The 125107-nt window shown below is 41.5% G+C and overlaps 10 protein-coding genes across 13 annotated transcripts; 8 read left to right on the plus strand and 2 right to left on the minus strand.

Moving 5' to 3' along the window:
- Positions 1-7846: 7846 nt before the first annotated feature.
- LOC128455197 (protein DVR-1) lies at positions 7847-9772 on the plus strand. Its single transcript, XM_053438879.1, has 2 exons — positions 7847-8446; positions 8979-9772. The coding sequence occupies exons 1-2, from the start codon at positions 8014-8016 to the stop codon at positions 9755-9757; spliced, it is 1212 nt and encodes a 403-aa protein (XP_053294854.1). The 5' UTR covers positions 7847-8013; the 3' UTR covers positions 9758-9772.
- Positions 9773-19134: 9362 nt separating this feature from the next.
- crtc1a (CREB regulated transcription coactivator 1a) lies at positions 19135-45377 on the plus strand. Of its 2 annotated transcripts, XM_053438875.1 has the most exons (15): positions 19135-19334; positions 23421-23537; positions 24472-24597; positions 25466-25527; positions 25981-26075; positions 26896-26981; positions 27067-27107; positions 28191-28384; positions 28507-28649; positions 28871-28963; positions 29207-29305; positions 31110-31214; positions 33145-33228; positions 33323-33503; positions 40726-45377. In XM_053438875.1, exons 1-15 carry the CDS (start codon positions 19209-19211, stop codon positions 40929-40931), a joined length of 1758 nt encoding a protein of 585 aa, XP_053294850.1. In that variant the 5' UTR covers positions 19135-19208; the 3' UTR covers positions 40932-45377. The 2 variants fall into 2 exon arrangements, with proteins under 2 accessions (XP_053294850.1, XP_053294851.1); XM_053438876.1 differs by lacking the exon at positions 31110-31214 and having other exon boundaries at positions 19136-19334.
- A 1576-nt stretch (positions 45378-46953) lies between these two features.
- On the plus strand, positions 46954-52000 carry crsp7 (cofactor required for Sp1 transcriptional activation, subunit 7). The gene is made up of 3 exons (XM_053438874.1): positions 46954-47306; positions 48285-48359; positions 48451-52000. Exons 1-3 carry the CDS (start codon positions 47235-47237, stop codon positions 50158-50160), a joined length of 1857 nt encoding a protein of 618 aa, XP_053294849.1. The 5' UTR covers positions 46954-47234; the 3' UTR covers positions 50161-52000.
- Positions 52001-56309: 4309 nt separating this feature from the next.
- Positions 56310-63631, plus strand: cnn2 (calponin 2). The gene is made up of 7 exons (XM_053438880.1): positions 56310-56585; positions 59312-59433; positions 59549-59615; positions 60039-60176; positions 60274-60390; positions 61789-61935; positions 62236-63631. Exons 1-7 carry the CDS (start codon positions 56529-56531, stop codon positions 62539-62541), a joined length of 954 nt encoding a protein of 317 aa, XP_053294855.1. The 5' UTR covers positions 56310-56528; the 3' UTR covers positions 62542-63631.
- Positions 63632-64947: 1316 nt separating this feature from the next.
- rps15 (ribosomal protein S15) lies at positions 64948-68442 on the plus strand. Its single transcript, XM_053438881.1, has 4 exons — positions 64948-65007; positions 65401-65486; positions 66691-66925; positions 68283-68442. Exons 1-4 carry the CDS (start codon positions 65005-65007, stop codon positions 68394-68396), a joined length of 438 nt encoding a protein of 145 aa, XP_053294856.1. The 5' UTR covers positions 64948-65004; the 3' UTR covers positions 68397-68442.
- Positions 68443-68945: 503 nt separating this feature from the next.
- Positions 68946-81990, plus strand: LOC128455192 (dipeptidyl peptidase 9). Of its 3 annotated transcripts, none has more exons than XM_053438870.1 (21): positions 68946-69101; positions 70582-70671; positions 70795-71033; positions 71246-71358; positions 71689-71862; positions 73404-73575; positions 73887-73997; positions 74530-74658; positions 74746-74807; positions 74889-74989; positions 75242-75419; positions 75546-75705; positions 75853-75932; positions 76241-76393; positions 76692-76827; positions 77820-77965; positions 78123-78269; positions 78358-78510; positions 78958-79100; positions 79677-79788; positions 80842-81990. In XM_053438870.1, the coding sequence occupies exons 2-21, from the start codon at positions 70616-70618 to the stop codon at positions 80932-80934; spliced, it is 2658 nt and encodes an 885-aa protein (XP_053294845.1). In that variant the 5' UTR covers positions 68946-69101; positions 70582-70615; the 3' UTR covers positions 80935-81990. The 3 variants fall into 3 exon arrangements, with proteins under 3 accessions (XP_053294845.1, XP_053294847.1, XP_053294846.1); XM_053438872.1 differs by having other exon boundaries at positions 73407-73575; XM_053438871.1 differs by having other exon boundaries at positions 68946-69097.
- A 2812-nt stretch (positions 81991-84802) lies between these two features.
- On the minus strand, positions 84803-100690 carry angptl4 (angiopoietin-like 4). Its single transcript, XM_053438877.1, has 8 exons — positions 100673-100690; positions 90660-91305; positions 89761-89871; positions 89569-89653; positions 87000-87113; positions 86762-86857; positions 86235-86519; positions 84803-86140 (listed from the first exon to the last, which is right to left on the minus strand). The coding sequence occupies exons 2-8, from the start codon at positions 91185-91187 to the stop codon at positions 85956-85958; spliced, it is 1404 nt and encodes a 467-aa protein (XP_053294852.1). The 5' UTR covers positions 91188-91305; positions 100673-100690; the 3' UTR covers positions 84803-85955.
- A 4701-nt stretch (positions 100691-105391) lies between these two features.
- Positions 105392-107664, minus strand: rps28 (ribosomal protein S28). The gene is made up of 4 exons (XM_053438882.1): positions 107587-107664; positions 107248-107295; positions 106517-106639; positions 105392-105511 (listed from the first exon to the last, which is right to left on the minus strand). The coding sequence occupies exons 1-3, from the start codon at positions 107623-107625 to the stop codon at positions 106517-106519; spliced, it is 210 nt and encodes a 69-aa protein (XP_053294857.1). The 5' UTR covers positions 107626-107664; the 3' UTR covers positions 105392-105511.
- A 1097-nt stretch (positions 107665-108761) lies between these two features.
- On the plus strand, positions 108762-114989 carry si:rp71-39b20.4 (potassium voltage-gated channel subfamily V member 2). The gene is made up of 4 exons (XM_053438327.1): positions 108762-109508; positions 109632-110265; positions 111355-111480; positions 112918-114989. Exons 1-4 carry the CDS (start codon positions 108970-108972, stop codon positions 113233-113235), a joined length of 1617 nt encoding a protein of 538 aa, XP_053294302.1. The 5' UTR covers positions 108762-108969; the 3' UTR covers positions 113236-114989.
- A 2386-nt stretch (positions 114990-117375) lies between these two features.
- Positions 117376-118188, plus strand: insl3 (insulin-like 3 (Leydig cell)). Its single transcript, XM_053438328.1, has 2 exons — positions 117376-117571; positions 117986-118188. Exons 1-2 carry the CDS (start codon positions 117376-117378, stop codon positions 118186-118188), a joined length of 399 nt encoding a protein of 132 aa, XP_053294303.1.
- The last annotated feature ends 6919 nt before the right edge of the window (positions 118189-125107 follow it).

Here is a 125107-nt window from a genome sequence, read left to right on the forward strand (position 1 = left end):
CACACATCATGAAATAAATTATTAACACACAACAATCATAACATTTACTATAATTATAATCATTATGGGGAGTAAAGGATAAATGGCAAAGGCTTAAAATACATATAAGCTATGAGGAGCTAAGATCAGCTCTCACAGCAATTCCTGGAGAAATCCCTCGCATCGTCCCCCATCATCATCATCACCATCTCCATCATCACCCTCATCATATCATCCCGTTTGCCCAGAAACAACCACGCCGTTGTCATGACAGCCCAACATTTACCTGCAGACCGCGGCGTCTCAGGATATTTGGTTCGTCCATCTCTGAATGTCAAAAAAACAACCCCAGAGCGGTTCCCTGGATCGGTCAGCCCATGCTGTGCGTCTTCCTCTCCCCGGGAGCGTGCTCCTCAACCAGCAGCACCAACAGAAGCCACCTGCTCCTCCTCTTCCTCCTCCTCCTTCTCCTACTCCCCCGGGGTGAGCTCACTCGACCGGCACAGAGAAGGTGGTGGGCACCCGATCACCTGACTCTGAGGTGGAGGCAGGAGGAGGAGCATGGGGGGGACCCTTGCATGAAGTGAGGAGGCATGTTGACCCCACCCTCTTATTTAAAGGACAAAAGACACAAATCCTGGTTTCACTGTTTCTCTGCATGTCAGCGATCATAAAATACACAAACTCCACTACAGATCCTGTTATATCCTCATCCCATCATGTCTGATAGAGGGACGTATTATAATGTCTTATATCAGACATACTGTAAAATCCTTTTAACCAAGATCCATGATCATATTGATTTTACACTATATTTAGCAGTAAATCGACCTATAAACAATAAAAAACAGAGACATGAGATAACTCATATCATGTTTTTTTAAGTGAATATGATGAAATGGAGCCTGCTGCAGTGACATATACATATAATTATGTTTCTCCACATCATGCATTCTTTATTTTGTAATGCCTGAATTAAATTCAAATATTAAGAATATTAAGAATTTTTATTTAGACTCATTATAATATTTAATAATTTATGTGATTGTGGATGAATGAAAAGTGTCATTAGAATGTACCAGATGTAGTAAAGAGGGGCAAATAACATTTTCAGATTCAGTAGAGTGCATATTTATTATAGGACGTGACTTGACACAGCTACGTGCTGTTCCTACCACTGAACACTAAAGGAGTGAGTAAAATAAGATCATGCACTAAACGTGCACTTTGTTGCTGTGTGTGACATGTAGACCAGACGAACCCCAGGGATTTTACTATATCTGGCCCATTTGCTACTGAAGTGGAAAAGCCTTCCCCTATACAGTTACACATGCACTCCACTTGCTTCCACATGTTCCAGCGCATGCAGATGGAATGGATGTACCTCAGTCCTCATGCATTCACCGACATGTAAAACACCACCGTGTCTGTCTGCAGGAACATCAACAGAGAGAGGATGAAGAACAATTGTGCTTTAAAGCCGGGCTGAATAGCAGTGATTGATGTGTGTGTGGTACCGGGCGGTGCTGTGCTTTTCCCCCCCATCCATTTACAACAATGGTTATTCTCTTGTCCTGTGCTGTCACATGTCAGTGTGTGTAATGCAGAGGGATGTGAATCCTCCCTTGTTTCCCCTTGAAGTTCACGCTTAAAGTTGGAAATCAATTATTTTACAAAGGGGGAAAACCTTGTAATAAATAGAAAGTCTCCTTAAATTCAAGGTTTTATAAAGTGGCCGATTAAAAAAGATAAAATACACAGGGAAGTGTTAGTTGGGTAATGAAAAGATGCCTGATTTCACATCTTTGTACTTGTGGCAATGAAGAAACCCTCAGGAATGTCAGGAATCTACCACGGAGATGGTCAAACACTTGTATGTCCAAATCTTAATATATTACGCTATTTACACAAACATCAGTGTTTGTCTTCTCTCTCTTCATCAATTACCAGAACTATAACATATTTAATAACATTACGATCAGATTTCACAGTCCAGATGACAGGAGGAAATGGCTGAGCTCTTCGGTGTAATTTATCTAGCTAGTTATTACAACCTTTATTTATTTTTTTCTGGTTCAAAGCAACTGAACAGATGTTCCATTGTGTTATTGATTCAGTGGAATGTCTGTATCTTGGATTTAAGTTTTCTTGTGATTGCCCTGAACCCGGTTGCCTTTTGGATTAATAAAGTTGTGTTGTATTAATTTCTTTGTGATGTATCCCCTGTTTGTGTAATTGTATAACCCCGAGTTCAAAACCATCACAAACTGGAACAAAGCTAATCCTATGTGTGATCAAATATCTGTATCATTGTTGTGCAGCAGACTGACGATGATAATGATGGTAGTTTCGAAGAAGGCTCAGACTGTGAAGTCACTGTTTGTCCTTTTATCACGCTCCCCATGTGATCCAGCATAGGTCATCTTCAGATGCTTCACGCACATTAGTGGAACCAATCAAGTATGAGAGTCAGCTCTTCCTCCTTTTATAGCCCAGTTTCCTCCCCCCATTTGAGTTTCCCTCTTAGTCTGCGTCTCAAATCTTAACCTCACTTATCTGTTTGATGCCATTAAAACACAGACAGGTCAAATTCATCACACACAGTTTTCTGACAGCCAGTGTTGTGCAAGTTCACACCTCTCATGAACTAGTTCAAAGTTCAGTTCATACAAGTAAACATGAATAGCTCAAGTTCATAGTTCACCATTTAAATTCTGAACTAGTTCATAGTTCAGTTCATTTCATAGTTTTAAGGTGGAAAGTGAGAATGAAAGACTTAACTTGTTAAAGAAAACCTTATCCATCACTACCCCTTGCCTTTACTGTCGGAATCTTTAGCAGACAGTGTGTAAAAATCCCTCAGATAATAATAAGGTGCATCGGATCTCGGATGTAGTTACTGAGTCTTGTCTCTGCTTTCTCTTGCCATCTGTATATGAGACCCGAGAGCTGTTGTGTTGCAGGTATGGCCTGCCCCTTTAAGGAAAGTGTGTTGCGTGTGACGTATTGCACCTGGGCATTGTGGGAAAAGACGCTAAAAATGTGTGTATAACGAGAAGTGACGGACCAACTAGAGGTAATGCGAGTGTTGCTCTTGCTGTATAACCGAGAAATAAAGTGGCCGCATTCCAAGTAAAGAAACATCTCCTCCTCCTTATTCACGGAGCGGTCCGGACGGCTGGTTACCGGACAGACAGCGAGCCAAGATAACCAGAGACAGGGGCGGCTCCTGGTACAGGCGACATAGGAGACTGATTTGTCGTGCCGTGACACATGCGATGTAAAACAATACATTAACGTCACACCATCATCCTCTAACCGCACCGGAGGTAGAAGCGCTGCGAAAAGCGGTCCGCCTCCTTTCTTCGCCCATGATTAATACACGGGCTGTTCGCTGAGGCAGCGTAGTGCCGGGAAGAACCAGGAAGCGCCGCGGCCACACACACAAGCAAATAATCTCCTGTGGGGGGGGGGGGTGGCGGCTACAGGCTTGCGTAGGTCAGTCACCTGTGAAGACCAGCATCATTTACCCCTGAACTAGCGCGAGAAATGATGATGATGATGAAAAATTAAATATTAAAAAAAAAAATGAAATTAAATTAAATATTAAAAAAAAATGAAATTAAATGAAATTAAATATAAAAAAAATTAAATTAAAAAAACAAACTGCGCGCGCACATCCTGCGCAGAAGCCCATTGCGCAGATCCTGCGCAGAAGCCCACTGCGCACATCCTGCGCAGATGTCCATTGCCCACATCTTGTGCAGAAGTCCATTGCGCACATCCTGCGCAGCGCGCATTTTTTTTTTTTTTTTTATTAATTCTTTTTCTGTTTAATTAATTTAAATTTACGTAGTGTAAGATATTTTGCAATTAATAGGAGAAATCCTGCCCATTTAAAGGGATCAGTTATAATGCACTAAAGACGACGGGAAAAAGTGGGACTTGAACCCGGGTCCTTCTTGTAGAAGAACAGCAACCTTACCGACTAGGCCACACCACCTGCTGATTGCCAAAAGGAACTTAACACTATAAGAAGATGGACAAATTATCGTGTGTGTGTCCGTGTCATTTTATGCTGCTTTTGATAAACACTTTAGAGAAAATATTTTCTACTTTACTACATATATTTGACAGCCTTACTTAAAAGTTACTTTTATATTTCTGGATGATTTAACATACTTTAAAAACCTATTGTTAGAGAATAACCCATTAGTTTTCCAACCTTGTCTTCGGACGCCTTACAGAATCACCATGTGATGTCCTGAGGGCTGCCCCCTGCTGGCTGCTCTAGCTTGGTTTGTGCAGCTTGTGATTAACTAAAGTTGTCCATAACATCTTTACTATCCTTCAAGGGCAATTTGATGTACAACCAGCAATCAGTGCACGACAAAAATAAACCAATATATACAATGTAAATAAAACACAATATAAAAACCCTATAGACTAAGTAGCAGGGGGAAATTCGCTTTTAATAAATGATTTGATAAGTCGACCAACAGAAAATTACCGGTCAACTATTTAGATATTCTCGAAACGTTTCATTCTACTTTTAATTTCCTGTTGTGTTTCTAATAATTATTAATGTTGGTGACATTTACTTGATAAATGGGTGGAGGTTTTATTACCGTTCTCATAAAAGTGAACATGTTCAATGAACGCGTTCTTTTGCGTTCATTCATGCACAACACTGCTGTCAGATGTTTGAATTATAACACAAAATAAATCTGATATGACGAAATAAAAACATAAATGAAACCTCCGGGTTTTTTGTGCTGGTAGCTGATCTGAAGAGGTTGGAATGGTTAGTCAACAAGATTAAATCACAGGCCTGGTCTTTTTCCATTGGAGCAGACACACACACACACATACAAATTTTTTCAGTTTTGGAAAACAGTGTATTTCTTCTTGTATTCTGCCCAGAGACATCTTTGTCTTTACTCCAACATGAGGTTCATGTTAATCTGTTTAGGTGAAGACCTTCCCTATCCCTTTGACTCCACATCAATCTGAGGCCACTTAATAAAATTCTGTACTGTAGCTTTAGGGCCACAAGGGGGCAGAAGGCAGCTATATGTTCTGTATGACACGCTTGTATGTACTGGTTATTCTCTGATCTGCCAAATTCATCCTGGAAGAGCTCCCAGTGTGATGAGAGGGAAAGGGAAGGACAAAGGAGTAAATAATGGATGAATAAATGAAAGAAAGATGGGTCAAGTCGGATAAGAATGGCGGTTACAAGACTCAAAACACTTTATCTACATGTACCTGTTTATATGAACATTTAATATGAACAGTTTATCCTGCATTAATGTGTTTTAAGCATCAATGCCAACAGGGAGGTGATTGATCAATTCCAAATTAATTCAACAGCATCATCCCGAACAGCCAGAGTTATAAGAGATTATCTTTGGAGATAAGTAAGAACAAAGAGATGGTTGGACTCCCACAGCCTGCGACACATGAAGAGACAGAAGCAGAGGAACCGTGGGGACTTCTTCAAGAAGTTTAAAACCACTTACATTACCTGCAGCAGGTCCCTGGAACATCTGTGCGACTCAGAGAACTGGTAGTCACACCAAATATTAATCTAATTGAGTTTTTTGTCAATTAACTGCCAATTTCATGAAGTTCAGTGATGAATACAAATCTTTTTTTTCACAAACATCCTCTTTACTATAATGTGTAAACCTTTCTTTTTAAAGTGCCACGAACTGACAGAATTATGCTAGAATAGAAGGAATGATATTTTTAAACCGTTGCGAGCGACATCTAAAGTTTTACACTTAGGAAACTCATCACAGGTCTGAGTTGTGCACAGTTCAATGGCAAAATATGTTTTTAATGTTCAGATTGAATGGTGGTTTGTCTCTCTCGTGAAGCGGTGATAGGTTTATCTTTCTGAGCTCAGAACATATCTGTGACCAGTGTGGTGAAATTACTGTTGCCATTACACAACTGTTTCTGTAACATTTTGCTACTTTTCTATTGTTAATTGAACCAGAAAGGTCCAATTTAGAAATGATAGCTCTTCTGCCTCGGAGTCCTGGTCAAGATGGGGATCAAATTGAATAAAATAGACTGAAAAACACACTAAAGTACAAACCAGACCCAAAGACAAACAGGAATCAATGGAAAAAGGGAATTACGTGAGATAAGTGCAGTGAAAGAAGGTGACATGAAGAACCGGAAGGGAACGAGAGTGCAAATCTGCATGACTCACTTAACACCTTTCACACACTTTCAACTTGCAAGGTAGGCTGACATGGCAGAGCACATGACTGTTTCATCACCTCAGTGACTCACTGCTCACAAATTCACACGCTCCGCACTGTCAGAGGAGCTTCAATTTATTTAAAAGAATATGCTGTACGTATAATATAATATATAAATATATTGATATAAACATATCATGACATATTGTCTTACGTTAGTAAAAAAGATACATAACTGGTTCCTGTTCATCCCTTTTTGGAAATGGCAACTCGTGAAGCCTTTTATTGTATTTATATGGAAATCATTTAGTCTCAATATTTGTCTTTTTCACAGGTTGAATGGATGTGGAGACAGAAAATAATATTACCTTCACAGATTGTTTGAATTTTGACATTTGTTAGAATGGTAAAATTATTCACATCTCATGATTTTAACACACGCCATTTCAATTTATGTCATCAGCTTTGAATTATGTCATTTAATATGACTTTCTGTTGAAATGTAACCAGCATACACAATGCTAATCTTGTGTTTGTGTTGTCATCTTTATTGTTTTATCATTTTATTAGATCATAATGTGCATATAAGTATTTGATTGTACTTTTAATAACCCTCTTATCACGCCGCACTTTTACTGTCCTGTTAATCAGATGCTGAATATAGTGATAGTAATTCTCAAGCTCTTTTTCCATCCATGTTGAGGAAAATCTTTATCAGCAAGCGACTGCTGCGCGTGGGAATGTCCTCGAGATGAAAGAATAGGGTCAGTGACACAGACGGCCACGTAATAGTGTGGGGAAACCACTTTGTAATCAAGCAGTGTACTGATCCTATTTACTGATACAAGGGAGGATTTTCACATAATAGGCTGATAACTGTTTGGCAACGCTCGACGGTGCCGACGCAGATGTAGCCTGTGTTTTGCTCTTTGGTCTGAGGCAACAATTAACTACTGACGGAGCAGGAATGCTGCTCTTTTATCCAGCACAGGAGTCCGCGAGGGCTGAGATCAGATATGGTTTCAGTCTATTTTAATAGAGCTTCTTTACTCAGCTCTGCTTTGATCTTTGACAAGCTCCTGTGATGATGGGAGTCTCGGATAACTCTGACAGACTTTTTTTTTTACTTCTTTGTTTGTGAATCTTTTTTTAACCTTGAGGCGTTTCCTCGTTCGGGCTGGTCTAAACACCAAATGACCTCTCTCCTTCTTTTTTTTGGTCTTTTTTTATCTTTTGTTTACTTGGTTGACTGTTTTTCGAGATTGGGCTTCCCAGGTTTGAGCAACATGCATGCTGGGAAATGAACCTCTCAGGTGTGCTGCTGATCCTGCCCTATGACCGTACAGAGCAGAATTACAAAGGAACAGAGCCACAGCCTCATAGGGATCAATACACTATCACATTATCATTAATAACCCTGGAAGGAGCTAATGTAATTTCCCATTGTACCTTTCCCTTAGAATTGGTTACTGTAAGACTTATTTGATTAAGTGACGCAATACTGGACAATCCTGGTGACCTAGTGTGCTGATGTGTACAACGTGTACTTGTGACGTAACTAAATCTCATCCGGAAATCCCTTTATTTCATGACACTGTCCTTTCACTTCCCAATGTGTCATACTTCAAATAATAAAAAATAAAAAAACTTGATAATTAAAAGTAAATGTCACAGACTTCTATTTCCATAGCTTTCATGCAACAATGCTGCAACATGTTGCCACATACTGACATATGGCCCTGGCTGAGCCCATCACAGGCTCACTTGACTCACCTGACAGACCAGGGGTGTGGCAACACGCAGCTCTATAAATAAAAGCATGTCAAGAATTTTCATACATCACATGGACAAACCCCATCAGCTGAGCTGCAGCACTCTCACACCAAATCTACCTGCCCGGCTCACCATGCTCAGACCATGCGCACTCCATCGAATCTCCTGCACATTGCTGCTGCTCCTCCTCTCCCTCTCTAGCCCAGGGGAGAGCCGGCCTCACGTGGCCCACAGGGGTGCACCTGACATGGACAGGACAGACAGTCAAAGGGCCCTCTTGGAGGCGGTGAAGACGGGGATCCTCAGCTCGTTGGGTATGGACAGGGAGCCCAGGACGACCCAAAGGGCCTCAGGGCCGGAGATGAGGGAGATGTTTCAGCTCTACAGAGAAAAGCTGAGGGAGATGAGAGGGAATTCCAGCCGGCCGATGAGCGAAACCTGGCAATCAACAATTTCCACTGTACTTTTTCCAGCCACAGGTGAGATATCTCTGGAAACACTTATAGTGCTGATTTAACCACTGTCACACTCGAACGGCTGATGTGAAAAGACAATTTAATCACTCTGAGTGGGAGGAGGAAGGAATGTTTTCATGACAAGATGAGGAAATCTTGCACAAGTTAAACCACTGCTGACAAAAGCCATTGTGTTGTGGTGAAGTCTCTAAATAGCTTCCGTCCTTATAGTTCCTGCTCCACGTGAAGATGTCAGACCTGGAATTTACCTTTAGACTTTAAACATATTTGAGTGGTTGGAAACAGAATCTGGAGCCATGGGACAGCCGTGTAAACAAAGCAGACACATTCCTAAAAGCTTTTAGAAAGCGTCAGCGTGACAGGCACACCTTTCACATGATGCTCTTTGAACATATTTTCATTCATGTCTTCAATAATAAGTATTTTAACAACTTTTTTCTCCTTTTGTTTATCGCAAAACTGTCTCCTGAATGTACTTTATGAAATCATTTCTACTTGATTTCTAATGAAGTGTGTGTGTGTGTATGTGTTTTAGTGGAGCCAGTAAAAGTACCTTGGAGGCGAGGACACCCAGTTCGACACATGCAGTGGTTCAGAGCTGTTTTCCATAAAACCCCCCACATCCAGACTGGGGTGACTGTGGCTCGGGCAGAGCTGAAGATTTCCCGGCAGATCTTAAATAAACCCCGGTCAGTTAAGCTTGAGGCGAGACAAGAGGTTAAAGTTCGAGTCAACGGCACGAAGCCGATGAACTCTGCTGCTTGGACTCGCACAGACCACGTCAACGTCTCAACCTGTCAAGATGTGGTGTTGGACCTCAGCCCCGAGGTGGAGGAGTGGATGATAAGTGATGGTCGTCAAGTGCTGGTTGTGGATGTAGGGATGGTCGTGGTGGGCAGAGATGCCCTGAGGACAAACCCAACCATTTCTCTGGAACTAGGCCTCGTGCAGCCCAAACCTGCTCAGAGGACGAGGCGCTCCAACAAGGAGGACGAATGTGACGAGCGAGGATGGTGCTGCCGCAAGTCTGTCATCGTGTCCTTCAAAGACATAGGCTGGACGGACTGGGTGGTGGCCCCAGCCGAATACACGATGCATTTCTGCGACGGCACCTGCCCCCACAACTACAAGCCGGCCAGCATGCACACGCAGGTGAAGTCCCGGCTGCACCAGATTACAAAAGGAGAGACGCCTCACCCCTGCTGTGTCCCGGCGGCCTACGAGCCCATGGTCCTCATGCACTATGACAGTAGGGGAAAGTTAAAGCTGACACCTTTCACCGACTTTATTGTCAGTAAATGTCACTGTGCCTGAGGGGGGGGGGGGGGGGGGGGGGGGGGGATGCAACAGACAGTTTACTCACTGTAATCTTTGGGCGATCATTTCCACTGGGAAAAAGATGTTACACGGTGAAAACAAAACTGACTGTGTTCGCAAATTAACATTTTAACACATATCGTCATTGGTTAACTGAATTTAAATTGGGGTCATCCCCTTTTAATTTAAAAAAGATGTTACTGATGAACAAAGCCATTGCTCTGTTTTGCATTGTCGATCTGTTGATTCATATCTTTGCCTTAAACCATATTGTTATTTATTTTGAGTTCTATTTATGGTCCCCTTTGTGTCCCTTTGTTGTGTAATGTTACAAGTAGAATTTATTATTTAATATGTATTGTTGCTTTTATTTAAAGTGCTGTATTGTTTATGAGACGTGTTTTGGAAAACTTGTTTTGTTGTCATCAACATTTCAATAATTTTATGACCTAATAAATGCTCTGATTGATTCACACTGAACTGCTGCACGTGAATGTACATTTCATAATAAACACTTGAGCGTGACCTTTTATAAGATTTGTTATTTATTTTCCAGGAGTTCTTTCCACCACTGTAGATTATGAAGGTCAGGGTGTGTCGGAGAAATCAGCAAGATATGATAACATCTATCTCCCATCATTGGCCTTGAAGTCGTGTTCACTGTGTTCTTAACCGCATTGTAAAATCAGACAAGTTGATCTTACTTTGAAAAGTCAAGAAACTGATGGCCTTGAGAAAGCACAAAGATAGTTTTAAGATATGTTAACTATACATTCCATTCAAAACTTAGTTTAAGTATTTGCTTAATTTTGTAAAGTATTTCCAACTTTAGAACGTCAAGTGAAAAAACTTGTTTTGTCTGATTAAACTGAAGAGCTATCTTAACCCAGTAAGTAATTGATTGCCACAGATGAATTAGCACAACAAAGAATGACTGGTTCACATTATGATCATTTTTTAATGACAGTGATTCAAGGCAATTGACACAATTTTAACTTAATAACAATATGACAAGTTCAATTATACAATCATAAAATTTTTCACCTTCAACTTGACCTCTAAATTAAACCCAGATCTCTTCACTGTAAAAGATTGAGCACAACTTTCAACAGTGCCAATGACAACAAGATCCTTTATTGGAATATAGACGAGGGTTATCAGTGTATAATGAATCCATTGATGTGCTCTATGATGCTAGTTGCTATAGGTGGATATTCCCTAAAAGTTAAAGTCACACCTATTCTGGGATGTTATTAACCGCGCACATAGCTTCACTTATGTCTCCAACATTGTCTCAGAGCATGCTGCTCCCCCCAACACGCTGCAATACAAACGTTGGATGGTTCCCTTACTGCTGGACTGCACAGCTTTCTCTCCAGGAACACAAGTCCAGTTTACATTAGTAGATTTGGTTTCATTCTTCTTTTAAGTAATATAAGTGAATGACTTACATTACATGAGTTGAATCAACTGGATAGTGAGAAATATGTAAAGAGCACTCATTTAATGTAGTAAACCAGAAGAATAAACTTTTACATTGCAGCCAGCAAAGGGATACAATTAACATAATTAATAATAGAGTAATGCGTTCATTTCTTTGTTTGTTTGTTAGTTCGAAGGTTTAGACAAAAACTACTGGACGGATTACCACGAAACTTGGTACAGGATTTAGCTGAGGATTTTGCTGAGGATCGTAATCAAAAGGTATAGGAATGTTTTACCTTTCTTTGCATGATAGGTTTAAATAAAAGAAAATCAGGCCTTTTAGAAGACTGATGTCTATTAATGTGTGAAATGTGGTGCAGCTTGTTTGTATTAAGGGGATTGTAGGGCATTGGCGGAGGTATGTGCTGTTAGGAGTTTGATTTGAGAGGGAATGTAGCGAAAAAGCTGTCCGCCGTGTAAACTTGAGAGTCGTACGATTACATATCAATGAAATGAATTTTCATTGCAGATTATCAGAACTTGTGTCTGTAATGTTTGCCTGTTGAGATAAGTTGCGTGAAAAAGAACAAATATAGAAGTTGAGATATCTTAAGATAAATGTGATCGCCGGGACAAGTAAGAAATGATTTCAGGCTAGGAGAGACGCTCACAGAGGAAGACTGAAAATAAGCCTGACTGCAGTAGCAACAGTTATAAACTGAGCAGCGTGATGAATGTGACCTGAAACCAGTAGCAAGTATTTATAGCTTAATTATTCCAAGACGTGACAACACCACCCCTAATGATTCCTTTATAGTCGTTATCTTTGAATGCGTAAAGGTATAAAGTCTATGTATTCAGGGGTGGGGCACATCGAGTGACCCTGAACTACTGAACAAATAAGCAGATGAATAAAAAGGTGATTAATCTGAGCTGCAGACACAAACGCTAACCGTAATGAAACTATTCTTACGGTAAATATAGACTTCTGCCCAGTAACTGCTCATTCATTTCTTTGTTTTTGTTCTGTTGTGTCCTTGGTTTCAAGGATGACATCCTCAGTCCTTACAAAACGGTGGGTGGATGGAAAGGTCTTCAATCTTAGACTCTGAAAAGTCTGCAGTTTCAGTACCACCCAAAGTATACAAGAATAAAAGAATTATGGACAGGATTTATCAAACCCTTCTGTGCGTAATAGACAGCATGAACTCACTGGCCTCCGCTATTTGGCTTTCTCCTGGTTTTAATCCTCTCGTAGCTGCACCTGAGGAGCGATTGTTAAGATTCAAGTCAGAATAACAGGAAATCAAAATGAAAGTGAAGAAATCCTGGTGGACCCTGCCCAACTCCAGTCACTCTCTGTCCAGAGATGAACAAATCTCTCATATTATTATTCTGCATCAACTCTATTTCCCAGAAGTAGTTTAACAACAGTTCATTTCTGGTCAGAAAGATTTTCACATCCTCTCTGTACGTCTTTTCCAGAAACACCACAAAACACTTAGTGTGCTGCTGACCGTTGCAATTTTTTTTATTTTTTGTGATACTTGATGTTTGTGTGTCAGAGACATAATTTCTTCTTCTCTGATAACATTTTATTACAAGCTATCCATTATTTATTATGTTTATCAAATAATATGGGGTAAATAAGAGAAACACAACCTCCAATGATACAATTATTTTTAACAGATTTACTTTTTGCAGTGTGCATCTTGTCTGCAGGTCTGGTTTAATAAAAAGACAAAAATCTATTTTCGACAAAGAAAATTTGGCTATTGTTCAATAAATTGAAAATAATTAACACATGAATTGTGACCTCTGTCAGTGATGTGGTGTGTTTGTTGTTAACTGTTAGTTGTGACAGTTAAATATTCAAAATGATCCAAAAGACAAAGGTTCATTCATCACATAAATATTATTTATAAGTGGCAGCTTTAGACATATCAGTATTCTATTAAACTTAATGAATACTATACCCATCTACTGGGCATGTGCATGAATATGACACAGATTTCAGTTTTTGATATTTTATTTATTGAAAATACACATATATATATATATATATATATTATTATGAAAATGTGTATTTGAAGCTTTCAGATTTTTGTCTAAAGTATACATGGAGAATGAAAATTGAATAAAGATGCAGCCGCAAGCCTGCTGATAGAATAGTAAAAGGACAACCGATGCAGGACTTTATCAGCCAAGTGTGAATAAACTTCGCTAAAGGTCAAGATAAAAAGATGAAGGTGGGTCATCAGTAGTTCCCAGACTTATTCAGAGTAAAAGCCCTAAAACAATCAGCTCTAATCAGTGAATTGATGACCCTAGCTCGCCGTCAAAGTGTGTTCACTTGTACACTGTATCCAATACGGCCCTGGAACCGTGTCAAGAAGAAGTAGGAGGCGGGTAAAAACAATAAAATACAATGGTAATGCCTCACAATACTCATGATAACATTATTTTCCCTTAAATCACACAGTCTATGGTGACCAGAACATGAAGCCTTCAGCAGCTTCTCCACATGATTCCAACTTTACAGATGATGCTCGTTAATAAAACATATAGTATGTATAAAATATGTGGCCTTTGGGTGTCAACTTGTATTAAATATCCAGAGTACACCGTTTTTTATATTATATATATATGTATGTAAGCTGCATTAAGAAGCAGTATATTTTTTACTTGTAACAATATACAATTTTAGCTTCTGAGCCTTTAAAAACGGGTCATATTCAGTATAAATTGAAGTATGTATATTTTTTTTCGACATTTTACTCCTCATGAATCAGGTATAATGTACACATCCTCTTCTTGGGTCGTGTCACAGATGACGAGGTTGCACTTGGGGTCGTTGCCGTATATCGCATTATCCGGTGAATCACATTGCAAATACAAATCCTCTTCAAGTTCCCCAGGTGACCTGCGGAGGAACAATACGTGTAGCTGATAAAGTTCCAATCAGGAAACACGCTCCTGATGTAAAAAAAACAATTACGACATCGAGCCAAACACATGTGTGAGTTCCTTTCCCCTAGTTTCTATTCTTGGTCAGAAGAAAAACTCCGGCACTGAGTTATGAGCTGGCACATTTGATTAATCGACTTTGGCACGAGGACAACAGAATAAATCACCTGCAGATTTCAGATGCCAAACTGTGTGCATGTATTACAACAGGGGTTGTGCAAAAAGGGGATATTTACACCACACACACTGTTTCCTCATCTGTTTCTGCTTATTCTCTGTTTGGACTTTCAAAAGGCACATTTCCTCTGTACTTTGTCTAAAAAGTCCCGATCTGTCACAAAAGCGAAATGAAACTTCAGCCTACCTGCTCTGCTGTGCTTCAGGCCTCGTGTAGTTTTCATAGATAGCGTTGTCTTCCGTTGGCTGTCCTCTGATCAGATCGGTGTAGTGGGAGTCAGCTTGGGTCGTCTCTTGATAGTCCGTCTTCTTCTGGTTGCTTCTTCCTCTTCTTTGTCCAGATTGCACCAAATTCCTGAGTTTGCTCTTGAACTTGTAGGCGATCGCACCGGCGACAATCGCAATGACAACCACCAGCGGCAGCCCCACAGCCAGACCTACGGAGCTGCTTTGCATCGACTGGTCCTCTGGATTTTCAGTAACCAAAGACTGAAGGGTGCTATTGATGCTCATTATCTGCAAATATGAAAACGTATACGTGTATACATACTGTTCCTCAAATGACTGTACACTTTTATTTGTTACAGTTACATTCCATGATTATTCATCCGAAAGTTTAAAAATAGAGATAAATATATGTTCTTATATAAAATAAAGCCTCCACATTGTAAAATAATATCATGATTCGGCCATTATTACATTTGAAAAGAAAAACTTTTTGAAATGTATTTCTATATGTATGTCTAAAAATGTAATAGTACAATCTCAATGCATTCCAGGAAATGCCATCAAAAACAAAAATGTAAGCCAAGCCAAACAAAGAAGTGTGCCTCACTGAAAAAACTTACCGAACCAGACTGGGACGTTGTGGGTCAAGGTCTGAGCTCAGAGTGAAGTCGTGCAGTTTCTCTTTGGCAACTCAGCCTTGTGAAGTTCCCCTTTATTGAAATAATGGAGGAGGGAAATGAAACAGCTGAAAACAGAAAGATTTCCTGTACATGCTCCGTCTGAAAATAAACCCAAATTTCCAACCTGAGCACAAAATTAGCCATAAGTTTAGATGTCGGAAGATTGCTTATGATGAAATAATTGATTCTGAAGAAAAGTTAAAATAAAGTAGTGTTTCTTCACTCCTGTGGTTAAAAAGTGTCAAATTGACAAAAAAAGATAATTACATGTATTCATCCTCATGTTTGACTTGTTGGTTCCCCAGTTCAACCGGACCTTTACCTCCCCCTGCAGTCAGTTTCACTTCCCATATTCAGAATACACCAGGCCGCTATGTTACATTAACATTACACTGTACATCCCAGCTAATGTGATTGTAGCAGTGATTTGAACCCTCACTATTTGAACACTTTGTTACTGCTGGATAACAAAGCTCGCACATGTAAAGGTGTCTGAATCTTACCCTGTTCACATATAGGTTTATACACATGTAGGTGTCCATCACTGAGTCCATCTCCAAATACATGGAGCTCAGTGATGCTTCATCCTGTACAGATGCCAGCTAATCCCTGAGTGTTTTACATATTCATATTCGCTGTAAAATGTATAATTTTTAATGATTTCTTTTTTTTACATAATTTTATTGATTTTCTTTCACAAAAAACAACAGCAACACTATAGTTAAAGTAATTGGGAGATCCAGGTACCATGAATCTAAGTTCCTCAAGTTTAGGAGGCATCACCTCTCTCAGCCACTGTATCCAGTGGAGAGCGTGAGGTGATCTCCACTGAAGGAGAATCAGTGTCCGTGCTAACAAAGTGACAAATTGCATTATCCTGGCTTCAGATCAGACAGATTATTATCAATCCCACCCACAACAACAAAAACATTAGGTTATTATTTTATTTTTTTATCTGTTCGGGGAGGTTTTTACTCAACTAACAAACGAGCTGCCGCGGGTGCAGATCTTGTTGAGAACTTTGAAGGCCCCAATGGAGATAGGTTTCACGTGAACTGCAGTTAAACATTGTTTTTCTGCATTTCCAATGAAGTATGTGCTTCTTCTAAAACCCAAAGATAGATATAATGAGGATTTTGCACAATAGGAATAAACATAACATGATTTCTTTGGGTATTCATGTACCCTTTGTGCCAAAAAATGCAGAGTATGGTCTTTTTTTTATTCAATCAGAATGGGATTAATATATTGTTCATATTATATGTCTATGGTTTATTTGTAGACTTTTTTGTCGGCATGGCGGCATGGTAGTTAGTCGCCTCACAGCAGGAAGGTTCCCAGGGTCTTTCTGTGTGCAGTTTGGATTTGTCTCCCTGTGTCTCCAAAGACATGCAGACTGGTGTTCGGTTAAATGGTGACTCTAAATTGTAGGAATGTCAATTGTTGTTTGTCTCGGTAACCTGTGCAGGGTGTACCCCGCCTATCACTGTAGGCTGGGAATGGCTTCTGTCGCTCCCCGCCACAACCCTCAAAGGTGAGGCTATAGTAGAATGGATGGGTAGTGGAGTTTCTCTTAATGTTATGATTCGGCACAGGGAACAAATCCACTGTTGTTGGAGAGACAAACGTGCTGCCATGTTCAAGAGAAGAGCAAATATACAGATTTGTGTTGAATAGAGAAAAGATAGGTCAAACTAAAGCTTTCATCTATGGGGAAACGACTTTATTATTGGTTCCGATAGAGCAGTCCCATGCATCCACTCCATTCACTGTATGACACAAATGATATTGCGGTATGCTACAGTGACTTCAAACTGTGGTTCGTGGTGCAAAAACACAGAGGAGACATTCAGAGTTTCAAGTCTGACTGCTGCAGTGAAGGGAAAGTTGCTGCTACTTGTTTTACCGGTAATATTTCTGCAGGGTGTTTGCATGAGATAAACACTAATAATATCCTGTGACAAAACCACAGCCGGATACAGAAACCGTGCACCACAACATCCGCTTTTACTCACTGTAACAGAACCAACCTCAAAGAACCCAACACCTTCCCCCCATCTCTCCTGAGGCTTGTTAAGCAATAACAGAATAATCCCTCTCTCCACCTGCCCTGGAGTTGCCTCTTCTTCTTCTGTGTCACCATGGTAACGTGACAACCAAATTGCACCTTCCTGACAGGCAGGTAAAACAGCTCCACTGGGCCCGGAGTGCCTGTGAAAGCAATAATAATAAACGTTAAATGTAGGTGGGGCAGCGGGTGTTTTGTTTAGTAGGAATCTCAATGTGTGCACAATATGCAGCTGAATAAAAACTCACTGGCCTCTCTGGGTTGTGCAGGCAGCTGCTCTCTTGGCTGCTGGTTCTGCTGCAGCAAGCGTGAAAAGGAAAACTCCCACTGCAGTCAAGAGACAAGAGTGGACACGCAGAGGATCCTTTCCTCTTGATTGTGATGCATTTATCACATAATGCACCGGAGGAGAGGGCTTAGCATTTTAAAGTGATGGAAATGACACCTCCTCCTCCTCCTCCTCCTCCTCTCTCTGCTAAAGAGCTGATCCGTCTCCACATGAGTAAATCTCTGGGAGGGGAGTGCGGTCCATTCACCTTGTGTGTGCGATCAGCTGGAAAGCAGGGGGAGACAGTGTTGTGACTGTGTTTATCCTCAGTCAGCAGGGGTGCACATGCACAGGCCGGGAGGAGGGAGGCACAGACCCAGATTTCCTGTCTTGAGCATTTAGGCCAAGTCACACCAGGAGGATGGTTCATATTCCACAGATAAAAAGGCCAGTGAAGTGAATTCAAGCTCATCCTCCTGTAAAAAACATACTGATATGATGCATGTGTAAAGCCACTGATTGTCATGTGGTGGAGCATCACCTCAAGGCCTAGAGGTCTCATGTGAAATCATAACAGCAGCAAAATCAACAACAACAATAATAATAATTATTATAATAATAATAATAATTGTACAGATGTGCTGTGCGCCTCCTCAACACCCCCGTGCAGCGACGTGAGCACGCAAAGCCTCACTGAGGAGGCTACATCAAGTTAGACATAGACAGCACAAAACACACCGGAAACAAAACAATGAAAATTTCAAAATAAAAGCTTAAATCTGTCACAGCTACAGTAGCTCAGTTTGACAAGCAGGAGTAAAGCAACTGGAAAAGAGTCACGTTGTTAAAAATAAGAACAAATCAACAGTCAACTGATTAAACGCAGGGACTGTTACAAAGATGAATTAAGCAATTTAAAGTCCAGTTGTGTCTGTGATACCTTGTATAAGGCTTTTGTCACTGCTTTGAAACTTAATGAGTTTTTAGGTTAATGTATACAAAAAATATTTGAAAAAGAAAAGCCTAGTTTTACTGTCATTTTTATAAATGTTGTTGTTTCTGTTGTTATTACTTCATCCGAGACTTCCGAGGCCTTGAGGGGAGGCTCCAGCAGATGTCAGTGGATTCCCATGTTGGATCATATTAGTATTATAGTATAATATATTAAGAGTTTATTCTTGTTAGATTATAACTTTATTCTTGCTATTTTACAGCTTTATTCTTGCTATACTACCACTTTCTTTAAGTTATGTTACAACTATATTCTTTGACAGAGCTTTTTTCTGGACAAATTACAACTTAGTCTCATAATATTTCATCTTTAATAATAACCCTTTTTCTGGTAAAGTTCCGGAAATCTCTGATTTGTTTCCCCCTATAATTGCCCCTAATATTCTATCGTAATTTCCCTATTTATATATTTATTTGTTATTTATTATTTTTTTGTCTATTTATACATAGCCAATGTCATTTCTTTCGGCCTTTTGTGCTTTATTTCCCTGGCGGTCAAAAAGCTGACGTACAATTTGAACTGTCAACTTCCCTTCCCTGTGCTCTAACCGGAAGTGGTGTCTCTGGAACCTCCGGCAACTTGACGCTGACCAGTGAAGGCAAAACGGAGCAGGAGAGCGAAACATGGCGACTTCGAACAATCCGCGGAAATTCAGCGAGAAAATCGCGTTACACAACCAGAAGCAGGCGGAGGAGACGGCGGCGTTTGAAGAAGTGATGAAGGACCTGAGCATCACGCGGGCGGCGAGGGTAACGACACCGCTTCGTGTGTGTGTGTGTGTGTGTGTCTGTGTGTTTGTGCGTGTGTGTGTGTGTGTATATCCACCCCCCCCCCCCTTTTCTCCGTGTGTTTTCAGCGAACTGTCAAATATGCGTCAGTGTCGCGGCTCCACGCAGTCGGCGCAGTGGAGGTAAACAATAACAAACGACGCTTCCTGCCGCCTTTAACACGTACACGTACACTCACGCACACGCGCGCGCGCACCCACACGGCAGCAGTGACATCGATGTAAACACGGACGACCCGAACCTCCGTCTAAAAAAAGTTCTTACATTTTTCGTGCCCCACGCATGAAAGCGAAGGGGCGTGCACGCGGATTTGACAGCGCGCGACCAACTGCAGCCTGGTCTCGTGCTCAGAGAGGAGAGGCGGACATCATCCACTGAAACACGCACACACACGCACACACTTGTATTACTCTAGTGTTGCTTTATTATTATGGTATGTTACCTGGTCTACAGGCCTGTGTGTGTGGCGGTGGTGATGGGCAGTGGCTCTTTGAAGTTGTCTGACAGGTCTGAGTGCATCGCAGCATCAGTGACATAAAGATGAAGCCAACAGATTATGTGGATTTTAAGCCACATACAGCGCAGGCCTCCAAACTAAATCCTATGGAGGCAGCTGGGCTCAGTGCGGACTGATGGACACACGCGCTGTGGACCTATACTGCAACATTATTATAACTATATTGCAATCACCATTATAACTATACTGCAATAACTATTATAGCTATAATGCATTAAAATAAATAACCATACTTCAATAACTATACTGCAAAAACGATTAAAGCTATACAGCAATGAGTTATCTAGTTATAAAGTAATAACTACTGCAATAACTATCATAACAATACTGCAACATTACTGCACTAACTATAATAACTATACTGTAATAAAAAGTATAGATGTACTCTACAGCTATTAAAACTATGCAGCAATGAGTTATATCATTATACAGTACTACGATAACCATAATAACTACTGCAATAACTATCATAACAATACTTCATAACTATTAAAGCCACACTGCAATAACGGTTATAATTTAGTGCATAACTATTATTACTACACAGTTATAACTGAATATTCTTAACTGTCTAAGTTGATGAGAAATGTGCATGTGTGGAATCTGTTTAAATCTCTGCTGCTGCGGTGATATCGAGCTGCTGCAGCTTTGAAAAAAAACTGCAAAGTTAATCCGTCCAATGGCAACAACTCTTCACAGCGTATTTGGTTCCAGCAGAGGATATTTTGGTATGTCCCAGTTGTAAAAGCCTCTGTGCAGTGCTGGCTCACTGCCATGACTTATTTGGGACACGTGAACAGAATGGAGCATACATTAATAATAATAGTACCTGTCGGCCTTTTCTGCAGGTCAAAATGTCTGCCGTGAAAAAGGCCTTTTTATATATATATATATATATATATATATATATATATATATTTTTTTTAATTCTCTTTTTATTTAGAACATTTCCATTTCCATCACATACATTAAATACAGCTTTAGTCTGTCAAGGACATAAGAAAGGATGTATGTAGTAAGTTTGGGTGATTTTGTTCATACTGCCTTTTTGGGGTTTTGTTTTATGGACCTAAATTACTCCATGTAGGAACAATAACAGAGGTAAAGAGAACACAACGCACATCACAATCCAAAAAAGGAGGATCACACAAAACACAAGTATATTAAAATAAAATCAGATCTAACTGGTTTTACATACTCACATTTGGTCCATTTGGTTCAGGTCTTATAAAAAATGTCTTTCTCGACTCTTTTCCATAACATAAATCTCATACACAATTTCAATCCATTCATCAATGGTGGGAGGGTCCACTTTTAACCATTACCTCGTGACACATTTCTTACTAGCTGCCAACAGTATAGCGAACAGTTTTTTGTCTATTATGTTCCACGTTTCAAACAATATATTGCCCAAAAACAAAGTTTCACATTTTAATGGGATGTTCACATTAAATACATTGTTAATATGTTTATAGATCTCTTCCCAGTAAGACCTCATTGCTTGGCAGTCCCAGAAAATATGGAAGTGTTTGGCTCCAATAGATCCACAGAGCCTCCAACAGGCATCTCCGCTGCCCTGGTGTCGTTTTTGTATGGGTGTGATAAACAATCTTGTTATATTTTTCCAGCAGAATTCCCGCCATGTATTTGACCCGGTTGTAGTTGACATATTTTCTCCCAGCTCTCCTGTGAGATCTTTGAAAAAGGCCTTTTTATGAAGCTTTAGTAGATGCTGCGATATATAACACCACAATGACAAATTAGAATGGGACTCAGAGAGCGCAAACTTTGCAAAAACAATTCACTAGATCTTGATTTGTATCTGCACCAAATTGCACACACTCATTAATACTACTACCCAAAACATACCTGATTTTTAGAAGTCAAGATCCAAGGATTCTACTCTGAGAAATCAATGGAAATGTTGCAAAACGTCAAATCTCACAATCTCATCTCTGTATTTCTTTCCTGACCCATTCTTCTTTCTTACTCCAAATTTTCATGGAAATCCATCCACTAGCTTTTGCGGGATCCTGATAACTAACAAACAAACACAGACGAAAACATAATCTCCTGGACGGCAGGGATAAAACTGAGTAATTGCAAGATTTTTTTATTACCATGTTATCATACATTTGTAATTTAGTATGCACATCTTAAGATTTAGTTTGCTCTTGATTGAGGCTTCAGTTTTATAACTGTTGATTTTCATTAATAAACGGACAGATAGTAGCATAGTGGCATGGTGGTACATTGGTTAACACTCACACTAATAACATTTCTCTCTCAAACAAATGGTTAATAAAGACGATCGATTTGTCAATATGGCGGTTTCAGGGAAGCTGTATAGAATCAGAGCTTGGTCCTTCTGTGTGGAGTTTGAATGTGTCGATTTGGGTTTTCTCTGGGTTCTCTGCTTCCTCCAACAATCCCAAAACACACTCCTATTAACCAAACCCCCGGTTAATAGGGGAGTGTGAGTGATTGTTGTTTACCTCTGTATGTCGGCCCTGGCCCTCACTGGGGACCTGTCCAGGGTGAACCTCTCCTCCCGCCCAATGTCGGCTGGGATTGGTTCCCTCCTGTGACCCTCAAAGGATAAAGGGTGTAGATGATGGATGGGTGGAACAGACATAATAGTACAGGAAGCTCATATCTGAGCCAAAGTTAGACACTTGTCCTAGAGTTTCCCTCTGCCCCCTCCTTCTCCCCTTCAGCTCTCCTTCTTTCTGTACCTGTCTCACTGTGTTTAAAAAGATTAGCACGGAACTCCCTCTTGATCTGGGGATGTTACAATATTCAACCTTTTGTCAACAGAGCGGGTTTACACTCTGAGGTCTGAGGCTTATTTAAAATACACCAGTGATGCTGGCATAGTAATTGTTTTTATTAGATTTCCTGCCCTGCCATCAATGAGCAGTGGGCTTGGATAAGAACATTTAATTGACAGATTATGGGCTTTTCTATTGGGAAATGGAACTGGATGTTTTCTGGAATGTAGGCACTGTCATACAGGCTTTAGGGAGTTACATTTTTAGTAATTCACACAAGTGTAACTTCTCTTCACGTCTTATTGACTGCACAAAGTGTTGCTGCGATGATTGCTGCAAATTCTGCATCAATATTTGCCTTCATTTTTCTACCTTAGTTAGATTAATGTGTTGTTTCTCTCATTTAATGATACTCCAGCAAATGTCCATTAATATTTTGTCCCGTCTCAAACAGATGGTTAATAAAGAAGATCGATTTGTCAATATGGCGGTTTCAGGGAAGCTGTATAGAACATCACACAATTATAGGACTTTATTGGGTTTGGGGTTGGAGCAGTGTAAGGATGCAATTATGTCCCCATTGTAGAATATTTCTTGGACTGTCCCTGCAGGAAATCACATTGAGCTGTCATGATTAATAATATTGAACATTACATCTTGTTGCTTCAGGCCTGTGGTGCATTTGTAGCTCATTCATGTCACTGGAGGATGCAGTTGTAATTTCATGTTGTCTCACACCTGCTGTTGTTGTGTTTCCAGTTACAGCTGCAGAAGACTCAGTACCTGCAGCTGGGACAGAACCGTGGGCAGTACTACGGAGGGTCTTTGCCAAACGTCAATCAGCTTGGAAACAGTACTATTGATGTGTCTTTTCAGGTAAGATTCAAGACTTATCTCTTTTCTGTAGCATTCTATCTAGGTATATTTAACAGCTGAGGTGCTGTATAAATGAAGAATAATTGATTTGGATTAATGTTGGAAAGATTTGATTTGTGTTGGTTAGTTATGCGGCAGCTGTTTCATGCAAGTAAATATCCTCTCTGTCCATGACTAAGTTTGAATAACATCCTACAATATCCATTTAACCCGTGGCCGCTCTATAACAACCGATCCTGTTCCAGGGGGTGAATACTCTGCTATGCATAGTGCTTATGTTTAGAATAAGTAGAAAGGGGAAGAATAAATGCATCAGACCACACCCCTACATGAGGTGTCTCATCCACTCAAGTGGAGATTGGATTTCAGGCACCATAAAGGGGCCAGAATTTACACAGAGGGGAATAATTTTTCATACATACACTATACTTGGATTGCCACGGAAAATATTGAAGTTCTACTCCAAGTTTGGGAATTCGTGAAAATAGTTTTTTGTTTCCTGTGAACCAGCTCCAGTAGGATGCCTTTGCAAATATAAATGGGCCCTTTCACATATCCTTTTCATTTTCACTTTTAATTTCACAGGCATTTTCCTGTTCTCTGTAGTTCTTCTTGCCTTGAGCCGCATTAACTTTCATCACTGCTCCACCAGGATCTCATTTGATGTGAGAGCGCAGAACACAGGTTCATTCTCTGTGAGCCAAGGACAGTCAGTGTAACTGGGGACACAGAAAACCATCAAGCTAGTGCAATACTTCTCTTCAAACGAAATGTAAATTTAATTCAGATAACAAAGGATTTAAGTCTGTTTGCATTCCATTTTTTAAATATAGTCTGAACTGACCCTCAAACAAAAGTGGTGGCTCGAACTACTGACAGGTAATATTTGCAATGGAATCAGTTAAATTAAATGTTTTTTGTCTTCGTTCGTCAGAACTCAGAGCTGGACATGAACAGATCGACGCGACACCACGGCTTGGTTGACAGAGTCTACCGGGACCGGAACCGCATCGCTTCCCCGCACCAAAAACCACTGTCAGTGGACAAACACGGGCGCCAGATATCCTTTAATGCTGTTTATCATTTAGGGGTTAAATTATGTTAGTGAAGTTCTGTTTCGTCTTATTATTTGATATCTGAGCTCTCAATCTCATTTAAAAGCAAGTAGTTTTGTAGCATAAATCAAATATCAAGTATAATTTCCGATTTTTTCCCAATTAAATTACTTGGATCTTACTGTGATAAATAATAATAGAATAATAATAAAAAATATAAACCATTTAAAGAAAAATATGGAAAATATTGTCATTGACATTGGAATATAAGCAGTTTCATACATTTTGTTCTGATCATCATTAATCCCAGAGAACGTCGGTCAGCATCGTAAGGAATAAGGAAAAATAAAGCCTCCATAAAAATCAGTCAACGACTTGATAAAAATTACAAATCCTCAGTCTGTGGATTTCTTATCTGACATTTATATTTACAGATTTTCACAAATACCTCAACTAGATTTGTGTTAGCTTGTTGTTGAATTTAAGTCAAACTAGATTGGCACTCAGCAGTCTGATTATGAAACCATATTTAAAACCGCTAGATCCTGAATTACACCAGATTGCACACACACAGATCGCACATACTCAGAAATATCAGTCCCCTCAATATGCCAGATTCATCCCCCTCCAAATTGGTGAAAATGTTGAAAAACCTCCTATAGAATCCAGTCAGTATTTCAAAGAAAGCCCTGACACATATCAGACCCTGATGTGAAGCTCAAAGTTTGTTTTTCCTTTACTTAAATCCCATGCCTGTTGGTTTACTCTTTTTTAAATCTATCTTTGCATGTTCAAAGAATCCACAGAAATCAATGCATTGAACCTGCCAACACTCTCTATCTGCAGCTGTATTTTCTTAACCTGAGATCTCACATTGACAGCTGTCCCTATGGCTCAGTGTATCTGTCACCGCCGCTGGATACCAGCTGGAGGAGGTGAGACCACCTGAAAGGATGAAACATGACACTTACTGAGAATATTAACACTCTTCAGACTTTCATATTTACTTTCACATCTTACAGTTATAGACAAAAATCCTCTTTTTGCTGATGACTTTCATCATGAACAAGAAAAAACTGATTCTTGTGCTGAAATTGACAGCTGTATTTGGTTTAGGCACAGTTTGGTCACTGAGATTGAAAAATGAAATCCTTGCAAAGAGTGCATGTGTCTTTTCCTGTATTTTTCAAACACCTGTGAAGACTCTCTATCACCTTAAAAATGTGTCATAATGGCTAATTTGTGTTGATACTGAGATTTATACCATCGTGTGTTTTATGTTCTACACAACGCTGCGGTTCACTGACATGTGTTTTGTCTGCTTTCACACACACGGACATGTCTTGTATTTTACTTCACAATGATTTGTGTGACTTCTTGTGCCGCAGGACAAACTCTGACTCAGCGCTGCACCAGAGCACACTAACCCCCGTCCAGCAGCCCTGTTTCACTGGAGGATCACAGGAGCTCCAGCCCAAACGAGGTGCGTGTTGTCTGAAAAGATTTAATAATAAAGTCACCAAGCAAAATGAAAAAGTCATTGAGCAAAACAAAAGACATAAGATAAAGTGATTTTAGGCTTAGAGTAAAACTGTATTACGATAAGTTGCTTTACCACACACGCCGTTACATTAAACAAGTTAATGTGTGTTGTTTAAACTGAGCTCTACTACTTCTAATGTGACAGTTCTTAGACTGTTGAGGTGTTTTTACCATCTATCGGTAATAGGCAGTGGTGGAGGAGTTTTTTTTGTAAACCTGAATATGGTTTTGCAAACACGCAGCGGATCCAAGTGTTGGATGAAGGTTTCTGCTAATAGCTGCGTGAGGCAGATATTGAAGTTGCTGAAGCACTTTTGTTGACTTTGTATAAATCTCCTTGGAAACATTGTGAGTGTTATGTATTATTGTTAATCAGAAATTCTTGCATTTTGGACTCTTGCCTTTATTTGAAGGAGAGACAGGAAATGGTTGTACAGAATAATGTCATGCAGTAAATGGTCCAGCTGATCAGGAGTCTAACCAGGACCTGCTGCTCAAGGCTGATATACACACATGTGACATACACCCTATGTTTCAGCTATGTGGTTGCTCAGTTAAAACAATATATTATATATATATTTAACTTTCTAATGTCTCGTTTATTGTTCTTTCCTCGCTTCCTATTTTTGTGTTATGGTCTTTAAATATGGTTGGACCACATTAAACAGAGACATGTGGACTGTGATTATTACAAGCTCAAACAGGCTGGACATCTGTTGACCCAAGAGACTGAGGAGATTTGTTTTCCTCTATCTCTGCAGTTCTGCTGCTCACTGTGCCAGGCTCAGAAGCAGTTAAACTAGAGGTTGATGAGGATGGACAAAGACAGGAGTGGGACTGTAAAAAGGTGAGAAGTCTGCACACAAATGTATGTTTTTCTGTCAGCTTCATCTCCACGATTCTCAATAGCTACAATTCTTCTCTCCGTTTAGAACATTTCAAGGTCCAAGCTGTGCAGAGTTCCTGGAATCAAGTGAGTATTTCAACGTTCTCTTCATCTGACCCATTTTGAGGACACATTTATATAAAGTGAGATTAACATAATGAATTGATGTTTTGGCTGCACTGTTATAAAATGGCGGTAAAGAGCAGACAAGCAGCAGCAGCAGCTTCAAATCGAGTGCATATTTACACACATCTGGAGAACATGCATGAATAAAAGATCTGACTGTAATTATACATCAGTTCATTTCCCTTTCATTAAGATTTGGCGACCACAGTAATAAGAGTGCAGAACAGAACCATTAGCTGAAGTACCACTGGCCGAATGCATGAAGTCTCAAATATCTCTGGAGGTTGTTTGTCTTGGAAAACAAGTAACAAACAAGGTTTATCAGAGCTTGACTGATATGGAGTTGTGGGGGCTGATGCAGAAACCAATATTAGCAAGTTAAAAATGTATGATACCGATCCATCCATCCATCTCTCTCTGTCTATTTATGAATATCTATATAGATAGAGATATACACAAATTCTATTTATCAAACCCTAATAACAAAAACATGTAATTTAGGATAAATATTTTCCAGTTTCATGACATTAATTTTTTCACAAATAAAGTACAAATACAACCATCTACACAGAGTTTGATTTAAGGTAAAAACTGATACAGACGTTTCACCTCTGCAGCTCGGCAGCTCCAAACTGCTGGCACACTTAGCTTATGCATGGCTCATTAATGGTAATAGTAAACACTCCAGACGGATTCTGGAGTAGAGAATGGGCACTTAATTGCAAAACCACAGGGAACATGCACAGCCAAATCCCTCAGTGCCTCGCTGTTCACAGTGGCCACAAAACAGGTTACTAACATGGATGGAGGTGGCGGGAATAAACATAACTAACAACACACTGCATCGTCTACATCTCCTATGTCACACGTACACAAAATTCCCACAAGGCCACTTCCTTAAAAGGCCAGGCTTGACAGATTTATATCAATCATCTAATAAATCAGTCGGGTTCTGTTCTTGTTCTTTCTTTCATCAAACAGATGATCTCTCAGGTTAAGATCATCAACCCTGATATATTCACTGCATCCGTCTTTTTTCTGCAGCATATTCCCATCTCCCGACCAGCAGCTGACCCCCACGCTCAAACCAGCAGCCCACAACACTGGCGGTTCTCTGCCTGACTTGACCAACATCCAGTTCCCTCCTCCGCTGCCCATCCCGCTCGACTCGGACGACACAGCCACCGCCTCCTCGTTCAGCCCCTCCAACAGCACACAGAACCTGCCTAACACGCAAGGTGCCACAGACAATTTGAGATTCCTGCGATAAAATGCATTGATTTCCGACTTTGGCACTCTGTGTGTGCTTTGAAGATAAAAGATTCTTTCCTTCCTCATTCTGTCTTTGTGTGGTGGGTAGGCGTGGACACCTCTCAGCCGGTATCCATGGAGATGCAGCTGGGGCAGGACAACATGGTTCCTCTCATCCTCAACGTAGGAGACTCCCACCAGCAGCAGAACCTCCCGCTCTCCCCAACATCTCCGCCTCTCTCTCTCTCTCAGGTACAGACCTACTCTCTGGCCTCATGTACGTTTACCATTGATTGTGTCCGGTTTGTTTCACTATGAAGTATTCTCATTGGTTCAGATCGTCATGTTTGTGGTGTTTAAATATCTCGGTGGAAGATTGATTTTATTGCGTAGGTGTTAAATAACTATGACTCAGTTAATTTATTCTGAAATATTGGAACTTCATCTCTTTTCTGTTCCTGTACTCCCCCCAGACGGCCATCAACGCAATGAACCTTGAGCAGCAGCTGTCCCAGTATGCCTTCTTCAGCCAGCAGCTGTTGTCCCAGACTCACCAGAGCCAGCAAGTTAGTGTCCCTCCACATAAACTAGAAGTTATAAAAAAAACTTTAACAGCTGATGTGCATCTCTGATGTTAGCTTGAGAAGAAAACCAATTGAACTGAAAGTATATTATCAGGGGCTACAACACATACTGGTCAGCTCGTGATGTACTGTGTTTGTGATAAACCAGTATTAAAACTATAAAGTGGCACTTGATGACTACACTTATCATCTATGTCTACTCATTACTCACTTTTTATATTCCAGCAGACAGATATGGACCAGCTGCCATCCTCTGTGAACTCCTGCTCCACGTTAGACAACCACACGTCCTCGCAGAGCAACATGACCATGGACATGAACACGGTGAGCGGTGCACGCGTCCGTCCGCATCAGACCTGGTGTTATGAGCAGAAGCGTCTGTGTGTTGCGGGGCTGTGTTTTCAGGTGTCACCAGTGCATTGAATACACACCGCCTCGTCTGAGTATCATAGCTTTGTCAACACTCTGCACATTATGTGACAATGTGAAGATGTTATGGGCTGCATTTATTTTGCAATGTTGTGAATATAAAAAATGGACAACCTTTTTTTCTCAAAGCATGAGATCTATTATTTGCGCAGCGCCGCACGTCCTTCAGATCTTGGCTCTCGCTGCTCTACTTGTGTTGCAGTGGGAACTAGTTTGATTTCTGCAAATGAAGTGGCCTACTTTCTCTTCACCTCAGTTGTACTGTGGCAGGTCTGCAGCTCAGACCATTGAATTAATAAATCCCGAATATGAATCTCCTCAGCAGTTGTTTAGCTGAAGTTCTGCACTGATTTATTTTCAGAAATGGTTTTAGCAGCGTTTTCTAACCTGTACATTTTAGCTATTGAAACAACACAGGTGCGGCTTGGTTATCGATAATATTTTCTTCTTTCAGTTTCAAACAAGTCCACTGCAGTAATGATCATTGCAGTAGTTTATATCTGTATCAAGAAACCTTGAACTGCTTTATCACGTCTGTATCTCATGCTACCACTATTGCGATAGCTTATCAATGCAGAGATTAGAAATGTGGTGATTTGAACCCCTGTTAATTTTCCAGTGATAAGAGATTATCACTGTCGTTTGATACTCCTCTAAATCTGAATTAAGTGATAGTTTATCTGTTATTTACTGTGAAAATAACTTTATATATTTTGTATATTTCTCTCTCCACAGTTACGGTTGTGATCTTTAAATCAGAATAGAATTTCTCTTTTGGTTTGTCTTTGTTTTGGTCTGTGGAAATATCTTCCTTTTGATTCCTTTGGGTGAGGACAATGAAAAGAGCGGATATTACAGAACAGATGAGAAGAAAGTGGAGTCGTTTCTCTCTGATCCTCCAGTTTTACTGTGTTCAGTCACTCAGCTCTGATTGTTGGCAATATTTTTCTCCTCCAAATTAATCCCCTGTAGATTTAACACTTTCTCCCAGATCTTTCTCAGTATGATTAATGCATCAGTATGATATGAAGTGAGTGGTTTTCCTTCTTCACGTTCTGCAATTATTTCAAAATTTCTGTCACTATACTGATGCTGGGTTGCTACCATTAAAGGCAGTGATGGAACCAGTGATTCCTCAGTCAGGGATCCTGATGTGTTTCATTTCCAATCTAACAACAATCACTAGAACGTCACATCTCTTTCAGAAACTGCACCGAACATGTGTCTTGCATCTGAAATCCCATCAATTTTTGATGAAAAATACATACAAAGTTTCTAAAACAGGGCTATTCAAGTGGCAGATCTAGGATTTTTCTAAATATAATAGGGGCCAATTAAATGTCCAACATCCCTGCACAAATCCTGATTCAGTAAGGTGCACATGTTTAAGTCATTCCTTATTTACTGTTGGCCGGAAAGCTTTAGGCAAAGCAACACATCTTTGAACTTATTTGGAAGAATGTTCCTTGTTCAATGACATTGTGTTCTTCAAAACATGCTTAGAAGATATGCTTAAATATTTTGTAGGTGAATTATTTATTAATAACAACAAGTGCTGACAGGACAGGGGCACTTCAGATTTCAACTTGGGACAGTTCCCCCCCGCCCATGATAACCAGTATTAGCACCTTAGCGCATGCAGACCCCAGCAGAGATAACCCTCCAGTGTGAATAACTCAAACATATCCTCTTGTATCAGGCCTCCTCCCTCCAACAGTACCGCAGTAGGGTTGGATCCTCTGCCAATCAGTCTCCAACCTCCCCTGTCTCCAATCAAGGCTTCTCACCCGGAGGCTCGCCTCAAGTAAGGGCGTGTGAACCAAAGAGTCGGTGGCTCGCTCTGTATAACCTTCACTGTAGCAGGACTCTGTTGACACCCCCCCCCCCCCCACCACCCATTCGTAGATCTGGGCAAAAAGACAACGCTTATTTCAAGCACTTGTTGAGGGAAATCATTAAAGTGAACACAGGCTATTTTTACGCTATTTTGACTTTGTAACATTTGAATTCACAGCAGAGCGTCATACATCACTCTGACACTTAACAGTGTTGCATTACAACAGTGTTATAATATGATCATCATGACATGAAATACTCTAAAGTGGTTCCTATTTTGCCCAGATCTGACTGCCGGTCCCTTTAAACACTCCGTGTCATCGATGTGTTGTGATGTAGATGTGTCCCTGACCCTCTCTGCTGCTTCTGTTGTATTTGCGTTGCATCGCCTCTGTTTTTCCTTCTCAGTCCTGCTATTTTTGTATGTTAATCAGATATTTATGCTTAGTCAGGGATTTGCACCAGCACAAGTCTGGGGATTTGGGTTAGCATGGGAAGGGGGGGGGGGGGGGGGGGTGAGGCTGGATGTGGACAAACTGAACCTTGCTTGCAGGGTGGTGCTTTAAGATAAACTAAACACACCCAAGGTAAACATGGATCAGGGTTGTTAACCTCTGTCAGATTCAGTACAAGCATTTGAGATTTGACACCCTGGTGAAGCAGTTGTCCTGTAAATCATTAACTGCGGAATAAAAGCTTGAATTATTAAATGTTTTGAATTCAGTTTAAAACGAATCAGGCAGCATGTTAAATAAGTCTTTGCTTCTACTGAATTGTAAGTGTGAACATGTCTGTTTGAAATGCTGAGGCGAGTCACAGTGATGATAAACCCTGTCTGCGTTTGTGTTTGGTCTTCCTGCTGTTTTCTCAGTTCCTCCCTGAGCTGAAGTGTCTCACTCGTATAGTCCTGAGATTATCCACACAGGCTTTAACCACTGACGGGCTCATGTGCTCTATTATCCTGCTCTGCCCTGTGGGGACATCTGCAGCACACACAGATAATTTGGTTTGGAACTAGGAGGAGCACGGGCTGGGAATATGATCCAATTACTTATACATTAAGAGGCCACGATGAAACAGGAGAATTTCTGGTTGCTGTTCCAATGAGGACATTCAAATCAGAAACTTCAAGAGAATTAGAGGGGCTTTCGAGTCGGTGAAGGGAGAATCAAGTCACGGAGGGATTTTATTTTCACTTTATTCCATGTGAATTTATTTCAGTTCTGTTCTTGTTAATGAAAACACTAAGGCCAGAAGAGGGAGGAAGTGGAGAGAGCTGTGACCCTTATAGTCATTGTAGACATATTTATGTCAGTTTTGACATCATTTATCAGTATAAAGGGACCTTTACGACAATATATATTGGACGGAATATGACGTCCCTCATGTATTTGCTTGCATATTCATTTATTTACTATACATACATGTATAAAGCTCACTTAATGGGATATTTATGAGTAATTCCTTGCAATAGTGGGCGTTTGTCTGCTACACATGTGTACCACAGAAAATGCTGCAAAAACTGCAGGGTATAGTTTAGTTTGCATTTATAACTAAAACAGAGGACTAAAACCTTCCTTGGTGCACAGTCACATGTTTGGTGTGTGTGTCTTAAACGTCCTCTGAGAATGAAAATGTTTCTCCTGTAGTGCGTCTTCCTGTGTATATCATCCCCTCCTATGTCAGTGCACATTTAAGCTGTGTTAATGTTTGAGCAGGGCGGTCTGTCTCTTCTGCAATATGTATACAAATGTTGTTTCACACACACACACACACACACGCACACAACACTGGGCCCTTTTCGCAAACATAGAATCAACTCAAAAGTATCACTTTTCCGGCACTATGAGTTTTTACCTGCAGCTTAATAATCAGATTTGATCTGTTTCTTGTTGCAGCATAACTCCATACTGGGCAGCGTGTTCGCAGACTTCTACGACCAGCAGCTCCCGTCCATTCAGGCCAGTGCTCTGTCGCAACAGGTACATTCACTGTCTGTCATAAGTGTCCATATATTGTTGTGCAGATTTGAGAGCGATCAGCAGCCCTGACACTTCTTTCTGTTGTGAGAACCAGCTGGAGCAGTTCAACATGATCGAAACCCCCATCAGCTCCGACGGCTTGTATAACCAGACCTCCACCCTCAACTACTCCCAGGCGCTTATGATGGGTTTGACTGGTGGCCACTGCAACCTCCAAGACTCGCAGCAGCTGGGCTACAGTAGCCATGGCAACATTCCCAACATCATTCTCACAGGTGCCGCTTCAACACTTTAAGTGCGACACATCACATGGCTTCGAGACTCTCACTGCAAGCGGCTTGTTAAAGCTCAGATCTATATGATCTAACATGTAGAGCTGTAAAGGCCCCAGACAGAGTAAAGCTGCCTCATATGTGCTTGTATAGTTTGCTTCCATCACACTGTCTCATACACTGTGTCAACCGAAAACACATTAAACCTAAACGAAGATCTGATTCTTTACTGGGCTGTTAAAATATATTAGATTGCACTGGTATACTCAGTAAACAGAATTTAAGTTGTTCAAATCTTATTAAAAAAATCCATGTGAAATTATCTTCCCTTCCTCACTTAAAAAACTCAGGAGAGATAGATATCTGCCTAGGCATTTGTTTTATGCCTCCACGCTGGAGACACCCAGTGGCCTAAGACGAAATGTGTTTGTGTTGTTTGTTCGTTCTATTCTACGGAACATGATATCTCAAGAATTTCTTCAGGGGCTTATATTCAAATTTGGACTCAAAGATGAATGGATACGATTTTTGTGGTCAAAGGTCACAGTGACCTTGTGTTCATAGTGATTTCCATTACATCTGGCACAAACGTTCACTTGGACTCAAGGATGACCTGATTAGAAACCTCAATGAAATACCTCAAGAACGCCTTGAAAGAATTCTTTCAAATTTGGCACAAATGTTCACTTCGACTCACAGATTAACTGATTTGATTTCAATGGTCAAACATCACAGTGACTTCATATGAGTTTTGAAAAGATATGTATGTAGAATGCAACTGAAAATGAACTTGTTGTATATTCAGCTTGAACATGGTTATATAAAATGATGGCATGTTACTGTTGTAAATTCAGCTAACGGAGCTTTCTAATATGTGTATATACTATGCGGACATGCTTCCTCCTCTGTTTTGAGTTTGAGGTATTCGTCCCCCTCTGGGGAATGATCTTTGACCTATCATATGTTATCTTGCCTTCTAAGGGAGGAGCAAAGATGTGGGGGTTGACTTCAAACTTATAGTAACTAAAAACATGTCCAAATTTAGACATAGACCCTATGTGCTACGTCATTTTATCTATAGTTCTGTGGTAAACAACTCCTCTATAAAAGGGCTTGCCTGGCGGAGGCGAGCCAGATTTTCACTATCTGGCCTTTGTGAATTCTCCGGGCATACCATGGAGCCCGTCTGACCTGTGAAACTTCTGTGTAATAAATTCTGTTATGCTGCAAGTTCTGGGTCCGCGTCTCCTCTCTTCAAACACCAACTTCGACAAGACAGTGCTGCTTCAAAGATACGACAATTGGCGTCACGACAGAGACGATTTGTGTCCTGCTGCATCTTCAGACGATTTCAACCAGGGTGAGCATTTCTCACTAGGCTGTTCTGTGTCTGTTAAGGGGTCACACCGTTACAGAACCTGTTTTTGGGGATGTGTCTTGTTGTGTTGATGTGTAGGGAGAGGCTCCGTGCTAAATTTGACTTTATTTGCGAAGTGCACGTCGCAAATAAAGGGGGGGAAAAGGTAACATTAATTAACGAATGAAATAAGGTAAAGATAGGACATAGTTTAGAATAGCTTAAATTGTAAAGATGAGGTGGTAAATCTGTGCAGGATTAAGAAAAATGGTACCTCAATTTCTTAACAGTAAGTCATGGTAATTCCATTGTGTTACGATCTAAAGCTAAGGCATAAACAGGAATTGAGTTATAGAGAAAAATTGGGACAACCTGGGTCCAGGTCAATTTGAATAAATAAATAAATGTAAAGTGATAAGAGTAATGAGAGAAAAATAAGGTAAAGGAATTGATCAATGAGCCGCTGAATTTGAATAGTGAAAGCCCTCAGTGAAGGAGCGTTAGTATGGGCCGTAAAAACCTCACCAGAGGTCAGTTTTTAATAACTGGAGATTGTAAAAATAAAAATTCAATTGACTGTTCCCACTCTGACATTTGTTGACGAACAGTGTCTGATGCAGCCTCTCATTGGATTATTTACATCTCAAAAGGTAGCAAAAATTAAGATAATGGAAATAAGGAAATAGTGGCAAAAAGCATGCTCGTGGTTTGAATGAGCTCTTGAGCTGTTGGATGAGAATGAGTGTGCGTCTGTTTGCAGGGAGCTACCTCCCAGATGTGTGTGTATAACAGGAATGGCCCCATCTCAAACAGTGGTCTGTGTGTGTGTGTGTGTGTATGAAGAATGGGATCATTACAGTGTTTGAGTTGTGTGAGAAAGGAAAAAAAAGTTTGTGAAGCGAATATGCAGTGTTTTTTGGATTTGTGTGTTTATTTTGTTCTCTCCCGGATGAGATTTGAATCAATGACTGAATAAACATATGAATATGAATCTTGTAATTACACAATGAGCTCCTATTAAGGTGACTTTTGAACTAGTGGTTTAATGACACCATGAGCTGCCCTTATAAGCAGACGTAATAAAATAATGAGCCTCATTAGGAGGACTTAAATTAATATAAACACACCTTTAATTTCTGGTTTGCAGTGTTTTCTAGTGCTGGGGAGCTTGACCTCAGTGTTGAGGTGTGTGATATATGTGGACATTGCTCTGTTCTAGCTGTGTGAGAAAAATGCAGCAGGCGATGTTTTTTGTGATCTAAAGCTAATAACAAATGGTTCTATGATTGATTAAATATATATATGTTACGGTTACAAATGGGAAATCTGATAACAAATGGCGTCACTTTGACAAATAATGAGAACTACATTCATGCACTTTGCAACAGAGATCTAAATAGACTCTCAAAACAGAGGAGAGAGAGCTGTTTAAAGTGATTAGGCAACTTTAAATTCTGTTTAAGTATCAAAGGAACTTTGACTATTGCACAAGTCAGGGTTTAAATTAGGAGGTATATGATTTTTCCTCAAATTAAACATCAACCACTGAAAAGGGAACAAAAATGAAATCAAGTTTTTCTTCAGACCTCTTCTTGGCTCCCCTAAGAGAAAGCATCTGTTCAGAGAAGGGGGTGCGAGGGGAACATGAACCCTCTAAAAACTTTTCAAGGTGTGATTTCTGTAACTTAAAACCCCCCCCCCTGTGAGCTGTCTCTCCTCACTGGGAATGACACATGTGCGGTGCAAAGACGGAGTATTAATCTGTTGAACTGCTTTACGAAAGAACTGTCAAGTTGTTAATACAGCTATGAATAAAAATTACACTATTGAGAACTTTAAAGATAGTAATAGAATGAAATAAACTAAATCATACATTAATGATGCATTGTATACAATTGTAAGGGGGTTCGTATGATACTAAATCATTTGACTGTTTCTTTTCTCTGATCCATTTACGGTGGTTGAGTATTGAGGTGAGAAGAGGAGAAGGCAGCTGACCACTGAATCGCACGGACTGAGGCTTGCTGACATCTGCATGTACAGCTTCTGTCTTCAGTCTGATCAAGGCCGGTACAGTTTTATCCACAAACTCTTTAGCAAAAATCTGCATTTTACATATTTGTATGTGTTCTCATCTATAGTTATATTGCTGATAACCATTTCAACCTGCTTTCATTTGTGAGCTATTATAGGAGATTGATAGAACAGATTCATCTGCTTACATGCACATGAAAAACTATATGCTGTAGTCAGTTAAAACAAGATATGAGGATTGGCAACGGACTGACCAGTTAATGCATTTAATTAATTAATGAAATGGGATTATTTGTTTTAAATTCTGTTGAGAGTTGCAAATGTGAGTTGTATTGTTTGTGCATGGTTTATTCTGATCTCAACTGTGTTGGAGATTCACTATTGTGACTTTTTGATGATTTGAGATGAACATTGGGTAATTGTTTGCTGCAATTAAGAGCACGTTGGGTGACAGTCAGTCACTTGTGGGAGTGCGTGATCTTTTTGTCAAACATTATAAGCAGATTTTGAGTTGTGATATTACATTGATGAGCTTTTGATTCCTTTGGAGTTGGGAAGTCAATTTCATTTGTATTTGCTGTGGTAAATAGGTGATTTTACTACGTGATTTATGAATTGATTAATCTGTTGAGTGTTTGATTGATTTTTTGATTAATCAATTCCTAAAAGGGGGGAGGAGTAATCTAAAAAGCTTTAAGCAGCTTTCAAATTTAGCAATTACTTTTTCAATTAACAATAAGGGAACAAAAGGTAGCTGCTATTATGGGGAAGAAGGACACTAAAAGTCCAAAAGTAATTACTCCTGTTGATGTAGTACAGAAGAATAATCCTTTAGTTGAAGGCATTGCAAGAATATCGGAGAAATGGCATAAACGCTGGTCTCAAATTGACCAACCATGGCCGTTAGAGGGGACTATGAACCCAGATGTAATTAGAATAATGCGAGTACTTGTGTCAACGTACAAGGCAGAGCAAAAGAGAGGTAAGAAGGGACAGGCCCGCAAAGCAAAGAGAGAATTGGAGCTTGACATTCTCCAGTTGTTTGAAAATGAGGGACAGAATCTGATTAAAGCTGCAAACGATAAGAGAGAGGAGGACATAGAAAAAACAAGACAAACAGAGAGACAAATAACACTTGAGAACCACGTAGAGGAGTTGCAGACACAGAGGGAAGTGCTGCAGAAAAAACGCTTCCAATTATTGTGCAAGGAAAATACTTTGCGCTCAAGAAAACAGTCTGCACCCAAGAAGATGCTTCCAGTGGTCATCCGAGGGCAGAATTTGGAGTATAAGTCTTGGCAGACTACAGATATGTCAAGCATAATTGAGAAGTTACCGACTCTTCAAGATGGAGCCCATTCTTGGATTTCGAAGTTGGAAGAGATCATGGTGGGAGAGCAACTTGCTATGGGAGATATTAAGAGACTCTTGGCTAATCTCCTTGGAGTTCATGCTATGGGAGATATTCTAGAGAAAGCTGGACTTGATCAATATGTGGGAACTGCTGTGAATGATTCAGAATTGTTCTGTGCAAATAGAGGTCGAGTGTGTAGAGCGCTGAAAGAGACCTTTCCGACAAATTTACATCCTGACAACATTCTTATTGAACCACTGGGACAGGAAGAAAACCCAAGAGCCTATGTGTCCAGAGCTCATCAAGTTTGGAGAAATGTTACAGGAAATGACCCTGATTTGAATCAAATGGAGCAGTCAATTTTGAGATCCAAAATACAGAAGGGGTTGCCCCTAACAGTGAGGAGCAAACTTGCAGAGGTTGTTGGTCTGGGAAGCATGGAAAAAGGTGTTTATACAGATCATATAGCCCATCAAGTGGTGCGCTACAGGACAAAGGAGCATGATCAGAGACAACAAGACCAAGAGGTTGTTAGAAAACTCCATCAAATACAACTGGTGGATAATAAGAAAATTAAGAAGCAAGCTCTGGTTATACAGAATCAGGCTCCACTAGATCAATCAGTACTACAATCACAGCTGAACCAGGTTCAGCTCCAATCGTTCCAGCCATCATCGGTGGCTCCAGTCATCTCCTACCAAGAGACAGCATTTGATCAAGCGCAGAACTGGAGAGGAAGGTTCGATCCAAATTTTGAACAGCATTCAGAAGAATGTTATAATTGTGGACAGTTTGCCTGTGAATGCAACAGCTGGATAGAATATGGAGGAGGAGAATATTGAAGAAACATCAGTGAAAGAAAGAAAGGAGGACGACATGATTTGTGATTCTTTCAAGATTCTAAGTTGTCAACGTTGCAGTACAACAGTGTGCTTCGTCTTTTCCAAATACTTAAATTCCGTTAGTAAGTTCTGAATGATAGTAAATTATTCTCTGTTGTTGACCTAACAGAGAAAGGTACCCTGACTGGCAGTTCAGGAGAAAGGGGGGCTACTTCGATTATTGCTTAGTTATTTCAAAGCTTCTCATTACATTAGTGAGGTGTTTCCAGGGGGGAAATGAAAAATGTGACTTATAATTTCTCACTTACTTAAAGTGTGTTAATCAGATTGATGTTTTTTTAATTTGTATCTGTTTTGTATGCAAAGATACTGGTTTTCTTTTCTTCTCTTTCATTCTAGAACATATTGGGGGAAGATCACTATGAGAGTGGTGAATGTTCAGGGAAACCGATGTGTTGAATGGATTCAGACACTTCAAACATGAACCATACCAATGGACTGAAGGACTCTGAACAACGATACAATATCCAGATTCAACATGTCATCAATACTACAACTGGGAGTCAATGCTGCTGAGAGACTGCAGTGTTCTATCTTTGGGTTTTCTCTTATATTTTGAAGGTGCAATATTAAAAGTGAATTATATTCTCTGTGTGTTAATTACTTGGAAAATGATGTTTTCTGTTATTGAGCAAATATACTGGGACCTCAGATGTTTTCTTTTCCGTGATCTTTAAGGATAGTGGTGCTAGGCAGGGAAAGGTCCATTGGAAGCTCCAATGGGAAGACCAGGCTGACTTTGGACATTGTTTTGTTTTTATTTGCTGAGAGTTCCATATGTATTTGCTTAAAGTAATTTCCTTACATAATTTGCTAGAATTCCTAATTTCAGTGGTGTAGGAGTACTATGTATAGTTGCCTTGGCAGAGGAGCTGTGAGAGAATTGTCCTGTCTAAATTGTTTGATGGATATTTCAGGAAAGATGTCTGCCTGACAGGTTTTTCACTCTCACTCCTACACACAGTTGCTGTATTATTGAAGTTATACACCTGTATGGTTACGAGACTTTGTTAAGCCTCGTAGGGGGGAAATATGTTGTATATTCAGCTTGAACATGGTTATATAAAATGATGGCATGTTACTGTTGTAAATTCAGCTAACGGAGCTTTCTAATATGTGTATATACTATGCGGACATGCTTCCTCCTCTGTTTTGAGTTTGAGGTATTCGTCCCCCTCTGGGGAATGATCTTTGACCTATCATATGTTATCTTGCCTTCTAAGGGAGGAGCAAAGATGTGGGGGTTGACTTCAAACTTATAGTAACTAAAAACATGTCCAAATTTAGACATAGACCCTATGTGCTACGTCATTTTATCTATAGTTCTGTGGTAAACAACTCCTCTATAAAAGGGCTTGCCTGGCGGAGGCGAGCCAGATTTTCACTATCTGGCCTTTGTGAATTCTCCGGGCATACCATGGAGCCCGTCTGACCTGTGAAACTTCTGTGTAATAAATTCTGTTATGCTGCAAGTTCTGGGTCCGCGTCTCCTCTCTTCAAACACCAACTTCGACAAGACAGTGCTGCTTCAAAGATACGACAAACTGAAGTAGAATTTTCTGTCTTGTCTGTTTTCAGTGAGCGGAGAGTCTCCCCCCAGCCTCCCCAAGGACCTGACAGGCTCACTGTCCTCAGACTTCAGCTTCGATGTCGACTCCCAGTTCCCACTGGACGATCTCAAGATCGACCCACTGACGCTTGATGGCCTGCACATGCTCAATGACCCAGACATGGTCCTTGCCGACCCGGCCACAGAGGACACGTTTCGCCTCGACCGGCTCTAACAAACCATACGTGTCCATGCACAGGTGTGTGAACGCTGCTGCCCTGTGGGGGGGGTGGGGCTAATTTTGGAGTATGTCGGCGAAGGCCTCGTTTAGGCTGGGCAACGATTCCACACCAGGCAACAGCAATCGAACCCCAAAAGAGAGCTTTGAAAAGAAACACTACTGTAAGAAAAATGCATCGACGTGTTTTCTGAAGACTGCTGCCGGCCTCCCTCCTCTGTCCGTGTGAATCATGTTTGCGGTTCCGTCATCAAACTTTGATTTATTTCAGACACCTAGCTTTCATGAGGGCAGTTTGTGGTGTATCGTATCTATGAATGACTGAGCCATGTCCGCAGAGCAAACCCTGTCCAAACAAACTCGTCTGTGCAGAGTAGCATGATGACTCAGAGGAAGCTGCCCCCCCCCCTGTGTCGCCCTGGTCCTTCTCAGTCGTACATGCAGTAGTTTCCCGCTGATCCCTGTGTGGTTTTTCAAGGAGCCAAAGTCAAGTCCAGTTCGATTCGAGTTGAAGATGTAAAGTCTCAAGACACCATGAGTCATCATTTTGCCACCTCAGTTATTTTTTGGAAATGCTGAAGTTTGACTTTCAACATAGTAAATTGCAGTAAAATGAGTTATGCATGAGATCACAAATCACTGTGCATACTTGTTTTTGCCTTAATAGCTTAAAATGTTTTGGTTTTCATGCAAAGATGACTTTTATGTAAATGAGAAAAAAAGGGTCATTTTTACTGTTTTCCTGGTGGTTTGGCCGACATTGTTTACAGTTGCGTTAGTGTCGTTGTACTTTTGCGTTGTGCTGATCTTTATCCATAGCTTCATCGATCGTCACTACACCAGCTCATCTATCTCCCATCAGATTAATGATTTCTTGAGAAACGGATGTTTACAGGCTGCTTTTATTTGACATTTTTACATGAATGTGATCAGATTTTGCGTAATAGTATCTATGCAAAAATTACAGTGATTGGTTTCAAGCTGCAACCCGAACCGGAGAAAGGGAATCCTCAAGTAGACGAGGCAGAAGTCTTTGAGAGAATGAGCGGCTTAGGACGGTTTCATGTTATATTTGTGTTGGGACATTGCTTTGATATTAGGGATGTGTAGAGGAAACACTGAGGGGTCGGGGCGTGTGGCGTGCGGTAGAAACTCTCCTGGATTACTCCCAAAGATGTGACCTCAGTATAGTTGAGATAAATATATTTTTCCACACGGTTGAGCAGCCTCTATACTAGAACAGCATTGTTGATGCAACAAGAATGTATTTCGGTCACATCTGTGCTGTTGTGTTGTTGCCATGTTGTCATCCTCATTGCCTATCATATCGAGCCTTTATGTCCTGTTGGACCAACACTGGTTCGCCTGTTCAGAGGGGTTGTGGCTTCTGTTTTAAGTTGTATATGTGGGACTGTGTTTGTTTCCTCGGCTCTACGGTGACACTGAATATCAGCTTCTTCACGTTGTCTGTGCCCTTTTGTTGATTTGTCTCTCCGTTCTGTGGCCCTGCTTTAATATTTCAAAAGATTTCATGCATTTGCTCCTTTAATGAGTGAATTTGGTTTTGGTTCTGTCACAGCTGTGTCCCATTCATCAATACTGCACTTTATGCATTTATTTAACACTGATTTATGAGTTTATACACCGAGCCCCCGCCGCCATGTGACTGTTGTGTGCACTGGACCTATTGGCCCCGTCTTTGATTAAATTTGCCTTCTTGTAAAAAACACGTAAAACAAAACAGAAATATTTGAAATAAAAGTGAGAGTAAATTATAATTATTTTTGAAAAGTCGTATATAGATAGTCTATTTAAAAGAGCTGTTTTTACTTAATCTGTGAGTATTTTGTTGGCTGTCTGCTGTTACACAGATTTTTCCTAGATTTTGGAAAACCTTTTTATTTTGGGACAGAGTTCTGACAAGAGGTTTCAGCTCTTTCTGCTTTTAATAGCAAGTTGTGCTAAATGGAACTAAACTAGCTATTTAATAAGAAGATTAAAAGATTATTATTACAATATTTAAAGATACAGAAATAGTGTGATGTCTCAAAATGTTACTGATGCAGGGCATATTACTGATGCAGTAGCAGGACACGATCAATCAATCAGTCGCTGAAAAGTGTTTTATAGAATCTACATATAAATGTCCATAAAATGTGTATAAATCCTATAGTATACATCCACATCCGTTCAATATTCCACTTAATGATTACTGTTCTATAGCTGCTACTTTTTGTCTGTTTATATGTGTCATGTTCCCTCTGTGTCGGCAAGTTTCACCTTTATTCTCACACACGTGTGAATCAAATCATGTTCTGTGAAACGTGATCAAATCAGATGAAATTTTATCATAACCTGGAAGATTATTTTATTTCCTTTAAAAAAAAAATATTAAAGGTTCTGAATGCATTGTGTTTCTGATTTGATGCTGTTTTTTTTGTGTTTGTTTGTTTTGTGACTGCATGACTCACTGGACATGTTACCCCCTTATGACTTTGGTTTTTATTTCCGTACAAGGTTGCGTTGAGCTTTGTGCGTCTAAGTGTTTTGTTTTCCTTGTGTGGTAAAACTGTCTTTTGTCTCTCTCTTTGATTCTGCGTCACGGGTCGGCTACGTGAATGCTGTGTGAAGCCTGAAAGCGTCAGATTTATGGTAATCAGCCTTTTATGCACATGTAGAAGCTGTCACTCGGTACTATCTTAGGCCTATGTTTTACTCTGCAATTTATAGTATGTGTGCTTATTTTTCTGTTTTGCACCCGCGGGGATTTTATTATGTCACGGTATAGACTAGCTTTGTATATTGCTATTATAGGAACAATGTTTTTTCGTGCTTCATGTGATATGATGTCAAAGTGAGAAAATGCACTGAGAAAATACTGTGTTGCAATATATCATTGTGGCTCTATATTCTCTGGTGGACCTCAGACTTTATGGTGAGCCTGACGTCTTTGTGGGTCCATTTTCTGTTTTTATATTTTCTTTTCTACTTTTCTGTTGTCATGTAGATAGCTCTGACCAACGTGTCGCCTGTTACTGCCACCTTTTTATGCATCAACATTCAGGTATCCATTGGTGTTAACGCCAGTGTTTACAGAGAAAATAGTTTACAACAGAGCGACGTTTTTTTTTCTCCTCATAAAATGTGTCAAAGTAGTTAAACACTGTATCTACAATAACAGACATATATAACTCACCACATATGAACTACTACAATAGTGAATAAGTAATGTTATTTTCAATAAGCCCTGAAAGCACTTTTTATTTAATTTACAGACTTACTTTCAGATGTTATTTTAAGAGAAAAGTTTATATTTAGATTTTATTGAATTTATCTTTAATGTAGGTTTGTCATCAACACTGTATATTATTTTTTTGCAATTATGCCAAAAAGCCAAAGTTTTAAATCAGCCATAAATTAGAGGATATGTTATGTGACTTCATACATTATCGATGACTTTATCAATGCATTCATTATTGGACATAGTTACTGAAAACCAGGCAGCACAGCTTAGAGAGTTGTGACTGATGGTCCGTTACCTGGGAAATCTCTTTTCTGCATGACACTGACTTCAAAATATGTCAGAAAAGAAATTGACATGTTGCATTTTGCTTTTAAATGATTTAAGTTTTGCCTTTGTTTTATAGATCTGCTATCAAACACTATTTTCAAGTGAATATAACAATACCTTGTCGGAGGAATAACAGACATACAGTCAGAATTAACAGTAGAAAATAGCAGATACAAATACTGGATGGTCAGGCCATATATATATAATATATATATATATACACTATACATATATTTATATAACATATACATATATATAAACTGTATGTAGGTTGATTTTGTGACATAACATGTTAAACTGAATCAGGAAGACGACATGGACAGTTATGCATGGTCAGTCCGTGGATTAACCACATCTACGAATACTTCTTCGTGTAGATTTTTGAGGGCGGCCTGCTCCTGGTCTAAGCCTCATTCAATGGCAGCTAAATTGTTATATAATGTATTTTGTTTCTGAGTACAGTGATACAATATTCCACACTCTGCACGTGCATTTTACTGCCATGAAGGGGTGCACCGTGCTCCTGCAGTGCACTCACAGCAACAGGAAACATTATCTTCATAGAATATGCAAAATCTAGCGTTCTGCAGCACAGCTTGGCAAAGTGGTACTTTTTTCAGCTAACCCTTTAAAAAAAAGTTTAAAAAAAGACTGGTTCAAACCTTGTTCCTAAAACGGTGTGTTTTCTAATTTAAGTGTCGAATCGGACCAAAAGAATCCAAGTTGGCTGTAAATGTGAGCTATATTCAAGATGAAAATATGCTTCTGTTTGAACTGTACCTGATGTATTTTTCTCGTGTGAAGGCTTATGTCTTTGTATCTTTGCATTATTATTTGTAAATGAAATGAGAATAAATATATCGGAATAAGCAGAGATGCTCGGCCTTGCTTTGTCCTCGGGCGAACCACAAAAAGTAACGACAGCAGTAGATGCTTTATGATTTGGGGCCTTCTCAGCTGGCACAAGTGAGACTCGGTGCACGTCTTCGTTTGACCTGCTGCTCCCACTCTGTCCACACTGACATGAGATGGTAGATGTTTTGTATGTGGGTGCAATAAAACTGAAAAACCAAGATGCCTGCTGGAAAGATTTCTCTCTATCTCTCAGCAGATAAGGGCCAGGATTCTGTTGGGGAGGTTTTCGTTTACCGGTTTTCAGCTGCTGTGGGCGTCGAGAAGCTAGTTTCAGATTGGAGGGTTTTCATCACATTTGTTTCAGTCATAGGGTTTCAATAGAACTTACAAATCCCGAAATGTAGCCAACCTAACTTCCGCCTTAATATCAATACAAGTAATCATAATAATAACTTTTAAATTAACAAATATGATCAAATATAGATCTATGATTTCATGCTCATAATATTTTGCCACTTGGAAACCACATAGCTGAGACGAGAGCTACCCATGGATAATGCCCTCAGTGTTTGAAAATTAAAGTTCCCACACCTCACTTCACCTCCACTGATGCCCTCAAATGACTCCATTGTTTTGACCACCACTCTGCTCCAACCATCCTGACTCAGCCCTCCCTGTCTATGCTCTCTCAGAGGCACCCTGGTTTTCAGACTGCACGGCACCACCTGCTGGTTGAATGCTGTAATAAAATGTGAGCGACATTCATCTGTCACAATAACTTATAGCCTGTACTGAACCAACACATCCTTTTTTATGAATATACACGGTAAACATTTGATTTGAGCGCCTGACTCCACAAGAGTGTGTTTGAGAGAGAGATGGTGGCTGATGCAATTATGTGAAAAACAAACAATTAGCCTGAGTTAATTTAAAGGAGCTTCCTCAGCTAATGTGGATTTAATGAAGGGTGAAATGAAAGGAAATTTTGCTTCTTATTTCTTACACAGATCTTATTTGTTTTGTCTTGTTTGGTTCTTTGTTGATTTATTCCCATGTGAAGCACCTTGTTGCTGTGATTATTATCATTACTGTTGCTGTTGGAATCATTATTATTTGACCGAAGTGTATTATGATCATTTTAACAGCAGATCAATCTAGAGCTGAAACAATGAGTCGATTAGTCAATAACAGAGTTAATCTACAGCAAAATCAATTAACAACAATGTTGTTTTTCAATACTCAAGAGACTCACGATTCAGGAGACGTGTTTTGTATTAGCTTTTAGACGATTAGACAAAACCCCACAGAAATAAGGACTCAAAATATAGAATCAAATTAAGTTAAATGAAGATGAAATATTACAAATATATGGCTATACATTACATATACATATATCGATCTATCTAGCTATCCATCCATCCATCCTAGAATCCTGAAAACACCGGACCGTGGTGATGGCATTTAAAAGAACCCAGGTATCCAGATCCCCTGGTGGATCCCACTCAGGCACCGGAGGGAGGAGCCGCATCTTCCCGGCGTGCAGGTGAACGCCGGGGATGTTTACTTGACTACGTGCGAACGTCAAAAGCTCACGCACGGTATCCCGGCATGCAGCAGGAGGCCGTCGAGAGAGCCAGCAGCTGGTAGTGAGTTGCTACAGCGCCGAGCAGGCAGCAACTAGCGGCCAACACAGCGCCGAGCATTTCCCACTTCCATGTGAGACAAGCCGAGCCGTCTTACCCCACAGGCGACCGAAGAATATGCTGTTCGGGCGCCGGACGTGTCACCGCAGCGGCGTTTGAGTCCCACCTGTCACCCTGCTCTTGATTTCGGAGGATTCCTCCCTCCGTCCTCCGAATCGCACCGAACGGGCAATGACAACGGTCTCAGCAACCCCGCAGCAGATGAGGGACCGGCTGCTGCAGGCCATCGACAGTCAGAGCAATGTGAGTGACACTGAAGCTAGCGGGCTAGCCAGCGAGCGTTAGCTTGTTTACCTGCGCCGCGGCACACTCGACAGGGCAGTGAGGACCAGCGGCTGTCAGTGAACCGTCTTCACGTGTATTAAAGTGTGTTTCGTGTCCCGTGTGAGGGGGGGGAGGGGGGAGACGCTGAGCTCCTCAGCTGACAGCTCGGAAGCTCACTTAGCATCACGGCTGCCCTGGCTGGTCTGCCGTTAGCTGGGTTAGGTAGCATGCTAGCTGCTAGCCTACCCGCAACACTGAGGCGGTTTTATGTCTTAAACCATATACATGTGAATCATACATGTCCCTTAGGATCACTGACTTCATTACGATTTGTCTACGTGCTCTGTCAACTGGCCGTGGTTTCTTTTGAGATGGTTCTGTGCAACAATGCTCTGTAGCTAGCTTACTCTCAGCTTGAAGGGCTAAAGCTACATTGTAGGAAATAGTCGGGTCGTTCCTTCTCAAGTTAGTTCATGGTAGCCAGGGAAGCTAACACAGGTTAGAGTGCCGACACTCACACGCAGATTGACTTTGTCCACAGAACAAGAATCTCACGTGGATTTAAAGTAATATCTCAGTTGTCTGTAGTTTCTCTTCACATGCTGCACTTCTGCTGCAGCGCTGGAAACGATGAAGGTTTTTTCGAGTTGACATACTGCCATCTTTACTTTTCAGCTTAGCAGACAGAGAAGCTAGTGTTTCCCCGGCTAACTCGAACGCTAACGTTGACTGCTGCCCAGTTCACATGATGCAGACACGATCCAATACATTCGATATTTGGCTTATAGTGATTTAGCTTTACAGTCATTTGGTTAATTAGCAGAAGTCATCAATGTTTCCCCAGATACATCCTTCGATTTATCAACCATTTCCACATTATTAACCCGGCCAGTTAAAGAGTTATGGGCAATACCCAATGTGCTGAGATGATCAAATCTTTGTATTTCCCTCCTTCAGATACGCAATATGGTTGTAGTATTGGAGGTGATTGCCTGTCTGGAAAAATGTCCTATCACCAAAGAAGCACTTGAGGTGAGATACTTAACCATACCTAAAATATTACTTCTTATACGAATCAGGCTGCTTGAATACTGTCCAACTCTCACACACGTTATCTATGCAGGAAACTCGCCTAGGAAAGCTGATCAATGACGTGAGGAAGAAGACCAAGGATGAAGACCTTGCGAAGCGTGCAAAGAAACTCTTGAGAAACTGGCAAAAGCTGATTGAGCCGGGGTCAGCTGTGCCTGCAAGTGCCCCCGGGTCAACCAATGGCAGTTCTCATCCCTGCAGAACCGACGTCTCTCCCCCTGACATCTCAGTGTCTGGGAAGGGTGTCGCTGAAGTCAAGATCAGAAATGATGTTCACAACACATACTCGCCAAAAGCAGAAAAGTCAGGCAGTCGCAAGCGCCGGGCAGAGCACAGAGACAGTGGAGTGCACTTACCAGAAAAAATCTCCAAGCTGTCTTCGTACGATAACTCTGTGTCACCACCACCACCACTCACCAATGGGATTGCAGGCAGTCCAGATGCCATGCCCGACCAGGAGGTCGTGCCATCTCCTGAGAGATCGCGACTCGAGCCCCTCGATAATGAGAAAATCAACAGAATTCCAGTAAATGCTGTCAAGCCTCGCCCTAGCTCCCCTGGAGTGGCCAAACTACCTAGCACTTCATCTTTGATCAAGGTTGCCGTAATGCAGCAACAGGCTAGATTGGATGAAGGCGGAGGAGGAGGGGGCCATTATCAAGCCAAAAGTCCCCGTGGTCTCACCACCAGTCCAAGGAGCGTGAAGCCAGACTCCAAGCGCTCTTCAGTATATGCACCGAAAGCAACGCCAGTCCCAAGCCCTTCCTCGAGGGACTCTCCCATGTCTTTATCCCAGCCTGTGTCCTCCCCAGCCCAAGCATCTTACGCTGACAAGCTGCCACATTCTTCTCATAGGTCCTCGATGCACTGGGCCAGTTCGTCAGAAGTCTCCTCTCATTGCCCACCACAAGACGCATCTGCAACACTGGAATCCCTGACAGCCTCCCCTTCAACCTATCTCCCCCAACAGAACTCCGAACTGAACAGACCGGCATCTGAGGGAGCCACTGCCGCGTCTGACGACACAGACGCGTCAATGGCTCCTAACTCAGAGCATAAAAGGAGGAAGTACAGGTCTAGAGACTACTCTGTCAATTTAGATGGCCAGAAAATAGAAGACATGACTAAACCTGTACGATTAAAAGAACGCAGACTTACATTTGACCCTGTCACAGGTCAGATTAAACCTCTGGTACATAAAGAACCTTCTCAAACAGAGGAACCCCCCACGCCTGACCTCTCTGAGTTTAGGCAAAGAACTAAAAGCACTGTACAACAGCCCGCTCCCCTGGCCCCGACTCCGGCCCCAGTCCTGGCCCCAATCTTGGCCCCAGGCCCCAGTCCCAACCCTTTTCATCAGACAAACTGGAAGGAGCTGTCCAGAAATGAAATCATCCAGTCCTACTTGAACCTTCAGAGCAATGTGCTCAACTCCTCAGGGGTCCAGGCCCCTAGTGCACACTTTTTCATGGCAGAGTATTTGAAAAGGGAAGAACAGGAGATCAAGGAGTCGAGGGAGATGCACGTTTTGCAGAAGGACATCGCAGTAGAAGCTTTACCAGGTGTGAGCCGGGAGGTGACGGGCGAGGACCTGGACAGGATACACACGCAGCACTGGCCAGGAGTGAATGGATGTTATGATACCGTGGGCACCTGGTATGACTGGACAGATTGCATATCATTGGACCCTCATGGCGACGTAAGCAGATTGAACATCCTGCCATATGTTTGCTTAGACTGAGGGGTTTGGAACGGATGATGACTTTTTCCACTCCTCTCGTTGTCTCTCCAAAGAGACGAGATACTTTGTGATTTTGTTTGTCCACTGTGAGTTTGGCAAAAGCCAGGTCTGCTAAACTCCCCCCACGCCTCTTCATCTTTCTGTGATAATCTAATTGAGATTTTGGTTGAAAAAAAAAAAAGAGAGAAAAGGATTAAAAGAATAGTTGAGTTTCTAATACCAAGGGCTGTTTCTGTTTTTCTTTTTCAAACTGAAAGCCACAGGATGGTTGAGGCCCGAGCTGATGAGTGCTGGTACTAGCGCAGAAGGCCAAAAAGGGAGGGCGGCGTTATCCCACACAGCCAGAAATGTTGTAATGATGTGAATTTTTAATGTTCTTAATTGTACCCCATGTTTCAGGCTCACTGGGATGACGCAGCCCTCTCCTTTTTACCTTCTAGTCTCATGAGGAATCACAATCTAGCATTCACTTTGAGGGAAGGCATGCTGGGGTTTAGCTGTCCTGTCCAGAGCGCCATGTTGGTGTCCAGAAGAGGTTGTTGATAGAGTTCATCTAGCACAGGTAGAGCTGAACGGGTCCAGACTATGACATACTGGAGCATATGTGGCAGTTACAAGAAGCTTTATGTGAGATATAAAGAGTAAATTATAAATTTCGTATAACATGTATACATCTATTTATTTTTGACCAGTTCATCAAAGCAGATGTTGAAAAACCTATAGATTTGTCTTTTTTTTCTCTTCCCCTGCTTCCATCAGATTGCTGTCAGCCTAATCTTCAATGTAAGAGGGGGCCTACAAGTGTTTTGTTGCATTGGTTTTTCTGTTGAGATTGGCCGATTTGGTTATTAACATTCCATAATCCACCCTTCACCCACTTCCTCCTGTCTCATCACACAGCTCTTATATCTCCAGGAAATCTCTCAAGCTGAAATTTATTCTGAAAAACAATTTGGCTTCCACGAGACCAAAAACATATGTAACTTTACCACAGCGAAAACTCTCACAACACACGATTTCTCTCCCAAGTGTTGCTGAATGTCAAATCAGATGAGGCTGATCAATACTTTGTATTTGATGCACTCGATGCTGGAACTCGCCTTGTTTCCATTCCTTTAGATTTTGGTTTGCCTTCTGAAATTTCCTCATGATATTTTTCTAAGTTAAACAGCCTTTGTGAATGTACAGGATCGAGACCTCTTGCGCACTTGTACATACGTTGACAACTTGTTGGTCATTTTCATTTGCTGACTTGACTGAAGTGTGACTCGTGACCTACGCACCCACAAGTTACAGTTATGTGCTTATTGTTATTCAGACACGTTTAAACTTCTGCCAGCTTCTCTCAGGAGTTTAGGAAACATCTAGGACGTTGTTTGAGGTATCATTTTTCATTTCTTAGCTTCCGTATTTGAATACAGCAAACAAAATGGGAGAGAGAAAGCTGTGTGCATCAGATATTCTTGACATTCTCCAGGTGACGACTAATACTTAATTTAGATTTCCCTTTATACTCATCCGTCACTTCCACATTTTTCCTCACATGATTTGAATTAAGATTGGATTTTTGTGCGGCCTGTCTGTTCATTCTTTCAGTCACTCATCCCTACCAATGTGCCTTGGTAAATGGTTAATCTGGATTTGCCTCCACATTAAACGCGCCTGTTCCGCGAGGCCCGGGTTTACATGCGAGAGCTCGAATCCCAATGATCAATATGACGCTGGTATATGCACCGTTTCTGTTGACTTTTTGTACACATTGGTCGAAGCAAGGGTGAAGCTGCAGACAATGAGAAAACTGCACAACAACACAGCTGGCAATAAAGGAAAAGTGCTACAACTGGTTGATGAGAATCTGTTTTCTGGAGTTTTGACTGGGGGCATCTTTATTTGTTCAGTGTTTAACATCTCTCAATTGTTTGAAAAAATAAAATGATCTAAATCTGAAGCTCAGTCGACTGACTGGTGGCTCTTTTAAAATGGGCTCGTGCTCAACAATTCACATCGACGCTGAATGTTCCTGAAAACTAAACGGCCATTCTGAGCTCTGTACACTTCTGATTTATGTTCTTATCTATCTCTCAAAATTGTTGCTTTAATTTGTGTTACTACACAGTTCGTCCATGTGGGGGCGCACATCCTCCATTAGTTGCCTCGGCCTGCATCGGGATGTGATGTAACAGTGGTAAGATATGAGTAATTTTAACTCGCTGCAATTACTGTATCAGACTTTTTAGGCCACTTAGATTATGTAATGATTTATTTATAAATAAAACAATCATTATAAAGATTCAGATCCTCCATTGGGGGGAATCTGGAAATGTTGCCTCCTCAGTACAGACCCAGTCCTGTGTGTCAACAAGTGACATTTTTGTATATGAGAGATTATACGAGTCCCGACTTGTCTGACAGTTTGTTAGACTCAGGACTAGCGTTAGCGACATCACTTCCTGAGAAGTGAGCTTATCTGATCTGTTATTGCAGTCGGATGAGTAACAGGCGTCCCTCAGGGTGCGTGTACTCTCCCTCTGAATCAGCCTGTCACTGCACACCTGTATGATGTAATTACTAGTCTGTTCAAGTTAACAAATACAGCTGTTTTCATGACCAAACAGCGTCAGAGACTGAGAAGAAAGACTTTGGCTCACGTCACTGTTACCGTCCCCACGACTTTACATCTCAGCATGTCTGGAGAATGATTGATAGGCAAGCGTGTGTCATGGGGTTGAAACTCAGCCAGACGCTACGTCAGGTTGAAGCAATTCATTGATGTCTGCTGATATAAGAGCGGCAAGTATAGTGATCATTTTCCTTTTTGGTGAAGCCGATGACTTTTGGACTCAAGGATGAAATGATCGGATTTGGGTGTTTTGAGGATCGAAGTCACAATGGCCTCACGAAACTCTCACAAACATTTCTTCAAATTTTTGACGAGTTGTCAAAGGTTAAAGGTCACCGTGACATATCATTGTGAAAGCAATAGGTCAGGAGCACCTGTAAAGAATGGAGCTGCATTGGTTGGTGGAGACAAACAATGGCAGGGCGATAGTTCTAGTTCTATTCAAATATAAGCAAATACATTCTCCCTCAGTTTGATTCTGAACTTTTTTTATAGAAACCATCAATACAAAGCCAACACCATTCATTTCAATACCATTTTATTTGTGTTTTACCAAATCACAACACACATTATCTCAAGACACTTTTTTGAATTCCAGACCGCCCAGTATTACAGAGAAACACAATAGTTAAACAATCAGCGTAAAAAGTAAAGATTTCAAATAAAACGCATAAAAACTTTTCACATTTAAAAAGTGAAACATGGCAAATAATTAGTAATTTTTCCTTGAAACATGCTGAATAGCTAAGTTATTTTTGTGGAGGGATAGGTTAGAACCAAAGGAAGAACCCAGGGCTTTTATAAACTTCATGAATCTTGATGAAGTATTTTTAAGTGCGTGCAATTGGGTGCAGATCAAAATAAAACTCGACCTATTGAATTTAAACGTGGTTTCATAATGGGACCGTTGGGCCTTAGTGATAGTTGGACTCTACTGCCATTCATTTGTTTTGATTGATTTTTGCTCTAGTTCTAATGAACAATGCCTGAAACACGAGTGAAAACAAAAGTCCTGACAAAATGCTCTCATCTTTGTAAAGGATGATTTGCTATCAGAGGAGAATCCCTCCGGTTACATAACCTCAAACATGCTGTGCCTAGAAATGACACCGACTGAGTTTCCTGCAGGAATCCCAGTTTAGCTGCTGAACCAACCAGTAAAACGCTCAGTGGAGACGGAGCAGCTGGGACAAACGTTTGTCCAGTTTTCCTGACAATCCGAGAAGCTCACTGGCTTCTTTTGAACAAATGCCCTTAAATAGATTACACAGCTTCTCTGGAAAATCAGCCGGGTGTGTGTCAGAGCATGGATGGCTCCCTGCTCACAATATGTTTGAGGATGAGAAAATGTACAAATAGAATAAAAGATTTAGATGGTTTCTCCAGACGCTCATGTCAGGAATGTTTGCATTTTTATTCATGTCTTTTCCACGGTTAAATCTCCTGGTTCAAGGGCCCCTCACATTTCAGTTTTTAAAAAGAAAATAGATTGAACAACTTGTCCTTTGTTTGAAGGTGATGACGCAGCAGCATAGCACAGACCAGTTCTGCTGTTCAAATAAATGGAGATGATTAACTAAAAGAAGAAAAAGTCCTTTTCTAACTCATTGTGACACGGATCACATCTGTCCTCTACACTGTCGTCTCCTATTTAACAGTTGGACCAGGAGACATCAGTCTAGAATGAGTTTGACAAATCCTGGCAGAGCTTGTGTGTGTTAGCTATCTAAAACCCGCACGGCAGCCGCATTACGTCACCTCGGTAGCTCATTGTGCTTCACTCTAGTTCCCCAAAACTTTTTTTTCCCCCTCCTGTAAAAACCGACTCTGAGTCAAAGAAGTGCGACGGCCCGTCTCGTCCAGTGCACGTCTGGTATGCAGGGTGGGACCCGCAGGTCACTCCCACTATTCAGGAATCTGGGAAGTTTCCACCCATATAAGGACTTTTTGATATCAATCGAGACCTAAGGAAGCGCAGGAGAGGGGCGGAGCCTAGGATCGATTAACGAAGAGCGCGAGCAGAGAGTCGGCAGGAGGAGCGAGAGGCGTCAGCCCCGCGCACTTCCGTAATCGCCGGAATTCAAGGTGTTCTTTTATATTGTGGAGGAATAGGTAGATTAGATTCTGTTTTCAAAAATCGAATCAAATTATATATAAATCGAATCTGGTGCAAAGACTGTAACATGCAGAGGAATATACAAATATATAGAATATATATAAAAGAGGGACATGTACATGGAAAAGTGAGGATACAGTATGACGTCATTAGCAGGTACAGTTAGCAATATTAGGACATTAGTCTTATAGAGTCCTCAATAGAGACTCTATATTGTCATATCTTGTTGATTTACATGTTCATGTGATTTTAGGCTCAACATATTGTGGTTATATATTATATATTTGGGGTAAAAAACACTATACAAGATACATTTATTGTCCCACACACACGACATGCAAGGGGGAAATTTGTTTTCTGCTATGACCCATCTGGTGTACACAGGAGGACACAGAGGGCAGTGGGCAGCCATGCACGGCGCCCCGGGGAGCAGGTGTTAGGGGAGTAAGGTGCCTTGCTCAGGGGCACTTAGACAGTGGGGTGGGGTAGGCACTTTTACAGTGTGGAACAGATCCAGGTGTTGTCCATCCAGGTATGTTGTTTTTGTTGTCACTCCGTGGATTCGAACCAGAGACCACCGTCGGATTTTCTGCCCACAGTCCAACTTTCTGCCACTAGTCCACTGCCTCTCCTATATGTCATTATTTACTGACTACACTTGATGTTTTTAAGGTGAAAACTATTTGTGCTGGGGGCTTTGGGTGCCCTTTTGTCAAGGTGTTTTTCCTCTGTGCGAGTTAAAGCCCATATCACAAGAACATACTGGTCAATGATGTTTTCAATTCTTGTTCCGTGTGCCCCTCCAAATGCCCTTTTCACTACTCTCTGTTTCTGGGGCTACATGAGGATTCAGACAGGACACGATTAGGTGATTTTCAACGTTTTATGTGGATTTCTCAGATAATCGTGTCTGAATGTTGATAAGAAAAATTGAGAAGGTTGCTATCAATCCCCAAAAAGTCTGGATTTAGACGATTTAAATGGGATTCCATTTTGATGTTGGTATTTTCAGCAAGGGCCGGGTCTAGACAGGCATGTATGAGGGGGCAGCCACAAATCTTGAGGGGGCATTGTGCCTAACCCTAACCCTAACCCTATTTAGTTTGAGGGGGCACAACATTTATTTGAGGGGGCCAGGCCCCCTCTTGCCCCTGCCTAGACCCGGCCCCCAAGAAGTAAGAAAAATAGCTAAAAATCTGGCCTTAGCTATAAGGACTGTATAGATGAATGTTGACTTTAAAATGACATATTAGAAACCCCTCTATATAGACAATCCATCCCTGGTGGTTTCTAGATTTCTAATTCCCATACCCCTGACATAAAAAAAAAAAAAACACAACACCCCATTGACGTGTTGTGTCGAAGATGAACGAGGGCTGTGGACGTCCCTCTCCTATAAGAGCGTGGCGGTGGAGGTGAACTCACAGCAGTGAACCATCTTGCCTCGTCGCGTCCTGCTCTTCGACAGAAACCGTGGGAGCGCTGTAATTGGCGGCAGTGACAGAGAAAGGAAGTATTTAGTTCTCACCGCCGTTTCATTGGAAGAGAAAGTCCAGGAGAGTTTGGAACAGATTTGATCCTCAACTCTCATCGTCAGCTCCGCAGGAAAAACCCTTCTCAACCCTCCCGACCATGACCACCTTCACCAAAGGTCCTGCCTACGGGCTGTCTGCGGAAGTCAAAAACAAGGTGCGTGTGTTTGTTTGAGTTCTGATTGATCGTAATTTAACTTAAGTCGCATCTGGAAAATAAACTTCTTCCTCTGCTCATCGGGCTTTTCCCGTGACGCCTGTGTCGCAGTCACCTGGCCTCCATTTTGATGTGAGCGCGCACAGGTTGAAAGGTACAGAGAAGTAAAAGATGTCAACACGGAGAAATGAAGCGTTTTTCATTAGTTTCACGAACTTTTTTAATCTCCACGTAACTTTTTTGGACTAGTTGGCAAAGTAAAGGTCCACTTTGAATTTAACTTTTACACCTGGACGAGCTGAGTTTTAAATTCCCCGGAGGGCAACTTAACAAAAAGGAAGAAAGAAAACAGGAGCATGGGCGTTGTCCCTTTTCTTCTTGTCTCAAGAGTGTGTGTGCGCGTGTGTTTTCTCCTTGTTTGCTTCCAGCATTTTTCGCCTAGCTGCACGTTGTGACCCGCATTAGCAGATAATGGAAGATAATTCGATTCGCACACAAGCGCCTCCTCTCGATTATAACATCTCCGGTTCTTTAGCATCTCCACAAAGTCCAGGAATAGTTTCCATCATTCCCTCTGATCCCAGGTTCTTCTCCCCGGATTGCAATGCACACAAACCAGACCATTGTCCACAGGGAACCTGGCTGTGCAGTAGTGTGTGTTTGTTTTGACCTGTCTGCACAGATCCCTGCACACCCGGATCCACTTAAAATACCAGGCCTGATGCTGGAGATTACTTTTGCTGCTGACGGCCAGCTCTGTAACCTTCAGACTGCCATTTAAATAATGAACCCGCTGTCCCTAACCAGGCCGGGGCAATTAAACGATATCAGTCATTATGGCAGGGGAATTGTCATCAGTAACAATATAACATTGCTTGGTGAGAAGGTGTAACACATTATTAGTCAACTGTATATTTGAAAACGTTTGTCAAGACAACTTTATTATAAAGCATATTTAAAAACGAGCAGACTTCACCAAAGTGCTGTGCAATGAAACCAGACAATGCAAAATGCTAGGAAAGATGAAATAACGTACAAGTATTAAAATGACCCAAGAAGAAGAAGAAGAGGCTCTTCAGTTTTGTCTTAAATGTGTCGTAGAAAATTCAAACCACCTTCACCCTGGAGAGAAAATCACTCTTAACTTTTAAAAGAAATAATATCGCACTCATTCTGATCATTTATCATTATTGTCTTGATATGAAACTTTTTATCTTGATATCATTTGTGCCCAGATGGCCACATTTCCAACTTGGTTCTCCAGGAGATAAATTCTTTAACCCGCAGCTTCAGCTGATTTATCATTGTGTTTTTTATTTTTCCTTCTGCATTCCTGAGCTGTGCCCTTGTATGGGAGAGAAAGGTCCCCCCCCCCACACACGCTTTTCCCAAAAGACTCCACAGAACAACATGTGCCGGCCGTAAAGAATAAGGTGTAGGTTTCCTGTGTGTTACCTTGAATGTAGAATGTGGCCTGGTGGGGGGGGGTTTAAAGAGATGCTGAATTGACTGGTATTTCCGGCCACTGGTGACGTAGTCCCCTCCGTGAAATGCTCGGTATTTGCACTTCTCCTCAAACCCCACCTCCCCACTACTTTTTTCTTTTTTTTTTAAATCCTACTTAACATGCATGCAGAAAATCTACCTGTAGTATTTCACACCAGCGAAGACACTGAGCTTAGAGTTGAACCGCTGCACTATACATCGTTTTTCTAAGTGTCCCCCATCGTCTTGTGTTCATTCAACAGCGCAACAGGCACGCACCCCCCCCGCCCTCTCGCTTCTCCGTTCTGCTCTTTTTATCTGAGCACAGTGGAACAAATTCCTGGTGTTCAGCTTGTCTCTGTAAATTACATCTGTATACTGCTACGCAGGGCAATTAAAGCAGGCCAATATTGTTTTTTAATAAGGGTTAACCAAACGAAGGAAATGTAATTAGAAGACAGAAATTCCTTCAGACTGCAACCAGCTGTGAGTCGACGGCGGCCAACCTCTATGGATATAGTGGGTCAAGCTCTGCGGTGCAGTCTCTCTTTCCCGCGAGGGAACAGAGGGAGATTGTTAGCTGTTGGATAGTTTGCACGCAGCACGTTTCGACACCTGATCCTAAACAGAAGGAGAAGAAATGTATATCTTATTGACTTTTTTCTTTTCTTCTCATTTCTGCTTCCCGGACTGAGCTGCTGTTTATGTGATCACAATTATCCTCCTAAATGGCGTATTTCAGAGCCAGCGTTGTGCGTTTCTTCAATAACCTATGTCATTCAATAAAAACAGTGTAATAAATCACAGTGACACCTTCACTACAGAGTCAATCTTTGTGCCTTGTTTAGCCCTGTTAAACTCTCCCTCCCTCGACTTCCTGTGCAGAATTCTGCACTTTACCAAACAGGAAATCCTTGTTTTCGTGCATGTGTGTCGGGTCACATCAGTGTCACCTTTTATTTATGGGTACTGAATAAGAGACAAACCACTGTGTAGACATAGCACACTATACTGAAACTCTGAGGTGACCGTGAAACAGGATTTCTTGCAGTCATAACACATTTCTGAGGACCAGTTTTTAATGTTATGTGATATATAATAACCCCTTCTTCTATCATTGTTGTAGATGCAGCTTTGTTATCAGCGTCTCTATTTAATTTGTGCGAGTGGGAGGTCAATGTGGGCAGTAAGGAACAAAAAATAAGACCATGAAAGTATTAACTGTTTCTCTTTCCCACCAGATCGCACAGAAGTATGACCTTCAGAAGGAAGAGGAACTGAGGAACTGGATCGAGGAGGTCAGCGGCGAAACCATCGGCCCAGACTTTCAGAAAGGCCTGAAGGACGGAGTCATTCTGTGCAAGTAAGCAGACATCACAGATTTAGTTGGTTACGCTTTAACACAAGCACTTTAATCTGTTGGTTTAATATGTACAGTTGTTTAGAGAAGTTCAATATTTTCCTCTTTTCTGTTTCAGACTTATCAACAAACTCCAACCAGGCTCAGTGAAAAAGATCAACTACTCAGCACTGAACTGGCCTCAGGTGAGTCAGATGATAATAAATGCTTTCTAACCAGATGAAGGTGTGTTTAAATCCTGCGTATTGTTTCCTAGCTGACATCAGTTGGTGCTCTTTGGTACTACCGGTTCCCACACCAGTGATTTGAGACAGTTATGTCATTAACAAATGGCTCCCTTTGCTGTTGTATTGTGTTCTACACGCTTTCTACCAGTTAGCATGTCGGCACGCTGAATCACGCTGTCTAATAGTTACACTTGTATGGAAGCAGTGTTTTTTCTTAGCTGCGGTGTAACAGTCACTGTAAACACACACCTATATTTGAGAACACAAAAGACGGTTCCCAAACAACAACAAAAAATCCCACGTCTGTCGTTAACAATCCTTTTTTAATATTATAGCTGATCGTAATAAAATTTGTGCGTTTTTTTTTTTGTGTTTCTTAAGATGGAGAATCTGACGAACTTCGTCAAAGCCATCACTGTCTACCAGCTGAAGCCTCAGGACCTCTTCGAGGCCAACGACCTGTTTGAGTGTGGCAACATGACTCAGGTGCAGACGACGCTGCTCGCACTGGCCGGCATGGTGAGTCTTAATAAGAATGCACTGGGAGTGCCTATAGGTATGTGTGTGGTTTTTCAAAGTCCACATTGACAACTGGTTCCACTTTTTTCTCTTCAAGGCCAAGACCAAGGGCTGCAGCTCACGGACGGACATCGGGGTGAAGTACGCAGACAAGCAGGAGAGGATGTTTGATGAGGCGAAGATGAAGGCTGGACAGTGCGTCATTGGCCTGCAGGTATAAGTTTGTTTGGAGGCTTGTTCATGAACAGGGTCCAGGTTTAGATCTGAAACTCTAATCAAACCAGCACAAATTGAACGATGTGGACGTTAATCTCCGGTATCACGTGACTGAAGCTGATTTTGGTACAGGTTTGACGGTGATAGTCAAGGATGCTGAAGAGAAAATAATCCAGTGAGACAGGACAAATTTAAACGTAAAACTTAAATTGCGAGAAATAGCGTTCCACGGAATCCTTTGCTATCTGTGCCGGAGCCTGACAGGAGGTGAGGCTCTCAGTATGCTTGGAAGGCTGCGCTCACCACTGCATGTGTCGAAACTATTGGGAAACCAGAGTTTGTCATGGTCCCATGTCAGGCAGAGCATTCTTCTATGTGAGAGCTGCTCATTGTTCTCACAGCCTCTTGAGTCGCTCTGTTTTGTTATTGTTTCTGTCAGTGTCAGGTAGATATCAGGGCTTATTACAGACAGAAGAAGGAGACAAGACGAGTCCCTGTTGAGAAGGCGAGGACGGTGACTGTAACTTCAAAAGCATTTGCTTGTCTAAATTCAAGGGATCTTATGCAATATTTTACCACAGTTTTGTGCAAGAGCAGCCAGAGTGTTGATATTATAATGTTAATGTAATTTTTTACAAATAAAAAATAGTCTCATCTTCTCTGCCACAGGCTAGAAGATGTTAGTTCTGATACCAGCTGTTGCATCATCAGTCAGCTTGTGGTTCAGTTAATGCATGTAACTAAGGCCTTTCTAACCAGACTGCTAGCTAGGTTTTTGAAACATGGGGAAATTCATGATAGTGGCTTTTTACTAGTTTTACGATACGTGGCTTTAGAATGAAAGTGCTCATGTTGGTTGGAGCGGGTATATAGAGGTATCCTTAGAATTTACTTGTCATGTTCCACATCCCGAAACTGAGAAGCTCTCTTGCATCTATTATGATACACAAGGAACAAGTCGCAGTTGCACATTGTTCTCAAGATGAGAAAAACACTAACAAACATTCATGTCTACTTCCACGCCACTACACAGAATGCATGCATTAATCTCACGCTAAAAAAAAAGGTGCAGCGTCTGTGTCTAGGAATCCAAACTAAAGAAGCTTGGCATTATGTTTCCATTGGTGCTGATTGGTGCCGATTAAATTCATTTTATTTGAATCGAAATTATTGTAGTTGGTATCTATTCCCATTAAAGACAAGTCAGATGTTTCAGGTTTTTTTAACCAGTGGAAAAGGGGCTTTACAGAATGTGTTCTTGTAGATTTTTCGTTTTGTCTTGTCTGTCATTTCAATAGGAATTCAAATGTAATGGCTAAGTTGTTTTTATAGCTGTAGACAGTGGTTATGTTCATTAATTGTTCAAATTTAATGCAATGCTTTTTTGTTCTTTTAGATGGGGACCAACAAGTGTGCCAGTCAGGCAGGTATGAATGCATATGGTACCAGGAGGCACTTGTACGACCCAAAAGTTCAAATCCAGCCGCCCATGGACAACACAACCATCAGTCTGCAAATGGGCACCAACAAGGGAGCGAGCCAGGTACTGCAACATCCCCCCCCCCCCCCCCCCCTCTCTCATAAAGTCAGTATTATTGGTGTGAGTGGAAACAAGCCCCAGGGAATCACTGTTATTGTGCTCACTGCTATAAACTTGTATCTTGTTTGGTCTTGTAGACAAAGCTGTAAGCTCCTGTGTTATCTACTTCAAAACTGAGCTCAGTGATATCTTTGTTGAGAACGTTCTAAAGCTTATACAGGAAAGATAAAGGGGACTTATGATTCCATAAAAAACGAACGGGTAAGAAAAAAAGTTGCTAACTTTCTTCTTGTGTCTTTACAGGCCGGGATGACGGCTCCTGGAACGAGGCGTGCCATTTACGACCACAAGATGGGAACAGACAAGTGTGACAACAGCACCATGTCCCTACAGATGGGCTACAGCCAGGGAGCCAACCAGAGCGGACAGAACTTCGGACTGGGCCGGCAGATCTGTGACGTAAAGTACTGTCCTAAACCCGGAGAGGTCCCCAGTGATCAAAACGGGGCAGCGGTCGCCCAGCCCTTCGTCCCAGAATTCCAAGACGAGGGTTACCAAGGTTACCAGGAAGAGGAGCAGGTGTACCAAGAGGAAGGGACGGACTACTAGGAGGAAGGAGAGAGCTGAGGAAGGGAAAGTGCGATTGTATAAAGGAGGCGAGTTGTGCAACAGGACCTCGAGGAAGGTGGTTCATTTTTTATATCAAAAGGATGCTGCACCTCTTTTGGGTCATATCCTTTGAGTATTGAATGAAATGGTCTTCTTAGCATTTTGGAAGACCAGTGTCACACATATCATGATTAACTGTATTTCTGTGGGGTTTGTTTTAAATGTTTTATTTTATTTAAAGTGACCACAGAAGCAATCTTCTTGGCCGAGCTAGTTTTCTATCCCAGGGATTTTTTACTGTGCCAGAGCCCCACCTGCCCTTTTGTTAGTTACATTAAGGGAAATCTCGAGGGGGGTTTTGTTAAGGGCAATATGAAACTAAAAGTGAAATATTATTGATATTTCTTTATCTTCTTAAAACTGTTATACGATCAAAACCACAATGTATGTGCTAATTTTTAAGAACTGTTACATCTGTAAACATCAGCTTATTTGTGTGATAATGAAAATGCCCATTAATACGTATGAGCTACTTCTTCAGTATCGTCTTCATCCCTTCAGTATTGATCATTGACAGTAGTAAACAGTTATGGTTGTCCTGACGGACAAGGGACCAAAATATTTTTAACAAACCAGTTTTATCATCTTATAATATGTCTCCTTCTCTCACTGATTCCAATGTTTATTTTATTTTTTTTATTTAATGGAGGAAATATTTCCTCTGTTTGCATAACCAGTCGGACTGGAGCTGAGCTTGTTTCTTTTGGATGGAGTCGATGCAGTGGGGGAGTAGATCAAATAATACTCCAGTGAAGTTTTGAACATTCCAAGCAAGAATGTTGAAAATCATTCTTGAATATTGGTTGATATGCAAACCAATCATGATTTATATTTGATCATTAAGATTGCTATTTGTGATTTAAATGGGGGGGGGATTTATTTTGGGGGTTGACCTTGACTCCGAATAACATTTTTGTATTGGACTTTGCTTTTTCCTCTGGAATAACTTTTATGCCTGTGGAAAAACACCATGTTTGAATTGAGAACAATGTTGAATATGTGAATACAGTGTAATAAAATGTGTATTCATTATCTGGTGTCAGTTTGATTTGTAAAGAAAATGAAGTTTCATGATGAATCGTAAACAGACAGGACGGGTAATGAAACTTGCTGTGGGCAGTTCTGAGGATGAAAATGATACTGCACACAGCTGCAGGTAGGAATCATGAAACAGACATGTTAGAATTATAATGTTATTAAGTGTTCTTCCACATGAAACATTTGGTATCTAGTGATGCAGATAGTTACTTGCACAAAGGTTATGTTTTCATTGCTGTCTGCCAGCGAGGTCCTGCTCAAGCTACTGAACAGAGGGCTCTCAGCAAATGACCTTAAGGTAATTCTCCGGAAAAGTGGCCCCTGTGACTGATGACTTATGTTTGACATAAGCTACTGTGACCCAGAGGTTCGAGAACCAGGAGAGTGTGGGGGTGTGTGTGTTTTCAGCAATTATAGATGGTTTAAATGCAGAAGTCCAATTTCCTGTGTGTTTAAAACATACAAAAGGATTCTTATTACTGAGGCATCAGTGATCACAAGATAAATCGAATGGGTTGTGAGATGAATAAGAGGGAAAAGTCAATACAATTATTTTGCAACCATCTGTATATTATTGTCTGGGACTCAAACAGTCATTTAAATTAACCCATGTGAGAACTTTAGAGAGCTGATTTTGCCTCGGTGGAGCCACCTTAACACTGCAATGTGAGGTTTACAGATTACTCTAACACTGTTTTTGAATTTTCTATTATATAATCCTCTCAAATATATTGATGTTAATAAAAAAAACAAAAAACTTTGTAAATATGGGCAAGTAAAACCGTAAAATACGCTCCCCACCACCTAAAATGCATAGGATTAACTAGCATCAAACTGTAATACTTACAGTGTAAGTATAGTACTTGAGTAAATGCAGTTGTACTTTCCACTTTAGGGCCTTTTTTAGTTTAATCTAGTTTATTTCTGACCTGCCCCTTTCAGATAAATAAAAACATAAATACAGATGACCATCACTTTTATTGTTTTCTTTCTTCCTCACAATGAATTATTCATGAATCCATAGTCACCAACATCACTTAAATAAGTTTACACACTTTCATTCCTTTTTCTTTGTTAATTGTCTTAACTTGAATCATATTTGACATGAACAAAGTGTCGCTAGTTTCCCTCCTGAAGACCAGAAGTGAGACTGAACAGTTATTTACAGAAACCAAAGTGAAACCCGGACACGTAGGTAGAAATCTGACACTTTTCAGAAACTGCTATTTTGATGTCACAGCGCCACCTGCTGGTCAACGAGGAAACTGATGCCGGAAGACTCCACCGGATGCTGTGTCTTAAATCCCGCGATATGAGGCCGGGCGGGATTTCAGGCCGTTCTTTCCCCCCGGAACTCCAGGCAAGATGGTAGGTGTTTTAACCGATCGCGACTCTTATTGAATATAATCTACATTCATCCGAGCTGTATGGCGGATAGTTAAGATATCTGACTGTGACACCAGACAGTTACACACACACACTGACTGATGAGTAGAAAATCGTGGCCCAAAAATGTCAGATAAACATGTTTGTAAGGTCCGTGTTAGCCTGAGCTGTGGCTAAGCTAACACGGTGGCCCTGCGTAGTCTGAGCTAATGGTTCGAACCGAGCCGTGTGTATAATGTTCCTCTGAGTTAAAACACCAACACACAACATTTGAGTATTGTCACAGTGCGGCCACGAGCCGAGTGTTAGCCCCATGGTGTGAATGCTAACTGTGGAAGCTACTTTCTGACCGGGAGCCATGTCTGTCTCTTCCAGGCGGAAACCGAGATCAAGAAGAAGCGTACCTTCAGGAAATTCACCTTCCGAGGTGTGGACCTGGACCAGCTGCTGGACATGTCCTAGTGAGTCACACGCCGCTGATGCTGATCTGTGGTCAGCGGCAGCTACTGAGCCACAATCGCTCTGGTTAAATAAAGTCGGTCCTGCTGATCAGTAGTAATGAGAAGCTGAAGTTCGTTTCAGTCAAACTTATTAAACGCGATCCGGGTGAAATGTTTTTTCCAGAAATGACTCTGTCCTTGTTCTTTATCTGTCAAACCTGTAACTCAGGTTGTGCATCTTGATAAACTCGTGACTGTATATTACTGCAGCAGATGAAACTTAACTTATTCTCGAAACCGTTCATTTGTAATCCAACTTTTAATTGCTATGGTTCTTCATCTCGTTTATTTCTGAGCTGATCAAAACAAATGTTTTCTGAAGCTCACTAGAGACCACGCCTAGGCTGTCTGAAATCACCCACTAATTACTATATCGGGAATTTGCCCATTTGTAGTCGTGTCTGAGTGTTAAGTGAAGTTTTTTTTTTTACCCTAAATATAGCTGTTATTGTTTCCCATTATGCATTTCACTTGCGATGGAGTGAGGGCAGCCCGACCTGTCATGTAAATGGAGCAGAGCAACACATCGCAGCACAAACTGCGGAAATCAAGTTTATTTATTTCTACACTTAAATAGATTTTTAAAATTACGGTATTAATAGTCAATGTAAAATAAATGTTGGAAATTTACTGTGGAAGTATTTCTACAGCCCGAAGTTTTTGTTGTACGTCATAATCCTGCGACAATTACCAGGACAGAGTAGTGACAGTGTTTCTTTCTTTTACAGGTAAACTCACTATAGTTCTCTAAGTAGGAAATATTGATTGAGTGACAACAGACACAACCCTAGTATTTACAGAAATTGGCACATCCTTGCTGATACAGGATTCTGCTGTCAATCCCCAAACCATACTGTAGCTGTGTCATTTCAGGGGCTGCATCCTCCGGATGACTGGTTGCACCACAGCGGCCTGACTAGTCTGTCCCTTTTAGCTTGCTATCTTGTTGGCTGAGGGGCAGTGGCTTAAAATTGCTAACAATGCAATAAGAGCAGGACGAGCTGATAAAACAAATGGGAAAATCCTCTAGACCAGACTATAGACTCTGCCCACTTCATTCTCTAAAGGATATGGTCTCTAATTTTAGAGATGCTGTCTGTCTATGTCACAAGTTATCACAGATACTTTTTGGTGTAATTCTCATCACTGTCTTCTCATCCTCTAGTGAGCAGCTGATGCAGTTGTACTGCGCCCGCCAGAGGAGGAGGCTAAACCGCGGACTGCGCCGTAAGCAGCAGTCCCTCTTGAAGCGCCTGCGCAAGGCCAAGAAGGAGGCTCCTCCCATGGAGAAACCGGAGGTGGTGAAGACCCATCTCAGGGACATGGTCATCCTGCCCGAGATGGTCGGATCAATGGTTGGCGTGTACAACGGCAAAACTTTCAACCAGGTTGAAATCAAGGTGAGGTTGTCTTGGTTAGCAGAGAGCAAGTGTTTAACCTTGAACTCTTATGAATCAACATATCCGTTAGTTGTGTTTTGAAGAAGACGAGTCATAAATATACATTAGTTAAACATAACGGGCATCTGTCTGTACAGAGAAACGGGTCAGGATAAATGAGTCTAAAGCCCAATTCATGCTTCTGCATCGAATTTAAGTCTTAGCTCCCATGTAGTCTGCGCCGTACCGAGACGTGCACTTCCCCCAAAAAAGTAACTACACAAGGGCAACGCAGACCCAAAGAGCTGTGATTGGTCAGCTTGATAGCATCGCACCTCGCTACAGACCATGTCCTCAGTCTTTCTGGTCTTCTTTGCAGTTCTTAAAGAAAAAGTAAATGCTCCTCAACAATTACCAGCTCCAACAAAACTCGTTCTGAAGTAAAGAGACGCCAGAGAATTTGTACATAAACTGACTGGAAACTAGAAAAGACAACACAGTAGCAAAAAAACTCTACGGTCACTCATAATTTGGCTCCATGCCGTGCAGAGCAACGCGCACACATCTATTCACGTCTTTTAACGCTCACAGCGGCGTAGGCCCAGTTTATATGGTGTTGCTTCGGTGCAAAACACTGAGTAGGCCTCAAGCTACAATAATTTTCAAGAACTTAATAGTGCCCGTTGAGTTTTTTCTTCCTGACCAGGGTCTTTACAGGAATCCAGTCAGTCAGCTCCAACAGGCACGTTTAAAATTACATTACTGACATTTTGGAAACATGGCTCAGTGGAGGCTGCAGATGAGGAGGCATGTAAATCTCATTCCAGACAAATGAGCCAGTAGTGGCTGCTATCAACTATATAGCTGGGGAAAAACCTGAGATGAAATTGCTCAAATTGATACAGAAGTTAGGTTATATTTGGCAAATTAAGTGAATCCTCTTGGTCCTTGTCTTCAGTGAGAATTATCTTACCAAGTTTCTCACTCATCTTAAGTTCTGAGCCATCCATGTCTCGACCTGAAAAAGTCAACTCTCAGAGCTATAGTATTACACACTCCACAACATGTTATAGAAAAGTGACGACAACAGTTGTGTATTTAATGAATGCAGAGCTATTAAGAATCATTGCCTATAGGAACATGCAGGCTAACACATCTCATCCCGACTTCTAGTTTTAGATGCACACAATGTCAATCCTGCCTAAATTACACAAGATCAGTGAAACTTGTAATTGACAGTCTATTATCAGCAGCTATTAAATCGCAAAATGCCGTTTTATACATCGAGGATGATGTATTTTCGTATCACAGAATTTATTTAAATGAGGTTTTTATTTGTCTGCCAATCTTGATTTTATTTTGTCTTTCCCCTTCACAGCCTGAGATGTGCGGCCACTACTTGGGCGAGTTCTCCATCACTTACAAGCCAGTCAAGCACGGTCGCCCCGGTATTGGAGCCACACACTCTTCTCGTTTCATCCCTCTGAAGTAGAATGGCTGTATTTGTATAAATAAAGGAAACTGGGTGCTCCACACAACTTGTCTGCGTTGATTTCTTTTGCACAATGTTTCAAATGGAAAATTCCAGGTCTTTTTTTCGATTTCCAGTGTTGAAGCTGTTAAGGTGTGTCGTCAGTGGGTGGTTTAATATCAACAATGAGTGGTGCTTTGTAAGGTTAAGACGAAACTGGAGTACTTGTAGTACTCATGTACATCCAGTAAATATCACTGGGAAACAACAGAGTGACATTGTTTCAAATATCTTAAAATCTAGCTATATAGATGTATACATCAGATTTGGTGCTTTGGATCGATCAAGAAATGATTCAAATCAATGGTGTGTTAGGGGAATAGACTTCACAGTTGTATGTGTAGTCTAAATGATGCATGTGCAGTTGCTGAGGCCAGAAGTCCTGAAATACAGGAGCCGATCAGCTCAGTGCTCATGAAGCATCCGGCCACAGGCGGCGCAGCACTGACCGTCACTGACGCCTCATCAGAGCGGCGGTGCAGCCCTGAAAACATCCCGGAGTGTTCCGTGACCACATCCAAGGTTCCTCCCTCCGCTCTGAACGCCAGCTACATTTTGTGCGGCCGCTGAGGGCCATGGACTCAACCTTTAGCAGCTGTAATATCTGTTTACTGACACCAAGCTAATACAGCCCACACACAGGTTCAAGAAACAGCGGCCAGGTCGGTAAGTGTTCTCTTTCATCTCAGTTCATGTCACGGGGACGGTCTCGTGAGCGTCTGTTTTATTCTCCATTAGAAAACCAGAAACCGCTAGCTAGCGGCCGTGTAGCATTAACTAGCTAAACTAGCGAGTTAGCTTCAGAGCGAAAATGACAGAGAGCTGTCATGTCAAAATGTAGCCAAGCTAGATTTAACAGACACACTCTTTCATAAGTGACATCTTCTTACAATCCACGCCTTCTTTGTCCTCTGTCAAATGTAACATTGCTGTCGGTAGCATTGTTAACACCAACGGATTTGCCGGTGTTTTCCTCCGGTGGGACTGAGTAGTTGACATCGGAGAACAAAGCTCTGTTGCAGGCTAGCTAACTGAACATTAACGGTATCTGTGGTTTAAACTCCACCGGACCTGCCCCCCCACCCTGAAGAAAGGCTGCTAGAGGCTCTCAAACGAGCAGCTGGAGCCAACGGGGCCTTTTCCTTGTATTACGTTACAAGTTGCTGTTGTAAATATTTCCATTTTCACACATTCTACATGACAACACATAGACCATTGTGAGTTTAACGTTGATGTTTAGGATCTTTTCTTTTATACTTCCACTAGAACACGCAGATTTAAAGTACGATCTAGATTTGGGAGATCCCCATTCATAAATACTCGTCCGTTAGTCCACGCCTTGTACACAGGTTCGCTCAACTACTGTGTGTACTGGGTTGTGTTTGTTGTGAGATCAGTGTTTCTCAAACACAGATTTAAGTATCACACACCTTCCTAACACAATCATCAGGAACCAACTTCAGTTTACAGTATATATATTTCCCCTCCACTGCTGTTTACCTCACACTGATCCCTCAGCAGTCATGGATTAGAAAGGAAGGCATGCGGGGTATTCCCTAAACCCTGGACCTCACCTGCTGCTCAGCTGTAAATATCAGTCGTTTCACACGAGGGATTAAACAGGGACTACGATTCTTTCCTGGCTCCCTGGTCTGTCGCTCCATGTTTATTTGAGGTGGGGCTCTATGAAGGAATTGATTTCGCTCATTGTGTTGTAGTGTGAGGACTGGTTTCAAACAAAACTAAAAGAGTAAAACCTTAAGAAGACTGGTGCATTCAAAAGTATGATCTATCCAAGCTGTCTTATTAATTAATTGCTGTCCAACTATTGTTTGTTACCATGCTTAACTATATGTACGAATAAGATAAGATACTCCTTTATTCAATCCAGCGAAGAGCACAGTCAAAAATACTCATCAGTAAAAGTAATAATAAGTAAACATGCAACATAATCCCCAGGAAATATAAATGTATAAGTAGGATGGAATAATATACCTTGTAAACAGAATATATGCAGTGTAATAGGATTGAATTGCAGTGTATTGTTCAGATTGTTATTGTTCTGGGAGCAGAGTTGGTTGTATTTTGCTTGTTTATTTTCTCTTTGGAAAATGTGAATGATTTTAGCTCTGTCCTTTGTTCATAGGTTACAGATCAGGGTGAGGCACGTTGACCGGTGAATGCATAGAGTCAAGAGGGTCAAACTTGTTGACAATAAAGAGGGTATCTGGAAAAGGTACCGTACCAGACCGTGGGTCCATGTTACATGTTTTGACAAATTCTATTGAAGGAATGCATGGATGCAGGAGTGTGTGGGTGTCTGCACCTCTTACCAGTTGTTTCTAATGTCAACATCCAGCTGTTTGACTGTGAGCATGATGGCTGTGGACGGCCTTTCGGACAGCACGGAGGTGGTGGAGATGGAGGACGTGCCATCTCAGTTCTTTGTGGAGAAACACTCTTGGGAGGGCCTTCGTGACATTATCCACTGTAGCAGGAAGTACTCGGGCATGATCGCTAACAAGGCCCCCCATGACTTCCAGTTTGTGCAGAAGAAGGATGAGAATGGACCTCACTCCCACCGGTTGTACTACCTTGGTAAGCTGATTGACGATGCTGCATACAATCCTCCCTATCTGCTGTTTCTTTGTTCTCCTTTAACTTGACCATTGTCATGTTTTCTGCTCTAGTCAGCACAATATGATTTCCTCATGACATTAAAACAACCACTGTGTTAAATTCCTCTTCCTTCAGCTCACACAAGCATTTTTTGATCTGTCGTCTGAGCTGCTTTTCTATGTACTTACAAGGAATGCCTTATGGGAGCAGAGAGAATTCGTTACTCTACTCTGAAATCCCCAAGAAGATCCGTAAAGAGGCCCTCTTAGTGTTGTCCTGGAAACAGATGCTGGATCACTTCCAGGTGAATTCCTCCACTCTTTCTGTTTGTAACAAATGGCACAGGGTGATGTGTCTGAGAAATGGGCGAGATAAGCACTTAATGTTTTTGAGTAGCTGAAATATGTTTTGAAGCTATAAAGATTAAGCGACCAAGGTAGAAACTATGAGAAGAATGCATGCACTGCACAACCGTTACACAATAGTTTTATCTGGAAGGATGGGTCAGTTTAATGTCCTTTTTCCACTATAGTTCACAGTCAATTCCTGTCTATATATGCATTTAAAAACATATACCGTGTAAAAATGTAATAGTAATATTTTTTATCTTCTTCTCTCATGTCGGACATTTAAGGCTACACCTCACCAGGGGGCCTACTCTCGAGAGGAGGAGTTGCTGAGAGAGCGTAAACGTTTGGGAGCATTTGGTATAACCTCCTATGACTACCATGCTCAGACAGGCCTGTTCCTCTTCCAGGCCAGCAATAGCCTCTTCTACTGTCAGGATGGAGGCAACAATGGCTTCATTGTGAGTACACTGCTGATTTTAGTTTTTCCCTCAGTTTGTGAACCCCCAGATTCTCAGGACAGATTGAATTCAGAGCAAGGTAAAGGTCTGGAAGCTCAGACCTCCACAGTGCACAAATGTGGTGGCACAGGTAGACAGAAAACACCTTTTGATAGTTTATAGCAGGGGTCATGAACAGGCGGGCCACATGCAGACCCAGAAGCCGTCCCGTACGGACCCGGACCTACAGCCAAAACAGAAGGTTATGATTTAAAATCTGACGGGGCGGGATCTATTTGTAAAGACTTCTTTAGTTTTTACGGTAATGGTTTAGCGGATGAGGAAACCCACAGACCAATTGCATGCGAGTTAAGCCATCCCCCGTGCTACTACTCAGCCAATCAAATCTGTGCATTCGAGGCGGTTAACATAGCGTCTCTACAGTGCAGACTGATGAGAGAGTTAGAGGCAAGGTACACACGAAAAGACGGTTGAAAGAAAAATAAATATAGCAACAGGTAGATAAAACAATAGGGAGAGATCCAGACGACTGAGCCGGAGAAAGGGAGAGAAACAGAGGAGAGAGATGGAGAAAGGGAGAGAAACAAAGGAGTGAGACGGAGAAAGGGAGAGAAACAGAGGAGTGATACGGAGAAAGTTGAGAAACAGACGGGTGAGAAGGAGAAAGTTGAGAAACAGAGGAGTGAGACGGAGAAAGGGAGAGAAACAGGGGAGTGAGACGGAGAAAGAGAAGGAGTGAGACGGAGAAAGGGAGAGAAACAGAGGAGTGAGACGGAGAAAGGGAGAGAAACAAAGGAGTGAGATGGAGAAAGGGAGAGAAACAGAGGAGTGAGATGGAGAAAGGTAGAGAAACAGAAGAGTGAGACGGAGAAAGGGAGAGGAGTGAGATGGAGAAAAGGAGAGAAACAGAGGAGTGAGATGGAGAAAGGTAGAGAAACAGAAGAGTGAGACGGAGAAAGGGAGAGAAACACATTTGATTAATTTTCTCTTATTTTGAAATGCAGCCCTACTTTTATTTAGTTCATGGGAGAACATTATGCATATCTGCAATCATACATATATGTTCAGTTCTATGTTACGTGACAATAAATATTTTCAAAAAGTTTTTGAATCGTACTGAATTCATTTGATTTGACAGTCAGGAGGTGAGTACATGCAGATGTTGATACAACTACTAGGCTACTTAAACATATATCACACTCAATAGTTCGACATTCTGATCTTCCGGACCTTTGCTTCAAGAAATTTTCTCTAACTGGACCTCTTTATACTTTAGTTGAATACACCTGGTTTATAGCCTCTTTCCCATGGTTCTGTATTACAGCAAACAAAGCAATGATTTTAAATCATCTTACAAATTACATAATTGTATTGTAAGGAATATTCAACATCTCGTCCTATATTCTCAATGACTTTACTCTGTGGACCTTTTCATGTCGGTGAATCTGTCTCCATTAAGGATGCTTTCTCCACCTAAATCTTTGGATCCAATGTCCCACTTCTGTTTCCCCCATGACTAAGATTGTGTCTTTTGGGTTTAGCAGTCTGCTTCATTGAAGCCTGTGGAGATCAAGACCCAGTGCTCAGGGACACGTATGGACCCCAAGGTCTGCCCCGGAGACCCGGACTTCATAGCCTTCATTAACAACAACGACCTGTGGATAGCCAACATTAAGACGGGCGAGGAGAGGAGACTCACTTACTGCCACAAAGGTCTGAGTCCACTGGCTTTTATTTGAGTTATTTAAAAAGGCAATGAAATGCAACGTGTTGATCGGCTTTGCTTGCTCTGAATTTAATATCTTCTTTAATTCACTGCAGTGCATTCAGTTGCAGAACAGCTTATTTAATTTGCTAGTTGACGATTTCATTTTATATTATAATACAATAAATGGATATGCCAAATCTTTTTAATTTCAAGGTATAATAGCATAGTATTATATAATTTATACCTTTTACGGTTATACTAATAAATTCCCATGGATGTAAACTTCCTTTGTCCTAATATATTTAATATCTTTTAGGTTTGGATAATGTGAAGGAGGATCCAAAGTCTGCAGGGGTAGCAACATTTGTCATCCAGGAAGAGTTTGACCGTTTCACTGGCTACTGGTGGAGTCCCTCAGCAGTCGAAGGTAAGTACTGGGAGTTAGCTAAGTTCTTTTTAGACAGAAAATGTCAGGAAAGTAGAATCCGGACATTTTCCTGAGTTTACCATTCACATATTAACAACGCTGTGTCAACCCATATCAACAAACGCTCTTGAATCTCGTGATGTTTCCAAGTTGACATCTTCAAATATCTTATACTGGAATATCTGCATTCCTCCAGTTTTGTGTCTCCTGTGTGTTAGAGAAGTCATCAACACGCCCGCTCACTTGAATTTTCCATTTTCCAGACATTTAACTCGGGGTGGACTTTTTGAAAATGTCTGAAGGAACTGACTCAGACATTTCCGTTCTTACATACAGCCCCCTCTGGAAAATTTCATGTAGATGTCTGAAGTTCAGTGTGTGACTGAAAGCAGTTTCAGATACTCCATTTTTTCCTGTTTTCAAATACAAATGACAAATTGACAGCCAATGCTCCTATATATTAATAGTTCTGTGGCTCTTCGTACACTGTTTCCTGTATAAACTTAATTTGATCATTTTTCTTCCCTCTCAGACCCTAATGGAGGTAAAACAGTGTATCTTCTGTATGAAGAGGTGGATGAGACGGAAGTAGAGATTATTCATGTTCCATCTCCAGCTCTGGAGGAGCGGAAAGCAGACGCGTACAGATATCCTCGCACAGGTCAGTGGAGCCATGTACACTTGTGCCTCGGAGCCTTGAATATCGTTTATTGACTATTTCTATAATTTCCTGGTGTCTCTTTTACAGGTAGCAAAAATCCCCAGGCTACACTTAAACTAGCAGAGATCAAGACAGACCATCAAGGAAGAGTGAGTCTTTTATTAATAATCGTTTTATCATCAACATGATAATCGGACGTTCCTAATGTGCGTGTGTGGTTGTACTTACAGATTGTGAGCACACAAGATAAAGAGCTGGCGGTCCCCTTCGCCTCCTTGTTTCCAGGGACAGAATACATCGCCAGAGTGGGATGGACGAGTGACGGCAAATAGTGAGTGTCCCACTCAGAACTGAGATACTGTCATTCTCGACATGAATCATGAGAAGCTGTACAACCTGATATTACGACATTTTATGCTATGACGTGACCAGTGACACCTATAGATTATATTCCCTTTGGCAACTTTTATGTTAATGGGACAAAAGTTTGTATCTATCATTTTTTAATGAAATGGTTGTTTCAATAATCAATTATTCTTAAAGTAAAAAGCAATCACTTGACTTTGTTTGCTCTTCCACTCAGTGGCCTGGCGGTGCTTCTGGACCGCAGCCAGAGGAAGCTCCAGCTGGTCCTGCTGCCTCCTGCTCTCTTCATCCCTGTCACAGATGACCCCGCTCAGAGGCAGGAGAGTCGGGATGCAATGCCCAGTGACACACAGCCATACATAATCTATGAAGAGACCACCGATGTCTGGATTAATGTAAGTCTCTTCACATTCCACATGAACACTTCTATGTCACTTATCTGTTCTGTTTCTACTCACCTGTTGGTTTTTATTAGTGTTTTTTTCTGCTGTAAGTGTAACTGGTTGTTTCCCCCCCCACAGGTTCATGATATATACTACCCCTTTGTTCAAACAACAGAAGATGAGTTCACTTTTATTTGGGTAAATGAGTCTAAAACGGGTTTCAGCCACCTGTATAAAATAACATCTCTGTTGCAACCGGGCTGCAACCTCTGGACAGAGGACTACCACCACGTAGAGGGTAAGAGCTGAGCAGACGCTCTTGCGTTTATTTGACTCGATGTCTGTCAACAAATCCTGTGGCTGTCTGTTTTATCTCATCTGAACTCAACTGTCAGGGTTTATGTCAAGGAGCATGTTGATTCCATTATCTGTTTTGTTTTTTCAGGAGACTTCAAATGTGCAATCAAGGAGGAGATGACATTGACCAGTGGAGAATGGGAAGTCCTGGCAAGGCATGGTTCCAAGGTCAGATTGAATCCCTCAATTGGATACCTAAAATGTGTGACATATATTTGCCTCTGTATTCCCTCATATTTTTTTTTTTAGATAAAATGGTGTGCTTGAAATTTAAATTCCTTGAGGATGTTTTGCGAGGTTTCTCCTGCAGCGACCTTCTCTCTCTGCTGGTTTTCCGCTTTGTCTGAAAATTGGGGAACTAAGGAAAAAAATAACATAAACATAATACAGAATTGAAGAAGTCAGTCGATGTGAAGATGCTTTGTTGGCACCTCTAAAGTTTTCCCTAACTTGTTCTATGTTCTCTCTGTTTGTAGATCTGGGTGAATGAGGCGACAAAGTTGGTTTACTTCCAGGGAACTAGAGACACTCCACTGGAGCACCACCTCTACGTGGTCAGCTACGACTCTCCGGGAGACGTAGTCAGACTAACCAAGCCTGGCTTCTCTCATAGTTGCTCTGTTAGTAAGGTAAAAAAAAGAAAAATACTATGTTTACCTTATGTGCAAAAATTCATCGGTTTCAGTCCTATGTTGAAGAGTTTTTCATTTTGCTTTCGGGCAAAAATATGTCAAATAAGCAGTGAGGAATTTAAATGTATTTTTCCTAGTTTAATGTAGTTGAGTAGAATTGAATAAGAAAGGTTTTTGTGACAGCTGTTTGACCACTGGGGGTTAACACTGTGCAGGTTGTGGTTTATTTTGGGCAAAGCAGACACTTTAACACTTGTGATTTCTTTGCACCTCTCTCCACTCTGTCACTCTGCAGAACTTCGACTTTTTTGTCAGCCACTACAGTAACGTGAGTACGCCCCCATGTGTTCACGTCTACAAGCTGACCGGTTCAGAAGGTGACCCACTACACATGGCACCTGAGTTCTGGGCCAGCATGATGGAATCACCAGGTAAACAGGATGTGATGTAAACGACCACTTTACTGTGGGGGGGTTTCCGAAAAGAAATAAATTGCCTTCTCTATAGAGAGACACGGATGATGTCAAACACCAACTCCTCTATGTAGACAAGGAGAGGATTCTCAGAACAATTTGTGGATCTTGATACAAAATTACACGTCAAATGTTTAGGGGACTGATATTCATGAGTTTGAGCAATTTGCTGCAGATCCAAAGAACAATCTGGATCGAGAGAATTTAAATATGCACTCTACTTGGTGCCATTCTTGTACAGTATACAATGGTTGATTTCATACAATTGATCTCATTTGGTTTTAGAGATCAGTGTGGCCAAGTGTGAAGGTTGGCCACCATCTGAGGCTTTATATCTGGAAGCATCAATAGAGCAGAGTCTGTAGGGGAAAGTTGAGGTTTGGATTTGATTAGATCAAGGACGGCGAATTCGAACCACAATGCCCTCGTCCAGACAAAGAGTGTGATCAGATAATGTGCTGTTCACACGTATGTCATCACGAGCACTTTGTGTCAGAGTTGATTGTTTATAATGGATCAAAAATAACAGGCGTGAGAAGACATTCCTTTACTGTGTTGTTTTTCGAACTTTGTCCGACGTAAAAGGGTCACAGGCAGGAAACACTTTAAGTTTGAAGTAGATGAATGGTACAGAAGACTTCCACTGAAGATTAAGATTAAAATGTTTGTTGAAAAGAAAAAAGGAGCTTGTACATTGAGTGTCACAAGATGATGTATTTCTGTATCGGTTTTCAGATGAAAATGTATCACAATCTAATATCAAATCAAATTTTTGTGTGGTTCGTAATCTGTACTGTTTATAACAAACTGTTAGGACTCTTAACACAATTCTCTTTGCTTGGAGCATATAATCATGTGCTATATTTATAGTTTAGTCCAAAGTGTCTACAATAGGAGTTGACCTAACAATCTGCTAACTTTATGTCCTCATCTGTTAATGTTTCTTCAAGGTTGCCCGGGAGATTACAATCCACCTGAGATTTTTGACTTTCCAGGAAAGTCTGGTTTCCAACTTTATGGGATGGTATACAAACCTCATAACTTGCTGCCCGGCAGGAAACACCCGACTGTTCTCTTTGTGTATGGAGGCCCACAGGTACATAACTAAATCCTCTCTCTTCTGGCCTGAGTCTGTGATTTAATCAGCATTATGACACAAGAGCCATTGCTCATATATTAAAAACACTATTTACTAAATATCACTAAAACCTTTATGAGTGTTTAAAGGGGGAAAAACGTGTGTGTATTTTCAGGTGCAGCTGGTGAACAACTCCTTCAAGGGGATGAAATACCTCCGTCTGAACACGCTCGCCTCTCTGGGCTACGCTGTGGTCGTCATTGACGGGAGAGGTTCCTGTCAGAGGGGCCTGGAATTTGAAGGCGCACTGAAAAACAAAATGGTAACGTGAGGGATAGATAATTCAAGAAATGAATTGTCATTAAACACACATGAAGGTTTAATAACCCGATTGACCTCTGTCTCTCCAGGGTCAGGTGGAGATCGAGGACCAGGTGGAGGGGCTGCAGTACGTGGCGGAGAAGTTTAACTTTGTGGACCTGAGCCGCGTCGCTATCCATGGCTGGTCGTACGGCGGGTTCCTGTCACTCATGGGCCTCATCCAACGACCCAATGTCTTCAAGGTTAGGAGCCTCCTTTCATCGTTAAACGTTTCCATCAGTGAGCGGGCTCTGCTGCCTCCTTTACGCAGGAACAGAGTTTACAGCAGTTTGTATCAAAAAGTAAAGCACTGTAAATATACTGAGAATGACTTTAGTTCTTACTTGAATTGTTCGAGCTGAACTAGAGGTGCAGTTGCCACTTGCATCCACATGGTGTCTGTGTTGGACAATGTAACAGTGTGGTACTAAAAGCTTTAATTCAGCAAGGATATCTTTGGATACATCCCCAATGCGATAGACATATGAATATATTTTGCTTAAATGTGTTTACAACTCATCATCATACATACTTTAATTTAACATTAACCTACAATATAAACACTAAATCTAAATTTCTACCTTCCTCCTGCCCCAGGAAATGACACTTTTCTATACATTTCAATCTAACTACTTTGTGTTTGTCACCAGCTGGCCATCGCAGGGGCCCCAGTGACTGTGTGGATGGCCTACGACACTGGCTACACAGAGCGCTACATGGATGTGCCTGAGAACAACCAGCAGGGCTATGAGGAAGGATCTGTAGCCTTGCATGTGGACAAGCTGCCCAGCGAGTCAGTACACACACCTTTTAATGAGTCTGTGAGCCTGTTGCTTTGTGTGTTTTTAACTGCTCAGATTGTCATACACTTCGCTTCTATTTCATGTGAAGTTGTAATTCAAATTCTTGGTTATTCAGTCCGACTCGTTCACCAAGTTCATTCTGTTTATACACGTAGTGAAGCCAACAAACAACAGACTAAAAGGTGACTCATGTGCTTTGAACCTCTTGAATGTGGTAAACAACAGGTAAAGATTTCCTGCTGCGTTTCATAAATTGTGCCCAGAATTCAATGTTTGAGTTGTCAGGCTAAAGCAAGCCTCGTTTTTAGGAATCAAGGAGCCCCCGAGGGCCTGATAAACGGCATGTTGGAGCAATGCTCCTGGAGGCTAAATTCAAAATCCAGAGCTGCAGCTGCAATATTTCAAGATTTCTATACATTTCTTTGGAATTGTGACAATTTTCCTTCAAAATGGAATGTGGAGTCTTGCTCTTCACTCGAAAGGCATATCTTTATCTTTGTGTTGTATGAAACCCCATCATGTTGTTGTGCATCTTTTTGTGACCGCGTAATCCTTTGTCATTACAGGCCTAATCGTTTGCTGATTCTTCACGGATTTTTAGACGAGAATGTGCACTTTTTCCACACCAATTTCCTAGTGTCACAGATAATCCGTGCTGGGAAGCCCTACCAGCTTCAGGTGAGCACCACAAACCTTATTCCACTCACTAATACTCACTAATAGTAATCACTCTTGTAGGTTGATGCAATTAACGTAACTCTTCCACAAGAACATTCCAGAAGCACTCAGCAATAAATGTTTTTAATTTATTGGCTTAGACCATTGTAATGTTTAAAGGGATAGTTCACCCAGAAATGAAAATTCACTCTATGTACTCACCACTATGCCGATGGAGGGGTCAGTGAAGTGTCCACAAAACACTTCTGGAGACTCAGGGTTAAACCTTGTTAGAGCAGAATCCAATACATTTGAGGTCAATCGTAAGTCCTTCTTCAGACTTAACAAAACAACAGAAAAAATACAACATGCCTCCAAACTGCTAGTGTGGTGTCATCCAAGTGGCCAGAAGCCCCTAAAAGTCCACCAGAAGTGGGTCGGCTAGTGGGCATTACCGACGGCATGCAATGCAAGATATCAGAGGACATTGAGGCTAAAACTTGGTGTAAACGATCTTGTTTCGAGTCGAATAGGACTGTCGGGGCTTGCGGACACTTGGATGACACCACACGAGCAGTATGGAGGCATGTGGGGTTTCTTCTGTTGTTTATTACGTCTACAGATAGGTCACTAATGTCTTCAATTGCATTGGATTTGGCTGCTACACAATTTACCCCTGAGACTCTAAATGGGTTTTGTTGATAATCATTTGCAATGTAATGTGGATCAAACTTAAAAACATTACCTCATTTGAAACATGATTTTCGCCTGAGTCAGTTGGTTTGATTTTTTTCTGCAATGGTGGTGAAGACAACAAGTCGCACGATTTCACGCTATGTCACAAGTCATCAAACTCGGTCTTCTGTTGTTGTTTTGATTGAGACCCATATCAGGGGAAGTTACATATATTGTACATTTATGATTAAATACAATTATTTAATCAATTGCAGGATTATGCATTAGGAGTAACTGTTGTAGTGCAGTCTTGAGTGTTTTTGAAAAGATAGTTTTCACAGCAGATTTTTACCGGATACACAAATAAATAATTTGTTCTTCCTGTTCCCATTTTTCCAGGTCTACCCCAATGAGCGACACAGTATTCGCTGCCCTGAGTCTGGAGAGCACTACGAGATAATGCTGCTGCACTTTCTACAACAATACCTCTGAAATGACACAACAGGAGAGAAGTGGAGTCTGGCGCCCCCTCTGTCCTCCTTTACTCCCTCTAGCCCACCTTACTCCCCCTGACCTCCCCAGCCCATCCCCGTCCCCTGACTGTTCACCCCATCATCCCAGAGACTATCAGACACTGCAGCCACAAGCCCCTCTTTGTCTCCCATGAAGTAGTCGTCTCACTTCTCAACCAAACTTCCCACTTTTGCTCCCTCTGTCTCTTGTTCTGTTACTCTCTCGCTCGCCCTGTCTCCTCCCAACCCCCCCACCTCCCGCCCGCCCGTGTACAGTCTGGGGTACGGTTTACGAGCACAGAGATTTGGTGTCTCACCCTGAAAGCTGAACAAAGACAAGGACGTATGGAGAAATATTCGTAGGCTGTGTCACATTGACTCATCGCTCACTCGCCTCCTCCCGCTGAAAACACAATGGTTTCTTTGCCAAATATCCCGGTGTCGTTCTCCCCCTTGACCCACCTGCTCACTCGAGTCCGTGTTAGAAAAGAGGGTCACAGTCCACAGATACGAAATGGAATCTATAAACATATTTTCAGACATGAGCTCACACACTAAATGTAAAATGCAGTTTATTTCATACATAAACCAAGACACTCACTAACACACTCGCACACACACACAGTACATATATCCGTACATACTGTGAGTCTGTACTTTGCAGTTTGTGTAATCATGAAGAAAAGAAGAAAAACCGAGAGGCTTCCTCTGTCCTCTTGTTTTAAGTGTGTGTAGTTTAAAATAAAATATTTTTATGGATTTTTATTCTTTTTTTGTTTTTTTTAATGAGTGCTGCTCATTGCAATTTTTTGCGCCGATTTCTCCCCTCACATTTCATTGCTCAAGATGTCTGCTTGCCTTCTTCTCACATAATTTATATTTGCCAAAGTACCTCTTGACTCTTGATCATGTTGGTATTTCCTTTTTTTACTGCAATAAAGACAACAGGAGGGTGAGCACTGGAGTCTTACAACAGCTTTGTACCACCGGAATACTATTTGTACATGATTATGAATAAATGTATGAATCAATCACACGCTCTCTTTTACTGCTGTCCTCTTGTTTTCTCCGCCAAGGAGGTCATGTTTCTCCCTGTTTGTTGGTTGGTTAGTCTGCAGGACCACGGAGAAAGAAAGCGTCTTAAACTGATTACCACTAAACTCGGTGGAAATCTTTTAACACTTGTACATAAATGAAAATCCTGATCTAAATGGTGTTTCACTACGGTGTAGCTCTTTTCAGCCACTGTATGGTAACACATTGGGCTTGAGACCTGCAACTAACACCAGTGTGTAGTTGTGAAACGTAATGTGCTCTTATCTCGAAAGCTTGTTTGGTTTTAATGGGACTATCGGCCTCTGTGATGGTAATAGTTCTCTAAATTACCACAGTAGTGTATTGTGTTCTATTGTGTGTTTCTGTCTGTGGTAAACCACTGGACCGGTTACGTTGAAACTTGGTGGATGGATGCGGTCTGGATCGGATAAGAAAACTTTAAATCTTCTGTGGGGCAGATCCAGGAATTAATTTTTCATATTAACATAGCAAGAAAGGAGTTTTGTAACGTTTTCATCGATTTCTCAGAGAAGTATTTATTGATCCTGATGAGAAAATAAGTGTTTTATAAGTGTGTAATTTCTTACAGATCAAATACAAATCCAGATCTAGAGAATTTAAGTTTGCTTCACTAAGGGCCTTGTTGGAGGAAGTTCAACGTGCTCCAGGTTTTGGACACTGTGGTTGCAGCACGTGTTGTTCTGTTCAAAGCTTTGCAGGAGACAACCAGGCTGCCAAACTGGAAACCACTCATCTCAAGTGTTTTCATGCATTAATATTCCACTTGGAGCTTCTACAGTGTCCCCCTACTCCCTGTGCTATCCACTCAGAGCTGCACCTGACCAATCCTGCACCACTGCTGCCCTGATGAGAGCTCGTCCAACACTCCACGTCTGTCCCCAGTGAAGCAGCAGATGCTTGTCGGTCCTTCTGTCCTCTTCCGGTGGGGACGGTTGCCATGGTAGCCTGTGGAGAGGAGGGCTCTTCACAGGTGAGTGACGCTCCACCGTGATCTGCTGCTAACAGCGACTAGCAGCTGGTAGCACCAGGGCTACACGTGATGGAGATCCAAAGTAGAAGTGTGAAGCTAGCTAGCTTAGCTTTACCTGTTTACACTCGCTTAAGCTAAGCTAACTAGCTAGTTAGATAGTTAAAGTAAAGTTTGTGGTGTTTCTAGAGGTTAATTTCTGGACTATTTCATATTTAGCCACCTTACAGATATGAGCATGACAGATTTCCAATTTTCTCATGTTTGCTAGCTAGATAAATGTGGACCCCATTCTTTAAGGACCACTTGGTAAGATGTGGAACACCTGTTGGGAGTACTGGGATGAAGCCTACATGTACTCAGGTTCAGTACAAGTCCACCAGTGCTACCTCTTCATCTAACTGTTCTTTTCAAGTCACTTTATGCATCTGCTCCTCCATAGTTCAAAGATGCATTTTTATGGCCATACGTTTTACTTTGCCACGCTTTGACAACTTCTTTCGTTGTACAGTAGAAGTTTTTTGTATGTGCAAAGCATAAGATCTTGTAAACTGTGATTCTTGTTTAAATTCAACCTTCTAACAGTATGAGTACAGCTGAAACAGTAAATTAACTGATTTTGTCATTACGTCTTTTCACGATTTCAGCTTTTCAAATGTGAGATCTTGCTTATTTAAAATAACGTAAAGGTTCAGACAATTGGCTTGTATTATGAAGGAGCCACGTTGGGCTATTGTGATATAAAACATTTAAAAATAGCCCCGTCTTAACCAACTGTAGCAGTACGGACTATATGGGCTGTACAAATAAAATGTATGCTTAAAACACGAGCAATAATCGGTGCAGTAGTTTGAGCGTTTTCTGTGAGTGTGTCACCTAATGCGCTTTTGGTTGTTCTCTGCAGGTCTCGAGTGCTGGGTGCTGCAGCACTCTATAGTCGACCTTGGAGGTCAGATGAGATCAAACCTCATCGGATCAGCTGTTACAGAGGTTGATCCTTAACCACTTGTCAGTGCTTTGAGGATCACTTCGGATGAAGCATTAACAGTAAGCCCAACACGGAGGGAGAAAGTGGTGAGCTGAAAATTCAAAGTGACACCTTAAAGCCACTGCTTCTATAATATGACCAAGCTGGTAAAGTCATTACGATCTGCCACGTGTGGCTCAATAAAATATGGAGGTTAGATTAGTTCTACTCTGCGTGATGGGACCTGAAGTCAGGTCCCAAAGAAAATCTCTGCATCAAGAAAAGTTCAGAGGATAAATTTAAAAAAAAATCCGATTTTTGTTCTCAGATGTGAATTAATTGACGACCATGTCGGGCAACTGCAACTTGCCATTTTGGAATCATGTAATCAATGCTTGTATTGGATTCCTCCATCAAGGGCCAACAGTTCCCTGATATTCAATCAAACTGCACCAATCTTCACACACTCATAGATATCAGTTCATTATATATGCCTGATCTATTTCACATAAACATACGTCTGGATCTGCCCTGAAAGTTAATGGCTCATACCCCACCCTTCCACCATATTTAAATAAAATAAAAACAGTAGTTTTTTAAATCCTGCTAAAAGATATACTTACAACAATGAAAACCCAGCCTCCTTGGCTGAAGTAAAAATGCATCTGAACATGGGCCTATCCACTCATATCGACTCTAATTGTGGTTATATTTTCTCTACATGTTTGTGTAATGATATTTTTGTGAAATATTTGTGACTTAGTTCTTTGATCATGTAACTATAATATGTGAGGGTACTACTTTAAGTGGCACATAATACACAGACAAATAGCAATATTAGTTTAAATCAATTTTATTGGCTCATTTTGGCCAAACGATTGGTATTTTCTCTTAAAAAAACAATCTTACATCTGTTAAACACATAAAATATAAATTACAAACAGGCAGCACCAGAAATATATATATATTGATTCTTTACAATAATTTAAATAAGAAAATGGGACCTCTAAAACAACAGACTCTCAAGTAACGACAAAACGGATAGTGTCACGACAGGAAAACAGGAACATTTACATTTCTGAAAAACACAGACGACATTTCTGCATACACTATTTACAATAACCATGCCTTCTCCTCTTTAAAGCAGTCAATATGACTTGACATCACCTAAATCTCCACAGAAAAGTTTAAGACAGTGAAGAAAATGCGTATTTTGAAGCAGGATGTACAAAAGGCTGGAATGGTTCTCATTGCCCCGTGTTCTGCTTTCTGACGTCTTAACCCACTCTCTGCATCGTAATCCTAGTTTACAGTGATTTTATAACTTAATATAATGCTTCGAAAACACTAATCTCATCCTCCTCGTGAGGAAAATTATGCTTTGTTTGAATTAAGTCACCATTTGGTCCGCACCATTGGGTTTAAAAGGCTCACTTAACTGGCCTGTATTTCACTCCTACGTGAATCCTCTACAAAATAAGAGCAGAGCAGACACTGTTTACTTGCTATGAAGCCACATTCAAACTCAACAGCGGTCTACACAACTCTGGTGACGAGTCGCGACATGTTGGAGATGTTCTGTGGCTCACAGCACAGTAGACAGGCCTAGGCTCGCCCCGAAGCTCTCCTGACTAGGGGCCCGTGCCAACAGATGGAGTCAACCACAATGGTTGAATGGTAGAATGATAGAAATGCAATTTGTCTGTGGCTTTAGGTGCAGGGCAGGAATCTGCTTGTCTCTCAGAGAAAAGAGCAATGGAAACGTGGAACTCCTTAAAAGTGGGTTCTCTTTGCTTCTATTTTGAGGACCTTGGATCTGGTAGGTTAAGTCTTCCTCACTGGGACACAACCAGGGAAATGGAAAACCTCTATCTCATCAACCAAGCACCAAGAAAGGAAAGAACAGTCCAATATCGACTTCTTCCCTCCACCCCCCACCCCCCCATCGTCTCTGTGTCTTGACCTGTTTCTCATTGTCTCTTGCTACTCTTTATGACTTGTTCTCAATCGCAGCGGGGGCGATCATAATCATGCTGGTCTTCAGGGGATAGTAGCGGCCTCTCCAGGTCTTCCAGAAGATGCCCTGCTTCCTCTGGTGTCGCTGCTTGGGAGGAGGACTCTGGAAGTATCTACCGTTGAGGTTGGAGCGACCACAGTTACTGAACCACCAACCACCTGTAAAGACAAGGAAGAATATCACATTTGATTCTGCCATTAAGCCCAAACCAATAGAGTGGTTTTGTCAGTGGGATTGTCATTTGCAACTCACCAGAAAGGTGCTTGGCGCAGTTGAGGTCGTTTTTCTGGTCGTTGTCTTGGTCACTGGTGGAGAAAGGCAGACCACTGGTGGCGTCTGTCCCCAGGGAAGTCTCCAAGGTACTGAAAGTGCCGACCTCCATAGTCTGGAGCGTGTACTTTGTTTCCTCTCCTCCCAGACGGAAGGGCAGGCGGACGGATGCGAAGTCATCACCCCAGTCGGAGAGCTTGATGTTGAGGATGTAGCCGCCATCTTTAGCGATGGTGTGGATCTTTTCAAGACCCAACCAGAACTCCCCTGGAGAAGACAAAGAAGGGTAGAGGGAGTTAGAAAACTGCCCTCAGCCGAAGTACCGTCTCCTGCTTCCGTTTTCCAAGCTGATCTATGATTAGGTGCATTTGGGAGGCCGCCTCCTGCCTCTTGATGCCCTGGCTCTAAATACTGTTATGCTGCGTGAACTAATCCGGCCCTGGCCCGGCCATTGAGCACCTGGCAGGTTTAGGTAGGGACAGTGACGACAAAGTGAAAAGAGCATTTACCATTCAGGTTGCCAAAGCCTTTCTGATAGGCGTGCCATTGCTGGTCAAAGTCCACTGAGCCGTCTTGGCGTCTTTGGATCACTGTCCATCCGCCATCTAGTTAGAAATACAAAAAGAGGTCGATCAGAAAAGGTCTTATTGGTCAAAACAAACAGAGACTTAATGTCTGAGTAGTTAGTGAATCTTGACCAAGCACTCCATCATGAAACAAAATGGGCAAAAGTTAAACCCCACATACCAACTGTCATCTCACAGAAGACTTTAAAGGGCTCTGCGTTGATTGGCTTGATGGTGTAGACCCCGCTGGTGGTCTCTCCTCTGAGGAACAGCTCATGGCAGTCTGACGCCACCTCTACAAGAGAAACAGAGGGAAACAACTCAACGAGGGAAACAACAAACAGCTCCAGTATCACTGCAACAAGTCTAAACAGCATGATTACCTTTCGCCTACGCTGCTGGGAATGCTATTTATACATGACACATTGAACTCATGTATTTTTCTTAAGCTTCACAACCCTGAACTTTGTGCTGTTACTGTGAAACAGAGAAGTGTGTTATGTTGAAGGGGCATTCATGAATCAGAGCTTCTTTACTCTACCCAGCTTTTGTATTGTTTGTAGGTCTATCATCATAGGGAACCTCTCAGCGGCAGGTTTCTTTGCACCTGTGAGAGCGAGAGTGTTTTGAAAATAAGACTATCGCTGCATGTGAGCGTATCTGTGAGTCTGGAGATATGAACGTGCAGCCGATAGAACCTTTGACCCAGCCTCAACAACAGAGAGAGTGAGTGGGAACGGCTTTCTTGTGTATAAATATGACCCTTCTCCCAGTTACAAAGCAGACTTCCCTCTTTTACAGCTGCTTGGTGCTCCAATCTATTGAGTTGCACACTACTACGCTTTTACACCCCTCTCAGAGTCCACCCTCCCCTTGCCTCGGCACTCAGCACGCCTCCCTCACGTGCGCCTCAGCCAGTCAGGGATGCAGGCGTGCATGGCTGCTGCATGCACAGCGAGTGATCAGGGGGTAATGGGGCGGAGGGGGGCTGCTGCTGTAGTGGGCGAATCGGAGACAGCAGCAATACAAAGCAGGCGACTCCAACTGAAGCTGTCATGTGGATCATGTGGCTGAAGACTAATAGCACCCCTCTAGTAATCCCTATCTCATCATGGATGGCATTGTCACATGATATATTTACACAAGGAAAGGTCTAATGATTCAAATTATTCTTTTCATTGTTTGCTGAATATTCGCCGGGTTATTGTTTCAGCTTCAGGTTTCCCAGTGTGTGTGGGATGACCTCTCCTCTAGGGGTATGAACTCTTGTGCTCGTAGTCAGCCTCGGGGGTTAGAGGTTCTCCTGAACTTTGGCACACTTCTTTTTTCCTTACAATCGGGAAAAGGAGGAGATGGGAGCTGGAGGTGAGGAGTTTGCATGAAGGGATGGGGGAGGAGAGGAGAGGAGAGGATGACCGAAGTGGAGGAGGGGGATGTCTGACTCCCTGACAGATCTAGGGGAAAGGTTGCTCATTCTTGCCGGATCCTCAAATGTTTGTTTTACACAAAGGGGGTGGATGTCTGTAAAAGCAGTGGTTGGAGGGGTCTTCAAAACAGTGACATATATCTGTACAAAGTTCACAGATAAATTTAGACCACCTTTCCTCAATCCCTGCTGTTTCCCCCTGATTTTCTTGGCTCAGGCACAAGGGCAATAATCTGAGGGAACATTGCATGCAAGATTTCTTCAAAGCCTTGGCTGTTTCCTGGCTTCCCTCTACTACCCCCCCCCCCCCCCCCCCACCGCCCCACACACACACACCAAAGAAATGATCAGTGTGAGTAATCCCATTGAGCTGTGTGACCCTGGCTGAACACTCCCAGAGACTCGTGAACTTTCCCCCAGTTGAAACCTCGCCAGAGGAACCTGTTCTTTTTTTCTTCATTCCTCAAAATCCTGCTGATGTCAGAGCTCTGAGGTATAATTGTGATTGGCTGGCTGAACTCAACTGTTGCCTCAGCCCTGTTCACCTTTCACCTACTTCTCATCTGTGGCCACCAGAACCAGGGACGCAAGTTCAATATCACTCTGGTTCATTATTATAGTGTACTTATTCATCCTCCTCATCGTGTGTGAAGACTGAACCATCCTAAGGTGAGACCAAAAAACTGTGGCTGTCTCTCAGCTCTTGCACATTTGGTTTGCATGCAGTCTGGTACAGTCTGGATGAAAGAAGTCATTGTGACCACTGGTCCAGTCGCAGTTCACTTCAGATGGGAGCAGCAGCTGCTTGGCGTGGCTGCACGCTGTGGGCATCATTTACCGCCTCTTACAATTACTGTACGCCACAGTGAGGACGGCACAGGCAAAATAGAGACTTACTCTGTCAGTGTTTATGTCCCATTTTAGATTCTCCACTGCTGTTTATCCAAATGGATGTCTTTGTCTGTGGTCATTTGCAATTAATCTATAAAGTATGTTGTGTTTCTTTGGCCTAATTCATTTTTTATCCAACTTATCTTCACTTGCTTTACACGTGTTATTGTGTTAATGTTATCCTGAATTAACTGAACGATGTAATTGGGATTTTAAGAGCTCAAAGACACAGCGGTGGCCTCTTACTTGCATCATGCTGAGCAGAGGAGCGTGTCCCATATTGATTCAGTCCCTTGATTTTAATTGCCAGTGATTTAAGCTTCTTTAAGGCCTTAAACTAAACAGATGGTCTGCTACATTTGGCGTCACTTTTGTCCAGTCGACTTAAGACGGTGTCAACAGGGGATTTCAGACGCTTCCTGGCTTTACTTACCAACTGGTGAGTCGCCTTGCTCCACAATGCCACTGCGCTCTGTGTTGCTGCTCCTTGGGGAGGGTCTCTGCTTTGATTGCTGGATCTGTGAAAAATAAGTTATGAATCAGTGATGAAAATAATAAAAATACGTGGCAACACTTGCTTAGATGTGAAATGGGGACATGTTGGTTTGCTGGTTCGCATGCTCACATGACTCTGCAGGGTCCTGATCCGCACATTCTGCTTGTCAAGCTTCTCCTGTTGAAGTCTGATCCTCTCCATCAGGTCATCAATGCGTCTGTTTTGAGCCTCCAGCATCAGCTGACAGAGAAATAAAACACGGGTACAAATTTTGAGTATTTTATTAACTTTATTCCACACTGTGCCTGTGCATAAAATCAAGGCACAGTAGCTGTTGCAAGAGAAGCACATTGAAAAGCCTGAGACACAGACATTCACATCCTTCTATGACGAGCATTTGTCCTTTCCAGCCGGCTGTTGTGTGCTTATGTAACTCCCTTACAGCGCGGGATTTTCCACCCCACTATAAAGCCTTTCAGGCTCACATACTGCTTTGTAAAGGTTGAGCTTCCAAAAGAGCACAACCAGTATCGTTCCACTGTGTGTCATAAGGCCGAATAATCTGCAGGTTGTAAAAATGTGACAGCTGTGTAAACTTATTCACACCTTGTTGTAGCTGTGTGCGTGCAGATTCCTTTGTCTGGCAGCCTTTACTGTTCCCCTATATGTCCTGCACATGCTTTCTCCATGCTGAGCAGCCTTGTTAACCAACCCCCCTTCACTCCACTACACCCACCACTCACTCACCCGCTGTACACTTGTCTTTGAGCTGAGAGAAAAAAAGCCTCACCAATAGCCCACGCATGCTGTACATTCATTAACTTGAAGAATACTTCAGCAATGCAACAACAATAATTACTTCAGAAGGCTTTAGGGTTATATTTTGTAAAAGAATACCTTGCACATGGTGGAAAGGCTCATTTACAGCCAAACTGACCAATGTAACTACTCCTGTTCTAACATATTTCTGCCTTCTTAACCAAATTATCTTCATCAACACCCAAAGACAGAAAAGCTTATATTCTCACCTGGATGTTGTGAGCATCACTCTTGTTCTTGGCACCGGCATTAGTGTCAGACAGCCCTGGCTCTCCCTGCAGCATGCTGTCCACCTTCTCCTCCAGCCGGTTCATCCTCTCGCTCATTGTCCTCCTCTCCTGCTGCATCTCCTCCGCCTTCTCCCTAAGCTCGGCGGTGACGTTCAGCAGCTGCCCCTCTCTGTCCTCCAGCCCCCGGGCCTGAACCTTCAGGGCTTCCCCCTCCACGCGCAGCTTCTGGCTTTCCTTCCCCAGCTCGGCCACCGTGCGATTGAAGACCTTCAGCTTGGTGGAAATGTCCCTCATCTGGACTTTGGTTTTGTCCACATGCTCCTTCAGCCCCTGGCCCAGTTGCAGCAGGCCATGGGCGATGACATTCACGTCATCCCACGCTGCGTACTGTACACGCTTCTCCTTTGCAGCACTGCCGGATGCTGAGCCACCTTTCTTCTCCAAAGGGAAACCTGTGGCCATGAGCACCACCAGGCAGAGAGTCAGAGTTGCCAGTGTCGTCTTCATTTCTCCTCTTGTCCTGAACTTGACGTCTTGCTGTGAAATGTGGGTTCTTGTTGCAGAGGTGTGCAGTGTCCTGCTCCTGTCTTGGTGAGTTGGATGAGTTCAGGGCTCAGGCTCCTGTCTGAACAGCCACAGCACCACTGTTATATAGTTTCACAGCCCTCAACTCTGAGCCGCCTGTGATTGGCCAGCCGCAGAGAGGGAGGGGTGCAGTTAATCTCAGGTTTCTGTCCCTCCTCCTGCTCCCTGTTAACTATTCATGTTAGAGGCAGAGGAGGGACATGATATAACAAAAAGATTGTCTTTCATCCCTGCACTGTGGGAGAGGGACATTATCTCAGGAGGAAACTGAAGATTTGATATCCCCACCAGGGAAACAACTCCTATTGTTGAATTAACACCATGTTTCATTCCTGAATAAGCCAGCTAATCCATTCATCTGCTCAAGAACATCCCAGAAGTGGTTGATAGTGATATCAGAACCAGGATAATGCTCATAAAAATAGAATGCGTCTGTTTGCATAATTATTTCTATATTAATTGTCTGTGCAGAACATGGGTTATATATTAAGATATATAAACAGTGACGGGTCAAAATAAATGTACTCTGCTGGATTATGAAAGTAAAAGTGGTGAATGTCAATCTGGGCCACCCACGCTGAAAAATGACTGCCCCGACCTTAAGTGAACTTGTCACCATTTGAGCCTCCGCTTCATGTCAGTATTTCACACTGTCATAAAGTGTTTTCCATGTCCTGTAACCTCCCTCCATTATATCAGTAATTCAGTGTCTTACTTGTTTCCCTGCCTCTCAGGATCATGTGCTGTCGTGTACTTAGTAGGTTAGTTAAGTGCAATTCAAATTCATTTTTATCAAGGAATCTGGTTATTATTTTTTGTACATAACTGATAAAGAATTCAGGCAGAATTAGGGAACATGACTTGATCTGCAACACAAACAGAATATTTTGGTATTCAGTAGATACTGTTATATAAAATGATATGGCTTTAAAAACAGATATTTGACTGAATCTGTTATGATTAAATATTTGTTTTAATCCCTAATTTCTCTATACATTCAATCATTAGCCTTCACAGCAGTCCAATAACCTTAAAAATCCAAATTGCACTCCATTCAACAAAACACTCTTCAAAGCCCAGAGAGGCAGCTATTGTGGAACAAACACTAATCATCACTTCTTTGATACCACAAGGAATGAATGAAGTCACGCCGGGCACGTCAGGGAGAGGAACATAGTCGCTATTTGGCCTGAGGTGCTTGCTCCTCAGCAATGATTCGTTCTGTGAGGACTGTGAGAATTAGGGGAAAGTTCACAGCACAGAGAATGCCCTGATCATGTTTTTTTTTTCTTTTTTTTTTTTCAACAAGACGAGATCGCAGGCCATACGTGATCCGGGGCCACACCACAAAGAAGGCGCTGGTTTAACCCTCTCCTGTCTGCAGCCAAGACTAAGTAGGTGAAAGGTAACTGGGAGAATGCTGACGGTGCTGAGGGTATTACAGCCCTCACCTAAGTGTCTGGAATGTAACAAACATGTATTGTGTCTCCTCAAAGCCTCAGCAGAGAGGAGGTTTCCACATGGATGACAAAAATCTGCTGGGTTACAGTTAAAAATAGTAAAAAACTGGCTTTTCTTATTCAATGTGGAGTGATGCTGAGGTCAACGCGGACAGATTGTCTTTGTTCAAATGGACAAACCTGTGTTCCTTCATATCCTGTCAGCTACATCAGGATTAACCCAGAATTAGAAGGAATTTTTCCAAAGGTAAAGGAAGGAGCAGGTACAAGCAGAACCTTGGCAAATGGAAAAGACAATAGCTGAGTCTAATGACCATGTGCTACACGATCGTCATGTGCAAGTGAACAACCCACGTGCCTTTTTACATTCTCCTGGGACATCAGAGCACTTGGCAGGGATGTGAGTAGGGTGTACAGTGATGAACTGCAGGCCTTTGTTTTTTTGGCCTTGCGAGCCGATGTCTGCCTCTTATAAGGCTTAAGGATGCTTTTTTCTTTATCTAAATGCAAATGAAACATCCCCCTGATCTACAAATTTGGTAAATGTGAGTGTGGTGGTTGAGATCAATTCCAGCTGTGCAGGAAAATAGAACATTTTGATAGATCTCAATGTTGAAGTGTGACACATCAAATGACTCACACTTGTCTCAGTCATAGCCTTCCAGATAATTTCATCGTAATATAATTGTGGAGGAAACATGACTGTCTTACTCGGTCAAATGTAGAAATACAACATTGCGTTATCTGTAAAAGTGCTGCATTAAAAATTTGACTTGATGTACATTAGTTTGATAAAAAATGATGTCAACATTAGGCTCCTTATTATGTAGTATAATCTATTTCAGATGAAATATATGATATTGGATATTGGATCAAACTAAACCTGTGCCAAGGTCTTCACCCCTGTCCGTTTGTAAGTTGTTTTTTCTGTCAATTAGAAGGACAGATTTTCACGAAACTTAGTGGAAGGATGCGGTATGGGTCGGGGAAGAACCCATTTCCCTTTGGTGTGGATCAGGCTCATGGGGCTGATCCAGAAATTTCTTTAACACTGCGTCGCTTGGCCAATTTTCAACATTTTCACCATTTCCCCAGAAAATACTTTATGGATCTGGATTTTAGAAATCAGGTTTATTTATAATTGTGTGAAATTAGGTGCAGCTCTGATTGAATCATGTTGTGAGGAAGCCTTTTAGTAATAACCAAATAAGTTCCAAATTATCCCACTGGCTAAAGTATAATATATTATATTATCAAAATGTAGTGAGTATAACTTAAAGTAAAGTACATTAGAAGTACCTCTAAATTGTACTTAGGATAAATGTGTTCAGTTATTTTCCACCATTGAATTCCATCCTGAGACGACTGCAACCAGTTCTGACGAGAAGAACCAGCAGACTTATCATCAGGTTGCCACTAGACATAATATACTAACTTCAGACCCAACGGTTTCAACAAATATCTGTTTTATTTGTTTAATATCTGCTGTGATGTACGCGGTTGTCAGGAATCAGTCCTGTCATTTATACTTTTAAAACCACAGTCATATGTTACTGATCACCACCAGATCCTCTGCCCGTCACAGCTGCTTATTCAATTTCCCCAAAATGTCCGCTCCCATGTTCAGCCGGCATGTTAACCTTTTACCCAGATTCCAAACACAGAACATCTGTAAATCCCAGTGCCGCCCCCAACTTAGTCATGTACGAGAGGATGGAAAGAGAGAGAGGAAGTCAAAATAAAAAAAAAAAACAGGTGCTGGATCCTGTTGGAGCAGTTAACCTCTGGTTCCCATGGATAAACTGTGATCTGAGATTTTTTTCCATTTCATATTTTATTAGGGGTTTGAGGTCTTTAATATATTCTGCTTTTTCCACTTGTGTTAGCCAGAAATACATATCTGAATTTATTTCACTGATTTAAACACACAATAATAAAGATGAAGACCAGCTTTGAAACTGAAGTAAATTGTGAGGAACACAAACTACATACATTTTCACCGCACATGCTCCTGCTCAGACCGGTGAGATCTCAGCAAAGGCCTAATATTAGAATAAGGCTCTCAGTTTGACACGCATTCTTTAAGACACGCCAATGGATGTGTCACACCTCTTAGTCAGCGAAGGGGCAACCACATATCATCTGACTGATGTTCCTCATTTCTTACATCATGAGACATTCATGAGCAGCAGACCTGCAGTGACCTTTTTATCTGTCTGCCTATCCACTGGGGTTCAGGGCTGGTGAACGCAGCTCATGAATTGTGCTATGATTGAGTAGGAAAATGAGGCGCGAGGTAAAGTCAGATTATAAGCAGGGGCAGGTCTGATGATGCTGCTGGTTAGGTGCAGCCCAATCATAAATCATATATACAAACACAGATTCATATTTTTGATAGGGGTGTGGTGAGGAATGTACAGGTGGTTCGATTTATTGAATTTGCTGTGTACCCTCTCGTTCTTGGTATATGATCCCTTACAGTAGTTCATTCTCCAAAGTGGAGAGAAAAAAAGGATCTGTTTGACCTCACATCCCATCCTACCCCACCAACATGCCAAATGTAAAACATAAAAGAGAAAAACCAGTCCTTATTATTATACATCTGATTTGGAAATGTAGGTGACAAGAGAAAATCAATAATAACAATGATAAAAATAATGAGAATAAGCAAAAAACAAAAGGAAACGAGTGAACGAAAAGAGAGAGAGGGTGATTAAAAAAAAGGAAAAAGTGGAAAAGGAACGATTAAGAATTATACATAAGTGTATTAGGTTTAGCTCAGGGATTATCTTAAAGTAAACAGTTGCCTTCTTTGTTTTGCCTTTTTATTGCTGGACAGTATTTGTCTTCTGTATCCAATAACATACCTCATCAACCATCAGTGTTACAATGTGCTAGATAGATTTCTCCTCGCTCAAATCCTGATCTACAGGCGGACGTCTTCACTAACAGCATCAAAGTGTCACTAGTATCATTAATGTAAGTGTCCAGATGATTCAACCTGCACAGTGCGGATACCCTCATGGTGGTAAACCTAAATGGAATGTGTCCCTAATTAATTTCATCAGTTTAGATTGTGCTTCTGCTGCCAACGTACAAGTTTCAAACTCAAACGTTTTGCTCTCTCCTCTCAGAGGGAATGACATCACCTTTAGAAACAAGTGACCTTTTAAACTATGATTTATCCTCATCATGGGAGATAAATAACATTTTTCAGTAAGGACAGACAAACCTGCTGACCGACGCACGTGTCCTCATTAACACGCACTCCTGCACCACACAGACGTGCAGGGGAAAAAGTTTCCCCTGAACCCATTTTGCACTTCTCACTGTGTGTTGAGAACAGCAGACAGCCAGGTGAAACACACTACTGCCTCCAAGTGGTGAAGAGCAAGCGAATACCGGTACCTATTTACTCAGCCCTGACCCTTGCTCATTTATCCAGTGGGGCCCCTTTGGTGACTGCTCTACATTGTTGCCTCAGGAACTGCATGCTGAACATGGCACAGGAGCATATGAATACCTGCATCTTTTTTCCATTTTTAGCCACCAGCCGTCCTGAGAGATGATTTGTTACTCTTCACCTCTGGTTGGGTTTTGCACGAATAGGCCTGTGCAGGCAGGGACAGCGGGCAGGCAGAGGATATGAGAGACTTCCCGTGTGGACTGTTCAAATTCTGTCCTTGGACAAAGATAGTGTTCATTTTGCATCAGCATGTTTCAAGAGACTCCAGTTCCCACACACATTTTTGACGTCCCCCCTTCTACTTTTTTTTCTCTAAATCTTTAAATATCTGCATTTGATTAACTTTTAGAACATCCTGGGAACGATGAGTGTTTCAGTTTTTTGTCACTTTGGGGTCAAACACATTGTGACATAAGACACGTTACATAAGACAAAAGAACACAAAACTGCTGGCCGTGTTCTCCCTGTTTGTGCAGCTGACCGTAGACTTTAATCAACACATGCAGACATTTCATTTATCCATGTAGCCTACTTGCACACACACACACACACACACACACACACATACAGACAGTCGTCTCCTCTCGCATTCCTTACACCGCATGCTCGGCTTACACATGCATAAACTTGTGCTACATGATACAAATGAATGTGTTTTTGTTATTGCTCCTTCTGCTTGACTGGGTTGGTATTTGTTTGCCATGAGATACTTCTACTTCTCAGACTGGTCCTGAGAAACGAGGTCCTGCTGACAGACGTCCCTGAGCACATCTGTACTTCTACAGCCCCTTCATGCTTTCCCCCCTCAGTTCTTCCATCCTTCGTGGACTAAATGAGCGTCCCAGCTGGCAGGAAGCAGAAAAGTACAGAATGTACACCTATGCCATTTTGGATAATGCAAATACTTATATTCTGCAGTTGACCTCAGCAGCTGTGTATGCAGTCAGTTCTTAATGGTGCAGTAAATCTACACTGGTTTACAGTATTTTGGGGTTAGGCTCTGCCCCTGTACACCCAACAAACAAGGGCTCTCTATTTAAGATTGCAAACAGTATTAGACTTGGGCTAAATGCAAGGAAGTATGCCTTGAAGTTAGGTGAAAAATTGCAGCAGAGACTTAAAATCGTCCATATTGGAAAGTCCAGAGTTTGAAACAGCTGTAAAACAAAGCCCAAACTTGACTTTCTGAGTTTTTCTGAGAATATTTTTCATGCTTAAATAAGAATTCCACAATTTGGGAAACTTTGGGACATTTTCCCCTCGGTGGAAATTTGCTTTTTTGCAAAGACTGAAATGAGAACTTCAATATTCACATCTCATCATTCATCTCATCTAAGGGTTTAGTAAAGTGAATACAAATACTGTATTTCGTAACATGTAACTATGTTCATTTTAAAGTGCACAAATGGATACACTAATGGATACATGCAGCACTATGAGCGAGTATGGCAGCGAGTGCATCCCTCTGCAACGGCCAAACAAACCTAAATATTAATTTTTTTCAAGATGCATATATTATTTCATGAGATCACAAAAAATATCGCACCTCAAACCCATTGGATCCTTTAACCAAATCTGCACAAAAACTCCTCCTTGGCTCATGTCCCTTCTCGCTGCCAAGTTTGGTGCAGATTGGCGTCTTACTTTTGGCAATCCTGCTGAAAGATGAGTAAGTCACGCCAACAAACAACGTGGGTGTAATCCTATGCTCCCTGGCAGTTGTTACTGATCTATATCAAAAACACGTGTTTTTTTACAAATCCTTGTTCTGTAAAATACTCTTTACTCAGAAAAAGAATCCAGCTGGAGACCAAAACAACCCTAACCCTAAGGTCAAGGATGAATTCCATGCTAAATGCAGTAACTGTGAATAACTCGAAGACATATTGACATTGTCTGGGGATTGTGCTCGAATGGGGCAGCTGTGGGTGCTGAACGAGCTCTCCAGAACACATCTCTTACATTTAGGACTCATAGCATCAGATGTGATGCAGATAGCTCTTTAGCCTCCCCCATGGACTTGTTAAAAAGAAGGTCTCCCCTTGATGACGCATCTGTGTCCCAAAAATTAGGCCCTTGCCGATGTGCCCCAAGCCCGATTCCCATGAACCAATGTGAAACACTTGAGCACACAGACTATTTTTGGCACAGAGTGAGGAGCACTTGAGGCTGCTGGGTATAAATCACAATGATGCCAATTTATTGCCCCATTAATTTGATCAGGAGTGGAAGTGGAAGCAGTGGGACTGAGGAGACACTTGAAGTGAAGACAGGTTTAAATGTGAATGAGGTCTGTTTTGGGGAAAGATGGGGTATCATGGCAGAGAGCCTCTTACTGTCGAGTGCGAAGCAGCTGGTGGTTTGGAGAAGTGGAAGGAAAGAGGGCTTGGATCACAGAAGTGTTTTTCCAAATATGAAAAAATCGTGCTCGTTACAGATTAGTTTATGATGATGATGTTTGGAGAAAGCCAGGCCAGCTGTTTCCATCAGTTTGCAGCCTTTATGCTTAAATAAGTTAACCAACTGCTAATAGCTTCAAAGGTATTTTACAGAAATTAGAAAACTATGCTTTTGATATTACCTTTAGTGAAGTGTTTTAGTGTTTGTCTGGTGGCCTTGATTTAGATTTACAGTTTTAAATGAGTCAAGAGGAGGTGCAGGTTTGTGAAGGAAACATTTAATTGAAAAGCAACCAGTGCACTTCAAGAATAACAATCTGTCAGGTTGAGTCCATGACTAACCATCTGTTTAGTCACTCCCTTTAAACCGCTATAATCTCCAATGACTGATCTCTGACCCGACATAATCTCAAATCCTGAAATCTAATTGAGATTGTGTTGTCCCACCGAGTGCTTTGTTTGTTTTGGAGCTTTGGAGGTAAAACAGGCTGCAAATCCTTTTTTTGTTTAGCATGCACAGAGATTTTTGTCCATCTGAAATAATTTGTGGTGGTATTTTGTGTTGTTTTATTTCTCTGTGGAGGTAGAGCAGGTTGTCCACTTACCAGAAGGGCGGTGGTTTGGATCCCATGTCTCCCCATTCCGATACTGAATCCCTAATTGCTGAACGGGCAGTGTGCGATTGATGTGCGATAAATAAAGTGCTGCACATAGCAGCACTGTATGAAAGTGTTTGTGAATGGGTGAATGGCAAAACTCTAGTGTAAAGCGCTTTGAGTGGTCGTGAAGATGAAAATCACTATGTTAATACAAACCATTCACCATTTACCTGGCAGTCTTAATTTAACATGATCCATTCTTTGTGCCTGGGTTGAAATTAGAGGTGATCACTGCCAACAGGAGGTCAATTGGTGGCACCATCATTTCTCAGCTGTCCAGTCAAAAATCTTTCCCCCATGTGAGCCCTATACTGACTCACTGAGCAGATATGCAACACTGACATAAATTACAGGTCAAAGCAAAACCTGAGGGTTAGAGTAACCTGGCAATATTTCTTCCCCTCAAACTTGGAATTCACCTCCTCAAATTCCAAGTTTACTCCTTCTCAATACTGACCCAGCGTGAGTGTCTCCTTATCTCTATTTCAATGTGTCAGAGTGTGTAGCCACTGGAACTTGAATGCTATCAAGTTTGTTTTTGTTTCTGGCTGCTTTTCATCATATTGTTCTTGTAGTTAAAGCACAGGCTGTATATAAAGATGGACGGCTCCCTAAAAGTTAAGCCAAGCGTCTCTTTTGCCACCTGGTGGCTGCCTGCAGTAAAGGTTATCAATCCCACCTCCACCATTTTAGTGGGTGGGACATGGAGAAAACCAAGAAGTCAAAATACACGATGAATAAATGTATTCTGTCATTTATGGTAGTTCTTCACACTGACGTTTGTTCAAGTGTTCATTTATCCTTAGATTGGTTAATTAGTTAGTTGATGCCAGACAAACAGGGTGAAAGTCATGTTTGACAGCTGAGACCCGATTTTTTTGAGCGATAACCCAGATGACCACTGCTCAGACTCTGGCTCCAAATGCACAAGTTGGTAGCGTTTGTATTTGGGATATTTTGGCTTGATTTCTGGATATTGGGAGAAAGTGGAGACGGGCCGTCCATCTTTAAATACGGCCAATGAGCTCAACCTTTAACCCAGATGTTGTTTAGTAATGGATTTTTTGAAATCTTTATTTAAGATGACTAATATGATGATTATCTGTCACAATATTTAGAAGCAGTCATGAAAGTCATGCTGGGTACACAATTCATGTCTGCACTAGAAACTTGTTACTCACCAGGAGATAATAGATGGTTCAGATAGACATGGTAAAGGATGATGGAAAATGGGAGCGTTTCTTGCCAAGAAGTAGATACAACAGCTACAGAAAATTGATATAACATCTCTGTCACATCAATCTTCTCATTTACCGCTCAGCAACATGAATGGACATATCAAAAATGTTGAACTGCCCCTTTAGGGCCATATCAAGGAGGAAAACTGATCAGGCTGTTATGAGGCTTAAAGGTAAATACTTACTCTATCCCTCAGGTGAAGTTCGAACTCTCACCTATAACCGGCCTCATGTATCACAGCAATAAAACAAGCCTGATCACATCAGGTTCGCCCTCGGTGCTGCACAGGCGCCCCTGCTGCTGCAACGACACCTGTCTGTGTGCAGCCAGAACACAGTGTCAGTGTTTGTGTCAGTCGAGGGGACAGAGTCCGCGGAGGTTTGTTTTGACAGTGTTTGCTAAAGGTCATATGCCACAGAGAGATTCAAAACAGCCCTTTGTCGACCCGGCCCTGTCACCTCCACAACAAGCTTCATTATTATCAGCAGCCGAGCGCGTGACCCTGTGTTTCGGCCCCGTCGCCTTTTTTCTGTCTGTCTGTGCACCTGCCATTTGGGCTGTGACATTGTGGTGCAGGGAACGATATTCCACAAGTTACATGCACTGCGGGGGACGGGACGGAGCCTTCGGGAAAATAAATGGATGGCTTGTTTTTCCGACCTTCACACCATGATGTCTCCCCCTTGTGCACTTTCGCTCACATAAAAGTGAATCAAACAGGTCCAAGCTGTGTTTGGCTTGTTGTTGTCATCCTTCAAGCTGTCCTCTCCTCATTACATCCTTCCTGGTCTTCTATGTAGAACTTTGTTTTTTTTTTTGGTTGTTCATCAGTGTTGCTCTTACAGATATTCAACAGTTTTTGTCATTTGAGTGTCCTCGATTAAATGTATTTCCTTGAGAACAGATTAAAGGAGTTAGGGCCGAGTGCTTTTGCAAACAGATGAACTTGATAAGCATGTTTCGAGTATGAGATGCGCTTTGCATGCCAAGTTTTTATTCTTTAACCATCTCTTTCAGCTTTGTTTTGTCTCTAAATCTCTGCTCATTACTGTGGGCTGTAAAAAGGAAGCCCAATTAGACCAGCTTCACCTTTGGCGGCCTCATCTCCTGCAGTTATAGGCAGGAAACAAGGACAGTCTGTGGAGAGGCATGGTTTACTAAAGTTCAGTGGTCAGTAGGGCTGGAGAGTGTGAGAAAGAGGGAAAGGAATCAGCAGAGGGAGATAAAGAGAGGGGCAGGGAATGTCTTCTAGTTACCTCTGGGGAAATTGTTTTCTCTGCATCCCCTCCTTGCGTCCTTTGGGCCCCATTACTAGATTTTATGGCCCAGGGACCCAGGGATCAGAGTTTGTAAATCAGAGGCCTCCTCCCTCCATGGAGGCTCTGTGACCTCCCTGCTGCACATCCTGTTAACCAGCATGGGATAAAGGCAGCCCGAAGCCTCCTGCCAAGTTCCTCCATCTCCAGCGACCCTTTTTTAAACCAGCACGACGAGACGGGGTCTCCAGTTTCAACTTGTGTCCCTGTGAAGTACATTTGTTACAAGCATCGTAATCCGTGCAGAATGTCAGTAGCCATTCCCAAAGGTAAACATTGTCAGACCACTCAAGAACTGTCTTGATGTGCAATTTTGAGGTACTTCATGAGTATTTTAAATTATGATACTTTATATTTACTGCATTTATTTGAAAGCTATTGTATATACAGTAACAAAGAGAAAACACAGCGCCCCGTGCTCTTCTCCGATGACAGCAGGTTCACACTGGACCCGAGGGACAGGCGTGAAGCAGTCTGGAGACGCTGTGTTGAACTTTATGCTGTCTGTAACTTCATCCACCATGACCAGTTGGCCGGTGAGTCCTGGGACGGTCGCACGGACCTGCATGTCATGGTTAACAGTACCCTGATTGTTGTTAGGTACCGGGATGAAATCATCGGGGGGGTTGTCAGACCTTACCCTGGTGCGGTAAGCCTTGGGTGTTCCTCCTGGTGCAGGACAATGACCAGCCTCATGTGGCCAGAGTGTGTAGGCAGTTCCTGGATAATTAAAGCATTGATGCCATTGACTGGCCTAAATCCCATTGAGCACCTATGGGATCTTATGTATTGGTGTATCAGACGTCACCAAGCACCACCACAGACTGTCCAGGAGCTCACTGATGGCCTGATCCACGTTTTGTAGGAGATACCAGTACACCATCAGGAGCATGCCCGGACGTTGTTAGGAGTGCATACAGGCACACGGGGGCCATACACACAATCATATTATGAGTTGAAATGATGAAATCCATGCAAGTTGGAGTGGTTTTGAATCCAGCCCTCAATGGGTTGATGATTTTGGTTTCCATAGATTGTTAGGTCATTTTGTTCTCAACAAATTATACAGTAAATCAGTAAACATATTTTGAATGTGAATAATTCGTTCATCAAGATCCGATTCCACTAGCTTGTTGCTACCTGCGTTTGTATGTTGTTTTGTGCAGAGCAGATTGTGTACAGTGGATTTTTTTATCGGTTTTGTTGAATTCAGCTTTGTGCTGTGACTTGAGATGGGATGAGAAAAATAAGTGAACCAAAACAAGGTCAGAAAAACCAAAGCAACGATCTGAAAGATGCCAAAATGCTCCAAACAGAAGCAAGTGAACAATTTGATGAGACTTATCACTCACATATGGTTTGGATGAATGAAAGTGGAGACACAACAAATGTTGTCTACTTTTGGAGAGCAGCGAACATTTCAGACCAACCCTTACAGTTCCCAGATACATGTCTGTAAATACTGCCTACAGACAGACTAACAGAGAGACATGTCCACTGCTGGTGTCTTCTCCCGGCTGAGTGAGACCTTGGTGGCATGCAGACAAACAGGGAGTGGCCTTGGGATAGATAGAGAGGGAGGGAGACGGGGGAAATGGAGAGATGGTAAACACATGCCACCCGTAAGGTCTGGATGTGTGGGTGAAGTAGAGAGATGAAGAGGGGTGAAATGAGTATGACAGGGAGAGGGCTGGGGGTAAGATGATAGCAAGTTGTTTTGAAGCACTGGGATGTTGTTGACCGTGAAGCCTGTTGAATAGCATATTAGAAATTGCCCCCCTCTTTTATATTCTCTTCCTATTTTACTTTACTTTAGGTCAACGTGAGAATAAAGCTGCTGCAGTATGTTAAACGTTCCTGGGTTTGTGATTGACAGTCAAATTCAGGCTGAGGGAGATGTTTTCTAATTTGCTTCAGGATGCGGTGTGATGACCACAGAGTGCCGGGCAGCTTGGTCATTTGTATATGCTCACATGTGGCTCCGGAGGTGCATTGCTCGCTCAGTGAATCAGAGTGTACGCACTTGTTTACTGCAAGACAGATTAGCAAGACGTTTAACCTGAAAAACTGTTTCCCCGTCTCCCTCTTGCTTGCTCTTCACTTATTGCCGGGTGTCAAGTGCCAGCGTGCAGCCCCACTTGGCTTTAACCCAATGGACGGCTGGCAGGATTGAATTTGTGTCTCTGTTTCAGTTGCGCTTCATGTTACCGGTCGATGCCTTTGCTAGTTGAAACTGCAGTTAAGATCTTAAACTACAGCTGCTGATTCCCGGCTGTGGAATACGTAAGGGTGAATGATCCTTAATAATAAGTAATTGTGCCAACAGAAAGAAAAACACCTTCCATTAAAGCGTTCTTTTTAATCAACCTGTAGCTCCTTTAAGAAGCACTTTCAAATCATGGTGTGTTATTGGGTTCTCAGCTTATACTGTAAAAACTGCTAGGATGCGTTTTCATACCAGAAAGAAGAGAAGGCGTTTACCGTTTTTGAACTTGCAAAAAGTGACCCCTTATCAAGCATTTTTATTAAATTAAATGAAACAAAACAATTAAATAAGTCAGTATTTTCCACCGCATGATAAACTAAAAGATAAGACTCTAGGTCTTGTTTAAGTTTGATTAAAGATAGCACTTAAATCAACTTAATGGTTACGACATGGTGCTAAAAAAATATCAAATATCATGACAGTGTGCAATGGCTGTTTGCTCATTGTCTATTGATTTTACAGCAAAAATAAATTCCCCTTCTACACAAGTATATCAGTGCCAAGTAGGGTAAGGCAAAGTGGAAAAAGTAAAATCATTAAACCTACAGTAAACATAAGCAGCAGGGTAAAGGTTTATCATTATGGCCCAGAGCCATAGTTTTGTCTAGAAATACCTTCCTCATTAGAGTTTAAGTGGGGATAGGAATTGTAAAGACCAAAGTATTTCTAAAAACTTTAGTGGCGCTGCCCTCTGCTGGACAGAATGTAGACTGTAAAGCTTGATTCCAGTAATAAATGTTATTTTCTTTAATTATATTCGACCATCATAAACAGTCAATTTAGTTTGTAGAAATAGAATGACTGACAATTTAACTTGAACTCAAAACAGTAGCAGATTTACCAACTATCACCTTGACCTTTATTCATTTAAAACAATACACTCAAGTTCCACGGAGCTCTGAGTGTTGTTATACTGGAGATATTAAGAGAAATCTACACTATAAACAAGATCAAATTAGCTCTGTTGATTTCAAGGGAACACAGCTAACTTGGATTACTTAATTTTGCAGGTATTTTTAAGTTTTTCCAACAGAACAATTCTCTGGACTATAGTTCCACTTTAAAGTTGGATTCTAGTGAAATTAACTCACAACTGTCATGTTCCAAAATTGCCACCTTGCCTAAAAACATCCAGTTCATTTAAACATCTGGGTGCAAGGAGGTTACCTGTATACCTTGGCACCTACAGAGAGCTGTCGAAGAACACTTACTGATTGTGTCAACTGACTGTTTCAGTCCTAATATATGTGTTAATTATAGTGAGGGAAGAAAATAAAATTCATCTTCTACTTAAAAAAAACTGGACTGCCACAATTTCATGTTGATAACGAAATTTATTTCAAAACAATCTGAAAGAGTGAGGTGTTTGCCATTGCAAGCAAAGCTGATGGCGTCTTGTACTTCGCATCGCTGGATGGCACCTCACATCTTCAGCTGGACACTGTGAATGAAGACGAGAGTTAAGTTACAACTCATCTCAGAAATATTAACATCCCACACAACTAACTGGCTTCGAAAGATTCTGTTTAAACAAGACAATACAAACAATGAACATGGCTATGTGATCTATTTCAGGGTTGAAATCTGATTTAAACAGGACAATTACCCAAAAATGTTCCTTCAAACTTTGAGTTTCAGGGATTAACATTGTCGCAGCCAAATCCAATTGAAATAAAGTGACTTTAAACGTAAAAACTAAATTTACACCATGTGTTTAGCCTAAATGTCCACTGTTGAATGACACAGGAGCAGCATGGAGGCCTTGTACGTTTTTTTTTTTTAATTAAAAGTGGTTACCAGTTACTTATTATTATTTTGGATTTGGCTGCAACACGGTTTACCCCCGAAATTCCAAAAGAGTTTTGTGGACTCAACCACCCCTCCATCAGCATTGTGTTGAGTAGATGTCTATTTTCAGTTTTAGGTGAACTATCCCTTTAATATTGTGATCAAATCCACCTGTGTTTAACTCAATCATCCATCTCCTGTTTGGTGTTTCAGGAATAACAGTCCTGTGATCAGCAAAGAGAACCACAGAACACTACATATGGCTGAAATACACAGCAGCAATGCATTTGGGTCACAATTGCCATTTAAAAATCAGTGGTGAGCAAACCTTTGTCACTCTTTAAGGCCCCAGCTATAGTCACATTTGTGAGGCTTGACTTCTTGTTGATATTGTATCAAAGAGCTACTAATTCAGCTCCATGGTTAAAACATTCCAATAAAACACTGGTGAAAATTCCATCAGTGTTGTACCATTACATTGTTCAGGGGTTTATAATGCATCTTGTTAGGTGAACTACGATACAATCTTTTGTTTTATTCAATAATAAATAGTATGTTTGGATAAGTCTAGAATTCTGAAAGCACAAGTGTGGACAGACATTTAGGTCAAACACACACAAGTGAACAGGTGGACTCGGCCTGGTCCATGTGCCCTCACCTATCGCAGCCTCCTGGCCTCTCTTTCAGACTCCAGAAGTGTGAGCACATCTCCCTCTCTGACTGGGCCCTTCACGTTCCTGATGATGGAGCGGTTGCTGTCGTCCATGAACTCAACACGGACCTGCAGGTACACACGGATCACATTAAATACTTGACTTCCTGGGGGGAAATCTGACACAGGATGGTCTGCTTCAATGTTTTAAAAACCACTGATGCATACACGGCATCATTTCTACAGGGTTTATCACGTTTACCAACAGATCCACGAGTTGGAATTTAACAATTAGGAATGATGAAATTACGAACGTTTCTAATTTTGGTCATAATTTCACAATTTAGCACAGATAATTCACAATTATCTCACTGATCAACCAATGCACGAGCTAAATATTAAACCTAAATGAATGGATTAGAAAATACATTGACTTTAAGGTCCAAATATAAATATGGTCTGACTTAAAGATAAATGTTTATGGAGATTTAAACTTTTATTTAAACTTTAAACACAAGGATGTAATATAAAAACCATTATAGCTCGCTGCAGTTAAGGCCATTAAAAGAGTGAACCTACAATACAGCCACTTGAAAACATGTTAACAGGCTTAGACCATTGATACTGATGTTATTCTTTGAGCTGCTCGGTTGACTTGTAATACAAAAAGAGAAGAGCAGCAGAAACACTACGTTTCATTGATGAACGTTGCCTTTAGCGTGCTAGCATTAGCATACCTGTGTACATTGTCCCTGGGAACCAGTTCTTCCGAGCACCTTGGTGACCTGAGAAGAAAACGTACATGTTAGGGACACGGCAGCATTGTCGGTGAATGTCTCAAGTGGTGAGCGCACACGGTCCTGAGCAGTGAGCTCCAGCCGGACGGTGGAGGATCAGACCGGAGCATGGACAGGCCTCCATGATGGAGGCTCGTGAGCCGCGCTGCGGTGCGCTAATCTCAGCTTTAAACGTCACTTAGCTTCGATTTGTCGGCACCGTGTGAGATAGTAACACTTTATGTAACTATCTATCCGTCTGATTTTCTTCATTTACTCAATATTAATGGTTTTTCTTACTCTGGCGAGCTTGATCGGCTGCACGCGGCTGGCGTCCATGTTGTCAGGTTAGACCGGAAAGGACGTCACGTGCTGCGGGGACGGTATATATCCAGAGTTAAATCTTTCAGTCTATTCAAGTTTGATCATGTTTTGTAAAAAAAATAATTGTGTTAGATGTACCTTTAGGGCAACGCGTGGATAAAATGGTTAATCGTGTTAATTCAATTAATACATAAACATTTTTGAACAAAAAGTTTATTTGTTAAACTTTAGTCCGTACTTCCGTTTCCGCTAGGTTGGGAAATACCATTGATAAAATCATCCATGGGTGGAAACCTGGGCTATACCATTATTTCCTTTCTCTTATATTATATAATATTATATTATGAATAAATATATCTTGATTAATAGAGTTTTCTCTGAATGGTTTTCTTGCATTTATAAGTTATATATATATTCATATATGTATATATATATATATGTATGTATGTTTATATATACATATATATATAATAACATCATCATAGTATACATATTTATTCCTAATGTTTTCTACAAAATATATAAACTCTAAGAAAATAGGCTACATGCACATCAGTCTTCACTTTATTAAAACCCATACATGTCTCCCTTTGGATCTCAGTTAGTGATCAATGGTCTTTTCTCTTTTCATTTTGCATCAGTCACATTTTGCCATTTTTTACTACCAATTTTCTTGTCCAGATTCTGTGAAATAGAGTTTAACCTATACAATAAAATATTTTTTTCCCCTAACCCAGTATTATTTCATCAAAATTAGAAGTTATTTTGATTTGGCTTTATTTTGATATGTATTAAACTAAGCAACGCTGAAAGGCTTTCGCTGGAATAAAGAGAAAAAGAGTGCAACAAATATAGAATTCAGTTGATTAAGTCTTTATTTTACTGTTCTGCACATGCACAGAAGGACTGTAGCTGCACGGGTCTAGCTCTAGTAATCTACCTGCACCATTAGTACTTCCTTCCTGTGAAGAAATCTGTCCTCAGCCTTGTTAGCAATACAACACAGACATCACACCACCCCTTCTGCCTTTCCTCCTCTCAGAACGCAAAGCCTTAAATCACAACACTAATCCTTGTGAACAGTATTTTTAACCTGCGTTTGGACTGAAAGAACAGCAATAGGATTAGAGAATCAGTGAAGAGGCTGAATCCCTAACTCATGCAGTTGATCTTCTTGCATGCTGACAGACAAGCACCAGAGCTTTGACTTTATCTTCATTTCAACCTGCAAGCAGCACGTTTTATAGGACACGGGTAAATGGAGATCTTGGGGAATGCTGCTGTTGTTGTTTTTCTCTGACTTGATCTGAACTCGACGAAGAACTTTTTTCTTGCTTTGTCTTCTGAGAAGCAGACACAATGACGAGTATAAAGCCAAAGCTGAAGATGCTGAAAAAGCGCCGCTCGAGCCTTTTTGCGACCATAAAGCGGGAAATTAGTTTTTCTCAAAGCATTGAAGATCAGGAGTGCGAGTTCCCTTTTTCACAGGACAGCTCGGTGAAACCATGGACGTCTATGGACAACCTTGATGCTCCTGATGAGAAACAAGAACCAAGAGAAGAACCGAAAAAAGAGGCTCCGAACCCAAGGAAATCAAACATCGTCAACCTTAACGTGGGTGGAAGGGTGTTTCACATCCCGAAACATTTGGTCCTCCGACACCCGAAAACCAGGATAGGTGTCCTTGCCCTGTGTGATGATCCAGTCAAGCGACTGACGCTGTGTGACGATTACAATGTTCAGAACGACGAGTTCTTTTTTGACAGGGACCCCAGGTTTTTCCACTACATTTTCCACTTCTACTGCAGTAATGTCCTGTGGGTGATGGATAGCCTTTGTCCTGTCAGCTTTGAGCAAGAGATGTCATTCTGGGGCCTGAAACTGAAGGACACTCCAAGGTGTGCTGCAGATCCATGATTAAGTACTCACTAGGTGTATTGTGTAGCTTTGTCTGTAACTGTTTGTGTATTTCAAATGTGCTTTTTGAAAATGTGTCTTAAATCTGCCCCTCCTCTGCTCAGGTGCTGCCGTATTTTGTTTGAGGAGAAGGTGGACGACATTCGAGACCAACTCAAGGTCAACCAGGAGCTTATTGATGAGATTAAACCTCACCAGGACGAAGTAGGTTACAAGGCCATGTTTCTTGGAAACTTTCGGAAGGCCCTATGGGACTTGATGGAGAATCCCTACTCCTCGCTTTCAGCCAAAGCATTCGCTGTGTTTTCCAGCCTCTTTGTACTTATCTCCATTGTTGCCATGACAATGAACACAGTGAAAGAACTCAGGGAGTACAAGCTCGCCGGCAGAACCTACATGGAGTGGGTGGAGATTAGTTCAATCCTGTTCTTCACGTCCGAGTACTTTTTGCGACTACTCACCACATCCGACATCAAACGTTTCGTGAAGAGCGCCCTCAACTTTGTGGACATCGTGGCTGTCATGCCGTACTTCTTACAGCTCGTGTTCGAAACGTTTTTTATAGATGCAGAGGACATGAGCGCACAGGAAGATTTGAAGGCCATGGCAAGGGTCAGTAAGGTCAGCAAGGTGCTCAAGGTTGTGAAGCTGATGCGCATCTTCCGTATCTTGAAGCTCGCCCGTCACTCCACCGGCATGAGGGCCTTTGGTTTCACCATCCGCCAGTGCTCTGAGCAGGTACAGAGGAACATCACACAGATACATGAAAAATACACACTGGATAATTAACACACACAAAACGATGGAACACATTGGATTTTATATTAACACATGATTAATTGTGTATGAAAGTGGTCACTTGTTCTTATTTATTTTATGTTCTGGCCCATGACTTCATCATAGATCACAGTTAATGATGACTGTGTCTAAACTACAAATTTCCTTTTCTGTATAATTTTTTTTTTTCTTAGCATTTTCATAGAAATATTATGTGAACTGGAATTTGGCCCGCAGATTTTATGCTTTGTTTAAGATTAGATGTTATTTTGAATTGGCTGTACTTTATTTTACAATGAACAATTCTCTATGATATTGCGTTATTGAAGGAGATTGGCAAGAGAATATGTTGTGGAAACAATTTTGTTCATAGCGCTGTCAAGCTAGTTAGTGACTGGCTAGCTGATGAATTTAGCATTAAGCAGCTAAAGAGACAGATATTTATGACGTCGTTATTAGGGCCATGACAAAGAAAAAATATCGTTTAGATTTTAATAATGAATATGTAATATTATAAGGAGGAAATTAATGAACTGTCAAAGTCGCAATATAACAAGAAAAATAATTTTGATATTTCACTCACTTGGTAAAGATTATAAACTGCCCCAAATGCCCCAAGAAATTACTCTAAAATTAATTCCTCTTTTGTTCCACATCTGCATGTGTTCTCTAAATAGATCTAATTTTGCTAACAGGTTCACCATATGAACTTCGTAAGATGATGTGTTTTTAACTTGTTTCCTCTGTGGCCAAAAATCAGTTAATGCAGGTTGGGTGTTCACATTGGCAACTTGGCTGCTCAGGAACCTTCAAAGATTTATTGAAACTCATGTTGGATGTTCATCTGAGGGGATGAGAACTCATTTTAAGCATATCTATCAAATATGGGATTTAATTTACTAATCCGAGAACTCAAGATGCTTTGCTTTTTTTCCTTTAACCAACTTGCTGTGATAAACTGTACCATCATCACATGACCTGATTGGTGGTGCAAGATTTATAAATATATTGATGTGCACTGTTGTTGACATATACTCTGTTCTTATTCAGGTATGCTGTCTGTTCCTGTTCATTGCTATGGGCATCTTCACCTTCTCTGCTCTGATGCACTCTGTGGAGGTGGATCAGCCGGGGACACCATTCAGCAGCATTCCAGACGCCTGGTGGTGGGCTGCGGTGAGAGACAGAAACTACACATTTTATCCCTTAATTGTAAATAACAGGAATGTGTTGGTATCAGGAGGACGGTGGTCAGACCTCAGAACTGTGATTTTAGTCACTTTTAATGAACTTAACTGGATTCAAATATTAATTAATCAATATGTTTTTTTCATTTCTTACATTTTCCCTTAACCTTGAATATGTAATGAATGAAGTTAAAATGGGATTACACAATGGTTGATATAACACAGTCCAATTTAATTTGCACTAAACTACATATTCACATAATGCCTGGTAACACCTGAATGGCCTCTAATGTTTTTATTACTATGAACGGAGCAAGAATTGGAGAATTCAACCAGCTCTTATGGCTGCTCCTTAGATTCTTCCGGATCAATTAACTAGGTTATGGACTTTGCTAAGCTGTTTCGCTTCACAGTGCTGCAGGGACTGGGCAGAGGCTCACGGGGGGTGTGAGCATGATTAGGCAGTGCGGTGGATTTCAGGTGTCAAGGATTAGGCCTACCGGGATTTGCTGCTGTCTGCCTAGTCAGACCAAGACAAGAGTGCACAGGACAGCACAGAGTCATGTCCTGGGCTATTTCTATGGATCTTCCAAGCCGGGCATTGACGATAGAATTATATATAAAGAGTCATTGTGTAATCTCACTTTGTGAATGAATAGCTGGCAAAACAGAGTTTAACATAAGTCTCTCAAAAGGTGGACACATGATTATTACCCATCTAATAGTGAATGTTTCAGTAATGTATTTCCGTAGTGTTAACAGATGTGAAGATCCGAGGAGTGTTCATCTGAAAAGCTTCTGTCTTGTTCTTTGTCTTGTTGTAAACACTGAGTTATCAACGTCATTCGATGGCAAAACAAATGGGTTCTCTCCCGCAAAGCTTTTATAACATTTGACTTATTTCATGTTGGCATCAGTGCTACTATACATCATCAGCATCGCTCAGTTGCTTTTCACTCTCATTTAAGGACATTTGTTTTTTTATTTATCTGGCGGCAGCTGTCAACTGATATGTGTCTAATCCTCCATAATTCCACTAATGCGTCTCGTTCTCGGGCCAAACACAGTGATTGCATTCGAGAGATCGTAAAAGTGTTGCAGTACATTCCTGGGAGTTTATTTAATCCTGCTCATTCTCAACTTGCGACACTCCCAATGATCAGTTAACAACGTATTTTGATCATCAGATTCTCTTGAAGCCAGGGGCCAGAGGAAGTTTTTGGGGCAGGATGAAAAGTTCCACGAGGATGAGAAATTCCAATGAACTTTTCCATCGTGTTCCATATTTATTCATGTTAAAAATCCAAAGTGAGCACAGGTGTTTTGAATATGTTGTGCCAACTTGTTTTATTCGAACAGTAAAGCAGCAGCTGGAGTACAGATCACTCATTCAACATGGCTCCTGTTCCTCTTTCTCTTCCTGCAGGTGAGCATCTCCACCGTGGGCTACGGAGATGTCGTCCCCATCTCCTATCTTGGCCGCTGTGTGGCGTTTGGCTGCATCTCGTTCGGCATCATCCTCAACGGCATGCCCATCTCCATCCTCTTCAACAAGTTCTCCGACTACTACGCCAAACTGAAGGAGCAGGAATACACGTTTTCAAACACGGAGCGCACCTTCCAGCTCAAGAAACGTCTGAGGCGCAAGTTTGACAGCTGCTATGAACCACAGCAGGAGGACTCGGAGGACGAGGTCCACTATCGGCCCTGCGGAAGGCAAGCGACCCATGAGAGCGAGAACTGAGAGGAGCTGCAGTGTCTAACCCTAAATGGCCTTATCCTCCATGGGTCCGGAAAGTGTAAGACCCCATCTGCCTCCAACTCTGAATGGGCGTGTTTTAAGATAAAGAGTCTAAGCGGAGTAAATGGAGGCCGCAGCATTAAAGTTGAGATAAGCTTTAAGCCTCGACTTTACAGTAGGTTGCTGTTTGCACGCCATGGGTGACGACTCTGTCGAATGAGACATGATGCGCCCACTGGACAGCTTGTGATATGTTTCTAAGAAAAGGAAGTGGCTGAGTTTAATTCTGACCCGATTGGAATAGATGTTTGACATAAGGAGGTCAAGCACCAACATTATTAAGGAAGCAATGTTGTACTGATCACTTCGAAGGGGCAAGATGCTTGTGAAGAAATATTTTTATTCAAAGTGCTATTCATGAACTGTTGTGGACAATGCCTGATACACACACAGTATAATTCTGATTAGTTGGCTTGTATAAGAATCTCGCCAGTAGCTGGACTGGGAGTTACCGTTTCCCACTTTCTGTAAACTAAGGAAATATAAGTGTAGAAGCAATGAAATGTTTCCGATCTTCATGCACCTACATACAAAGCTCCCATGTTCAAAGTTATATGTCTGAAAATTGTCATTCCTGAGTCATTGTTTTCTGTTGGGTCACTTCAGTGTTTACTCAACCATACCTCAGTGGGAGCAGAGATGAAGCTGTAGGCGTGTCAAGAGCACAAGTGTAATTCTGTTGTAAGGGATTACCAGGATTTGCACTTGCGCCTCCTGCCTGGTCCGACAGGAACAGAAGCAGATCATGTCCGGGGCTATTTCCATCCAACGCATCCAACGTGCTTACAAGTCCCTCTCATGAATGACAGCCGATCCATTTGTTTCTGATATAAGTCTCTCAAGCAAGGAAATGGAGATAAGAGACAGTGGGGCTTATAACTGTCATTGAGCATTTAAGTGTGGCACAATCCCTGCAGGGAGTGAGAAGTGAGCTCCATGGTGTTGGATCAGTCATGGTCTGTCTCTGACTGCTGGCTGTGTTCAGCTCTATTGCTACATTCATTAAAGAACCCATAATTTACACCTTGTTATTAATTTTATATAGATCTCTGAGTTCCTCTCCACATGTCTCTCATTTACATTTAAAAACCATGAAAAAGTGTATTTTTCACCTTTGGCCCCTTTTAAACAAGTTCCTCATCAGTTCTTTAGGGACCAGACACATCTAAAGTGTTTAAGTGTTGTGTTGACCTCTCAATGCTTCAGGTCAAAGAAATGTTTCCACCCATATGAAACATAATTAAAAGCAGTTAAGTATGTTCAATCAATGTTTGTACAAATTACCAATACATTACAAATGCTTCTTGTTTTCCTCACTGATACATTTGTACGATTTCTATCTACATTTCCTCTGATGCAACCGAGTGTCACCGAGTGAAATCTGTGGATCAATTTCACCCTCCTACTGGGGGGTTGTAAATGTATGAGGGTGATGAAAGCAGGTCAGGACAGGAAATCAAAAGAAGGATATTTCATGATATATATATTATTTTATAGGCAAATCTTGTATTATTTATGCCATTTTGTTTTCAGAATTAAAATCTGTGTATTACACTAACTGTAAATAATGCTGTAAAATATATTATTTTTTCTTTATTGTGCATAAAAACACACAAGTTTGGACAGCAGTTTGAACACAGATCTGTATTATGCATTTAAATTTATACTTCTCAAAAATGAATTTCCTTCTGAATAATAAAACCAACTCATAACACTCATTCTTGTTACTTCCTTTTGAATACAAAGAGACTTGATGTGTGTGTGTATAGTAACAGACGCTTGTCTCATTTGTCTGAAGGAGGACACTGCCTGTCTAACAGTGTCACAGGATAAGGTATATGGGAGAGAGGCCAGTGGATTAATTGTGTCGTCAGTGTCTATTAAAACTCAACAGTACTGACAAGTTCTGGCTGACTCATGTGACTCAGGCAGGACTGAGTGGACAGGAATACATGCACTTAGGAAACCTCAGGGAAAGATCATAGACATACACACATGCACACACACACACACAGACACATGTATATATATATATATATATATATATATATAGAGAGAGAGAGAGAGAGAGAATATTGCAAATAAAATTCTTATATTTGATGTATAATCTTTATCTTGGTGAAGACGGACCTGATGTTGTATAAACAGGCTGTAGGAATGTCTGTACTATTAACCAGAACGATTTGAGAGCCAGACCCTCTATATGTAGCACTTTAGCTGCTCTATTGGATTTACAGGACGTTGTAGTTCTTCGACAGAGGAGAAAGTCAAAAAGCCAAACAAACGTCTGTGTAAAAAGGCTGAGCCGTTACGGTGGGACAGAATCTGTACTATTAAACATCCAGTGTGTTTCCTATGGAATATCACACATGGAGGCGACTATATGGCAGTTGGTTTAGTTCAGTGTTAACAAGGCGAGGACGGCACAACAATAAATCTTCTTCACGGCAATACAACAGGATCTGTATAATAGAGCCTTAAACTGCACAGTCGGGTGATAGTACTCTGATTTGAACAGGCCTCGTCCACATTACAGCCACTTGATCCATTCTTTATACACATATATCGAGAAGTGCCGCTTTAAACCTGATCATCTTTAACAGAATGGCCCTGAATGCATTCCTGCGCCAAGGCACAACAGTCCCCCCCCCATGAAACCACCTTCGAATTGACTTGATATGGGTTTTTATTTGAATCTGCACTAAATAAACAGTTATTTTTTTTGATAACTGCCTCTTAATGCAAACGAAGGTGCTTCCTGACCCAGAGTTCTTCCCTGATCCATACCACATTCATCCATCAAGTCTCATGGGAATCTGTCCAGTGGTTTTTTATGTAATTCTTGTAACTAACAGACAAACCAGCAGACGGACAGGGGTGAAAACATAACCTCCTTGTCAGGGGTGAATACACAAATAAGAAAAAGAACATGGAAAAGGTCACTTTGTATTGGGCCAGAAATGAATGGAGGATATTGCATCTATAATTATGGCATCCGTGAAGTAAAAAAAAGAGAAAAGATTGCATTTCTGAAAACAAAAAAGTATTTTTCCTGGACTTAGATGAGACATAAGTGTAGATAATTCAACAACTGTAAATAATATGCAAATGCACTATCTTGAATCTTATGCTAATGCTAATAAACAGCATTAATATTAACTCCCTAAATAAATAAGAGAAGCGAGAGAGACATTTTCACCTCTATATCCTGTTGTCAGCACTCAGCAGCTGAGAGCCATAAACCAAACACCACTCAGCAGGTTAAAAAGCCAGGCATCGCCACAGGAACATTTAGGACATGGAAGTGCCACCGTTTCTGTTTTTTCGTGGGGTGTCGGAAATATTAAATCGCTCATGTTTTGCCTGTTTATGATACTTCTGTATTGTCCGGGGTGAGCAAGTGTTGCGTCAACATCCTTGACATCTTCTCGCCAGTCGCACGCTGTTCTGCTCGCTCCCATCCCTCAAGATGTGTCCTGATAAGGTGCCAAAGCCCATCACATTCAAGGGAAAGAGTTCACCGTAGCAAAATGATTAATGACCACACTCTTAAACAAATACACGTAGAGTCTGAAATATGGAATGAAATATGAAATAAACAACCCAGAATCTGCATTCATATCTTTAAACCCAGGACTTGTTTGCATCTTAACTGCTTGAAATCCATCTGGGTTTTTCTGCTTGTTTTCGTTAAGGCCCGAACTCAAACCTCTGTTGGGTTCCAGATGTTCATACGATGCTCTAATGAGTATTTCTTTTAACCATAATGTTGCCTGTTATGTTTTTACGAGCTTGAGTGACTGTAAGAGCAGATTTTTACGAGAGTTTCATCCTTGAGCCGACTTCTCATCACTGTCATGCCGAGCTCTGGATCAGGACATGCTTTTCCCTCGTCAAGGCCGAATACATGCTTAGAAGAACCAGAAGCCTCTGCGTTTGAAAAAATTGCCACAATGGGCAATGCTGGTTCACTATATAAACCCCCTCGAGTTCACCTCATAAGTCATCACAGATCCTGTCCTCACACCACAGCTCACCACGCTCAGTTCCTGACCGACTCAAGGAGAAGTGATTCGTTTTGCAATGGCTGCTGCGAAGTTCTTGGTGTCTCTGCTGGTTGTGCTCGTGGCCACGGAGTGTGCCGTTCACGCACAGGAGAGGATTAAGATGTGCGGGCGGGAGCTGATCCGTCTGGCCGTCTCCACCTGTGGTAACTCACGTCTGAGGAGAAGCCTCCTGGACTCGGAGCCGGACCAGCATCAGACCCTCACTCCTCCCTGTGAGTACTTTAGGTTCCATTTCTCTACTTTCAGTGGTTCAGAGTTCACTCCAACTTCAAGATTGAAGAATATTCTTCAATCTCCAAAAAATGCAGGCGCTATTGGAAACGTATCTTTAGCTGGTGTTCGAAACACACAATAATATAATACATGAAACATGAGAAGACAACTATACATTACCCAGAATAAAATGTCATCAAAATAGAAATTGGTGTATAGTAACAGGAGTGGAAAATAAAAAATTAAGTAAAAGTTGACCCGTGTGCCTGCAACCTTGTTTGGGACCCCTCGGAAATCATGAGGACACATCTCAAGGTTTTTAATCCATGACAATACGTTTTTCTGATTAATCTTTTCATTTGTCTTCTGTTTCCTTCTTGCTCTCCACATACCGCTGCTTCTCATCCGCACAGGGGACCATGATGCGGCCGCAGAGGAGCTCCGGGCTGCAGAGGCCGCCCCCACCCCCTCAGAGTCTGACCAGAAGAGAGACGTCCTCTCCCTGGGCCCTCACTGGTACCCCATGTCCTCCCGGATCAGACGGACCGCTGGGAGAATATCCGAGATCTGCTGCGAGAAAGGATGCAGCCTGAAAGAGCTGATACAGTTCTGCTAGGTCCGGATTCGGACCTGTCACACACTAGAATTCCTAAAGTGTTGTGGTCCGTGTTAAGTTTCCTCCGATAGAAAGATTCCTGCTATTTCTCTAGTGATGTGGTTTTCCTACAAACACTGCACTTCAGTAATTATAGATACTTGATCATATTTAATAAATTATTTACATGTCAGGGCAAAAGATAAAATTGCAATGTACACAGATTTCATGGCAAGACTGTCAAATTGAAATAGTTGTTTATTTTGTAGTAATATAATTTATTCTCTCTTCATCACTATGTGTTGCTCTCACACTAGACTGCAATAAAGCTTTTGATGATTATTTATGAGACCTTATCTTCTCTCTGTGATTTCTCTGCGTTTTATGGTTTTCATCAGTGTCCGTCTGTTATTAAGCAGCGTTACACAAAAGCCACAGGAGGGATTTCTGCGATGCTCGGTGGAAGGATGCGATATGAGTCGGGGAAGAAACCAGTAACTTCTGTTTCAATAGGTCAGCATATTTCAGTCCACTACCTTCATAATAAAGGATTTCTCATTTACTACAACTCCATCAAAGACTGTGATTAGATAATGATCACATTGCACTATGTGCTTAAGACAACGACGTAAACATTGCCAAGTTGTCAGTGCTTATACGGTGTGAAATTACCCGAATCCAAAGGAACTCTAAAGTTTAGTCGTAGGTTACATCCTTCACCTCTGAGGCCTCTTGTCCGCACACATCAGCCGACACAGCCCCAATCGACACCTGTCAATTCTGCACAACTAAAAATCCACACTTATCACCCACTGTTTTTTTATTTTAGTTTCAATTTGTATAATTAAAGCTCCAGAGAAATTAACCTTGAAACAGCAAATGGCCTAATCAAACTAAATTACACTTTCAAGCATGAACACATGGAAACATACATACACACACACACACACACACACACACACAGTGAGGATAAACAGTACTTTTAAAGTAACACACTTGAATGACGGGACAGTGTGAGTGCAGTTCACCGCTCTCTGATTGCACTAAATCGGATTGAGGCCATTGGCTGATTCGTTCAGCTCTGAAATGATCTCTGTAGCCCGGCCAGCTCCTCACACTGAGGGCTGAATAATTCTCTCAATGGATAATCAAATGTGTTGCTGATTATCTTCCACTCTACGCTGCAGATGTTCCTAAATGACTCCTAATGGCAGAAGTCAATCAGCCCACAGGGACTGATTGGTTAATTGGTTTTATTTGGGGAGGGATGGATTGCTGTTATTTTGCTGCATCATCAGACACAAAGCCACAAGATGAATTTAGATCAGGGCGGATATAGAACTTTTTGTTAAGATGCTTTAACTACAGATACTTTGAGAATACAACAGTCGGATAATGTTTTTGAAAACAGTTGGATACGTCTGGAAAATTGAAACATGAAACAGGTTTTATACACACTTCACATCTGTCCCTGATCCATTCATACTGTAGAGTGGTCATCAGTTAGTTGGTAATAAGAAGAAGAAGAAGAAGAAGAAGAAGAAGAAGAAGAAGAAGAAGAAGAAGAAGAAGAAGAAGAAGAAGAAGAAGAAGAAGAAGAAGAAGAAACAACAACAACAACAACAGTCATTATGATCATTGTTATTAACTTAAAAGCTGTAGTGTAAAATAGACGAGGGTTTTTCCGTCCAATGTACAACTTTAGCCCTGTATTTATTTATTTGTTATATAGAATTACATTTTATGAATTACCTATGAGTACTTCTGATTTGCTGTGCACCAAATAGGAATTTCCTTTAAAAACGAAAAGAAGTCAAGTATTAAATAAAGAGTTGATTTATTTTCTTGAATTGACATTGAGCAAAAAAAAGTAAATGAATGTGAATTAATAAACAAATAAATACACCAAAAAAGAAACAGTAGACGTAGAGACAGCTGTCACTGAACTGCCTTTATACTGAAGAAATCCTTTTGATTCTCAGGCAGGTTCTTTTTTCTGGGATGTCAGATATTGGAGAAAACAATATTATCAGATGTAAAGTAAGTTACACTGATTATTAAAATATGTGGTAGGAGTATGATTCTGGATTGAAATTCATGGTTAAATCAGAGAGCCTATCTGTAATAATATTAGTTGGCTGAACTTTTCCCATAGACAAACATTCAGTGACACATAGAAGAGAAATAAGTTTCTAAATGTAAATGAATTATTGTTAATCTTCAGCATTTGTTTGAAGGCAATTTCTTTAGTAGCAACAACTCCTCTATGATTTATATTAACAGCAACATGTCCTCCTCTATTAGAGACAAATTAAATCAATAGTTCCAAGAAAACAGTTCAAATTGTGCTCAAATTAAACACTTGCAGAATAAATTGAATATAATATCGTACATGATAAAAAAATAAAAGCCATGCACACGCAATAGACTTAATGTAGATCTAGACATTTGATGCAATGTCTCATAAAGACCAGCAGAGAGTGACAGATAGTTGATTTTAAATGACAGTAGCACTTACTGTACCTACCACTGAGGAGCTGGTTCCTCCTGCCAACACAGGGAGGTTTCACTGCTTCTGTACCAAGTTCAGTCGTTCCGGTTTTTATGTCTTCCACGTTTGTCTCCTGCCGTGATGATCACTCTCTCAAAGCTCATTACTGTAAAATGCTCAATCACGGCGACTGATCCTTTATCTCCCCGTGACAAGAGACACTCGATCAGAGGACACTTCCAGGCCTCAACCCATCGTTATTTACTCCCAACACCAGATGACAAGAAAAGGCCTCTTTGATGGGCCTCTCCTCCTTGTGCCTGTTTTGTTTCAACTGAAAAGCTGCTAAAGCGAATAATGAAAACCAAATCAGAGCTGCTATCTGTCTTTCTATCTCTTTGTGGTTAGTTCCAGTTCGCAGGAACGCAGCAGGACAGAATGGCACCTTCGCTGAGTGCCAGCAGAGCGGCTACACACACATGCAGGAACACACGTAAACAAACACTGGGAACACACACACGCACACACACACATGCACACATGCACACATGCAGGGCAGCAGAGAGGGAGAGAGGGAGATAGAGAGAGGAGAGTGGACTGGTGGGTGTCAATTTGCATGTAAATGAAATGGCTCTCAGAGCTGCTTTCCAACAGTAAAAGTATCAAGGCTAATGATTCTATATTTGGTGTGTGCGTGTGTGTATGCTTCATGTTTTCATGTGTACACTCCACACTCTACACTCTACTGTACAGTACAGAGTGCTGTGTGCATGCGTACTAAATAAATGGTGTGTGTGTGTGGGCGTGGAACACTGGGAAACCCATCTGAAGCCAATACTGACAATAGGTCTTACTTTATTAACCAGTGAGGACAGAGCCTGAAAGGGGATTTCTTTTTTTGTTCCCACAAAATAATAACTTGTGCGCACCAAGATAAAAAAAAAGTCTCAGGTTTTAAAACACAATACTTGAGAAATTATCAAATTCTTAAAAGCTACAAACGCTACATACAGTTGTCTGCAAAGCGTCGGCCAGTCATGTTTTTAATACGCAGCTATTAACTCAGTGCACACAACTTATATATCTCCTTCCCAATAGATAAGCAGTTGACTTATTATCTTGTGGGTGTACACTTCAGGGAATCTGTACACGTGCGTATGGCAGCCGAAGTGATGATGATGATGTGTGTTTCTGTGTGTCTGTTACTGTCGGTGCTGGTATGTGACAGTGTGACAGTGTGGGCCAAATCTGGGCCTGAACATCAGAAACACAAATACAAAACAGTGTAATGGAAAATTCCACTGACCAGTGTCTAAGGAATTGGAAATCCCCTTACTAGGTGTCTCACTGCTGTGATACTGTCTACCTGACAGGATGGAACCCTTATTTGGTGATGTTTTTCTTTTAATTGGTACCAGGGACGGTAGGGTGAGGTCTTTCTTCTAACTGGTACCGGGGACGGACGGACACAGCAGATAAGACATAGATGATGATCTCATGTCTTTCATGTCTTTGAGGTCTTCTTTTTTTTATATATATCATCTCTCATGTAACGCCTCTTTGAATACGTTTTGGCTTATGTGAACCTGCAGCCAGTTGTGCTGTGGTGATTCCACTTTGAGCACCCGTGCTTGTAAACTCTGCAGAGGTTATTATTATAAAGACTCAAAAGCAACTCCGGTCTGAAAATTTCATTATTTCAAATCTCAAGATGCATTTCCATCACAACACATATAAACTGTATTTACTTGCTTACCTTTTTCCTTCGTAAGTTTCACTCTGGGAACTTGATTTTTCGTATGTTTTCAAGTGGTTGGTGAGAAATGCCAGTGTTCGGCCGTCACCTTGTGTTATTTCAGAGTGCAGCCAGAGGGAGGCAGAGTGGATTGCTGCTTCACAGTTTGTTTGGTCAATAATGCTCATGTTGTTTCTGTATTGATGGCATGTTTATAATATTGATCTCTATTGATCCTTCATCTTCAAAAATGTCCTCAACTGTAAGAAACGCTAATATGTGGATTTCAATTTATTTACCTCAAATCATTTATCTCAGAATACAACTCACAACTTCCTCCCACAGTCCACAGACATGCAGGCTACCTGCAGTGTCTACATGTGAGTGTGGATGTTGGTTTTTCTCTACATGTTGAATAATGGTATAGAGATGATGGATGGAATCCCTCCGGCTGGCGCACCAGCTTTCCAAGGGGCCAGGGATATCTGCTTCCATTATTCAAGAGTGACTCCAGATCTTCACATTAACCACATGTGAGCTCGGGAAACAACACAGCACAGATTGAACATTCTTTATCCATATCTAGTAAACCGTCTCCTGACATGACCCCGTATGTACAGTGCCTTGCATAAGTATTCACCCCCCTTGGACTTTTTCCCATTATGTACTGTTACTAACTGGAATTCAAATAGACTTAAATAAACTTTTTCCCGTTTGATCAACAAAACATGCATAGTACTTTGGAGGTGCAAAATAAATTTTATTGTGACACAAACAATAATGAGAACAAAAAAGTTGACATCTGTTGGGTGCATAAGTATTCACCCCCCTGTGTCAATACTTGGTAGAACCCCCTTTCGCTGCAATTACAGCTGCAAGTCTTTTGGGGTATGTCTCTACCAGCTTTGCACATCTAGAGATGGAAAGGTTTGTCCATTCTTCTTGGCAAAAAGATGAAGCTCAGTCAGATTGGATGGAGACCGTCTGTGAACCGCAATCTTCAAGTCTTGCCATAGATTCTCTATTGGATTGAGGTCTGGGCTTTGACTGGGCCATTTTAAGACATTAACATTCTTTAATCCAAACCATTCCTTTGTAGCTCTGGCTGTATGTTTAGGGTCATTGTCCTGCTGGAAGATGAACCTCCGCCCCAGTCTCAAGTCTTTTGCAGACTGCATCAGATTTTCTTCAAGGATTTCCCTGTATTTGGCTCCATCCATCTTTCCCTCTATTCTGACCAGTTTCCCTGTACCTGCTGAAGAGAAGCATCCCCACAGCATGATGCTACCACCACCATGTTTCACTGTTGGGATGGTGTGCTCAGGGTGATGGGCAGTGTTGGGTTTTCGCCACACATAGCGTTTTGCATTGAGGCCAAAAAGTTCAATTTTGGTCTCATCTGACCAGAGCACCTTCTTCCACATGTTTGCTGTGTCTCCCACATGGCTTCTGGCAAACTCCAAATGGGATTTTTTATGGATCCCTTTCAACAATGGCTTTCTTCTTGCCACTCTTCCATAAAGGCCAGATTTGTGGAGTAGAAGACTAATAGTTGTCCTGTGGACAGATTCTCCGACCTCAGCTGTGGATCTCTGCAACTCCTCCAGAGTAACCATGGGCCTCCTGGTTGCTTCTCTGATAAATTTTCTCCTTGTCCGACTCTTCAGTTTGGGTGGACGGCCTCCTCTTGGTAGGTTTGCGGTTGTGCCATATTCTTTCCATTTTCTTATGATGGATTTTATGGTGCTCAGAGAGATGTTCAAAGCTCTGGATATTTTTTTATACCCTAACCCTGCTTCATATTTCTCCACAACTTTATCCCTGACCTGTTTGGTGAGCTCCTTGGTCTTCATGATGCTGTTTGTTCAGTAATGATCTCCAACAAACTCTGAGTCCGTCACAGAACAGGTGTATTTATACTGAGATTAAATTGCAGACAGGTGGACCCTATTTACTAATTATGTGACTTGCAAATGTGACTTGTGAATGCAATTGGTCGCACCAGATCTTTGTTAGGGGTTTCACAGTAAAGGGGGTGAATACATATGCACTCAACACTTTTCAGATTTTTATTTGTAAATAATTGTGAAATCCATGTAATATTTCCCCCCACTTCCAAATGATGCACTATTTTGTGTTGGTCCATTACATAAACTCACGATGAAATAAATTTTAATCTGTGGTTATACCATGACAAAATGTAGAAAAGTCCAAAGGGGGTGAATACTTATGCAAGGCACTGTATATTGTGGCATCTTTCCATCTGCAGCATCTCCCACTGTGACGAGTCTGTCCTTGTCTGTGCTCCACAGCATGCAGGCGCTCTGACCAGCAGTGACAGCTTCAGGAGCATTGTGTGCTTAGACGCTGCTCCCAGGGGAAGAGGAGGAAGAAGAGGAAGAGGAAGAGGAAGACAGAAGTTCCAAAGGAGCTCTCTCTCTTGTTGTCTCTCTACGCGCTTTGATCTCCTCTCATCATGAAGCTACATGGCTGGAATTAGCCACTCGCTATCTTTAGCACCATGAGTATTTGATTTTTAAATATCGTCGAAAACATATTTAATCCTATTTTTGCAGATGCCTGTATTCCAGCCGTGCGGTGACTGAAAACACTTTCTGAGAGAGAGTCATTATTTTAAAAGCATACTATATTATCTAATAGATTAGCGGCTGCCAGGAGAAACCGCAATTTATGGAGACTCTTAAATTATATTA

The sequence above is a fragment of the Pleuronectes platessa genome, chromosome 13 (genome assembly GCF_947347685.1).
Source record: "Pleuronectes platessa chromosome 13, fPlePla1.1, whole genome shotgun sequence".
Classification (NCBI taxonomy): Eukaryota; Metazoa; Chordata; class Actinopteri; order Pleuronectiformes; family Pleuronectidae; genus Pleuronectes; species Pleuronectes platessa.

What these genes read in the sequence shown, in the direction of transcription:
- LOC128455197 (XM_053438879.1), top strand. Translation starts at nt 8,014, where the DNA reads ATGTCAAGAATTTTCATACATCACATGGACAAACCCCATCAGCTGAGC. An exon ending in TGTACTTTTTCCAGCCACAG is followed by an intron (nt 8,447 to 8,978) that starts GTGAGATATCTC and finishes TATGTGTTTTAG; the next exon opens with TGGAGCCAGTAAAAGTACCT.
- crtc1a (XM_053438875.1), top strand. Translation starts at nt 19,209, where the DNA reads ATGGCGACTTCGAACAATCCGCGGAAATTCAGCGAGAAAATCGCGTTA. An exon ending in GCATCACGCGGGCGGCGAGG is followed by an intron (nt 19,335 to 23,420) that starts GTAACGACACCG and finishes TTGTGTTTCCAG; the next exon opens with TTACAGCTGCAGAAGACTCA. An exon ending in GAACCTGCCTAACACGCAAG is followed by an intron (nt 28,385 to 28,506) that starts GTGCCACAGACA and finishes TGTGGTGGGTAG; the next exon opens with GCGTGGACACCTCTCAGCCG.
- crsp7 (XM_053438874.1), top strand. Translation starts at nt 47,235, where the DNA reads ATGACAACGGTCTCAGCAACCCCGCAGCAGATGAGGGACCGGCTGCTG. An exon ending in CCATCGACAGTCAGAGCAAT is followed by an intron (nt 47,307 to 48,284) that starts GTGAGTGACACT and finishes TCCCTCCTTCAG; the next exon opens with ATACGCAATATGGTTGTAGT. An exon ending in TCACCAAAGAAGCACTTGAG is followed by an intron (nt 48,360 to 48,450) that starts GTGAGATACTTA and finishes TTATCTATGCAG; the next exon opens with GAAACTCGCCTAGGAAAGCT.
- cnn2 (XM_053438880.1), top strand. Translation starts at nt 56,529, where the DNA reads ATGACCACCTTCACCAAAGGTCCTGCCTACGGGCTGTCTGCGGAAGTC. An exon ending in GACGGAGTCATTCTGTGCAA is followed by an intron (nt 59,434 to 59,548) that starts GTAAGCAGACAT and finishes TTTCTGTTTCAG; the next exon opens with ACTTATCAACAAACTCCAAC. An exon ending in TGCTCGCACTGGCCGGCATG is followed by an intron (nt 60,177 to 60,273) that starts GTGAGTCTTAAT and finishes TTTCTCTTCAAG; the next exon opens with GCCAAGACCAAGGGCTGCAG.
- rps15 (XM_053438881.1), top strand. An exon ending in CAGCTGCTGGACATGTCCTA is followed by an intron (nt 65,487 to 66,690) that starts GTGAGTCACACG and finishes CTCATCCTCTAG; the next exon opens with TGAGCAGCTGATGCAGTTGT. An exon ending in TCAACCAGGTTGAAATCAAG is followed by an intron (nt 66,926 to 68,282) that starts GTGAGGTTGTCT and finishes TCCCCTTCACAG; the next exon opens with CCTGAGATGTGCGGCCACTA.
- LOC128455192 (XM_053438870.1), top strand. Translation starts at nt 70,616, where the DNA reads ATGCATAGAGTCAAGAGGGTCAAACTTGTTGACAATAAAGAGGGTATC. An exon ending in TGGCAAGGCATGGTTCCAAG is followed by an intron (nt 75,933 to 76,240) that starts GTCAGATTGAAT and finishes CTCTGTTTGTAG; the next exon opens with ATCTGGGTGAATGAGGCGAC. An exon ending in AACGACCCAATGTCTTCAAG is followed by an intron (nt 78,511 to 78,957) that starts GTTAGGAGCCTC and finishes GTTTGTCACCAG; the next exon opens with CTGGCCATCGCAGGGGCCCC.
- angptl4 (XM_053438877.1), bottom strand. Translation starts at nt 91,187, where the DNA reads ATGAAGACGACACTGGCAACTCTGACTCTCTGCCTGGTGGTGCTCATG. An exon ending in TCAGGACCCTGCAGAGTCAT is followed by an intron (nt 89,654 to 89,760) that starts GTGAGCATGCGA and finishes TATTTTTCACAG; the next exon opens with ATCCAGCAATCAAAGCAGAG. An exon ending in GCAAGGCGACTCACCAGTTG is followed by an intron (nt 87,114 to 89,568) that starts GTAAGTAAAGCC and finishes TTTCTCTTGTAG; the next exon opens with AGGTGGCGTCAGACTGCCAT.
- rps28 (XM_053438882.1), bottom strand. Translation starts at nt 107,625, where the DNA reads ATGGACGCCAGCCGCGTGCAGCCGATCAAGCTCGCCAGA. An exon ending in AGCCGATCAAGCTCGCCAGA is followed by an intron (nt 107,296 to 107,586) that starts GTAAGAAAAACC and finishes TTTTCTTCTCAG; the next exon opens with GTCACCAAGGTGCTCGGAAG. An exon ending in CCCAGGGACAATGTACACAG is followed by an intron (nt 106,640 to 107,247) that starts GTATGCTAATGC and finishes GTGTACCTGCAG; the next exon opens with GTCCGTGTTGAGTTCATGGA.
- si:rp71-39b20.4 (XM_053438327.1), top strand. Translation starts at nt 108,970, where the DNA reads ATGACGAGTATAAAGCCAAAGCTGAAGATGCTGAAAAAGCGCCGCTCG. An exon ending in TCCGCCAGTGCTCTGAGCAG is followed by an intron (nt 110,266 to 111,354) that starts GTACAGAGGAAC and finishes GTTCTTATTCAG; the next exon opens with GTATGCTGTCTGTTCCTGTT. An exon ending in ACGCCTGGTGGTGGGCTGCG is followed by an intron (nt 111,481 to 112,917) that starts GTGAGAGACAGA and finishes CTCTTCCTGCAG; the next exon opens with GTGAGCATCTCCACCGTGGG.
- insl3 (XM_053438328.1), top strand. Translation starts at nt 117,376, where the DNA reads ATGGCTGCTGCGAAGTTCTTGGTGTCTCTGCTGGTTGTGCTCGTGGCC. An exon ending in TCAGACCCTCACTCCTCCCT is followed by an intron (nt 117,572 to 117,985) that starts GTGAGTACTTTA and finishes TCATCCGCACAG; the next exon opens with GGGACCATGATGCGGCCGCA.